At 29.0% G+C, this 144,179-nt stretch overlaps 4 protein-coding genes across 8 annotated transcripts; 2 read left to right on the forward strand and 2 right to left on the reverse strand.

Moving 5' to 3' along the window:
- The first annotated feature begins 244 nt into the window (after positions 1-244).
- Positions 245-22,596, forward strand: dco (discs overgrown). Of its 4 annotated transcripts, none has more exons than XM_065515991.1 (3): positions 245-529; positions 20,123-20,326; positions 20,406-22,596. In XM_065515991.1, exon 3 carries the CDS (start codon positions 20,469-20,471, stop codon positions 21,786-21,788), a length of 1,320 nt encoding a protein of 439 aa, XP_065372063.1. In that variant the 5' UTR covers positions 245-529; positions 20,123-20,326; positions 20,406-20,468; the 3' UTR covers positions 21,789-22,596. The 4 variants fall into 4 exon arrangements, with proteins under 4 accessions (XP_065372063.1, XP_065372062.1, XP_065372065.1 ...); XM_065515990.1 differs by having other exon boundaries at positions 245-437; XM_065515993.1 differs by lacking the exon at positions 245-529 and adding an exon at positions 646-773.
- A 12,555-nt stretch (positions 22,597-35,151) lies between these two features.
- On the forward strand, positions 35,152-36,645 carry Chchd3 (Coiled-coil-helix-coiled-coil-helix domain containing 3). The gene is made up of 3 exons (XM_065515994.1): positions 35,152-35,249; positions 35,338-35,477; positions 35,791-36,645. The coding sequence occupies exons 2-3, from the start codon at positions 35,357-35,359 to the stop codon at positions 36,306-36,308; spliced, it is 639 nt and encodes a 212-aa protein (XP_065372066.1). The 5' UTR covers positions 35,152-35,249; positions 35,338-35,356; the 3' UTR covers positions 36,309-36,645.
- A 2,936-nt stretch (positions 36,646-39,581) lies between these two features.
- Alp4 (Alkaline phosphatase 4) lies at positions 39,582-50,972 on the reverse strand. Its single transcript, XM_065515995.1, has 4 exons — positions 50,484-50,972; positions 41,211-41,452; positions 40,446-41,132; positions 39,582-40,362 (listed from the first exon to the last, which is right to left on the reverse strand). Exons 1-4 carry the CDS (start codon positions 50,680-50,682, stop codon positions 39,721-39,723), a joined length of 1,770 nt encoding a protein of 589 aa, XP_065372067.1. The 5' UTR covers positions 50,683-50,972; the 3' UTR covers positions 39,582-39,720.
- A 10,256-nt stretch (positions 50,973-61,228) lies between these two features.
- Positions 61,229-88,512, reverse strand: CanA1 (Calcineurin A1). Of its 2 annotated transcripts, XM_065509051.1 has the most exons (13): positions 88,128-88,512; positions 76,613-76,941; positions 76,427-76,538; positions 73,898-74,043; positions 73,641-73,780; positions 73,421-73,498; positions 73,249-73,342; positions 67,135-67,260; positions 66,809-66,890; positions 66,212-66,277; positions 62,192-62,279; positions 61,877-61,974; positions 61,229-61,662 (listed from the first exon to the last, which is right to left on the reverse strand). In XM_065509051.1, exons 1-13 carry the CDS (start codon positions 88,291-88,293, stop codon positions 61,424-61,426), a joined length of 1,764 nt encoding a protein of 587 aa, XP_065365123.1. In that variant the 5' UTR covers positions 88,294-88,512; the 3' UTR covers positions 61,229-61,423. The 2 variants fall into 2 exon arrangements, with proteins under 2 accessions (XP_065365123.1, XP_065365131.1); XM_065509059.1 differs by lacking the exon at positions 66,212-66,277.
- Positions 88,513-144,179: the final 55,667 nt, after the last annotated feature.

Below are 144,179 nucleotides of genomic sequence, written 5' to 3' on the forward strand. Positions count from 1 at the left end.
AACAATTTAAATTTTTTTTAAAAACAATAACTCAAAGATGAATTCAATTAAGTTAATGCAAATATATATTTAATTTAATATTTATTATTTCCTTTGTTTGCTTGTCATCTTCTTTTATTAATAATTTGTACCTACTACTATTTATTCTTGTTATTTGACCTGGCAATACCTTGTTATAATTTTAATACTTTTTCGTGCAACTCTGCTTACAAGTGGCCAAGTGCGAAAATATGTCAAACGAATATTCGTATTTCGAAATTCCACACAATTTTTTCACACGACAGAGCAAAATGGCGAACGTAAAATTCATAGCACACGGAAATTAAAAGAAAAAATCTAGTTTTTTTTTATTTTAACAAAATTCTTAAACCAATTTTTGCAATTAAAACCAATACATATTAAATACCAAAAAAATAAAAGAAAACTACACAAAAAAAGTAAGTGCCAACGAAAATGCAAAAGTGTAATATGAAAATTTAAAAAAAAAATGTAGCTCTTGAATAAGTAAAAAAAGCAATAAAAGGTGAAGGTGAGACAAATGAATAAAAACGAAAATAAAGTTGCAAAAGAAAAGCTGTAAAGTATATTGCATATAATGAAATAAAACCAAAAATTTGTTAATATATATTTAATTTTAAATGACTTCGTCAACAAAGTGATTTATAAATTTTTTCTTTGTACAAAAAGAAGAAATTTCTGCTAAAGTGTTAAATTGTCTGATTGACAATAACTTCTTACAGCTGTTATGTGAGTGAAAAAGAGACAACTATAGAGTGAGTGTTACAAAAAAAATCACATTTTCGATTTCCAAAAAATAAAAACGAAACTTCCGGACGGACAAACAATCGTCTTGAGTGTCGAACAAGACGAGGTGATTTCGAATTATTTTCTTAATATTTTTGTTGTTGCTTGAGTCTGTATGTGTGTGTGTATGTGTAAGTGAGTGAGTTTAGTTCTGTTTTATTGTTTTTTTGCTGTTGTTACTTTTATAACAAAATGCAAAAAATTTAAAAGTTTTTGTTAATAATCGAAAAGAAAATTGTGCATAAAATGTAGAAAGAAAAGAGAAATTATATTATTATACGCAAAAATGTTGCGTAAAAAGGAAAAACATGTGGAAAATATAGAAAACTGCGTGCTGCTAAACGAACAGTAAACGTCACAAACATCCATCCATACATACATACAGAACGAAAAAGACATATGGAATCAACAAAAATGTTTTGACATACAAAATAATAAGAACAAAAAAATATCGAGAAAACCGACGAAAATAACCAAATAAAAAAAGATTTTCTTTCAAAACACTTGACACTAACAAAGAAAGTCGATATAAATAAAATTATATAAAAAATAATGTTAAACGTTTTATGTTTTTAATTTATGTAAATGTTGTTGTTATAGCGTGTGTTGTTGTTGTGCGTCTTAGTACTTTGACCATAAAAATAAATATTACAAAAAGTTAAAAAACCAAATAAATCAAAAATAAAAATATGGTGAGCTGTCAATTTATTTAGAATTGATTTTTTTTTTCATTAAAATCAAACAAATATGTATTTCGTCTCGATCATTCCTCATGTTCTTGTGAAATTGCTTTAGTTTTATGTTTTTTAACAATGTTCATATTTTTTTATAATTAAAATCCATATCCATTTTTACAATGGCCACCACATTATTTATCCCTTGTCTTTGTTTCCTTAGGCTTAATGACTTGAAAACTTAAATAAATAAAAAATATCTATTGGTTGTTGTTTCTCCCACCATTTGTAATTTTTGTTTACTTAAATACCACAATTTTCAATATTAATTAATAACTTTACATTGCGTTTTTATAAAATTTAAAAATATAATTTTGTTTTTACAATTTCATTGCTGTGTCATTTCAGTGAAGGAAGTGAAGTGTGTCTTCTTTTATAATTTAAATTTCATTTCATCATAGTTTCATAAATTATTGTAATATTTTATTATAACGGTTTTTTTTATTGAAATACATCTTTCGAAGATTCTTTTATATTTTTGTTTATCATGACATTCTGTTAATTGCCTATTGTTATTTTTGTTAAAGTGTTGCCACTATTTTCAATTAATACAGGTATGGGATGTTTTTATATTATAAATTTGCTTAACAAATCAAAACATCGTCTTTTTCGTCAATTATTTGTCATGTGTGGCCCTACTTTAACGCTTTTATGCTTATATTTAATAGAGCATTCAACATAATAAAATCATGTTTTGATTAAAATCTTTGTCCGCTCACTCTTAAGGCACTGCTACACGTACAACTATATTTTACCCACGATTCAATCTCGCGATAATTATTGAATGTTTAGAATGCAGTATTGATAGATCGCAATTAGGGTTCCTGGCATAAATCAAGATCAGCGAAACAGCTTGCATTTTTATATTTTTTTTGGGGTTGATAGCTCTCATAATTAGACGCGCAAAAACGTTAATATTTTTGCCTGCTCTCTCTTAGTTTAAGAGTTACAGGAATTTAAATCAATACATATAATAGTACATTTCTCATACATATATTTGGAAAACAATCAGATCGTTATGGTTATCATTAAATAGTGCTTCACAATACCTTTAATATGATATATAATATGGTCCGGTTTATTAATATTTTGAACCAAAAATTCCTTTTTGAATTTTTTTGACAGTATGTACTTCAGAAAATTTTGATATACAGAAAAAGTGATTTTAGCGAAGCCGGTGGTCGATACACCCCTGAGGTTAAAGTCTCTTCAGCAGCCCAAAGTCCGGTAATACAGAAAATATGAATATTAACAAAATAAATTATGAAAATATAAACTGTTACGGGGATATTGATTTGTTCCGGGTTCCTAATTTCCCAGAGTTTTTCCCAACCCGGGAGAAAATTAAAAAAGCTTCATTCCCGAGTTTTTCAGTGCTATATAATTTTTCTTATTTAAATAAGATAAAAGCACTACTAAATATCAAAAATTGATGAGTTTTGCTTAAAACAGCTCAATGCGAATTTATAGCAGATGGCGACAGAACTACAACATATACAAAAACAACAGGTACTTTGTTTTTGTAAAAAGATAAGTGAACTGTCAAAGTTGCCTGTGGTTGTTTTTGCTTTTGGGTTTGTTGTATTTTTCGCCACAACAAACATAAGTGAATTGACAGTTCACTTGTCTAAACAACTGAATAAAAAAAATAATCAGCTGTCTTCTGTCGTCACCTTCTATAGATTCGCCTTGAAACAGCTGTTCAACCAAAACAAAAATTGATACATTTTGCCCAATAAGGAATAAAAGTTTATTAAACAATAAAATTATTGGTAGGAAAATGCACAAAAGAAGCTCCAATTGCCCCGCATCGGAATTGTACTTTTTGCAAGACGCTGTTTTTTTTTTTTTCACTACAATAGAGTGAAAAAGCCAAACAAAAGTCAGCTGTCAAAAACATATGGTAGTTTATGAAACTTAAATAGAATTTAAATGGCCAACGTTGGCCATTTAAGTATCATTTAAAAAAGCACTGAGAAACTCATTTTCGTATTTAAATAGAACTTAAAAATAATTCATATTTAAATTCGATCTCAAAAAATGGCCATAAAACAAAAACCACACATTTTTTTTGAATAAATGCGCCCAGACTTGAAACCCTAATATACCATCATTACAACTCTAGGCCACATGTTGCAATTACCTGTCAAAAAAAAACTATTTAGAACGAAGAGGTTGGGAGTTTTGCCCGACCTTGCCCTGACCGACTACAATTTGTTTCGATCGATGCAGAATGCTCTCTATGGGATACGATTCACTTCAGAACAGAGCATCCGAAATTGACTAGATTCTTTCTCGGCCTCGAAAGTTGAGCAGTTCTTATGGCTCGGAATCCGTATGAAGCCAGAAAGATGGGAAAAGCTCATAGCTAATAAATTTATATTGTAGAAATGTTTCAAAATAAAATCTAAAAATTTAAAAGTATCCTGCATTTTTAAGTCTTCATAGGTAGAATTTAACTAATCTAAAAATATTAACAAATCTATTCTCTAAGAAGAAAACTTATAACAAATTTTCAAAATTTTCCAGGAATTTCTAAAAAATATTCCCGAGAAATTTGTCCTGCATATGAACCCAACTTATAGATCAAAAACATTGATGAAGAGAACAAATATAGGGCGCAACCACCAAATTTTTACCACAGCTTATTATGCGGGAAATGGTGTTGTAGTTTTCGTCTATATTATTTGTAATGCATAATAATTTTAACAAATTCTGGGAACATTGATTTCTAATATAATATCCTAAGTATATACATATGTATGTACTAGTGAATGGTAAATCGATTACGATTATGGTCGAAAATCGATTTTGAGGGTCTAAAAATGGTTATTTCGTGATCGATTATATACTCCGATTTTTATTCTGAAATCGATTTTTGATAACGATTAATCGAAATAGAAATAAAATTACGGAATTTTTAGTATTTTCTAAGTTTTTTGCTTTCATTAAAATTTGCAATATATTAATCTTCAGCTGACATCGCAAATATTCACGGAGGACCTAATTTTTTATTGCGAAATTTTTTCAACCTTAAGAAATTTTTATAAAAAGTGTTACGAAATTTTTTCCATAAAATTGTTGTCAAATGTTTGCCGTTACGGTTTATCAAATGAGCACCTCAACATAATGGAGTTATAATACTCTTCCAAAATATGATTTTAATCCGTAATTATAGCGTATATGGGTCATTTGCTATAGTTCCCAAAAATGCAGGTCGATTATTAAAAAAATCGATTATTGGGTTCGATTAATCGACTGTAAAAATCGAAATGAAAATGGTTGATCGAAAAGTCGAAAATCGATTATTAGCTTTTCATACCATTCACTAGTATGTACCATAGTTTTTTGATTTTATTAAAATGATTGTCATGATTAAAAGTTATAAGAAATAGTTTATTAGATTTTCTAAGTATAGATAATATAATATGTTTTTTAATATATTTCTTAGCTATTCTTCTCAAGAAATTATAATTGCTATGGTTTTATGTATATGTTTCATTCTTAACCATCCCCTTTTGTAGCTAAGAAATTTGTAATTAATATTATATGTGTGTAAATAACAACATTTGTTATTTTATAAAGCTTTCAGCACCCACTTTTCAATAACCAAGATAAAAATACGTCCTACTTTGTTTTTGCTTTTATTTTGTAAACAAATCGAATCCATTTTGCAAAAATCGATTTTAGTAACAAGGCAATTAGTATGTTTCATTTGTTACACATTTAATTTGATGTATCGAAGGGTTTTTGGTCATATGAAAGCCAAAAGTTTTCAGGGTCGTTAGTTAAATGCTGATTTAACATTTTATATCTTAATTGCAATATTGATAAATACGTAATGTTGTTGGAAAACTTTCTTGAAATTTAGTACATGAAAATATAGTAGAAAAAAAGTATTAGTACCTACATAGAGGAATTTTGAAATTGTATTTAAAATTTAACAAAAAAAAAAATAGGAAATGTTTAAAAAAAATAATGGGGTATACTATTTTAAGCACTCCCGATAATGGAATTAACATGGCAGTTACATACGTGCTGAGAATTTACAAGCCATAGATTACAAATTAGAAAATAGGATCTCCCAATATTCAATTTTTTTTTCAGGCACTATTTCCAAAAATTTTTGCTTAAGAAATATATTGAAAACCCTCCAAAATCTATCTGTTTGTATGTACAATATTTCAACTTCTCGTTAATTAACTAACAAAAATCTAATTAAATTTTCCTGACAATTAGACTGAAACACACCTACTCTGCTTTGTTGTTTATTTAATTAAGAGAGAAAGAGATTTGAAGATTGTATATCAACATTTTATTATTTTTTAATGACTTAAATTTCCACAAACAAGAAAACAGTTAAACACAAATAACCTTAAAAAAGGGCTAGTTTTTTTTTGTTTTGTTTTAATAAATTGTCCGTTGTTTTGTTGCCAACAGACCTACTCAACGATCAGCTGTTGTTTAGTATTCAAAATACCGTTTTATTTGATTCTTTTGTGTGCTGTCCGTTTCGTTTTTTGATTTTTTTTGTTTCTTAAAATAAGTGTCTCTTTACTTAGTTCAATCACCCGTATAAATAATATATACGCACGCATTTACATACATCCATCATCAATCACGTCACAGTTCCACATTTTCATTATGCGTCCTCAATGAATTGTCACGTTGCACGCAGGTTACACTATTTATTCTAATTTCAAATGTGTAAAGCAAAACATACAAATGTACATAGGTATTTGTATCATGAAGAAAATAATGTACTTATTTGAAATAAGAAGTATAAATATTAGGGTATTCATTCGACTAATGATCGTTCGATTAATCGAATAATTTCTTACGAATAATTATTCGAACAATTTAAAAATGGACATTTTCGAATAAAGAATAATTCGAACAATTTTATGTAGAATAATCGAATAAACGAATAAATTTCATATATATTTAAATCGCTTAAAATTTTTCATAATTTAAAATTTAAATAAGTATAATGACTTACAAAAATTGTATTGTTTCTGAAATTCGACAAATAACTATAGACAAAGGGACTTTCGATCACTGTAGATGAGTGTTCCGATAGCTCCTTCTATAAATATATAAATATTACTGCAAGAAGTTACAATTCTAAAAAAAAATCTTTCAAAATTTTTAACTTTAAGGACTTTAAGGACTTGAACCAACGAAAATAAAAGGTACGGAATAAAATATTTGTTATTTAGCTGGCGAAGAATCGCAATTAATAGTCAAAATTTTAACTTAGATTAAAGTGGAGTTGAATGAGATGGAGAATGTAATTTTGAAACGGTCGTCGAAAGTGATATTGAGGATGACATTGATCTTAAAATATATATATATAAGTGATGTTATTAACCGCGTACGTAAGTGTTGCAAAATATTTAATAAATCGAATGATAAACACAAATATTGCAAATTAACGTTTTGTTGCAAGAAAAGTTCGTCTTATACATGATTTGGAAAATCGTTGAACATCTTTGTCTAACATGGTAATAAACTTTTTGCGTATTTGTAAATGCGTCAGTCATGCAATGCTTGATTTAAAATTAGCCACGTTCACTGACAATGATATCAATCTTTGGACAAATTCCCTTTTTTGTGTAATTCCCCAAGACCACTTTATTAAGCAAAGATTCGGCAACGTTGATAGAGCTTGATGTATAATACAATTTGTTATAAATAATTTAGAAATAGGAAATAATTAATTTACTAAAGAATTAGTTACTCAATTTAAAACCCGAATTAATGAACTACATAAAAAAGTTCTTAATACGTTTATATTGTATTTGAATTCAGGATCATGTCCAACTAGCTCAAATTTTTAAAGCATAGCTCCAAAACGGAAAGGGTTTGCTAGTGGAGTTTTGTAGATTGTTCGGGAGTTAATCTGATCAGAATATTTCTATTGAAAATTTAATAATGGACTTTGTTTTCGAATGTTTTTTAACATTATCAATACTTGAATTGTTAACTTTAACGTTATTCTTTAACAATAAAATATTCAAAAAACCGACATCAAAACTTCATTCTTTACTTTTGTAAAAAAATTTAAATTATTCGAATAATTCGATTAATTTTAAACGTGTGATCGAATTATTCGAACAAGTTAAAATCTCTTATTCGAATTATTCGTTTTATTCGAACAAGAGAAAAATCGAATAATTCGAATACCCTAATAAATATACAAACTATTAAAAGGTAGCTGAGAAATAAAGTTAGAGTCAGGGATTAAAAATAACCTGCTACTTAAATCTATGAATTCTATACAAAATAACATAATACAAACAATGAAATGTTGAAAGATTCAATCCATAGAAAATTTTATTCAATTATTTTATATATAGTAAGTTAAGGCAAAACTTCGCAACCACTTCATTCTAAATACTTTTTTAACTAGTATTGCAACATGTATCCAAGCGTTGTCATGATGGAATATTATTCTGAGCGTTTTTCGGCCAATTCTCGCATCAAGCGAATCAGTTGCATTCGGTACAGGTGCCCTATTATGATCTGGTCAAATTTCAGCAGCTCATAATAGATTGGACCCTTTTGCTCCCAACAAATAAATTAGCACCATGGATATTTGGATTTGGTGTGGATTTGGCTGGTTTGCCGGTCTTCAAATACGATCTCTTGCGCTTCGGGTTATCTTAAAGGATTAATTTTTCAGCGCAAGTAATGATTCTGTGCAAAAATGGGTCTTTCAAATGCAAAATATTTCAAGGACTCTCGGCTTATACCAAAAAGCTTATACCTATTAAAGCAGTGGGACCTAAAAAGGAAAAAACCATCAGCAATTGTGTTGTTCTCAAAAAGGTTGGATTGGTTTCTTTTGGATAACAACAGATTATTTAGAAATGAACAGTGGACCTTTTAGCACGACTCTGTGCCAGCATATAAAACAGAAATGGCAACGTACTAGCTTAAGAAACTAAACAACTTAAAAATAATCAACATTTGGTCAAATATAAAGTCCCCAATTTTATTTCTATTGCTGATTTCTTCTGGTGTCCAGATCTGAATCCTTTAGATTAAATTGGTATCTGTTTTACAGAGCTTTAAAACTGTATTATGCCTTATCCAGGCAGTGGATTTGGTGCGTATTGCGAAAGACGATTAGCTTGTTATATTTCGGCCAATTTGAATAATCTTAATTTTCTTATATTCTCAAATGTGAAAAAAATTAAAATACGAAAGATAATTTAGAATTGCTTTGAACTGTATGTAAATCGAGACTTGAACCTGGCCGTTATAGGATCAATACTATTTTCTCATTCATCTTAGACTTATGGTAGGGTCACACATGGCAAATATTTACTCAAAAAAGCGTAACCACTTTTTTTAGCACAAATTTGTTGGGCGTGTTTACTCTTACAAGTGTTTTGTAAGATCAAACAGCTTCAAATTAAATAAAACTAATGGCGTTTTCTTTTCTGACACAAAATGTTGCCAACATATTTTGTACCATTTATTAAAAGTTACCCATACCATCATAATGTTTTCAATTTGGACGATCACAATAGAACAAAAACCATTACCATTTATGCAATTTTCTTTTATGTACCTTCTAAATGTTGTAAAACTATACATTTTTGTGTTTAAAAAGTGCTGCATTTCTAACCCTTTGATAAAATTGAGGGTGAAACGTGTAGCATATCTTCGGGGTTTAAGGGCAACATTATTTGAAAAGAACACGTTATACCCTTACCAAACTACATTTGTTTTAGAAAAGAACACAGAAAAGGGTAAAAGGCAGAATAAAGGCAACATTTATTCCAGAAATGAAAACGCCATAAATTTTTTGTTTTGAATCATCCTAAATAAAAAAGTTTTTGAAATAAATAACATAATTCAAATATATTTTATTTAGTGGTTACGTATTTTTCGTGAAATATTTGTTATGTGTGACCCCAACTTTAACGACTTAAATTTTTGTTTTTTTTATTCTCCTGGCTGTCAGCAAAAATTACCAACATTTCACGTTCAATTGACTAAACTGATACGGTGAATTGTTGAATAATTGGAAAGATAAGGACAATTAGGAAATATCCAACCCAAGTTATATAATTATGATGCATGAAAAATTTGAATATTTGGTTGGAAATATTGTTAGGCTAGAAATTAAGTTCACATCAGCCCCGGGAGACAACCTTGAACAAAAAAGTAAAGAAAGGAAAGATAAGTTAGGTGAAAATATCAAATATAACCTTTTAAATACATACTACTTATTCATCACTTTTCTAATAAACTTTATATCGAAAATGACTTTGTTAAATAAATAAACTACATATATAAATACATAAATAATAAAACCGGCAACAGATTTCGGTTATATAAAAAGAAACCCTAGTAACAATGGAGTTAAATAAATGTATTAATCATCATACTTAATTTTTTCTTCAGTCACGGAAGTATTGAGAGTTTTTAAGCTGCATGTGCAGACAAACACACGTACGTTCAGATACAAATACATAGATACACAGTGATTACCATTTGTTATCATGTGTATGTGAGCTTTTTTTCAGTTTTTATTCTTTTTTTTTTTTTGACCAGCAGTATACAGAGGATTATAATAAATAAATTCTACTGCTGCTAGAAACTGTTGCGCCTGCGTTTATATTTATTAATCGGTTTTGTTGGTTTTCGAAAAAAATACTATATAAAAAAAACTTTAAGATTCTCTCTTTTCTCCTTTCTCTTACACTTTATCAGTATTTTCTTTATTAACCCACTACGTGATCTTTGTGCGCTGTTTCTATTTTTCATAATTTTACTACCACCAAAAAATCCAACTGGTTGATTTGATTTGTTTAGTTCTTTGGTAGTTTGTTTTGTTATTGCCTTCATCAGCCACAGAAACAACGTCGATGACGATGAAAAAGAAAGAAAAAACACATAATAAATATATGTGTTTGTTGGCTTTAATGGCTAAAACTACTCATAAAACCACAACACGTTATTAACCTGAAAAATAACTAAAAGAACGAATAGAACTGTAAAAGTGTTGATTTGTTTGTATTTTTGTTTTTTTTTTATTCATAAATTTTATATTTTGGTAAGTGAAATTTGTATATCATTTCATGTTTATTACATTTTGTTTTCTTTATTCAACCTATTTTTGGAATATTTTTTGGTGATTTTTCCTTTTTATCCCTTTTAAAACTATCCTTTGATTTGATGTTTAATGTTGAGTTCAATTATTGCCCTGCATGGGAAATTGAAGTTTCGAAATAGGGCTGAACATAATTTTGGATTTAAAATTCTATCAAACAACTAAATTGAATAAAGATGGGGACCTTGAATCAACCTGGATATCGTTCATTTAATAAATTTTTACAACATGCTCAAATTGTCTTAGTTTAATTGCAAACAATATTCCTCACAAGCCCTTGAATAACATATTAAAAAATGGATGGGACTCATTTTGAATTACGTTATGTTTTGTCACAGTATTCTAAAAAAAACATTTGAAAATCTTGCCTTTAGTTATTTCAAAATATCAACAAAAGAAATACTACCTTAAAAAATATTTGTAACATTTTCGAAGGACGAAAATAAATTTATTATTGATAAGATATCCAATATGGAGCTTAAACAGTTTTTCACAAAAAAAAAAATGAAACTTTTTAACATATTAAGAAAAATCAAAGAAATTCATTTTTTGAAATGAATGTTCTTAACTGATTGAGAATCCAACTCTCACGCCCTGACGATTTATATGTTTTCAACACCCTCTAAATACAACGCATTTCTATAGTACAAAGATGTTCCAATGTTTTTAAATTAAAAATAATTTAGGGTTTTTGAACAGTTTTAAGATTATTTTAACAGTTTGTAGATTATTTTAAAATAAAAAATCGAGTAAAATATGAATTGATTTTACACACTGACTATTAAAAAAAATACGATATTTCAATTTATCTCCAAGTTTTCATTCTCTGTACACTCATGGCGTTTTCTTTTCTGGTACAAATGATGCCTTTATTCTGCCTTTTATACTATTTTGTGTTCTTTTCTAAAAAAAAATGTTTAGTAAGCGTATAATGTGTTCTTTTTAAATAATGTTGCCCTAAAACCCCAAAAATATGCTACATATTTCAGCCTCAATTTTATCAAACTTTTTAAACAGCTCTTCTTGTTTTTATTTTTCAAGTTTTTTTGTGTTAATGAAGTAGTAAGTAATAAAATAATTATCTATCAATTCAAATCACTTGCCAAATCTAAAATAAAAATATGCAACAATTTGTTCACTCGCACTCCTTAAAATTCGTCCTCACCCTAGTGTTTTTCTTTCACTCTATTTCTTTGTCATTCTCTACACTTTTTCTTTTTAAATAATTTTTTTTATCTCTATAGTTTTTTATTATGTTTATATGAAATCTTCTTTCGTCGAAACCCATTAAAAGAGTTTATTTTTTTCTCCTCTCTCGTATTCTTGGTATTTGGTCATCACCTATCAGTTTATTATGAAACACAGTGTTGACTTTACTTTTTATATTAAAGTATATTAAACTTACTTTAGGATTAACCCAATTTCTTAAAAAAATTTTAATATTAAAAATTAACATTTTAAACCATTTTCAATTAAAAATTTTAATAGTTCTAGATTATTAAAATAAACCAATACCAAAAAAAAAACTACTCAATACTTTTACAGCCCAATTATGAATAAAAATTCCCCGGGAGTTTTTCCCTTTTTCTCATTTTTCCTATTCAAATTTAATGGGAAAAAACTCCCGGGGAACAAACTCCAGCGGAATTTATTATTCATAATTGGGCTGTTAGAGTTGTAGAGTTTTTTAGTACAACATGGAAAAAAACTGCTACGTTTTTTAGTGAAAATGTATAACTGTTTTTGTGAAATAATAATTTTTAAATTTTAAATTCAGCTTTGAAAATTATTGAGTAGTATCCAACAAAATATTGTATTGTGTATAAGATCGTGCAGTCCCACATTTTAGAACTCTGAGAATGATTTGCATCAAACCCTATTAGAGATATCAAACATTTGAAGACGACTTCATAAAGATTTGAGAATAATAATTTTGAAAAACCTTTGAGTGTTATGTTTGTTATTCACCAATAGAGTTCCCCAGTAGGGACAATTGCGTTAGATCCGATCAACTGTTCGATGGAGGTGCATTTTTCAATGACGGACTCTGGGGTTTATCTGGTCGACAAGGATATCAAATGTTCATATAGACTCTAACGAGTGCAGAGTCATTCATCCTGAGATCTTCGCTATCTGGAAAGCCACAGAGTTGATAAAGGCACACGACAATGATGGGTCTGTAGTGACTATATATGTGGACAGTCAGGCGGCGCTTAAGGCTCTGAAATGTCATTAAATACATTCCAGCTTAGTTGAAGGCTGTAGGAGAACTCTCGAGGAGTTATTGGTACACTACTCAGATTATGCACTGTAATATACAGGGAAATGAGATATTAGATGAACTCGTCAGACATGGTTCTGATCTAGATCATGGTATTAGGGAACCGGGGGTAAAACCTCCTATATGTCACTATTGCAGGCTAATATTTGAAAGATTCCGTGACTCCACCAACTAATCCTGGACGGATTGCAAAGTATCCAGGCCCTTTTTGGCCAAAACTGAATGAAAATGCAACCAAAACACTAATTGAGTTGGATAGGTGTAGCCTTAGGATTCTAGTAGGAGTGATAACCTGTCACTGCTCAATTGGGGCCTTCATAGGTAACAGTAGAGCATATTTTGTGCAAATGCCCTAGACTAGAGGGATATTGATTTAAATGGCTAGGAAACAAATTTCTGGATGATCCCGGTAGTGTTGCTGTCTGTAAACTTCGTGCAAATCCGTAACAAAACTTTTCTTTTCCTTTCTCTATTCAGATTTGGATTCTTCTTTTTCACATTCTTTCTTCACTATATATGACTGTTGTAGGGAATCGCAATGTACCTTATGGTATCCGAGTAGAAGTGCACACCTCTTCCAAACTAAACTATGTTTGTTTTTAAATAATAACATACTTTATGAAACATTGACTTTGTTATTTATTGGTGATGAAATAAAAAAAAAACAAAATTTTTCGCTGGTGTACTACAACAAGCCTGTAATATTACCACATCGCCTATTCAAGATGATCTAATAATAAAAATGTTTATTTTTACTTTAGAATATTTTACTGGGACCTACAATACGCTAAAAATGTATTGCTTTAATGCATATTACTTTCGGTTTTATTATTTTAAAAACATGCGTAGTTCATACTTATCGCTAAAATACATTCATTCATTTGTGTTTTGCACGACGACCATTTATCATCGTTGTTTTGTAAACATTTATGCATATCAATGCAGATTATACAAGATTTATGATACACTATTAAAATAAGATATAATTTGGCTATTAGTGTTTTACAAACACCAATAGGTAAACAGTAGGGTATTCAATCGATTAACCGTTAATCGGTTAACCGATTAATTTTGGTCGGTTAACTGTTCGAATAATTTAAAATTGACGATTTTCAAATAACAAATAAACCGATCAATTTGTCTCGATTAACCGATTAACCGAAATTTCTTTTTTTTGCACTTTATATAGAAATGTTGTTTTAAAAACACAAATTTTATTTCTTAACTCGTGAACATTTCCTCCTAGCAATAGTTTATTGAATTATTTTTACCTCTTGACTTACAAAACATAATCATATATACAAGTAATGTTTTTTTTTAAATTTTTCTTTACATTGTAATATAATACCTACAAAAACTATTGTAAACACACTTATATATAATTCTAAATAATGTTAAAATATAAATAATTTACTTACTTGAGTGCCCGAATTTTGGGACTGTGTATAATTAAATCTTTATTTAATCTATTGTTTATTGTAGTTTAATTTGTTATTCAAAAATATATTTAATAAACGAAATTTAAAAAAAAAAAAAAAAAAATAGTTTATTGAAGTATAGTAAGAAATCTGAAACTAAGGAATTTGGAAATTACATATTTTCTAGAATGCTCTATGATGAACTTTGTCCTAAGGAATCGGTTGACGACATGGTCATAGACGAAATTGAAGAAACTACTGAAACGAGTCTTTTATCAGAACTTAACGAAACTGTTACAGTATTCAAAATGTAAAAAAATTCAAAAAGGACTCCAATGGTATGATGGAGGATTTTATATGCTTGGATATTATTTATCATGCCTTACATCCGATTTCTTCAACATCTACAATCTGTGATAGAGTTTTTTCAAGTCAAGTTTTATTAAAACCAAAAAAAAAATCTTTAAAAAGAAAGCATTTAAATTATATTTTTTGTAAAAAATTATAGATATTTATTTACTGTTTTGTTGAATTGTTATTTTTTGTTTCTTTTTTATGTTTTTGTTCTTTTTATTAACAAAAGTACACAAAATTCGTTTTTTTCTTTTTGTTTTAAAATTATTCGGTTAATCGAATAATTTTAAATTAACCGATTATTAACCGATTAAATCTAAACCCCGATTAATTATTTGCTCGATTAACCGATTAAACCAGAAACCCGATTAATTGAATACCCTAGTAAACAGTAATAGAGTTAATTTTTTAGAACTTTCTCAGAATTATAAATCCTTTTTGGAAATATGTGTAGTACTCAAAATTAGGAATAAGTATTTTAAAATATGAAATATGTTTAATTATTTTATTATACCTACATATTCTTAAGTATTAGTTTATTGACATCAATTACACGGTGCTACTTTTAGTCCGACCTTAAATTTTTTAACGGCTTTGGGAAGAAAACTGATTACGCATTAAAATGATGTTAATTTGTCAGTTTTTTAACTTTTCATTAACACCTTTTTTAGTATTTTCTCCCCAAGCCCATATGAATAAAAAAACAAAAAAAAATTTGTAAAATAGGGTTTCATAGAAAAAATTTAAATACCTATTGTTGAATTTGAAAAATTAGGAAAAAATAAAAAAAGAAATCGAAACTATTTATAAAGACTTACACAATTTCTTGGAATATAGATGTTATGCATTTTATGAAAGCTTAATTTTTTACCTATCCATAAATGTATAAAATTTTTAAATCGGTCTAAAAATGTGTGAGTTAGAGGTACTAAAGTACTACGGCCTACCCTGAAACAGTTTTTTTAAATAACTCAACATTTTTAGGGTGTTTCAAAATCTTTGAAAACGGTTTTAGTATGTCCTCACCTAGGCCTACAACCCCCATTAGGTCGCTTTTCAAGTTTGACAAAAAGCGTTATTTTGTAGCAGAGTGTTATCAACAAATAATAACCACTCTATAGGGAGTTTAAGTTCCAAATAGGTCCGACTTTAATTTGTTTGCTAAATCTTCAAACAATTTTTGTTTTTAATAAGAGATAGTTTCTTTGATAATGATAATCTACATTGTTAAACCTAAGTTAGAATTGTCTAAACTTAAACAATTCAGCGGACCAGTTTTTTTATTTGCTTTATTAATATCATTAGAAAAAGTTATTGACGCAGTTTGTTTTTTTTTATAAAATTTAAATTAGTCATATTTATTTGAAAAGTTTTATGAAATGCATTTGTGATTTGAGTGAAAAGTATGACAATACATACTAGCAAAATTAACAGTTCGTAATTCGTAAGTGGTAAACACAATCATTGGTTAAAGTCCGGCTAAATTTGTGAGAGCTAGTTATTTACTTGTTAGTTAAACATTGCTTAACACGCTGTTTAGTTAATCTTGAAACAAATTTAGGCTGACTTTAACCAATGATTGGAAAACAAAATTTTTTAATTTAAGCTGCGTTTAAACTAAGAATGTAGATTATCTTTATCCCATAAACTAGCTCATAATCTATCAACTGAAGAAGAGGAGTAATGGTGAAAAGATTTTTATATTTTTTTTTATTTCTATTTGGCATGTTTTCCCCTACACCATAAGTTGTAAGGATATTGTTTGTAAAGCCGTGTGTCCACTACCAAGTTTTATTGCGGAAGTAGCTTCTAGAAGTGACTTCCAGAAGTTTTTGTCGTGTAAACACGTCTTGGAAGTCGATTTCCAGAAGTCACTGCTTGTAGAAGTTACTTGCTGAAATTATGTGGAAACACATGTTTGTTGCTTGTTGGAAGTAACTTGAACGACTTGCTGTGAACTGCAAGTGTTTTGAAGACTTCCAGAAGAAGTCTGGTATACGTAGGGTAAAGGATTTGTGATATTGTGTTCTGTTTTTTTTAGTTCTTTTACAAATTTGTAAAAATGGACAAAAATTAATTCGTTTTGAGTAATAAAAGACACATTTGGTAATTGAAAACCAAAAAAGTTTTCCTGAATTATGGGACATATACTCAAAAGGCTATAGGAATAAAATTAAAATAAAGAAACTTAAGTCTACGCGCCGTAGCACCCAATTTCTCAACTAAACACTTGAAAATGGGCAATATATGCCCACGATTTCAGCTAGCCCCCATACAAATGTCCCTCAGGAATACTGTTTGAACAGTCATAAATATGTTGAAATTAGTTCCAAGCATCTCTGAAATTATACTGTACAGTATGGCGAACATCGGCCAACATTAGTCTCCAAACAAGGTCCCCCTTAGAAAATTACTTGAACATTCATAATTGCCTTATAACACTTCTTTTTGTTTCTTATTTTTAATTTGTTGTTTCTTTCTAATGGCAGCTGTCATTATACTGTCATTCGTAAAAAAAGCAAAGTCTACTGCAAGCTGTACTCACATTGTGTGGAAACACGTCTGCAATTTCATGCAGCAAGTTCGTCGTAATAACTTCTACAAACTACTTCTGGAAGCAGATTTCCGCAAGTTTCGGTTTGAGTGGAAAAACTTCAGCAAATACTTGCAGAATTTCATCCGCAAGTGACTTGCTAGTGGACACACGGCTTAACTCATAGTGGTCGCAAGCTCAGCCTATGCTATACCGTTATAATCAAAATGATTAATAACTAAAATTGATAATTTTGTGTTGGAAATTAAAAAACCGTTTCATTCCCTGGAATTTTTTTCGAATAAATTGTGTTATAATCTGACCAACATTTTAAAAGAAGTATAAAATAACTATATTTGGTTGTACAATGCTGGTCCAGCCTTTTTAAGGGTTTCTAATAAAAGTGGCATTTGATCGGTATTGTCACACTCGTAATTTTCTTCGGTAAGAATTTCGACTACGTTAAATCTATAAATCATGTGTAGTTAGTTTTGAATTAGACATTTTTCAAATCAGATTGTATATAAACAAATTTAAACTACTGTTATTGGTTTTATTTTCTCTAAATATGAATATTCTTAAAAGATGTAATGTTAGACACCTTAATAATTCCTTTAAAAACATAAAATTTAAATTGTATTCATTCTTAATGAATCGATTTTTCCCATTTTATATAACGTATGTGGAAAATATTTCAACAAAACAGAAAAAGCTATATTTTTTTCCAACGTTAACCAATTTATATATAAAACCTTTAAAAAAATAGTACATTGTATTAATAAAATGTAAACAAAAAATGGATCACGTCCTTGCTCTTTTGTGTTAAAAAATATAAATTTTGGATTTCAATAATTGACTTTCTGATCAACAGATAATATTTGGTGGTGGGCATAGAAAGGATCACGATATGTATGCATTCAATGCTGATTTACTAATTACTGATTTGATTTGTTTGACTTTGATATAAAATGTTAGCTTACTATAATTATAACATATGGTTGTTTTTTCTTTCTGTATTACTCAGATTTTTGAAAATACCTTCATTGTAGTGGTATAGTTTTGTCTGAAATGCAGTATTTACTCAATTGTAGTGATACTACATTTTTGAAAGAGTCGTAATTTTGCCACAGGTACCTATATATTTGTTAATTCTATTTTGTTTAATAAATTAATACAATTCCCTATAAACTATTTTTTTTTGCTTAATTCTTGTTCATATAGTATACTGTTCATTTTCATCGTATGTGATGTGTTATAAAAACCTTAAATGATCTAAAGCTTTTTTGTCTGTTTTTAAAATATTTCAAAAATATTTTGTATGTGTATGGATGGCGTCTGCTAGAACTACGTCTCATGAACTACATTCACATATTCAATATAATTTTGAACACAGCTGTTTTTATTTTTCGTAGTTCCATTTACAATATTGTACGTAGACTATAAGTATATAATTTTTTTTTTATTTGTTGATAGTGTACTGTTGTTTTTGTTGCTTCAACTCAATTGACCTCAAAGCCTGCTATGGTTAATGTTAAACTTTAGTAATTGTTGTTTTTATTGTTTACACAATTAAAGGAGGTTAACTTTAGTTAAGTTTGCCTGATTTTTTTTTTTTATTTGTAACATTGGATGAAGCTAGAAAAAATATTAAACAAACAATTTTACACGCAAAAATTGTTATACAAAATTTTTTAATTTTTTTGTCGTTAATTTAATTGAAACGTTTGCTTTCACACACAAGGAAAAAGGGCTGTCTTAAAAGTGAAAGAACTTTGTTATTGATAAAGTTCAACACGTTTTAGTGGCATTGTTAAGAAATCAATAACACATATGAAACTCACAGAGAGCAATTTTGAATACAAGTAAAAAATCTTTTCAAAAAATATAACTACACAATGCTGACGCAGGCGTTTTTTCCCGAAAGTGTTCTTAGAATTGTATGCTAAGTAAACATACAATCAATCCTCCTACAATCACTTTAAAGAGCATAAACCATCAAGGCGAACATGTAATCATATGAGATCAAGCGTTAGGCCAATGGATAAGCTTCTGTATCTACAAGTCCTGTGCCTTGCTGTGTTGCCATTCGCTCAATGCATATGTTATAGGGTTCCTAATTACCCGGACTTTTTCAATGCCTCAGAAATATTAAAAAAATGTGTTCAATTCCGGGAATTTTATAATATTATGTATACAAATTCAAATAATCGGTCAAAATTCAATGTTTTTTTACATTTTTAAACTTGTAAAAAGTTCGAAAGTCAACATTTTCTAATCAGAATCATGATTGCCAACACTTCTTAATTAATAATATATATGTACTAATTGATTCAATGGACATTTCATTAGCATTAAATTTCCAGAAAATTTCTAAAAAAAAATATGTTTTCCTTATTAGGAACACCCCTAATCTGTTATGAAAACATCGGTTGGACAAACCAAGAGCAAAAACTAAACCGAAAACTTTGTTTTCAAAAACCGGACCTATTTTGAACACCAACTGAAAAAGTTAAAGCAAAATCGATCGGAATAGTATCGAAAACACTTCGAACGTAATATCTTTATAATATCCATTGGTCAATAACGATTACAGTTTTTAAGAAAAATATTTAATATTTGTATTAATGTACAATATTTAGAGATCTAAAATTGTGGGCTAATTTCCACTTAATTTTAATGGATAATGTTATTTGAAATACATAAAATTATTATTAAATTATGAAAATATACATAAACCAAACATTTGCGAAATCGACATTTTGATACACAACACCTCCTTTTATTTTGCCATTTTAATAAAGAGATAGCTTTTTTGTACGCACAAACCTTTCAACATAATATTAAGTTTCCATCTATTTTTATTATTTACAGATTACAAAATCAATAAAGGAAATCATATAATCAACCCCACAACATCTCCTCCGTCGTCGTCGTCATCATCGCTTTGGTCAAATACAACACATAACAGAAATAAATAGTAGAAGCAAAATCTCTAGAAATTTAACAAACAACATAAAGTTGTTATAAAAACAAAAACCGTAGAAAACTAAAACACACTTGGAGAATAGAAAAAAGGTAAGTATTTCGCTAATGAAATAATTGAACAAAATTATAAATTCATTGTTGAATGTTTGTTTATTTGTTTTGATTTCAGAATCACGCCTCGTCCTCCTCCTTCCCTTTGCAAAAACAAACCAAACACACACACACAGACACAATGGAGTTACGTGTCGGTAATAAATATCGCCTTGGTCGCAAAATAGGCTCTGGTTCATTTGGCGATATCTATCTGGGCACAACAATTAACACAGGCGAAGAGGTGGCCATTAAATTAGAATGTATACGCACCAAACACCCACAGTTGCACATTGAATCAAAATTCTATAAAATAATGCGTGGCGGCATAGGGATACCGCGCATAATTTGGTGTGGCAGCGAGGGTGATTACAATGTCATGGTTATGGAATTATTGGGTCCCTCATTGGAAGATTTATTCAATTTTTGCAATCGACGCTTCACACTGAAAACCGTGCTGCTATTGGCCGATCAAATGATATCACGCATCGATTTCATACATTCGCGTGATTTTATACATCGAGATATAAAACCGGACAACTTCCTAATGGGCTTGGGAAAGAAAGGCAATCTCGTATACATAATTGACTTTGGTCTGGCGAAAAAGTTCCGTGATTCAAGAACCATGAAACACATACCGTATCGAGAGAATAAGAATCTTACGGGCACCGCAAGATACGCATCGATCAATACACATTTGGGCATTGAACAGTCGAGACGTGATGACTTGGAGTCGCTGGGCTATGTGCTCATGTATTTCAATTTGGGAGCACTGCCCTGGCAGGGACTGAAAGCCGCCAATAAACGACAAAAGTATGAGCGTATTTCGGAGAAGAAACTATCCACTACGATCATTTCCCTGTGTAAGGGCTTCCCTAGTGAGTTCATAAACTATTTGAATTTCTGCCGCCAATTGCATTTCGAACAGCGTCCCGACTACTGTTATTTGCGCAAACTGTTCCGCAATCTGTTTCATCGTTTGGGTTTCACATACGACTATGTCTTCGATTGGAACCTACTGAAGTTCGGTGGACCCCGCAATCCTCAGGCCATACAACAGGCTCAGGATGGCAATAATGGTCAACAGCAACAGGATGGCAACGGCCAACAGCCACCGCAGCAACAGACGACCCAGCAACAGCATCAGCACAGTCAAAATCAAATCAGCAGTACCGTGGCGACCGTGGGCGCCAGTGGCACTCAACAGCTGATGAGCAGCGGTGGTGCAGGCGGTCAGACACTGGTTAGCAGTAGTGCTGGCATGATGGGCGCAGGCTCCCAAATGCTGGTAGGCGGAGGCACTGGTGGCAACGGCGGCCTCACAATGGATGACTCAATGGCAGCCACGAATTCATCTCGTCCTCCCTACGATACACCTGAACGTCGTCCCTCGATTCGCATGCGCCCTGGTGGTGGTGTACAGCCGGGCGGCGTTGTCACCGACATAAGAAATGCAAAATAATATCTTATCTTTTAGATTATTTCTTTCTTGCTATCACTCTATCGTATATGTTTTTCTTTTTTACTTGCGTCTCTATGTTTAGAAAAGAAAACACACTGATTTGGAAACAAATAGCACGCGCGTGTGTGTCTGTGTGTGTATGTCGTCGCCCTAGTTTGTAGGAACTTGTATATTTTTTTAGATGTTTTTTTTTTAATTTCATTATTATAACAAAATGCAATTATAAGTTTGCCTTTTTTTTCTTAGAATTTAAAGAAAAAAATTCGTTTCATAATTTCTCATCATCACCAGCAACCATCATCAGAATTTATAAGAATTATTTTTTGTTAAATAATGAGATGAAGATTTAATTTTGTAGAGAGAAGAATATGAAAAAACCATTATTTAGGAATAGAATCATTTTGTTTTCGATTATTAAAAATAATAATTTTTATTTAAAAAAGAAGAAGATTAAGAAAAACATTTATAGAAACCCGGAGAAAAAGTGTGGCTTGCTTTTAATATGACGTCTACTCTAAGAATTTGTAATTTCTAACAATACAACTTAAAGGGGAGTAAGAATCTAAGCGAGTTGATTTTTTCTTTTGCTTTCTCTTCTCTTAACAATATTAATAAAATATCTTCTGTTAAACATAAACAAAAAATAAACTAAAATTTTTTTCCTTAACAAAAAACGAATATAAATTAAATGTTATGCTTTATTTTGAAATGAACAGAAATATACTATAAATACCACATATAACTTACCTTATGATTATTGTAATTTTATACAAATAAATGAAGTTTAATTATAAACAAAAACAAAAAACGCTATCTTCTCTCTCGTTCTGACTTTCAATTTGACAAAAAATAATGCAAGCAACTAAATTTTATTTAACCCAACCGCTAATAAATTCTATAAAAGAAAAATTTTAACAAAAAATTAAATTGTACATTATAAAAACATTTTCATTGGTTTGGTCTTCGGAAAAAAGGAAAAAAAATGTTGATACACTCTGCAACTGTATTTAAAAGAGAACTAACTGCAAACTGCATTTTATTAAAATGTAAATAAAATTGTTCACTTCAAACATTGATTATGCCTTAACTATGTTTAAAAATTGATAAGCTGATTTTTTTTATTGTTTCAAAAACTGGCCATAAAAAATCTAAGATATTATCAAATTAGCAATTTTTCGTACACAAATTAATTACGATTAAATGTTTTTAATTATCTTCTTACTATAGTTATTTATAGAGATTTAAAGTACGTTTATTTAAAACTTGTTTTCATAATAAATAATTAACTTAAATTCAAATTAGTTTTGAAATTTAGAAAAAGGTTTGAATTTCTTTCAAAATATAGATCTCAAATTACATTTCTCTTTTAAATCCATCATTATAAAAGAGTTTTCTAAAGGCCTACAATATATAAAGTTGAAAATTAAGTTTTTAAATCTATATTTACTAGCAGTTTCTATAACACAAGCCATCACTTTGAGCATAAATTTAGCATGTGTTTTGCTTTTGTTACACTAAAAAATACACATTAAATTTTCACTCAACTTTCTGGCTTGTGTTGTGGATATCGCTAATTATTCTCACTGCCAAGTATAATTTTTTCTTGGATCAATTTTCTCATTATATATGTTTTAGATTCTGCATTCACAGCTTACGTGAAAAAATAAATAAAAAAACAGAAACAAACAAATTTAATTTCCTATCAAATATCATTATCAGGTGATTTTAGAACTACGCAGAAACTAAAACTCATTACACTTTTCGAATCAAAGAATTTAAAATTTCATTTAATATCTTCCAAATACAAATTCTTCTAGTGTATCAACATTTCATGACAAAAAATTCGTTTTAGGTTTTTTTCCATACAAGCAGATATATTTTTCATAAAATTTGTTTTTAATTAAATAAATCTATAGATGTAAATCGTACATACTAACAGGATAATACCCTATAAATAATTAATAATAATTAACAAATCTTCTTAGTACATAGAATATAAAAATCAAAATAACAAAACAAAAAAAAAAGCAAACAAATAAGTAAGAAACTTTAATATGATGTAACAAATTATGTTGTTCGTTTAAGTTTGTGTATAATATTAACAAAAACAAATTATAAATTTCCTAATACACAAATAGCAAAAACACGAAAGATAACTTTAAATAGTGACTTATTATATAAAGGAGAAACGGTTTTAAATGTATTTCAAGGTTTCCAATTGCATTACAAAAATTTCCAATTATATATACATACGAAAAAGAAACTTTCGAAATACATTTAGATTATTCTGAAATATAAATATATAGAGATTTAAAGATTCATAATCTGTGTCAACTTGCGTACCACGAATTCTAGCGGTTAAACCGAAATTTTATTGCATACAAATTGAAACATTTTCAAATTGAGTTACGTAGGAAATTAGCATTATATACTCTACTAATTGCAGGGATGGTCACCCAGTGGATTTTCAAAACCCCACAGTTCGAATGAAAACTTTAAAATTCGATCTATTATCGAATAAAAGATTTGTCTTTTCGTACATTTTATAAAATATCAATTGTATATTTCGATTCGAATTAACAATTTTTTTTGTGTAACCATTTCATAATTCGTGTTTCCAATATATTTTTAATACTCTAAGGTCTTGTAAATTATTCAGTTTTTAGTATGAATATTCGATTTGTATTAACACAAAGATTACACTCTGGAAAATTACACACTTTTAAAAACAAAAACAAGAAAAAAATCAAAAAAAATTTTATTTTTTTTCGGTGGAATTTTGTTTAAGTTTTTGTTGTGTAAAAAAATCAGATTGTAATTTTCCATTTTTTTTAAATGAATAACCTTAAAGTATTGTAGTGTAAAATTGCTTTTTAAGCATATAACTGTGTGAAAATACAAACAAAAAATGCACTTTTTGTAAATAAATAAAAAAAATGTATTTGCTGCTGTTGCAAACATACTAAGAATAGTGATTTCTGCTTTTAATAGTTTTGATTCGGCAATGAAAACTTAATTAGGCTTGAATATATTGTGAACAAAAATAAAGCATAATTCATAAAATTTCGAATATTTTGAATGGAATTACAAGTAGCTCGCAGTCTTTTCAAATTGTTTTCAAACTTCTGAAGTTTTTAGTTAGATATAGTTGAAATAACACTTTTCTGTAAATACTAATATTCGTAATTCTGCTAAGGTTGAAAAACGTTAAAAATTTTAAAAGAACCTGACTAAATATACATAAATAAACAAAATATATAATCACAGAGATAGACATAGAGCCGAAACTTTGGTGTTGAAAAACTTAATCTGTATTGTTGTTGTTGTGATTTCTACAACAGTCTTCAATTTCGAAAGGGTTAAAAAGGGCAAGTTTGTAAATTTACAAGGCTTGAACAAGTTGCCTTAAATAACTTTAATATTTTCTTACTTTAAACCCATTTAAAAGTCACTATAAAGTTTTCTTTTGAAAATATTTTTATATCTTTTGTGGACTATAAAAAAGAAAAACTAAATTTTACAACTGTTTAACAAAAGTGATTTTATTTAAAACAAAATACACTAAAAACAAACAAACAAAAAAACTATATATGTATGCAATATTTGCAAAGTAAAAACAAAAAATTTAGTAATGCAACAATTCACAAATTTACTATGAAAAAAAAAATACAAAAAGAAAATAAGAAATTTAAAAATGGAAATGAATTCATCAAATTCAAAAACATAAAAAATTAGCATAAGTTAAACAAAACTATATTATAGTTAGAGTAAAACAAACAAAAGAAATTTAAAATAAAAACAATATTTCTAATTTCTTTATATAAAGCTTATATATTTAATTATAACAAACAAACAAAAGAAAAAGAAAACAAAATAATAAATATATTTCATTATAGACTTAAACCTAAAATAATTATTTGAAATTTTTCTTCGGAAAAATCTCTAAACTTAATTCTTTAAAAAACGTTTATAAATTTTGCATATTTACAAATTTATTTTTATCATTATTATTATTTGTTTTCTTTGTATATTTTATATATATTTAGATATATATAGAAATGAACTCATTAATTTTTTAAGTTAATAAATGTTTTCTTTTAATTTTGAATATTTTATAAGGATACACCTACAAACAAACAAGTTTTATTCACTAAAATAAAAACTAAATATAAATTAATAAATATGTAGTTATAATATGCATATGAAATAATAAAAATTATTTAAGTTTTTTTAAAACTCTAGGCTTTTTTTCAATTTTCTAACCTCTCTTACCAACTCTTGCTCCCCCTTATCCCCCTACCCCAATTCCTGCTGGCTAGCATTTAAATTAAATTGAATTATTATTTTAATTTTTCTTTTTTTTTTAATATTATATAAAATATTTATTTTTCAAAATATTTTTAGATGTTTATCATATTATTATTCATTGGCAATTAGTAATTTAAAATAAAAATTATATTAATTTCACCCCCTTTTAAAATATTAGTTTTAAATGAATATTTAATATTTAAAAACAAACCTACAAGAAAATATGTATGAACAAACAAACATTAAATTAAAATACAAGAAAAGAAAATAAGTAAACTTATTTGAAAATACCCTTTATATAATAAAATAAAAAATAAACCCACACTTTAATTAATAATAAACTAAAAACAATGAAAACACTGTAAAATATTAATATTAAAGTAATAATAAATCATAAAAATAAACTTAATACCTAAATATACAATTCTATATATAAAAACAAATTCTTATGTTTTTTTTATTAAATTTTTGCCAGTGTTTTATTATACATAATTTAATTTGTTTTATTTTATCATTTGTTTTTTTTTATAATAAATATAACAAAAGTCACACCAACATATAGGCAAAACTATAAGTATAAAATTAAAACTTTGAATAAAAATTCCTTTATTAATTTGCAAGATATTTGTTGCTAAGTTCCATTCCACTCATCTCAAATTTTCGTTCATTATTAAAATACATGGCTAAAAATCAAGCATGTAAAACTGTGGCGGAAATCACATTTTGCGATATGAGTTTTTTTTGCAATAGTAAACTAAATGATTCGATGGTTGCATAAATTTACGGCATCATTGCCGTAAACGTCATACGCCTACGACAGTTTCGTAATAGATTAAAGAAACAGTGCATTTTATCTTTAATCTAGTACGAAACAGTTGTAGGCGTAAGACGTTTACGCCAACCACGATAAGGGTGAACAATTTGCAATAAATAAACCTTTGAATTAAATCAATGATGGCAAATATGCTTTTTCGAATGATACATTTTAATTATGCATTATCAATGTATGGAATGTTACTGCATTTATTTTGTAGTATCTTTGCTAAAATTGAAGGTTCGCTACGGGAAATATTTAAAAATCTTCAATACCTGACAATTAATACTAAAGTAATCTAAAAACTAGTAACATTTTTCAAATAATCGTTCAAAATTCAGTAATGTTTTCAGTAAAGTAAAGATTTCAAATGTATTAAATTTACGTTGTTCACATTGTTGGAATATTTGACGAAAAATGCGATGTTTTTTTACTTTGAACAAATATTCGTTTAATTAAACAAACTCAGTTTAGTAAATATAACAAAATTATTATATTTTTCGATGTCGTTTGCTCTTACAAATAAACATTTATCAATGTGAACGTACGTTAAATCTGGAAAGTGAACTTGTTCAAATCAGAATAGTCCTTAGGTTTTTAAATGCTACTAGAAATGGTATTTTTTTTGTTTAAACCTAATAAAATCAAATGATTCAATCTAAATGATCGAATTTTTCAGTTGGTGTGACAAAGATTAGGTTATTTGAATCGTAATTAGAGTTTTTCACGGGAATTCCTGGGACGAGAAATCAAGGGAATTCCGCAAAATTTTCAATCTCGAAATTGTGCGAGAATTCCCGGGAATTATTTTCTTTAGTTTTATGTGATGCTTTTTGAACTTGACTTTCTCTAAAGATGCTTAAAGCTCCAAAACAAATACAGAAGATTCATACAACAAAAAAGATTTAACCCAAATAGACCTATATGTAACAAGTTCATTATTCAAATTAATCCAAAAACCTGTGAATGTTCAGGGTTGTCACAGAGTTCTATTCCGATCGAAAGTGGAATTATTTTAGTCTTTAAGTTTTGATTTAATAAGCAAAACATTGCCAATTCAAAATTAGAGAAATTTAAATATTTATTTTTTGCGAATTAACTGAATTAATTGGAATATAACGAAGGTAGAACAAAATATAATGGAAATTGAATCCATTCCGATAGAAATGACAAATGGTGGCTGGTTTGTATATAACCAAAATTAGAAATAGAGTCATATATTCAGCCCAATTATGAAAAACAATTCCCCGGGAGTTTTTTCCCTTTTTTAATTTTTCCTATTCAAATTCTATGTTTCTATGATTAAATTGTTATTGGATTTTTTATATTTGTATCCAATTACATTTTAAAACCAAAGACTTTTAGATTTTTAACGAAGTCTACATTCTTCAAATTTAATAAATTTCAAAATTAATCCCGATTTCCCGGGATATGAAAAAGTGCGAGAAAAGAAAAACTCTAATCGTAATGCGTCTATGCCAACTTACTCACTGTTTGCTAGTATCGAAAATCTATGGATATCATCGAATCACGTGATTGGTAAAAATCGAATAACGAGTAAAGATTTCGTCTTTAAAACGAATACACATATTTTGGTGATCTTTAAATCGAATCTAAAGGGTGTTTTTTATAGATTCTATACATCTATAGGTATAGAACTTTAAAATGAAATAAAACAGAGAAAAACTTTTTCAATATCCATCCAATTGGCTTTATTCATTAGATAATAATGTTTAAATAAAAATATCTAATGAATAAAGCCAATTGGATGGATATTAAAAATGTTTTTCTGTTTCAGTGTACAAAATCGTGATATTTGCAGAACATCAACCACAAATTTCTGGTTGCCATACTGTAATACTATTTATGGAACTGACAAAGCAACTGAAGTTCGGTTGCCATCCATAATCGACCCATAAATCGCTTCTCTGGTTCAATTGACAAAACAATGGAGATAATTTGTGATCTAACTCTCCTTGTTTGCTGGTATACTTAGTTTCCCGAGAGATTTAAAATTCGCGCAAACAAGCAAATATTTAAGGCGATCAAACACGACAAATACTATTCGCCCAATTATGAATAAAAAATTCCCCGGGAGTTTTTTCCCATTGAATTTACATAGGAAAAATGGGAAAAGGGAGAAAACTCCCGGGGAATTTTTATTCAGAATTGGGCTGTATATGTACGACCGGAAATGGTTAGTGTCATATCGGAAACTCCTGTTAATAACCTAACTCAATTGTCAAAAACAAGACTCGTATGTGTGATTGTTTTGAGTAATTTTTTGTTTCAGTTTTTTTTTTAGTTTACGAAGTTGTGTTGGCAGTTTCCTAAATGGTATTACAGATGGCAACTGTTAGCTATCATTTTCTGTTGCCAAATTGCAATCAGAAATTTGTGGTTAAATCGGAAGTACTTAGTTGAAAGCTCTTTTGGAAAATAAGTTTATGTAACAAAATTATTATGTTCAAATAAAATTATTTTGAAACTCTTTCACTGCTCAGTTATTGCACAAGTAGTGAATGGTATGAAAAGCTAATAATCGATTTTCGACTTTTCGATCAACCATTTTCATTTCGATTTTTTACAGTCGATTAATCGAACCCAATAATCGACTTTTTAATAATCGACCTGTATTTTGGGAACTATAGCAAATGACCCATATAAGATATAATTACGGATTAAAATCATATTTTGGAAGAGTATTATAACTCCTTTATGTTGAGGTGCTCATTTTATAAACCGTAACGGCAAACATTTGACAACAATTTGATGGAAAAAATTTCGTAGCACTTTTTATAAAAATTTTTTAAGGTTGAACAAAATTTCGCATTAAAAAATGAGATCCTCCGTGAATATTTTCCGATGTCAGCTGAAGATTAATATATTGCAAATTTTGAAAGCAAAAAACCGAAAACAATACTAAAAATTCCGGAATTTTATTTCTATTTCGATTAATGGTTATCAAAAATCGATTTCAGCATAAAAATCGGAGTATATAATCGATCACGAAATAATCGTTTTTAGATCCTGAAAATCGATTTTCGACCATAATTGTAATCGATTTACCATTCACTATGCACAAGCCATTTCGAATTTGTTTTCAATCAGTTTTTAAAACAGAAATAATGTTCCTGGTAGGATTGGCATGTTAAGAGAATCGTAATTACGTTGCCAGAGGGCAAACACAAATACCATTTTGGCAACTGAAGTTCGGTTGCCATCCATAATCGACCCATAAGTTAGACATGTTTAACGCGGTAATAGCCGACATGTTAATTTTGCAACATTTTATACTAGTTTTACTTATGTTTATATAAGTAATGTATAATTTTATTAATTAAATTTTGATATATTTATGTATATTTTGCTTGGACCATTACAAGAAAGCCTTTTTTAATATTTCATATTTGTTGCATTATATTTTAAACTTTATTTAATGTTTATAAATTATGTACTAATAAAAACTAAATTTAATAATAATATTATATACATTCAAAATATAGAATAAAAAGTGTAGTGTAAATATTCGAATGAGAAAAATAATTAAATATTGTGTAAATTTATTAAAAAAAAAAACAAATTTTAAATGGCATATTTAATAATTTATAACCGTGATAAAAATATTAAATAAAACAAAAACTAAAATTTAAATTTAGCGTAAAATATTAAAAATAAACATCTCTATACAACAAACAAACATACATACAAACATTGACCGAACGAACGCAGTTACAAATTTAGTAGGGAGAAACAAATGATTAATTAAACTTAACAAAATATTTCATTTCGCCCACATAAATTTGTCAAGAGTCCATGAAATTTCATTTAAACAAAACCAATTTAGATATTAATAAAACAAGAAACAACTACATAATAAATAATTTATATTTATTTATTTAAGTCGGCATTAATAATACAAATAGATGGTATATAAATTAAATAAAATATTTTTTTTTTTTAATTTTTAAGGCTTCTCTTATGTGTAAAATAAAAAAAAAGAAAACAAAAATAATATTTAATAATAATTTATATGTATCACTAAAATAAAACTAATTATGAGAAATCCACAAACCAAAACAATTAGATTATTAAGTAAAATTACCAGGAACCATTAATCTCCAATAAAAAAATAAAACTAAAAAACATTTAAAAACAAAAGCCGGAAATTTTCAAAATTAATTAAGGTTTTAGCAGGTTGTTTTGCCCATAGATAAATACACATAGATTGGAAACTCGTCTGTCAAAGACCTAATTCAGTTGTCAAAAACCTAAGTGGTGAGAATGTATTAGTAAAAAAAATATTTGTGAACACAAAAACAGAACTCGTATCCCAGCAGTTAAGCAAGTTGACTATATTTCCTTTATAGAGAGTAATTGTCTCTAATGTCTGATTTATTTATTTTGGGTCATTTGACACGTATGTATGTGCTTTTTGTAGTGCAGAGATAATTCAATTGGTTATTTTTTACATCCCAGGAAATCTAGCTTGAATACAATTGGCACTTAATTGTCTCTAAGTAATCTAGAGTGTAGTCACTTTGAAAGATTTTTTGGACAGGTCTTTTTTGTGAATAATTCGTATAAACTGGTTTCATACAAATTGTGTTGATATAATTCTCATACAGTTTATTTTCTTTTTGCTTAAGTATACATACTAACATCCGATGTAACATAGCGTGAAGTCAATTGTCACTTTAGTGTCTCTAAGTAACCTAGAGTGTAGTCACTTTAAACGTTTATTTTGTACTGCAGAAAGTAGTTATTTTACTCACCAGAAGTAATATATTGGAGAGTTGTCGGAAGAAGGTTTGTTTGCAAGCGATCGATAATTGGACTGACTCAATTAGCACCAGTTCATATTAAAATAACTAGTTATTAAGCTGATCAAGTAACCAGTTATGTAGCTAGTTAGGTAACTGTCTCCTTGAAACCGGTTTGTTAATCTAATGCGTTGATTACTTTGGACCAGTATATATTGTAATTCAAAAGGGTCAATAACTAGTCACGTAGCTAGTTATGTAACTAGTTATCACCCTAAAGGATAGGTAAAATCACTAGGGACAGTCTCCTAGGAACTGCTAGAATGTGTGATGATTTTGAGTAATTTTTTTGTTTGAGTTTTTTTCTAGATACCGCTCTATGTGTACTTCTCTATGGTTTTGCCAATTGTAAAACATACATTTTTAAACTATGAAGGCGCCAAAAAAATTGTGGACTTTTCTACTAATCAACAACATTTCTAGTTGATATTGAGAAAGACCAATTGAAACAACAAATCCAATTTTATGTTGAGAAGTAACAAATGGAAATTTAGAAAACCAAATTAATATGGAGAAAAAAACATATTGAAAAATCAGAATATCAAATTAATATTGAGAAAGAACCAGATGAAATTAAAATTCTTAATTAATATTAAGAAAAATCCAACTGAAATTTCAGTTTAATTTTTCTCAATATTAATTTAGAATTTCCCAAATTAACGACCGTTTCATGACAATATAACGCCATTGCAGCTCTGAGGCGCCATCGCAAAGACTATTGATACTAAGATAACCGAACTTGTGCAAACGATCGATTGTTTGATAGTTTTGTTTATATTAGTTCATTAATAAAAAACACCTTTTTGTAGCATTTAAGCTTAGGACTTATTTAAGTCAGAAACAATGGGCCTCATTTTATAAAACGCAACGACAAAGTTAAAGAAATTATGTATGGAAAAAATTCAAGATGTTGCTTTGCTTTTCAAAATAAAATCATTTTCCATACAAACTATTTCCTTCGTACTCCTGAAAGTATGCTCCTGAAAATGGAAACTTATGTTATAAATATTTCATTTACATGTAAAACAAACTGTTAATGCCTTAATGTTAATCGCAGTGATAAGTTATATTTCAGTGTAATAAATAAATAATTCAAAACAAAGGAAACACATAATATTATACAAAATCAATACAAACACCAACAATTACCAAATCAAAGAAATCTACAATACATAACTAAATAAAATACAAGCAGACACGAAAAAAAAATATTACCAAGAAGAACAAATGAAATAAAACGATAAATGGTAATAAAATAAAAAACAATTCTCAAATAATTTTGAGTTTTCTTATTAAAAGTTGGAAGTATTAAATGGTATATAATAATGACCGATTTGGAGTGTCTAAAATTTTAGATTATAGAAAATTTTACCACTTTCTTTTGACTGAAATTTAACTTTTTTGGAAAATGTTTTTTTTTTTAAATTAAACAAATTTGTTAATATTTTTCGATAATATTGCTTTACAGTTACGTTATTGGTTTATAGATAAAAGTTTTATTAGTTTTATAGTTTTTAAACAATAAGATATGGTAAATAATGTAGAACGTGAGTACTTTATTAATAAAATTCGGTTAAATAATCGGATTGGTGTTGAGAAACTAATAATCAATAGCAATTTTTCAGACGTCAGAAAAATTCGGTCACTAAGAATGAATCAAATGAAAATTTTATGTTCTTGAAGGAATTATTAAGGTGCCTAACAATACAACTTCTAAGGATATTCCAATATTATATATTTGGAAGACTGCCGCACAGTGGCATAGAAAAAAATAGAGGGAAATAAATCTGTAACTTCTAAACGTTTGGTTCGATTGGAATGAAATTTGACATGCGCAAAGAGGAAGTTTTGTCCAGTTCTAGTTTTGAGTTTGGACCTCATGGCCACATAGCTATCAATTGTCTCTTATGGCGCTGTATCGCTGTTCTTCACTTGATATCAAAAAGCGTACAAAGATGATAGCACAGGCTGCAACAACGCTTTGTGTTACAAGTGTTTTGGACCATTCCACAAATTAAATCCCTAATTACATTTCTAAAATGCAAATAAATGTGTACTTTCATCGAAATTTAATAATTTTTTTTTTTTAATTTCGAATCACCAATCAAGACTGATTGGGATATTATGTCCCACGAAAAATGCTTATTAGGATTATTTGTTCCAGAACATAATATTTTTTCCACATCTTTTAGAATATGTATGCAAAAATGTCTACCATATATATTTTGTTTCTCAAAATTAAACTCCGTCTCAAAAGGGTTAAGACAAATTATTCCAAAAAAAAACATTAATGAAATGATGAACGGGAAAAAGTCCGGGATATTAGGACCCTATTTAAGAATTAATTATATCGTACTTGATCGAATCAAACAATCTTTAAAGAAATTGGTATAAATGTCGTTAGATAGCAATTTTTTTAAGTGTCATTCACAGTCCATTATGTTAATTAAAATAATTAAAAACCCAGTAATTTTATATTCTAACCACTCAAAGGTATAATTTTTAAAGTCATACCCCCATTTTCACAATCTCTGGTTATCGTTTTTCGTAACGAAAAACTTTCAATTAATATAATTTTTGTATGAGAACTGTCAGTGTATCGTCACTATAAAAAATAATGGGGGATAGTGTTTTAAAACCCGAAATAGTTAAGAAATTTATTTGAATTGAATTCGGCTTTGGGTGGCGGAAGAACTCTTGCGTTACTGCCATTAGTGCTTAACGGTAATCAGGCAGTCATTTTTCACTGCCTTCGAAAGTATTGCGGCTTACTCTCACATTGGTTAATATTTGGCGTCTGTACCACATTTCTGTTTCCAAAAGTTTGCATTTTCATAACTTAACATTTTAACACATGATGGAGTACCAAACAAAACTCAATTTGATAATTGACGAAGACCATATAACTGGGAGTGGAGTTCGAGGGTTCCGGCTTCCTATATGAAGGTATATATATGTATGTAGCTGGCAGTTTTTAGACGATGCTCTCTTTAGGCGTATGTCGTAATTAGTGACGGCGTTTTTTCTATGCCAAATAATTCTCCTGTTTAAAATTTAAACGAACAAGTGTAAAGTTCGTTTTATATGAATTTATAAATTTACTTAAAATCCTAGTTAAAACCAATACACAAAAATAACGCTTCAGTTAATAGTATTCAATGGACCAAATGTCCTACATTTTAGTAGATCGTCGATAATTGAACTAATAGCTAGAAACGTTCCTTACGTGTATACATGGGTTTGGCAATAGAATTTGACAGTTGAGTATAGTTCTTCGGTGCTGTGCCTATATAATACTAAAAATCACGTTAGTACATAATTTACAAAAAATAAATAACAACATTTACCTGGCAATGCTTCAAAACAAATAAAAGAAATAATACATGAAGCACCCTGTTATGCTTTGTTTTCGAAAACTGTCAAAATTAATAATAAAGTTACTTTGACACATACACGTTTGATGGTTTTTTTTGTTAAATTTAGCAGAACGGATGAAATTTTGCTAAACTTCCAAAGGTTGTTTTATTTAATAAAATTAAACATAAACAAGTAAATAAATCCAACTTTAGTGCTAAATGTTCTTATTTCCTCTCTTAAACTTTAGTAAACGATAAACAAACAAAATGGGAGCAGCACACTCATCAGAACCCAGGTCCGTATCTATGGATAATCCAACACCGGCTGGTGTTATTGATATATCCGATGATGTAGTGAACCGTTTAAAGCAAGGCATTACCAAACAGGGTACGTTTTCAATGAAGCATACAATCTAGAGTTTATGAAGCCGTAAACAAAATCGATAGAAATTTGTTAAACAATTTAAGGCATTTTGAAAAGTGTCAACATTTTGTTAGTTTTTTCATGATTATGCAACCATATACAAAGCAAAATGCAAAAATTATTTATCCAAATTATTAATGGATTTCTATTAGAGATATTAAACTGAAAATTTAACATAAATGACATCATACAAATATTTTGATATTTTAAGTTCAACATAAAAATTGCGTACATATTTGTTTGTTAAGAAAATTAAACAATTTAATTTTTATTTCAGCTAAAGAAAATGCTAAAGCTGAAGCCACCTCACCCAAAAAAGAAGTTCCATCAAAAGCAGCCCCTGCTCCTGCAGCTGCTCCAGTTAGACAACCTGCAGTTGTTTATAAAAATCCTCCACCTGTAGTTTATGCTGCTCCCGGTGGCCACACAATCAGCGCCATTGATGTTCACCGTCAGAAAGAAATTGAACTCCAACAAAACGACGCCATGTGGCGCCAACGTATGGCACAATTGGAACAGACTCTTAAAAAGACCAATGCCATTATGGAAACTGAATATTCCTCGGCGGTCGAAGATGTTCGCAAACGTTTTGCCACAGCTTCACCCATCCATCAACTGCCACCATGCCAGGATCTTAAAGCACAAGTTATTGCCTGCTATCGTGCTCATCCCGGTGAGACTCTTAAATGTGCAGAGGAAGTAACTGCTTTCCGTAACTGTGTTAATTTGAATCGCATTAAGAAACTAGATGCTGCCGAAGCACCGGCTGCCGCAAAACCCGCTAAAGCAGCATAACCATTTGAAACGATTCCCTAAACGTTTTACAAATGTGTAAAGACTCTGCTGCTTTTCATACTGGGTGTTTCAACGGACTATAGATGTCTTTTGGTCATCTTATAGTTTAATAAAAATTACCTCTTTAATTTTTACCTAATTTTGTGGCAGTCTTTAGTTGTTTTCTGTTTAATTTTATCATAATCCTAATTTTCTGCTGCAAGTGTATTTAAAATGAAAATGTCGATAAACATAAAAGTGAATGCTGAAATTTATGAAAGTGTAACTTGTAAAGTGAAGTTTCATTAAAAAGGAAACTAATTTAAATATACATTATAATATTATGTGTTTAATTTCGTGGACATCAATTTAGACTATTTTTAAAATAACTTAAATTTGGTAAGTTCAGCCCATTTGTTAGCTTAAACATTGATCACAGATCGAGCTTCTTTTTTTAAATCCTTACGTGCAGTGGCGGCCAGCTAGTTTGCTAAATTCCATGTGATTCTCAATTAAGTTTTCAAATATTTTCACAAATATATGTATATGCAAAAGGACTGTTTTAACATACAAGAGTGTTTTTTTCAACTGTGCAATTCATACATATTCACCACGAACACAAACGGCTTTTCTACAACATGACCAACAATTTATTTTTTTTAATAAACATATTTCCTAACTTTTATTTAATTATATTTTAATAAGGAGTGAGATCGAAAAATTCTTAACATACATATATGTTTATAAAAAAGAAACCACTAAACTTACAGCTTTAATTTTTTTTTTATTTGATTGAAATTATTATTACAATTTACAAAAAAAATTATTTTTATAGTTTTAATCACTAGTGATGAAATTTTGAACCTTTTTCGGAAACCCTTCCATTAACGTTTTTATAGTGCTTTCTGTCACTTTGCTCGAACATGTAGTCCATCTCCGTTTAAAATCTACCACACTTTTGGACACCTTTTTTGTACTCTTCAATTCTCTTTTAACAAGAGCCCAATATCTCTCCACTGGCCTTAGCTCCGGGCAGTTTGGAGGATTTGCCTCTCTTGGTACAAATACCACATTATTGTTCTTGTACCACTCAAGGGCTTGTTTGCCATAGTGACAGGATGCCAAGTCAGGCCAAAAATAAGTGGACACATTATGAAGTCTTATGAATGGAAGCAGCCTTTTTTGTAAACATTCCTTGATGTAAATTTCGGTATTTATAGAGCCCGTTGTAACAAATGAGTGGCTTCTTTTGCCGCAACTGCATATTGCTTGCCATACCAAGAACTTTCTGGGAAATTTTGTCTGCTTTTGGGTCCTAAACTTTTCTTCAACATTCCCTCGATCATCAGCAACATAAAATTTTTGACCTGGAAGTTGCGAAAAATCTGCCAGAACATACGTTTCGTCATCCATTATGCAGCAAGAATATTTTTTTATAAAACTTGACTTCAATTTCCGTGCTCTGTTTTTGGCCTCTAAATTTTTAGTAGCGTTCCTGTCAGGAACTTTTTGAGCCTTGTATGTTTTTAAACCTGCATTAGCTTTAACTTTTCGTACCAAATAGTCCGAGCACTGAGCTAACCGGGCTGCTTTCCTACCGGATGTGTTGGGAGCTCTTTTGAAAATGCGTTCTATTTTTTTGGCTTTAGAAACATCATGTGGACCATTCCTTCTACCTGAACCAGGTTTTCTATCAACTGACAAGTTCTCCCGGTACTGTTTAATAACATTGGAAACAGTTTGACGGCAGACCTTTGTATGCTTGGCCAACTTTTTGTAAGACCAAGTTGGGTTTTGTTGAAAATATTTAATAATTTCAGTACGCACTTTTTTCTGGTCACTCATTTTAATCAGATTAACAAAAAAATTAATATAATTGACATTACACATAATAACTGACATGTTTTTCAAAGGTAACTTGATCAAAAAAAAATTCAAATAATACTTGGGTTAAAAAATGTAATGAAAAACGTGTGTTAAGAATTTTTCGATCTCACTCCTTATTAAAAAATATTCAGACCAAATTTCATATTTTTAGTTCCATTTAGTTTCGGCCACATCATGTTATTAACAGCGGATGTTCGCAGAGGCGGGTCAACGCATTTCCACATATCTTTGTCCAAATATGTTGTAACGATTTTTCCAAACATTTTTGAGAAACTAGAAATATTAATACTAAATTTCATAACCCTAGGGTCCTTTTGTTTTAGCAGTTTTTCACTTTTAGTCAGCAATATGAATAATGACATATCGGGATCCTTTTCTTAATTAAACTCTTGTTTATAAAGATATTGAGGATTAAAGATTTTTATACAAAAATCGATTTTGGTCAGAAATATGAGTGATCACAGATCGAGATCCTTTTCTTGATTAAACGCTTATTTACAAAGATATTGAGGATTGCAGATTTTTATAGAGAAATCAATTTTTGTCAGAAATATAAGTGATCACAGATCGAAATACTTTTCTTGATTAAACGGTTATATACAAATATATTAAGGATTGAATAATTTTATACAAAATTCGATTTTTGGTCAGAAATACAAGCGATCACAGATCGAAATTCTTTTCTTGATTAAACGCTTATTTATAAAGATATTGAGGATTGAAGATTTTTATACAGAAATCTATCTATTGAAGATTTTTATATAAAAATAATTTTTGGACAGAAATATGAGTGATCACAGTTCGAGATCCTTTTCTTGATTAAACGCTTATTTACAAAGATATTGAGGATTGAACAATTTTATACAAAAATCGTTTTTTGGTTAGAAATATAAGCGATCACAGATCTAAATTCTGTTGTTGATTAAACTCTTATTTATAATGATATTGAGGATTGAAGATTTTTATATAAAAATAATTTTTTAACATAAATATGAGTGAACACAGATCGAGATCCTTTTCTTGATTAAACGTTTATTTCAAAGATATTGCGGATTGAACAATTTTATACAAAAATTGATTTTTGGTCAGAAATATGAGTGATTACTAACGTTTATTTACAAAGATATTGAGGATTTGCAGATTTTTATACAGAAATCAATTTTTGGTCAGAAATATGAGTGCTCACAGATCGAGATCCTTTTCTTGAATAAACGCTTATTTCAAAGATATTGAGGATTAAATTATTGATGAAAATGTATGAAGCGATTTTTTTACTGAATTATGAAGGATCACTGATCTTCTTTGGCTATGGAAAAGATCGAGTTGTTTTTCGCTGTTAAACGCTCATATGAAGAGTTATTGACGTCTTATGATTTCCTAATATTATACATATTTAAAAATCGACAATTTCGTTTTAAACAAAATAGTTTTCTTTTATTAAGTTATTATTAATACTACGTTTATATTTACTCTTAAATTATTGGTTTTAACTTAAACTTTATAAGCTTGACCTAACTTTATTTATACACAAACAAAACAATTAATACTAAAATTTATTAATAAAGTGCATTAAACACACAGACAAGAGTAAAAAGACAGGAATAGTGACTGTCATTGCTCCACTTTTACATGTATCATCGAATGATTTTGCCGGACCCATGCAACCGGCATAACTCATAACAAACGCTAAATAGTTTTGCTCAAATACGCCACGCACCAAACTGGAACCGGGGCCATGAGCAAAAACGATCACATCTTCGCCACCGTGACTTTCATCTTTTAAAGGTACAGTAGCCATGTGGCGATAAGTGGGAGAATTACGTTGATCTTCAGTTAACTGAGTCAAAGATCGCCAAATATCTGTTGATGAGTTTGTATTAACAGTACCATTGGACAAATGTTCGTAGAAGCCAGGACCGTTGGCATACATAATAGTTTCGTAGGCAATGGGATCAGATGATTTGTTGGCAAATCCTAAAATATCGGCACCGCGCTTGGGATAACCGTTGAGAGTAACTGAATGTGAATGATCTGCTGTTACAAGAATTAGAGTATCATCTGAATTGGTCTTTTCTACAGCAGCTGCAATGGCTTTGTCAAATTCATAAAGTTCGTGCAGAGCAGCATGAGCATAATTTTGATGATGGGCTTGATCGATACGACCACCTTCAACAAGCAAAACATAGCCCTAGAATGAGGTAAGAAAATAAATAATTGATTTAATATATATGTACATATTTTTGAAGATGATGTTTATTTTGTACTACTTACATTCGAATTTGTTCCACGTTCCAAAACTTCAATAGCAGCTTCTGTCATTTCCTGCAATGAAGGTTCACCCTCTTCTCTGGCTATGGAGTAAGTGATGTGATTATTACGGAATAAACCCATTAAGCTATTGACCTCTTTCAAATCGACTTCTTTCAGTTCTTTTATACTCTTCACAAACACTCTGCTATCATTGATGGATTTACCATAGTCCAACCATTTCTGGGGCAAATTCATGCCATCTGTACGTGCACAAATTTCTTCAGTGTCACCCTCAAATTTTACTTTACGAACTTCATTGGGATTCATAGCGCCAAGTGGTTTAAGACCACCACCCATGATAACATTAAACTTATTGCCGGGACTTCTTTCAACAAGCTGTCTTGCAATATCAATATAGTGAAGTTTCGATTCATCTGGTACTTTGTTGTCACACTCCCAATCACGGTGATAGATTTTGGCATAAGTAGCTGATGGTGTAGCGTGTGTAATACGAGTGGTCGTAACAATGCCAGTACGTTTATTTTCAGCTTGGGCCCAGTCCATAATTGAGGTTAAGCGCCCTTGTTGGCCATCAGTTTTCGATCTTGTGGTATCCATGCCAATGGCGCCATAGTCTGATTTACTACCACAAAACATGGCAGTAGCCGTGCCGGCCGAATCGGGTACTTGTTTGTCCACATTATAGGTCTGTAAAAATTAGCAGTAATTAGTAACAATTTTAACGAAATATGTAAATACCTATTAATATTCAATTTCTTTACTTACCTTTGCTAAAGCAGTATAGGGGAATTCATCGAAGGATAACATTTCTTCTTCACCATTGCCATGTTTTAAATATTGTCCTTTATATATACGTCCAGCTGTAATTGTTGTCAAACCCATGCCATCACCCACAAATATTATAATGTTTTTGGCTTTACGTTTGTAACCATTTTCCTGATTCTTTTTGGCATTCTTAATGATGTTACCCAGCTGCTTGAAAGCTACATTATACCAGAATTGGGCATCTGAAATTTTAAAATGAGTGTTGGAATTGTTAGTGATAATAGGTTTATTGGAGAGATATAACATTATTTTTGATTTAATATTATTTAGATTTTGTTTTTAAGAAACACTTGTTTAGAGCATATTTCCGGTTTCCCTGATGATGACTTTGTTTTGGATTAATATAAAAAAATAATGTGATGCAGAACATGTTCCGGTTCTTTTTTTAACTTTTCAGAATATTATAAACAACAACAATATTGTGAATATAGCAGAGATTGTGAATTTAGCTTTAAGAATTGAAAAAATATTGCTGTTCGTGGTAAAATTGTATCGAAAGTGTAAGGAATTTTAATAAAGTAACCAAATTTTATTAAAAAAAATAAGAAATTAAATTCTAAAAATGCTAAACATGTTTCGGTACTTTTTGCAAAAATGTTATTGTCGGCAAAAAAGTACCGGAACATATATATATAACAGTAACATATGTATAACAGTAACTTCCGATGAACATGTACATTAAGACAGAATTCCATTCCGATCGAAAGTTGAATTAATTCCGTATTTCGCTTCTTCAGAAAAGTAAAACGAAAATTTCTTTAAAATTAAAATCAGAAATATACAGAATTATTAAATACTTTTGGAATTAATAAATTACACAGAATCTGAAGAACCTAAAAGGAAATCGATAGGAATAAAAACAACGAAATTCACAACAAATTAATAATAACAAGTTTGTTCTTTTTGTTTATTTTTATTTTGAGGTTTTTGATTGAACTAAGTGCTTGAACGATTTCTCTGTGAATGTTTTTGCAGACCATTAACAAAATGAACAGGTGAGTACTGTTTTTGGAAATTTATTTTGCATATTGTTAGCAATGCTAACTTAGCATGATCTGTAATAATGATGAAAACAAAAAGGTAATTTAATAAATTTGAAACAAATAAATAAATGCATAAATTTTAACGTTGCAAGATATTAGGAATAATTATAAAACGCGAAACACGTGCCGGTAAATCTTTTTTAATTCCGTTCTTTTTAAAAATATACAAACAAAAATTAAAACTCATAATTTTTTTTTTTTTTGTTTAAACCCATAAATTTCAAATTTCAGTTTATAATTTGAACAAGTTTTAACATTTAGCAATTAATTTAGGCTTAAAAATATTCTACAACGTAATTAAATAAACCTTTAAATAACTGGAAAAAAGTTGAAATAAAAACATTTAAATATTTGAAGAAAATGTAAAAGTCACGTTTCGTCTATTTAAAACATATAAATATTTATAAAACAAACAAATATAATTTTATTAATAAAACACAAGTAAATTAATTGGTCATTATAGAAAAAATCTAAAGAAATAAACAGTAATTAAACTTCTACTTAGGGACTTTTTATTTAATCCACACAAGATAAAACAAGCTATTAACATTTCATCTGTTAGTAGATTTTCCAGCTGTTAATGTGTTGTTAAACAATATAAATTCATTTTCAGATCAATCATAACAAGACAATTACAATGAATTAATTAGTTAGGAACCCCCTTCATTTGCATTATTTAATCGGTAAAATTTAATAGATTTTTCGATTATATAAATACTTTTAGCGGAGCACAATATTAATATACAAATCACGTGAATGGTTTGTGGTTTAAGTTCATTGCTTGAAATACAAAAAAAAAAAACAATAAATCATAAATAGCTACTTAGTTGACAAAAAAAAGTACCGACCTTGTGAAAAAAATGTTTATATTACGTTGAAGCAAGCTGCATTTGGGTTTTTGTATTTACAAAAAATGTTTTGTCTGTTAAGACAGACAAAATTAAGCCCTATTCTATTTTAGTACATATAATAAATGGGTTTCTTTTTGCCACTGAAATATAAGAAATAAAAATAAAAACGGTTGTCACAAACATATTCTTGTTTACTGTAACCATATGAGGAGCCGCAAAACAAAAGGTACTTTTTTGAAAATTTAAAAATTTTGGGAAATTAATTTTTTCTAGAAGATTTTAACTCAAATATTATAAAAATACCAAATATTTGAAAAAGTACCTTTTTATGTTCTGCAGCTCCTCATATATATAATTGCCGCTTTGAACGAAATTAACACATTTAAAAACGGAAATTGGAGAGTTTTAACTCTCTTTTCTCTATGACCAATTATGGACCGATCACCATGAAATTAGGTCGTGTGATTTATGTCTATATGAAAGTTAACTATGTTGAATTTTGTGTGTATACCAACATTTTTAAGCGTTTTATGCACGTTAAAGTGATTTTCGGAAGCGGGTTTATATGGGAGCTAAGACTAATTACGGACCGATCGTAACAAAATTTGGTGACATGAATTTTCTATATATAAAACTTATTTGGAGCGCAATTTTTGGAGATACATTTATAAATTAAACATTTATGACCGATAAAGTCAAATTTCGGAAGGACATTTGTATGGGGGCTAGGTGAAATAATGGACTGATTTCAGTCAGTTTCAATAGGCATGGTCCTTGTACCAAATTTTATCGAAATATCTTCAAAATTGTGACCTGTAGTCTGCGCACAAGGTTTACATGGACAGCCAGCCGACCAGCCAGCCAGACGGACGTACGGACATCGTTTAATCGACTCAGAAAGTGATTCTAAGTCGATCGGTATACTTTAAGGTGGGTGTTAGACTAATATTTTTGGGCGTTACAAACATCTGCACAAACGCATTATACCCTCCCCACTATGGTGGTGTAGGGTATACAAATTTTGTTATTGACACTACAATTGTGTTTTTAATTTTTTCTCAGAATATCTTCAAAGTTACGAATAATACGGGGAAATTGGTATTGGAACCATAATGAAAATAATTATCGCCATTTTATTCCAAAATAAATTATCAGTATTATATTCTAAATAACATCAAGACTATATGAAATAATTAATCGATTCACGACGCCTACTCTTATTTCTATTATAAACTATTGAACTTTATACACTTTAGCCCCTAATAGGTTGCTAGTAGCAGAGACCAGTTCTAGTTATCATTGGATATGGCCAAGTGGGTCAACTTTAAGTCATTATTTGGATCATTTGGCGGTAAAGTAATACTCCTGGTGGGAAGATAGCTGTTCTAGTTGAAACATTTTTATGTAGGAGATTTGTCACTATAACATGACGTTGACATTGGGGATTAATAAATATTATTTATAAATATCAGAGTTAACCGGTGAAACATTTCTCGGGAATATACTGTACAAATGCATGTCTTTAAATCTTTGTTACAAACTTATGGCTGAAATGTTTATAAATACTTTTAAATATTGAAATAATATGCAAATAAAACAAATTCCACTAAATATACGTAAGAACGTAGTAAACAAATGTTATTTATTTTTTTGGTAGCACAATAATCAGCCAGACAAAAATGATGTGCTATTAAAAAGAAACCACCTTCCTTGAAGTTTAACATTTTATTAGTCAAGTTCAAAGATAATATTTAAACTTCAAGGTGGCCAGCTTGAGAAAGACCGAAATTATTATTTTTAAATCGTCTACGTTAGTTCTATATGCGGATCCAGGGTGTTTTAAAAGGGTAAATTTCTTTAAATCTAATGTTTTTATTTTATTTAGTTGTGAATTACATCTTGCTGTAATTTTTAATAAAAAACTAAAACTAATTAATTGATCCCATAATTAAATCTTTTAAAATTAAAAGAACAAGACAAAAAGAAATTTCGAAGAAATTTTTCCTTTTTTTGCAGATAAGATCACAAAAGAGGCAAAGGGCAACATTTTTGGCAAATAGAAGTTACCATTAGTATTTGTGAAAGTTGAAGTATTTTTGCATTACAGCTGAAGATGACACAATTTTTAGATAGTTTGAATTTGAAATAATGCCGAAAACACTTTGATCAATTGTTTCTAAGTTTCTTATAGTTTTGCTCATAAATTTAGTATTTATTTAGACCCTTTTCACATTATGCAATTAGTTGCGCAAGTCTTCTCCATAATATTTAAGTGTGTAGATGTCAGAGGTATAGTCGGGTTATGGAGAATATTTTTTTTTTTAAATTTGTGTACAGAAACAAATTTTAGGAAACAAATTTTAACCAAATTTATAAACACTCATTGGATAAATTTTATGAATTTATAGGCATGTCTGGCAATCTTGACCATATTTACCCTCCTAAATGTTAGAGGCATAGAGAAACATAGAACGGAAACTAGAAAAAAACTCAAATAAAAAAATTACTCAAAATAATCACACATACGAGTGTTGATTTTGTTTTCACATAGTTTTTTCTACTAATACATTATCATCACTTTGGTTTCTGAAAACTGAGTTAGGTCTTTGACAGAAAAGTTCCCGCTCTATGTCTATTCTCTATGGTTAGAGGTGGATCCCCCCATATATGTATTATATTTTCTTATATAAGAGTAATAAGATTTAATCATTTATTTTTGTATTTACATTTCTCTGCTAATGAAGAAATACAGTTTTTTAGGTAGATAATACTGCGTAAAATTAAACACAAATTAATTAAAAGGAATTAGACAATAAAAACAACCTTGACCGAGCAAAAAAAAAAAGATAAAAGGAAACGTGAATGTTGGCATAATGTTGAGCGTATGATGGAAAAATAGTATCTTTTGTCTACCTGTCTATCTATCTTAAAAGTTGAAGTCTGCATAGAATAGGTAAATAAATAAGAAGATAACAGATTTTATAAAATGACTAACAGTTTTTATGTTTTCAAGTAAAAGAAAACAAAACAAATATTTCTAAATACATAAGTATTTAGTACAATTTTTTAATTTTATATAATAAAAATATTTTCTATCATAGGGTAGCATAGAGACGAGACGTAATTGTTAAAAACCTAAGTCTGTTGTCAAAAACCTAACTCTCGCAACACCAAAATACATGTTAGTCAATGCATTTTGTAGTTGATTTGTGTTTTTTTGTAGACAAATCAAAGTGTCTCGTTTCTATGTATAATTCTCTGTGTTTTCTACAGTTCAGATTAAATACTTTTATTTGTATTATACATTTCCTTTAAGTCATAAATATTTATAATTGAATTAAATAAATATTTCAATAGCAAACACATAAAAAAAGTTAATTTTTTTTGTTAATGCCAGTTGTATAAATATTTATGTCAAAGTTTTATAAACGTTTTATTACTTGTAATTTGTGTCGAATTTTATTTGTTTATACAATTTTTTTTTGGAAAAATAAGTTTTACTCCAAATATTGTGACATTGAGACGAGACGTAATTGTCAAAAACATAACTCTTGCATCAACAAAATACATGGAACTTTTTTGAGGGTTCAAAAATAAGATCACCCAATGAACTCAAATGTACATATTTAGAAAGTACCTTGTCAAAAATTTACCTTCAAGGGGGTAAAAACGGTTACAATTAGGAATTTAGTGTTTATCCATATTTATGATGGTTTATTTGTTTGTTATAGGAGGCTAAACCACTGGACCGATCCTCTTGAAATTTTTACTGTATATTTTTGGAAAGACTTTTACTTTTTGCTTTGAAATTTTAAATGAGCGTGGCACCTTCCATACAAAGTAAATATGTAGTTATTATGTAATATCTGGTGAGTTATCATTGTGCAAGCAATGGAATTTACTTGAGCGCTGCTTACATTAAAATGGGTGTACTGTATAAATAGGCGTGGCACCACCCATACAAAGTTGAGAGTTTTTTTTCGAATATCTGCAGAACTGTAATTATGACAATCTTCAAACTTTATACGAATCAATTTCTTATTATTGCATGAAGTTTAAACGAAAATGGTACCGATCGGAATAGCGTTGGTACCACTCATCGAAAGTAAATAGTTATTTTCGAATTTCTGGAGAACTATAATTGTAGAAGTTTTCATACTTTGTTTGAATATCACCCACATAGTTTGGGTAAATATGAGCGGTATTGAATTAGTGGGCGTGATAACTTTATTTTTTTATTTTACTGCGATAGCGACACGGGGTAGCGAAGTGCTCCGGTTCAAGCTATTTTAATGTATTTTGTTAATGTTTCATGTTTGTTTGACAAAACGTAGGGCCTAGTCTCTATGTATGTATATTAGGGTGGATCTATTAGTAAGGCAAACATTTTTTGATATTGTGACATCGGTTTCTCGATAGCTTTTGGCATGAGGAAAAAAATGTGCATTACGACATATCAAAAAAATAATATTCGAGGCGCCCAAATTTCAGAAAAACTATAGAAAAATCGATTGCTAAATCGACTCACCCTTTAATACAAAATGTTAGAATAAGTAAAAATGCACTACACTGTTTTAAGTCCATTTTGTGGTGTGCAAAGGTGCTAAAATAGCGCGAAACTTGTTTTAATTATTAATTTATTCATTTAATTTTAACCAAAAAACGTAAATCATGAAATGTTTAAGCAAATATTGAATAATTTTGAAATTTAAAATCATCTCGACTATTCATATCATAAACGTTGTTCCACAGCAACAAAGTTAGAACCATAGAGAAACATAGAGCGGAAACTAGAAAAAACCTCAAACAAAAAAATTACCCAAAATAATCACACATACGAGTGTTGTTTTTGTTTTCACATAGTTTCTTCTACTAATACATTCTCACCACTTAGGTTTCTGACAACTGAGTTAGGTCTTTGACAGGAGAGTTTCCGCTCTATGTCTATTCTCTATGGTTAAAAAGATAATAATAAAAACAAGTGAGTGTGTTATATTCGGCTGTGTCGAATATTTGTGCAAGTTTTTTTCATATTTTCATAGAGTTTCTGATTCTCGTTTAGTGAAAAAATTATAAAAAAATTCAAATGTTTTCATATGAAAATAACGAGTGGAATAAAACAAATTGAAAAACGGGAATCGCAATTTGTGTAATTGTGATTGTAATTGTGTAATGAAAGTTTTTTTCATTTCACAGTTCGACCCCAGCTATGTCCGAAGTTCTGTTTGTCTTTTCAAAGTAAAAATATTTTTTGTTCATGACATTTATTTATAAATTTTTTTACTTATTTTTACAAAATATAATTTTGAAAGCTGGTAAAACATTTGTAACCAGAATTACAATAAAATTTATTTAAACTTTTAATTATTCCATAATTTTTTCTGCATATTCGTGGGCTTATTTTCCAAAGTTTTTGTGCTTTAAATGCACTAAATACTATTAAATTTATACTTTCCAAATTATGAATGCTATGGAGAGAGAAATCGCAAGGTTTTGCATCTCTATGAAATATTAATAATATTCAAAACTACAAAGTTATTCCCCTAATCTTTACTATAAATAAATTAATGTTAAAGTTCACATTACCTTAAAAAAACGTGACAGAAAAGAATTACTAATAACTGAAAACAAGATGTTGAATTGCAACAATATGTTTGTAATTAAATGATTATAATAAACCTTTATAAAGAAATTATAAATATTTATTACTTTAAGATCATGATATACAGGGTGCGGTAATTAAACTGTGAAGTAATTTAATTGTAATATTTGCCGAATTGCAAACGCATATGTGTATTAACATTTTTAAAAGCCATTACTAGATAACATTTAGGGAATACTGATTAAGCCTTTTGTTTAGGTTTTTTAATTTCCCGACCTTTTTTGTTTCCCGGGAATCTGGAAATTTTTTTCTACATTCCCGGGTACTCGGCTATTCCCGAAATATATAATGATACTTTAAATTAGGAATATTATAGCCAAATTTCATATAAAAACTTAGTGTTATAATTATTAAATATCAGAGCTTCGAATTAATTAATAAAATTTGAGCTTAATTCACTAAAATCTTAATCCGTAATTAAAAAATTTCAGCCTTTCATTCCATAACTCCATTCCTAATATTTAATTTTTTAGATTCATTCCAAAGCCTTTGTTTAAACTAAATTATTTTTAAAGCTATTAATTAATAACAGAATTTATTCAAACTTTGAATGATTAAATTTTTGTTAAATCAAATCATTTACAAAATTAATTGAAAAAATGGTCTTAAACCTTTTTGTACTAGATTTTAATTGAAGAAAAATTTAGTCATTTAATAAATTTTTGAAGCTATTTTGTTATGGATTTGAAGAAGAAACTTAAAGAAATTAGAATGATTCAATAAGAAATAAATTCTATAAATAATGAATTCTCTTTTTAAATTTTCATACGAAAAACCCCAAATAAATAATAATAATAAGCGGTCTATTATTGCCAAGATATAATCAAAAAACTGTAAAAAACTTTTCACTGTTTTTTTGGTGAAAAAAACAGAGTTCTAACTTGTTTTCTATGTATTTTCGTCAGTTTTTAATTCCCGGGATTCCCGACTAAAAATCCCGGGAATCGGGTAGTGAAAAATTGGAAAAATTCCCGGGAATTCCCGGGATAAAAAACCAAATTTTGTTACATGTTTTTGTTGTTGGGGAGCTTAAGAAATACAATTTTTGCTAGAAATTGGTCTTAGGAATTCCAAATTGACAGCAACATTTTCGGTCCCATCATGAAGAGAAATCCTAAAATTATATTTTTTTGATAAATAAAAACTTATCCACACATTTGATATGTTTTTATGAAAAATTTAATCACATTCTCATAGGTTTTTTTTTCCAAATTTCCCTATTTAGACAAAGTACCACAACTTTGTAATTTAAAAACGTTTTATGCGAATTATAATTTGTTTAATTCTCAATACTTTATTCTCACATATTTTTGAATAATTGTATTTTCAGACACAATATGTTGAGGATCACTTCCAAAATTTTGCACAAATTTTCAGAATTTACGAACCATTCTTTTTTTATCTAGTTGTGTGTGGACTTTTTTCATGGTTTCGTTAACATTTTGAAAATCTTTTCAAAATAATTACGTTAAAGAAGCATTTTGAAACACTGTTTAGAATATAGTAATAGTATTTCACATTGTAAATTCACTACATAACTATTATGAAAATATTATTTTTTATTTGTTTAAAAGTTAATTGAGACAATTCTATTGCATTACAAATTATATTCGGAATAAGAAAAAAAATCAGTAAACTAAATTAAAAATCAGCTTACCCTCAATATCCTTGTTATTATCGTAATCTGTATTTGCTCTCGCCGAAGGTTGCTCCACATTCACAAATTCCGGACCCACATCGGAGGCATTTAACGTGCGTATATCTGTGGGAGGTAAATTAGTAGTTACCCCACCGTAAACACACGATGATATCGTGATAACAGTATAAAAAATGCACACAAATTTAAAATTCAACATTTTGTCAAGTTTAAGTAATACGATAATAATAATATCACAGTTAATAATTCTACACTTAAACACACAAATTAATTCATTAAAACACGAAAAATTAATTTTTAAATGTCGTCGAAATTGTTTCCGTTTTACGCTCACAAAACTGTTTTAATTCAACTTCGCAGATAGTTCAGCCAAACTGACTGCTCAAGTAGAACTTGTTGCAAAATTTAAAAAAAAAACCGTGTGTTTTGTCTGGTTTATTCAAAAGATACAACACCCGAATGTTGTGTATCTAATGGATCTGCTGCTACGACTACGATCTTAATTTTACAGCGCCGTTATATTAATACTTTAGCTAAACTTCTAAATGACAATACTTCTACAGCCGACTTATAGTATATTTACAATTATAATAATAATAAAATAATAACAATAATATAATAAAAAAAGCACAACAACATTTAGTTAGTTGACTGCTTATGACGATTTATATTTAGTATCTACTACTTAAACACGTTAAATTCATTCGCCTTCATACTCGCAGATACAAATCCGTACATACTTACTTACTCGTATATTTGTACATACATTGTACTCGTACGTACATATTTCTCAGATACTTTTACTTAACTAGTGGTATGTACATATATGAAAGAATGCACGATAAACGAGATATTCATACATTTGTCACTCATTCAACTTGTAGTATGTTGAGTACGTATCTGTGTTGTTCAATTCTTTAGATATTAAGATATTACAGACATTTTGAGAGAGAGTATTTTTCAAAATTCTCGTGATAGACATACATTTTTAGCATTTTTTTATAAAGTGATGTGCATCTGTTAATTATGTGATATTTATGATCATCGCTAATCTTTTTTTTTTTTTTAGTTGTAAGGAAACTTACAGCTAAAGGTATTTATAGAACCAAGAAAGTTTAAATTAAGATTTGATTTAGCTTGTTATATGTATGCGTGTATTTTGCTTTTCAATAGCAAATTAATTTCAGCTGTTTTAATTGGGAAACGTTTTAGTTTTGAATGTGTGATTTGTGGTCTTGTCAAATTAAATCGAAATTTAATGCCACAATTAACACTAGCTTTTTTCAACAAATGTGTTTAACCAGGTAAGCTAATTACAATGACAATTGTTATTAATTTTTGTTATTAATTTGTTTATTCGCTTGTAAAATATCAATTGAATATCTTTTTATGGGTTAGTGTTGGATTATATAAATGAAGATTGTTACAATTTGTTTATCATTAGGAATAATTAAAAGATGCACATCACTTTATAAAAAATGCAAAAATGACAAACACATTATCGAATTAAGATTTTGATTTAGTGTTTAGGGTTCCTATTAGGGAAATTTCGAGAATTTCTTTATAAACTTACAGCATTATTTCTGTGCAGATAAATCAGATTCGTTGTGATTTGTTGCCAATCGAATGATTCGATTATTTTCATAGTTTTTTTTCGATACTAGCAACATAAAATCACTTAATAAAGTAGAATTAAAATGCTAAGGATATTCCTAAATATGTTTTTATACATTCTATTGACGTAAAAATGCGGTATTTTTCAAAATTTTTGCTTTTATTTTGAAATTTAATAAAACTGTTGGTACTTTCGAAACAAAATCGAAAAAATTTTGGAGGCTTTTTAAACCACTACACAATTTTGATGTATTGTGGTTCCGGTAGTACAAAAATGGTAAAATTTTTAAATTTGATGAATAGATTTTTTTATAAATTTTTTTTTTTAAATTGTGATTTTTTTAAAATGTTTCTACACATAATTTATGATAACTCAAAAATGATTAGTCCGATATTATTGATGTGAACTTAAAAATGTTCAAATTGACATAACCTTCCGGTTACATATTGCGTTTTAATCGGCTCAGTAGTTTCGGAGTTTTAATAACAAATTGAAGCAAAAAATATATTTTTTATGTGAAAATAGCATTTTTGTGTTTTAAAAAACTCATGAAAAATCGATTAAAGGTTATGTAAATTCGAACTTTTCTAAGTTTACTTCAATAATATCGGACTAACCCTATTTGAGTTATCATAAATTATATGGAGAAACATCTAAAAAAAATTAACAATTTTAGAAAAAAAATCTATCCATAAAATTGAAAAATGTTACCATTTTTGTACTTATGCATATATGATCCATCAAATCTATATAGTGGTTAGTGAAGCCTTTTTTTGCTGTTGACCTGTGTAATAGATAGGACCCTTTTGGTCCCACCAAATATAGAACAGTATCTTAGCGTCATGGATATTTGGCTTTGGTGTCGCTTCGGCTGGTTGGTCGGGCTTCACGGACGATCTATTATGCTTCGGGTTATCGTAATGGATTCGCAAGTATCGCAAGTACTGATTCGGTACAAAAATGATTTTTTTATAGCGTTCAAACATCATTTCGGACATTCAAAATCTCTCGTCTTCAATTCGTACGCTAACCAATGTCCCTGCTTTTGGATGAATCCTACTGCTCACAAACATTTTGAAAATGCTGATTTTGCAGGCTCCTGTTGAGTTTGACAAAAATGCCTCCAATTCTTCGTCTTAAATGTTTTTAGGCTGGCCTGGTCGATCTTTGTCTTCCGTATCAAAATCACCGCTTCTGAACCGAACAAACCATCTCTCGCACGTTGAAACCGATGGAACACATTCACCATAAACTTTGGTGAGCAATCGATGTGCTTCAGCGGCTCTTAAAATAAAAAAATATGCTCTTAAAAAAACAAACTTTTACACAATTTTTAACCAAAAAATATTCTTTTATTTAAAAAAATCAATACAATTGATTTCTAAATAGTTAAAGTAACATAAAATATACAAAAATAACATAAACTAAAACAAGTATAACAAAAAATAAATACAACATAAAAACCATAAGCTATGAAAAGGCCTCGAGAGGTATTTTTTGATGATATTTTATATAAATATAAAGTCACTTCTTCAATTAAGGTTATTATTGCAATAAATTACAAAATATTGACTTAAATTTTCAAATAATAATCGTTGTCTATTGGATCTGAAAACATTTGTATACATAGAAAATGTTCTTTCGACATCAACTGATGTTATAGGAGCAAATTTAAAAGACAATATTTCATTAACACTTAGAACTGTTAAGTTTGAATTAGAACTAAAATTTGATATTTAGATGGCGCTATTATTAAAAAGTGCGTATTTTATATTAAAAAAGCAATATATTTTTCAATTTAAAATTTAAACAAAGGAAGTAAAAACCTGTAACGCAACAGCGAAAAATAAGTAAGACAAAATTTGTTTTTGATAAAGTCAAAATATGCTATTAAACAGTAAAATATGCTCTAAAACGCAAAAATATGACATAAATATGCTCTTAAAACAAATATATGCAAAAAAATGCATTTAAGGGTAAAATATGCAAAAATATGCACTAACAAATCGATGCCGAAATTCTTAAATAGTTCTGAAACGTGTAAATATCTTATCCATGTGCTCATTAGACTCACCAGAAAAAACATGCATTTGCATATTTTGGTTTCCCTGCTTATTAAAAAACAGAGTTACTTATATTCATATGGGCAATTCCACGAGAATGACTACCACGACCGAAAACACAAAAATCCTTGAAACTTTTTTTCAAGATGATTTGAATAGGAGAAAACACTAAAATATTACTATGTGTAAGTATTTAGAGCTTATTACAACATTTTATTGGCATAATAATAGTTTAAACTGATTATATTTCATCTTTTAATTTAATTGACATATTTTAGGCTAAAATTGCGGTTAAAACTAAGTTCCGAATTAGTATATAGTATGATTGTTTATTTGCTATTATAAAATTGTTTATTGAAACCGAATGTATATTTTCCATTAATTGTTTTAGTTTTTGTATACATATGTATATTTACAGAATATACATATATTGTTTTATTATAAGAGAAAAATCTCTCACGTACGGTATGTCACGTACGATATTAAATTTTATTTATTATAAAATCATCCAAAGATTGTTTTTATTTAAATATAACGGATTGTAAAGGAAAAATATTTCGTTTAGTGGAAGAAATTAAAAGAAATCATAACGCCTCTCGCAATTCGAAAATTTTCGCATATTTCTACATGTACTTCAAAATAACTTCCGTTTTATGTCACGTACGATATACCCTTATTTCGCTCGATATTTTGGACAACAATGTTTGGAAAAAACTTTTTATTATTTTCAAATATAGTACCCTCTGAATAGAACATAAATACCAAATTATTTTTGCAAAATCTATTCCACTCTATAGGCGTACAAATGTCACGTACGATGATATGGAATAGCCCATATGTATGTATATTATTATTAATATTAAAAATCTTTGTGTAAACAACCTTCGATCGCATTCATTTAAAACCAAAAACAAGTACTAAATTCCAGATTCGTTAAAATAACTGAAATTTGAATGTATCTGAATTTGAAAAAAGTCAGTTAAATGGTATAAACAGACTGTGAGAAAGCAAATACATGTGTATTATGCAAATTATAAATACTCGTATTTAAAACGAAATAATTATAATATCTTTGTACAAATTTAAAAAATGTCAACCGATTAAAATTAAATCAAATCATTAGATTTTATTTGTATAGTTTAGAAGTTTCTTATCATTATTACAAACTGCAAGGTTATGTTTGAGAATATAAAATGTATTGTTGTAAATGTTAAATAAAAACAGTTTACAAGCATAATTAAGTTTTAAAAATATCTTTAAACAATTCAAATATAAAATAAAATTAAATCACTTTACAAATAAGTAATAGTTATTTAATGCACTTAATCGAACAGTTGTGATTTTAAAAATAGCAGATTTTGTAATATCATTGTTGTGGTATTGTTTTATAAACTTGAAAACGACTGAGTCAAATAAATTTAAATACTTAGAATGTTCCAAATTTAATTGTACTATTTTTCGAACATATCATGTTTCTTCAATATTTAACCCTTTGACGACCACGGGGACACCGGTGCCCCAACACAAAAATATTGAATAACTAAATAACGAAAAAAAATAATGGGTGCGTTGGAAATCTTGATTAAATCCATCGGACGATTGCGAGCTGTCATGCCTAACTCAGATATAATACCTTGTTCGACATCATCCATTCGTTGTAAATTTCCACGCTCTATTGCAAATTTGGATTTGATGTTCTAATACAGATCTGATGCAAAATATCATCACACATGGCATCTTTGTATTTGCTCCACAAATCAGCGTTGATACGCTTTTCTATATATGTAGTTTTATCACTACTATTTGCCGTGCGCATTCTATTCAAATTAAACACAAACACATTCTTTTGAATCCACTATATTCTTATTTATTTACATTTATGTACATATTCAAAACTTAAATTAATTCACAAAAGAATTAATAGATAAAGGCGATCCTTGACATCTACTCTCTTTAACACATAAATTAAATCTGTCTTCAGACCGAAAAAGTCAGTCTTTTATACCCACTGTTCCCATTCCGTCCTGTCCCTATTCATCCTGGCCCAACCCTCAAATGTATACTACCGTCCCTGTCTTGCAAACCCCGGTGATCGTCTCATCTCACTCTCTCCAGTTCCTACATATATGTCACACAATTCACCATTTATAGTTCGCGAAATTTCGAATGATGTTGGGCCACGAACGTTGACTAATAGCAAACGCAAGTAGAAACACTCATCGTTTCTTGGATGGACTGTGTAAATGCGACCTAATGCGTTGGCATTTCTTTGGCATTACGGAGTATAGCAGCGTTAGGACAAATTCATCATTCCGACACATTTCAAAAAATCTGGTCAATGTTGTAGATGGCGGTCGATCAACTCGTTGTAATACATTATCCTCAGTAAAGTACACTCTTTGACCATTTTTCAGATGTACGGCTAATTGAACAACAGTTGGATGTCATTCATGAATGGCAAATGAAAAAATGAGCCAAATTGTTTCGTTACTGCTAACATAGCGGTGAATTCATCGTTGGAATTCTTCGCACTAACTCCAATCACAGTCATGTCATTGCCTTTGGTCACATATTTGCAGATGTATTTGATTTGACGAATACGGAACAATCCAACGGATAAAATTAGCCGAAGATTTAATAAAAGTGGGCGTGGACAATTTTTCATTATGTAAGAAACTTTTGTGGACTATTGCGAACATTAAAAAAATTGCCGAATCGTCAAGGCGTTCTGCGATTTTAGATATATCGAAAGAAAGTGGGCGTGGTCAATTTAATTGGATTACTACATTTAAAACAAAAATAGCCAAATTTGTGCAGCCGTTTTCCGATTTTAGATAAATCGAAAAAAGTGGGCGTATTAAATTTTTATTTTTTTAAACACATTTAAAAAAAAATATTGTCACAATCAGTCCAGCCGTTCTCAACTGATGCAATTACTAACGAACGACATTTGATTTTTATTTATATACGTAGATACATAGATTAAAAAAACCTTAAAAATAAAAAAAGAGAAAAAGTCAAAAACTTTAAATTTGGGCACCTCGAAAATTATTTTTTTGATAAAAAAATTTACCAAAACATGTGATTTATTAATTTTAGTCCCAAATTTAAAAAAACGAAAATCAAAATTTTAAATTAACCGCTTCGCAAAATCCGAGATTTCAAAGAAAACCAGTTTTTTCAGTTAAGCGGTTTATAAACACTAATTGTATTTAGTAGACTAAAAATCCTGTTAATTGCTATTTTGTTGCTCACAATTGCATACAACAGATTTACTATCTTTATGACTTGAAAATTGACACTCATTTTACAATGAATAATTTAAGAAAAAAAAATCACAAACATGTTCTTTAACAACAACTTTATAATGAGGAAAGTAAACGAAAAAAAGGCAGGAAATACGAATTCGAAGCTCTTTACAAACAACAAACAACTATCAATAAAAACCTAATCTGAACTGCAAAATAAATTGTGTTGTTAAATTTAACTATAAGTTAGTGGTAGCAAAAATAAGGTGAAATTTAAAGAGAAAATGTGTAATATTAAGAGCAGGGGTTAGAGATAACTGCTGCTAAAGCACTTATTATTAAATCGTCTGGTATTGGCAGTCAGTATAGTGGTTTATAGAGTTTCTATATTCGAATTTAATAAAAAATGTTTTATATTTAAACATTTATATTAAAACTGTAAATTGACCGACGCGATGTATTACTAAAGTAGTATACCCTACAGCAAATGCTATAATTTAGCTTAGCAATTGTTTTTATCGAAATTAATTTGCGTGTATATGCCATAATTAGTATTTAAAAAAAAACAATTATTTTATTTTTATCATTTTATTTATCACGATAAAGTGTAGAGCGTGATAAACACGTGAGCTTCTCTTTTTTACTTGCGAAAAAAATTATAAACTTAATGAACAATAATATTTTAGATTAAGAATATGGTTTCTTTCGGTTTTTTATAGCAGGCACGGTTATTATGTTGTATAATAAATGTATGTACGTAATTCTAAAAACAAAAAACTTATTATTTGTATGTAGTTTTTATAGAGGATTATAAAAGTTAGCCTCATTTCATCATCTCGTGCTTAGAACAAATTCCTCGATTTATTTTTAGGAAAATTTTTCTAATTGTTTTGTTTAGAAAATATTTACACTCGCATAGTTTTTTTCATCAAATGATCTGTGTAAATAATACAGGTTCATGCAATTATATTTGACAGAAAAGAATTAACAAATGACAAGTGCTGGCTGGTAGAATGTCAGTTTTTATTTTTGTTTATAGTTGACATATTTACGTACGTGCATAGTTTATTATTTTATTTTCACTGTGACATTAATTTAATTCAAATGTCTTAGGGTAAAATCAAGTGGTTACGCTTTTTTGAGTAAATACTTATTTGTACTGTAGGACCCTACCTTTAGCCAAGAAAATTTTGGAGGCGATTTTTGTTTTTAATAACTTGTAGGTAATTTTTAAGGGTATAATTTTTCTCTTGTTAGAATAAAACGAATAATTCGAATAAGAGATTTTAACTTGTTCGAATAATTCGATCACACGTTTAAAATTAATCGAATTATTCGAATAATTTTAAGTTTTGATGTAGGTTTTTTAATATTTTATTGTTAAAATTCTGGTCATATTCCCTCCCGTACAATCTACAAAACAATTTACTAGCAAACTCATTAGTCTGCGTTTTGGAGCTATGCTTTACAAAATTTGAGCTAGTTGGACATGATCCTGAATTCAAGTACAATATAAATGTATTAAGAACTTTTTTATGTCGTTCATTAATTCGGGTTTTAAGATGAGTAACTAATTCTTTAGTAAAATAATTATTTTCACTTTTTCTAAATTATTTATAACAAATTGTATTATATCCTCAAGCTCTATCAACATTGCCGTATCTTTGCTTAATCAAGTGGTCTTAGGGAATTACACAAATCTGACCAAAGTTTGATATCATTGTCGGTTAACGTGGCTAATTTGAAGTCAGACAATGCATGATTGACGCATTTATAAATACGCAAAAATTTTATTACCATGATATATAAAGATATCCAACGATGTTTAACATCATGTATAAGACGAACTGGCGGCATGGTGTAGTGGTTAAAGTGCTTGCCTACAAAACCAAGCACACCAGGTTCGATCCCTGGCAGAGGACGAAAAATTTAAATCATGGTTTTCGAGTTTTTAAAATTAACCTCCCTTTAAACAATCCATCCAAGAATCCCCCTGACCACTCCTCCACCTGGAAAAAAGGATAACATCATGGAAAAGGTCAGGCCACCTCCTGGGATCAGCAAGGTTCCCTACTACTATACCAAATACACAGAGGGCGTTGTTTCTAGGCGTTGTAACCATTAATTAGGACAGTGTAATCTACATGGGAAATACGCGAAAAACAACAAAAAAATAAGACGAACTCCATGTTTTTCTTGCACCAAAATTATTAAATATTTTGCAACACTTACATACGCAGTTAATAACATCACTTATATATATTTAAATATCATGGCCTTCGTGTATTTCAACGTAATCATTATAACTGTCATCCTCAATATCACTTTCGACGACCGTTTCAAAATCGAATTCGCCATCACTTTCAACACCACTTTAATCTAAGTTAATATTTTTATTATTAATTAAGATTATGCTAATATTTCGCCAGCATATATGTTCATGTTTAGACTCTAAAATTTCTGTTTCGAAATCAATTCTAAAATATGTAATTCAGCCTATTAAATAACAAATATTTTATTCCGTACCTTTTATTTTCATTGGTTCAAGTCCTAAATTAAACATTTTGAAAGACTTGTTTTTAGAATTGTAACTTCTTGCAGTAGTATTTATATATTTATAGATGGAGCTATCGAACCTTTATCTTTAGTTATTTGTCAAATTTCAGAAACTATACAATTTTTGTAGGTCATTATTACTTATTTAAATTTGGAATTATGAAAAATTTTAAGCAATTTAATAAATTTAAACACATATGAGCATTTATTCGTTTTATTCGATTATTCTACACAAATTTGTTCTAATAATTATTCGTAAAAAAATATTCGATTAATCGAACGATCATTACTCGAATGAATACCCTAGTAGATATCTATCATTTATTCTCACTTCGTTTTTAAACATTATACTTAGTGAAAAAAGTGCTGCTGAAGCACACCAATTGCACACCAAAGCTTATGGTGAATGGATTTCATCGGTTTGAAAATGCGGTTCAGAAGTAGTGATTTTGACACGAATGACAAATATCGCCCAGGTCAGTCAAAAAAGTATGAAGACCAAGAATTAGAAGCATAACTCCATGAAGATTGTTGTTAAACTCAACAAGAGCTTGGAAAATGTCAAAACTTTTGCGAGCAGCAGGATTCTTCCAAAAGCAGTGAAATTGGTTACCATATGAATTGAAGCAGAGACCGCTTGGAAAATTATTTTACATGTCCGAAATGATGTTTGAACGCTATAAAAGAAAATCATTAAATTGTTCGAATTATTCGTTATTCGAAAAAGGTAATTTTTAAGTTGTTCAAACAATTATTCGTAAGAAATTATTCGATTAATCAAACGATCAATATTCGAATGAATACCCTAGTAGATACTTATATAAATTAAATATATATAATCGTTAAAGTCCTATTTCGGGAAGACATTTGTATGGGGTCTAGGTGAAATAATGGACCGATTTCAGCCAATTTCAATAGGCTTCATCCTTGGGCCGAAAAAATGCCTGTACCAAATGTGATCGAAATATCTTCAAAATTACGACCTGTACTTTATGCACAAATACTACATGGATAGCCAGTCTGCCAGCCAACGGACAGACGGACATCGTTTAATCCACTCAGAAAGTGGTTCTGAGTCGATCGATATACGTTAAGGTGAGTGTTAGACAAAAATCAGCAACAACACATATGGTTGTGTAGGGTATAAAAATAAAATCAGTCAAACTAAAAAATATTTATTTTAAGTCTCTGATATAAGCTACAGCATATCTTCATAAACTAATTTCAATTCTTTATTAATATTTCAGGAAAAAAATATTAATGTTTTTTTTTTTAAATTTTTATTTGTGGTTTTAATTTATTTGCTTTATTTAACAATTGGTTCATGAGCGCTAATTAAATAAAAAAAATATTAAATTTTCTAAAAAAGTCATTGGTTGTTTAACTAAAAAATTAAGAAACGAAAAAATCAAATTATAGAATAATAAATTTAATTAGAATAAAAAATGAAAACTAAAACTATGAATATTTGCTCGTGCTAGAACGTCTGGGAGAAGCAATAGGAGTGCTACCGTTCTTCTTGGATGAGGTCAAACTACTGCTATCATTGGTTGTATTATTATTAGGGGTCGTCGAGTTGTTATTGTTGTTGCCCAATAGCAGAGGACGTCTGGGAGGCATACGTTCATTGACGGCATCAAGTCCCTTGGCTTCAGCAAATGAAGTAATTTGTGGGGTGGCGCCAAGACCCTGTAAAGCTAAAATAATGATTTCATGTTAAAAATAACTAATCACGAGATTACATGAAAAAAGCACGTGTTAAACTGAACCTACATACATATAAATAATATTTTTATAAACAATTGCATGTTGATTTTAATTAACAGTTTATTAGCTAAATTATTACTGTCTATGTTAATGTGTTAATAGTTTTATAATAGTGCAAAATTTATATTATTTACAAATACATACCACTGATTAGCGAATCTTTGCCTCCGGACAAAGCACCCACTGGTAATGAACCAGTTGGAGTAAGACCCTTTAATTGTAAAACAGATTCCGATTCTTCTCTGTAAGATAAAATTGAATTAAGTAAGTATGAAATTAAACTTTATTTGCCTATTTTTATTTAACTGTTTGAAAAAACAATTTCAAATTAATGGGAAACAATTGTTATTACATCTTCTTGTTAATATGTCTATTTTAGACTTAAGATGTTTTAACCTATTGCCACAAATTTGTTGTTAGTATTCTTTTTTTTTTGCTGTTGTTGTGTGTTAAATTTACCTTAATACTGAGAATACCCGAGACATTTTACCAATAGCTCTTATTTTGTTTCTGATTACTTCTTTACGTAAAGCCGATACAGTAGAAGCTAAAATAGAGAATTAAAAGAGAAAAATTCAAAAATGAATGAATAATACAATAATTGTTAACATTTCAATTTAAAAAAAAAAAGTTTTCTAAAAAGCTGTGTGCATGAGTAATATTTAATACGTAAGTGTACACTTTATGCTGTTAATATTTACATTTAGTTAAAAGCTTATTTAAAAAAGCTTCTTCACATACATTTCTACATTTTGTTAATTTGGCTTTGGTTGTGTTTTTTGCTAAAAGCTTTTTAATATACCTAAATAAGTGTTAATGTATTCACTGTATATTTAAATAAATTATAATATTTCTAACATTTGTTTAATTACTTGCTCATAGTGTTTTCTATATGTACTTTGCTACGCATTCCAAATGAAAATACTTCAGGTCGCATTCAAAACTTGTTTCTATATTTGTGAGTACAAAAACTAAATTATTTATCGGCGACGCCAACTTTTGATTGGAGTAAGCTTTAAATTTAGAAATATTTCGGCTATATTACGGACATAGAGGATTTATATGAAATATCGTGTCGTCTATTCGAGATATTGGCGACCAAAGTTCATAAATTTGTTTGCATATATCGTCGCAGCACATACAAAACCAGCGAAAATAGTGTAGATCGTTTTATGATTCCATATGTTTATGGGTCTACGACCAATATATCGATGTGTTATTACCAGGGCAACCAAAAATATGTTATATATCTTATTTTTTTCTGTGCGTCGCATAAACATATGAGTTAGTTATTTATCCGTTTCAGACAATTATAAGAATTTTGGCATCGATTTGTTAGTGCATATTTTTGCATATTTTGCTCTTTACTGCATATTTTTGCATATTTAACTCATAACTGCTTATTTTTGTTGCATATTTTCTTTATTGCCATTATTTTGTTTTCTAAATATAATTTTATTGCTTGTATAGTAAATTTTCATTTCTATATTTTACAATTTTGTTAAGGTCCAATGATAATTTGCCTAAGCTACTTAAAGAAAAAAATAGAGAACCCATAATCGACTTATCTTCATTAAATTTTCATTGACTTAAGGGATCTTAGTTTCCATATATTTGAATTAAATTAAAAATATTCAACTCTTTTTACTGAATACAATTCAATACAAATATTTATTTTTATTTTATTTGATGTTGTTTGATCTTACAAAACACTTGTAAGAGTAAACACGTCAAACAAATTTGTGCTATAAAAAGTGGTTACGCTTTTTTAGTAAATATTTGCCATGTGTGACCGTGCCTTTATTGACCCACCCTGAGTGAACATTTTTTTTCCGAAAAAAATAATGCTTAATGAGCACACGAAATTCCCTTTTTCCTAAACGACACAGCTGGTTCAAATTTTGATAGGAGTCAACTGATAGATGCTTTTTCAGTTAAGATTCGGTAAATTCAAAAAGTCGCGGACTTATTGAGATAACAGTCATAATATGAGATTTTACTGATATTTGGGATTATACTAATTTTAAAGCGACTTTTATTTAAGACAAATTTGACTATTATGCGAAAAGAAAATAAACGATATAATTATTTTTCCATCAAAATCTTATATTACACATAGGTATTTTTGCTAACTCCTAACAAAACAGAGATACATATTCTAAAACGATTTATAAATCGTTTTAGAATATTATCCGTGAAATTTTACTATAAGTCCCTGAATACACCAAAACGGAAAATTCAACCAGAAAGTCAGAAATAAGACACAACAAAAGAGAGCTTATGGTTAATTTCGCATTTATTAAGAGTTTTAAATTAAAGTACCCCAAAAATTTAGCATGAAACCCATGCCATGAGGATTTAGAAGGTTAACATATTCTACAAAAATGTTGTTAATACCTAAAATGTAAGGATGACATGGTTTCTTAGGCCGATTAACAATAAGAATGTGCCTGAGTTGGGAAACTTTAACCCCCCCTCAAATGAAATTCAGATGTAATGTTGTTCTCAAATTATAATATCCATAAGCCGAGAACAACTTAATATGGTAAATTCTTTGGCATAAAAATAATTTTCATATAAGCTTTAATAAAATTAACTTTGCACTTTGATAGACTTCAAGTTTTGTATTTATGCAAAGAACGTGTATTCCAAATGTACCAGTGATGTTCGAAAATCCATTTTTCAGCTGGATTTTTTTTTTTCATTTATAATAATAATCATACGTTCACTGTACAAAATCTTAGTAAAATAGCAATGTGGCGTATGATTAATGAAATTCTTGAAATCAAGTGAATTAATTAGTGAAATTTTGAAAATATCCCATAAATCTGTCATACACTCTGCTACAAAATAACAATTTTTGTCAGAACTTGAAAAGCGACCTAATGGAGGTTGTATGCCTAGGTGAGGACATACTAAGACCGCTTTCAAAGATTTTGAAACACCCTCAAAATTTTGAGTTATTTTGAAAAAACTGTTAGAGGTACTAAAGTACTACGACGTACCCTAACGTAGTACTTTAGTACCTCTAACTCACACATTTTTAGACCGATTTCAAAATTTTAAACCATTATGGATAGGTAAAGAATTAAGATTTCATAAAATGTGTGCATAAAATCTATATTTTTAAGTTTTTATAAATAGTTTCGCTTTCTTTTTTTTAGTTAATTTAATTTTTTTCTATGAAAACCTATTTTTTTTGCACAGTAGTTTAAAGAAAAATTTATGTAGACAAAAACGAGATATTAGTTGTTAAAATTGGTTTATATTTGCAGAAATTATTAAACTTTTTCGGAAAAAGTTAAATAAAATATTCCTTGTAAATTAAAAATTGTAAAAATATTTTGTTTTGTATAGCTTTTTGTTTTTATTTTATTCATATGGGCTGGGGGAGAAAATACTACAAAAGGTGTTAACGAAAAGTTGAATAACTTTTACAATTTTCATCCGATTTAAATAATTAAAACCATTTGTTAAGAACTAAATTTCCTTTATATATTGGTATTAATTTTTATAAGCTTCCATATCAAAATAAACAATGAAAAGCAACTAAATTAAAAAAGTTGATAAATTTTGTTTTTCTTTCAGATAGTCTTAACAAAAACAATACTTATGACTTACAAATGTATCAAAAATGCACGTCATTTAAAAGCGTAATCAGTTTTCTTTCCAAGCCCGTTAAAAAATTTAAAGTCAAGCAAAACTGACCGATTTACAGATCGATAATTTGACGAACATCACTGAAAACGGGTTTTTCAGAATAATTTCTGAATTTGAGGGTGTTTCTGAAATTTTTTGACATAATTTGTAATGTACTCCACAAGCCCTCTTTTACAAGTTTTTTTTCCATCGTAGCAACGTGATATTATTAATTAATTTAACATTTTAAAAAAAGATAAGAAAAGCTAATCCTTTTGGCTTCCAAATAATGTATACATTTGTATATAAAAGCTAAAAAAATGTAACGATTTACATCCATTAACACGAAGTCTATATAACCTATGTATTTTACAATTCGTGCTAATTATTTTTGATGCATCGATATTGCTCACTTTGAATACAAAATATTTCTGATCAACAAAAAATATTTGGGATTCATGACATCCCTGATTTCACCCTAGATATTTCCCTCTTGATAGCTGGATTGTATCAATATGTTTGTGGGTCTACGTCCAATATTTCGATGTATTGCAAACGGTATAACAAAATCGATATAGTCCTCATCTTTTTGGTGGGGCTGATTCAGTCCGGTCCTATCACCTAAACTTTGTTCCACTTCTAGTAGATATAGTGCAGCGTTATTGTACCAAAACATTTTGGAAAGTAAACAACTTTTTTTAATTTTAATAACACCTTAAATTTAAGATTTACACATAGAAGCAATTATTTACAAGCGCAGCAGCAACTACAATATTTATCTCATTGCTTAGCTGAATTTACAAGGCCTTTGATTTAATTAGATTTGTAGATTATTCTTACCTTTTGTCGATTGGGCATTATTAGCATTCGAATTCATGGGTACAAGAACAATTTTCTTACGGAGTTCTGAGTTGAGAGAAGATACATATAAATAAATACACAAATACATCACATGCAACAATACAGAGAAAGATTAACATAAATCAATCGATAAATTACAAGAAAAATACATTTATACTCATCGACACATTAATAAATAAAATAAATCATTGGAAAGATAAATAAATTTAGTCTTAATCTTTTTGGTTTGTATAGTTGGGTAAATTGGCTTGTTTTACAACATTAAAATACAATAATAAAAACAACAACAAAATCTACATAAATATTTTCACTATATTGAAATGTTTATAGTTTGAATTTAAATTTTTTTTTTGGAAATTTTAGAAATTGACATTAATAAAGACACGAATTATAAATACAATTTTGTTTAGTTTTGTTTCGTTTTAATTGCAAAATTATGTACATACATAATTAAATAAAATGTTTGTTTATTTTCTTATTTGTCTTTGATCTAAATAATTTTGTTGTATTTCCTAAATGTTTATATAAATAATAATAAAATTGTGTATTATTAATTTGTTTAATTATGCTACTAACCTTCTTCCAGCTCATCGTCGGGACCACCCTCTAATTCTTCATCCGAACAGATATTAAGAATATTAACAAGCACATCTGTAACCTAAAGAGAAATTAATTACAAATAGTAATTGATAAAGCTAAATTTTGTGTATTTTTAAAAATAAAAAACAAAATTTTCTAACTGTAATAAAAATGTAAAATGTTTTTTTTTTTAATTTATAAAAAATAAATTATTACCCGTTCACAGAAAAATCATTAATCATTAAATGGCAAACTGGCAAAATTTTTTATTAGACTGAAATTTAATAATTTCTATTCTAATTGTTGGAAATCTTTGAACTTACCTTCTCACCCACAAATGGTAATGACCACGTAAATACATCCATAAAATTTGGCAACCAATATGGATGGGGTGAACAATTAAATTGTCGTATATTCATAACATTATTCTCATATTTAAGTACAGCTGCCTTTTGTCAAATGACAATAATTTATTTATTTAATTTTGTTCGTGTTGTCCGGAGGTGAAATATGCAGATAAAAAAAGAAACAAATATAAATATAAAAATAATTAATGATTTTTTATAATAAATATTTAAGAATAAGGTATGCGTTAGAAATAGAATGCAGCAAAGAACCAGTATATTTACAAATAAAAATGTAAAATTTATATTCTATGTCAAGGCTGGTTGCTTTTAGCCCCGTCTATACTTGACAAATATTTATCATAACAATTAATGACGTTTGTTGTCAAGACAAAGTTGTCTGAGCAATAGCACTAATAATTTTGTCATAATGAAGCAATAATACTAATAAATGGAGCCTATACCTGATAATTTTTAATCTAAACAACCATTTTGACGTTTATCATGATAAAAATTTATCAGGTATAGACAGGGGGTTACATTTTTTTTTAATATTTAAATATTTGATTGGAAAATTTACCATTTATAATGATAAAATTCATATACAAAATCTTCTCGACTTTCTCATACTTTTTTGTTAATATATCTGATGTTTTAAATCACTGTTCATAAACTGAGCTATAAAAAGTAAGACAGTGTAATAGTCGGTCAAGCATTATACGCTACACCGACTGTCATAAAATAGAATGATTTCTGGGCGGAAGTGGAACTTATATGGAATCTACTTCTGTATATATGAAACATATTCGTGTTGAATTTTATTTGGATATCAATAATTTTAAAAGAGCCAGCCAGATGTACAGACAGACATCGTTAAGTCAACTCGATTCATAAAGTGATTTTGAGTCGTTAGTAGGGCGTTAGTAGGGAAGTTTACAATAAAGACAGAAGGACAAAGTCAACCTGTCGTCAAGGACACTGATCTATCAGAGCACTACCTTAGCTCCATGGATATTTGGCTTTGGTGTCGAATCGGCTGATCTATGAGTGATTTTTTCATATTAAAATCAATATTTGGTGGGAAATATGATTATTGCCCTTTTTTGTCTACGACCTCTTATTAAGGAACATATAAAACTCGATATTTGGTGGTAAATAGGAGTGATCACAGATTATTGCCCTTTTTCGTCTAGGACCTCTTATTAAGGATCTATTAGTGATTTCAGATTCTTCATATAAAAATCGATATTTGGTGGTAAATAATAGTGATCACAGGCTATTGCCCTTTTTCGTCTAGGACCTCTTATTAAGGATCTATGAGTGATTTTAGATTTTTCATATAAAAATCTATATTTGGTGGTAAATAAGAGTGATCACAGATTATTGCCCTTTTTCGTCTAGGACCTCTTATTAAGGATCTATGAGTGATTTTAGATTTTTCATTTCGTCCAGGACCTCTTATTAAGGATCAATGAGTGATTTTAGATTTTTGATATAAATGTCGATATTTGGTGAGAAATAAGAGTGATCAGAGATTATTGCCCTTTTTCGTCTAGGACCTCTTATTGAGGATCTATGAGTGATTTTAGATTTTTCATATATAAATTGATATTTGGTATATAAAAATCTATATTTGGTGGTAAATAAGAGTGATCACAGATTATTGCCTTTTTTCGTCTAGGACCTCTTATTAAGGATCTATGAGTGATTTTAGATTTTTGATACAAAAGTCGATATTTGGTGAGAAATAAGAGTGATCACAGATTATTGCCCTTTTTCGTCTAGGACCTCTTATTAAGGATCTATGAGTGATTTTAGATTTTTCATATAAATATCGATATTTTGTGAGAAATATGAGTGATCACAGTGAATTGGTATATAAAAATCGACATTTTGTGATTATTGCCCTTTTTCGTCTAGGACCTCTTATTAAGGATCTATGAGTGATTTTAGATTTTTCATATAAAAATCGATATTTGGTGGTAAATAAGAGTGATTACAGATTATTGCCCTTTTTCGTCTAGGACATCTTATTAAGGATTTAGATTAGATTTAGATTTTTCATATAAAATTCGATATTTGGTATATAAAAATCGACATTTTGTGAGTGATCACAGATTATTGCCCTTTTTCGTCTAGGACCTCTTATTAAGGATCTATGAGTGATTTTAGATTTTTCATATAAAATCGATATTTTGTGAAAAATATGAGTGATCACAGATTATTGCCCTTTTTCGTCTAGGACCTCTTATTAAGGATCTATGAGTGATTTTAGATTTTTCATATAAAATCGATATTTGGTGGTAAATAAGCGTGATCACAGATTATTGCCCTTTTTCGTCTAGGACCTCTTATTAAGGATCTATGAGTGATTTCAGATTCTTCATATAAAAATCGATATTTGGTGGTAAATAATAGTGATCACAGGCTATTGCCCTTTTTCGTCTAGGACCTCTTATTAAGGATTTATGAGTGATTTTAGATTTTTCATATAAAAATCGATATTTGGTATATAAAAAATCGACATTTTGTGAAAAATATGAGTGATCACAGATTATTGCCCTTTTTCGTCTAGGACCTCTTATTAAGGATCTATGAGTGATTTTAGATTTTTCATATAAAAATCGATATTTGGTGGTAAATAAGAGTGATCACAGATTATTGCCCTTTTTCGTCTAGGACCTCTTATTAAGGATCTATGAGTCATTTTAGATTTTTCATATAAAAATCGATATTTGGTGGTAAATAAGAGTGATCACAGATTATTGCCCTTTTTCGTCTAGGACCTCTTATTAAGGATTTATGAATGATTTTAGATTTTTCATATAAAAATCGATATTTGGTATATAAAAATCGATATTTTGTGAAAAATATGAGTGATCACAGATTATTGCCCTTTTTCGTCTAGGACCTCTTATTAAGGATCTATGAGTGATTTTAGATTTTTCATATAAAAATCAATTTTTTGTGAAAAATATGAGTGATCACAGGTTATTGCCCTTTTTCGTCTAGGACCTCTTATTAAGGATCTATGAGTGATTTTAGATTTTTCATATAAAAATCAATATTTTGTGAAAAATATGAGTGATCACAGATTATTGCTCTTTTTCGTCTAGGACCTCTTATTAAGGATCTATGAGTGATTTTAGAATGTTCATATAAAAATCGATATTTGGTGGTAAATAAGAGTGATCACAGGTTATTGCCCTTTTTCGTCAAGGACCTCTTATTAGGGATCTATGAGTGATTTTAGATATAAAAGTCGATATTTGGTGGTAAATAAGAGTGATCACAGATTATTGCCCTTTTTCGTCTAGGACCTTATGAGTGATTTTAGATTTTTCATATAAAAATCGATATTTGGTGGTAAATTAGAGTGATCAAAGATTATTGCCCTTTTTCATTTTGGATCTATTATTAAGGATCTATGAGTGATTTTAGATTTTTCACATAAAAATCGATATTTGGTGAGAAATATGAGTGATCACAGATTACTGCCCTTTTTCGTCTAGGACCTTTTATTAAGGATCTATGAGTGATTTTAGATTTTTGATATAAAAGGCGATATTTGGTGAGAAATAAGAGTGATCACAGATTATTGCCCTTTTTCGTCTAGGACCTCTTATTAAGGATCTATGAGTGATTTTAGATTTTTCATATAAAAATCGATATTTGGTGGTAAATAAGAGTGATCACAGATTATTGCCCTTTTTCGTCTAGGACCTCTTATTAAGGATCTATGAGTGATTTTAGATTTTTCATATAAAAATCGATATTTGGTGGCAAATAAGAGTGATCAGAGATTATTGCCCTTTTTCGTCTAGGACCTCTTATTAAGGATCTATGAGTGATTTTAGATTTTTCATATAAAAATCGATATTTGGTGGTAAATAAGAGTGATCACAGATTTTTGCCCTTTTTCGTCTAGGACCTCTAATTAAGAATCTATGAGTGATTTTAGATTTTTCATATAAAAATCGATATTTGTAGTAAATGAGTGATCACAGATTTTTGCCCATTTCGGACCTCTTATTAAGGATCTATGAGTGTTTTTATATTTTTGATATAAAAATTGATATTTGGTGGGAAATAAGAGTGATCACAGATTATTGGTCTTTTTCGTCTAGGACCTCTTATTAAGGATCTATGAGTGATTATAGATTTTTCATATAAAAATCGATATTTGGTGGTAAATAAGAGTGATCACAGATTATTGCCCTGTTTCGTCTAGGACCTCTTATTAAGGATCTATGAGTGATTTTAGATTTTTGATATATAAGTCGATATTTGGTGAGAAATAAGAGTGATCACAGATTATTGCCCTTTTTCGTCTAGGATCTCTTATTAAGGATCTATGAGGGATATATGAGTGATTTTAGATTTTTCATATAAAAATCGATATTTGGTGGTAAATAAGAGTGATCACAGATTATTGCCCTTTTTCGTCTAGGACCTCTTATTAAGGATCTATGAGTGATTTTATTTTTTTGATATAAAAATTGATATATTGTGAGAAATATGAGTGATCACAGATTATTGCCCTTATTCGTCTAGGACCTCTTATTAAGGATCTATGAGTGATTTTAGATTTTTGATATAAAAGTCGATATTTGGCGAGAAATAAGAGTGATCACAGATTATTGCCCTTTTTCGTCTAGGACCTCTTATTTTCATATAAAAATCTTTATTTGGTGGTAAATAAGAGTGGTCACAGATTATTGCCCTTTTTCGTCTAGGACCTCTTATTAAGGATCTATGAATGATTTTAGATTTTTCATATAAAAATCGATATTTGGTGGTAAATAAGAGTGATCACAGATTATTGCCCTTTTTCGTCTAGGACCTCTTATTAAGGATCTATGAGTGATTTTAGATTTTTCATATAAAAGTCGATATTTGGTGGTAAATTAGAGTGATCACAGATTATTGCCATTTTTCGTCTAGGACCTCTAATTAAGGATCTATGAGTGATTTTAGATTTTTCATATAAAAATCGATATTTGGTGGTAAATAAGAGTGATCACAGATTATTGCCCTTTTTCGTCTAGGACCTCTTATTAAGGATCTATGAGTGATTTTAGATTTTTCATATAAAAATCGATATTTGGTGGTAAATTAGAGTGATCACAGATTATTGCCATTTTTCGTCTAGGACCTCTAATTAAGGATCTATGAGTGATTTTAGATTTTTCATATAAAAATCGATATTTGGTGGTAAATAAGAGTGATCACAGATTTTTGCCCTTTTTCGTCTAGGACCTCGTATTCGTCTAGGACCTCTTATTAAGGATCTATGAGTGATTTTAGATTTTTCATATAAAAATCGATATTTGGTGGTAAATAAGAGTGATCACAGATTATTGCCCTTTTTCGTCTAGGACCTCTTATTAAGGTTCTATGAGTGATTTTAGATTTTTCATATAAAAGTCGATATTTGGTGGTAAATTAGAGTGATCACAGATTATTGCCATTTTTCGTCTAGGACCTCTAATTAAGGATCTATGAGTGATTTTAGATTTTTCATATAAAAATCGATATTTGGTGGTAAATAAGAGTGATCACAGATTATTGCCCTTTTTCGTCTAGGACCTCATATTCGTCTAGGACCTCTTATTAAGGATCTATGAGTGGTAAATAAGGATCTATGAGTGATTTAAGATTTTTCATATAAAAATCTATATTTGGTGGTAAATCTCTTACGCTTTGGTTTACCGTAATCGATGCATTATTCATCACAAGTAATGATTTGGTGCAATAATTATTTTCTTTTATAACGTTCATCTTGTATTCTAACACACATTCCATTTTCTTAAATCCTATGTCCTCTTTTACTATTCGTTTATATATGCGTTTGCAATCGGAACAGTAGTTTAGAAGATTCAGATATATTATCTCTTTTGATTGACCCCACTGAGTGAGACCTTGATGGGTTGACATCAGGCTGATATTATCGCTCTGATGTTAATAGTTTTGAGGAAGAGTTATAAGGTAAAGAAATCACTTGTAATTAGTTTATAATATAATTGTCTTATCCTATCATTTTGTTATTGAAAAATATTAGACTTTGTCAAAGCAGTTTTCTTGATTAAGTACCTTATTATTATAAACATCCAAATAGTTGGGAGCCGAAAATATCGTAATTAAAGAAGGAAAACCAGTAACCTGATTTTTACGATACATGCGATACCTGCAATAATAAAATGTTAAAATTAAATTCAATATTCTAAAAATAAACCATGAATGTATTATTAAAAAGGCCACCTACCCCGCATCTTGAGCTTCATGAGCTCTAACAATAGACAAAAGATTGTTCTTTTGTAGAAATTCACAGCAGGCGGAATAACTGAAATTCACAAAAAAAAACAACAATTTCGCTTAAATAAATATAAATAAAAGCACATACAATATATTTTCTAAATTTAAATTAGTCAAATGCTAATTTGACTGAAACTGAAATACTACATATACATACATGTACTACATACCTGAAAAAATACGAACAACCACGCACTGAATTGTGTGAGAAATAATCATTATTTTTTTCACTGCCAAAATCTTCCAAAGGATCAGACCACAGCAAATCGCACATTGGACCAAAGGCAGGCGGTTCACGGAATCTATTAAGCTGTTGATTAATTGTTTTAGTTTAGTTTGAATGTTTGTTTGTATGTAAGTGACTTGATAATGTTTACTAAATAAATAATAAAGGTAATAATTTATATAAATAAATAGATATAAACACCTTTTTGATATCGTCGAGTGTGAAAATTTCCGGTGATAAACCACCGTGTATACAGAGAAATTGTTGATTTAATAGCGCAGCCAATGGCAGACAATCGAATGCCTCCATAGTGGCATCATAGACTCGATCGGAATATTTTATTTGACCTAAAACGAAATGTTAAAATAATAAACAAATAATTAATTCATTTTAAAGTAAATATACAAATGAATTTTACACTTTATATGCATATTTCTATTTAAATATTTATGTATGTATAAATAATTTTTGAAAAATTTAGCATTTTTTGTTTAAATTGGTGAATTTGTTTTAAAATTGTAAATAAAATTTGTAATTAAATACAATAGTTTAGTGATTTTATACTCTGAGAATGACCTAGTAATAGACTATATGCATTTTCAAGGTCAATTTTCTTTGTTTGGCTAATGGTTCGTGATTTAAAGACGGAAGTGCATTTAAAAATTGCAGTTAAAAAATGGTTATACATTTTTCATAATAACTTCTTATGCCAATTTGGGATATATTATTAGAATTTTTAAAATCGATTGCATTCTCAGTTCGCAATGATTGAGAGGAAACTTAGAGCATGTAATTTAAAGACAAAAATGCGAAGATGATTTTGTTAGATTATCACCCACTCCTCTCTTTATATTTAGCTATACCTTTTATATCGATGCATTCTTTCGACTAAAGTTGTTTATCTTTGCTGTATTTTAATAAAAGTTTTAAAGAATTCTATGTCTCAGATCGAGATAAATATGTTCTGAATATTTCAATTTGTATATTTAAAATCAAATAATATTAACTCCTTCAATTAGATCAAGATATGTCTGAATTAAAAATTCGGAATTTACAATAGATGGCATATTCTATGAACACTTATATGTCATTTTGAAGCGTACATATCTGTCATTTATTCTCACAACGTTTTTTATTGCTGCGAAAATGTCGAATTTTGTGCCAACAAAGCGTCATACGCGAGAAGTTTTGCTTTACTTCTTTAATTTGAAAAAAGTGCCGCTGAAGCACACCGATTGATCACCTAAGCTTAATGAGAATGTGTTGCATTGGTTTTAACGTGCGAAAGATGGTTTGTTCGGTTCAGAAGTGGTGATTTTGGCACGAAAGACAACGGTCAGCCAAAAAGGTTTAAAGACCAAGATTCTTGTCATAGCTTGCAAAATCATTGGGAGCTACTCCAGCAACGATTTCATAACGTTTGCAAGCACCAGAATTCACCCAAAAGCAGGGAAATTGGGTACCATACGAATTGAAGCCGAGAGAACTTCATGCTTTTTTTTTTGCACCGAATCATTACTTGAGATGAAAAATGTATCCATAACGATAACCCGTAGCGTCAGAGAACGTATGGGAAGCACGTCCATTCAGTCGTATCGACACCAAATCATAATATTCATGGCGCTATGATAATGCTCTGTAGTTGGTGGGAGTAAAAAGGTTCTATCTACTATAAGCTGCTGAATTCGATTTGTTTGAAGCGAGCATTGACCGAATATGCGCCAAACTGAAACCGTAATATTCCATCATGACAACTTTCGGCCGCATGTTGCAATACCTGTTCAAAAGTATTTAGAATGAAGTGTTTGGGAAGTTTTTCCTCACCCGCCTAATAGCGTAGACCTTGCCCCGCCCGACTACAATTTGGCTCTCTCTTGCATACGCTTCAATTTAGGGCAGAGTAACCGAAATTGGATGAATTCGTTCTTGGCCTCAAAAGATGGCTCGGAATATATAAATTTATCCATTATTAGGTCGTAGCTAATAATGGATAAATTTATATTGTACAAATGTTTCAAAATAAAAACTACAAATTTGAAAAAACCCTGTATTTTTAAGTCATTCACTCAATATTTCAAAGTCGAATGAATGCTTTTTAGGTTTACATAGATTTTTTAACATGAATTATAAGGACGAATTGAAAAATGTCGATCAAAAAAAAAAAAAAAATTTTTCAACGTTTACTCTTTTGTATGCGTTACTACTACTTGGTATTTATGTTTCCATGGCTATACAAAATTTAGAAATTTAGGGGAAAGGGAACTAACACAAAACTCATCTCGTGACAGTTCCAAAGTGGTAGGGAACGTTTCTAGTTCTACCATTTTACATGAAGGTGGCCTGTCACTTTAATATTGCGATGTCATAGGAGTGGGTTAATTGACTTCTTTTTGATACTTTGTAACAGGTCATTGAACTAACCTAAATTCACTTATTCCATTTCAGTTTATGCAATATTTTGTGTATAACATTATTTTCTACAGGCAGTTTTGAGTATAACACTGTTTTTTATAGGCAGTTTTGAGTATAAGCTCAAACAAATAAATTACACTTACGAGTGCTGTTTTTGTTTTCACATAATTTTTTTTTACTAATACATTCTCACCGCTTAGGTTTTTGACAACTGAGTTAGGTCTTTGACATGAGAGTTTCCGATCTATGTGTTTTTATCTCAGAATATAATCGTAAATAAATGTTGAGAAAATTAATAAATATAAAATTCAAACTTACACTCCTGTTTAAATGTGAAATATTCCGTTAAGTGGCGACATTCATGATTGCCACGCAGTAAATGTAGTGTGTCAGGAAAGCAGATTTTTAAAGACCACAGATATAAAACACACTAAAACGAACAAAATATATAAGCATTTAATCATGATCAAATATAAAAATCTCTTATATCAAAATAAAACTTACCTCAATACTAAAGTAACCACGATCCACATAGTCACCCAAAAACAGATAATTTGTTGTCTCTGGTGGACCACCAACTTCAAATAATTTAACTAAATCGAAAAATTGGCCATGTATATCACCGCATACCGTTATGGGAGCCTCAACATCGATCATATTCTTTTCACTGCGTAAAATAGCAGCACCCTCATTGATTATTCGTAGAGCGGGCTCTTCTTCGATGCGACCTTCTTTGAGGAAATGTTGTCGTAAAACTTCATAGTTGGGTTTTTTAGTTTTTGGATCGTATACTTCGTCCATGGTCAGTTTGTGGGATGGTGGTAGGGGAACCTCTAGAATAAATAAATTATTAAGTTACTTTTATTTACATATCTGAATATATATACAAAGATATTTATAGCAAAATAATAGAGAATATAAGGTATGTGTTTATGGATTTGTAAAGTAATTAATATTTTTTTTGCACTAAATTAAACAAAATGTTGTAATTAAAATGTTTCAGTTATATATGGTTAGAGTAATAAATTTAGATAAATAAACGTATTTGTATTTATATTTAGAAATTGTTTTCTTTTACAGTCACATGACCACAAATACGTAGAAATATTTCATTCATAATAATATACATTCATAATTCATTCATAGTACTACATCACCATAGATGGGAGAGAGGGTATATTTCGTTTGTGCTGATGTTTGTAATGCCCAAAGATATTACACCTACACCCACCGATCGACGAAGATTAAAGGATGTCCGTCCGTCTGGCTGGCTGTCCATGTAAATTTTGGGCGTAAAGTACAGTTCACAATTTTAAATATATTAATATCAAATTTGGCACATAAATTTGTCTATTATTTCACCTAAGCCCCATACAAATATCCTCCCGAAATAGGATTTTTTTTGTCCTAAAATCATAAACTACACAAATTCCTCTACTAATAAGTTTCCATAATTGACCATAGCTCCCATATAAGTCCCACTTTCTAAAATCAATGTTGGTATCCACATACAATTCAACATAAATATGTTTCATAAGGAAATAAAGCACACGACCTATTCTCATGGCGATTGGTCATTAATTGGCCATACCTCCCATATAAGGCCCACTTTCGAAAATCACTTTAAAAAGAATAATATTGTTAAAAATTTTGGTATCCACATAAAATTCAACTTAAATAACTTTCATATAGACACAAATCCCACTACATAATTTGTAGATGATCGGTCCATAATTGGTAATTGGTTCCCATACTTTCGGAAATCATTTTAACGGGCATAAATCACATAAAAATGTTGGAATCCAAATAAAATTTAGCAAAAATAAGTTTCATATAAAAGGAATTCATAACTCCCATATAGGGCACACTGCTGAAAATTTGTCGCGTATATATTGTATATTCTGGGTCCTCATAATATTCTAAGATAATTTTACTATTTCTGTTCGTCCGTCTGCCTGTCTGTTGAAAACACGATAGGGCCCAAACGAAAGGAGATAGCTGGCGAATACTATCTGTTGATAAGGTTCATTTGTTTCATATGTTTCAAATTTGCAATTACCAGTTTTATATGAAAAGGACTATGAGTTCATTAGAAATATACGCATTTATTTAAATCTTTAATTTTGAAACCGTGTTTGCCAATATATGAGCCAGATCTTAACAAAATCTGAAGACCCTTGGTCAACAATTAATATTGCAATATTAATGGTATCATTTCAAAATAATCATGTACGAAGTGAAAGTGATTTTTATTAGAAAACCTATAATATTTCAATGTATTAATGTTTGATATATATACACAGAGTCATACAAGTAGATTTTTATGTATCTTTAAGTATTTCCTTGATTGTGTATAATACACAAGTTTCTTTTACCCCACTTTCTTTATGTTGTTTCAATTAATCAGCAGTACCATTTAACAAAAACAAAAAAATAAACAAATAAGAAAGTATTGTCGGTCAAGCCCGACCATATAATACCCTACACTGAGTAAATGAGCAGAAACATTTTTCTCTTAAAATCTCAATAATTTATTTTCCTGAGTGATTTTCGGAAGTGGGCCTTATATGGGAGCTATGAGCAATTATGAACCGATCGCCATGAGATTAGGCCGTGTGATTTATTTCTATATGAAATTTATTTTGTTAAATGTGTGTAGATAGGTAATTTCAAACTGAAATTACTTTTTGATGGTCCATGGGAAGTATACCCATGTATTCCAAGGAATCTAGAATCGTTTAAAAAAAATCAAAGCGATCCCACCAATAGTTTAGTTTCTATTGAGATTTAAATGTGTTTAAATCTGAAAAGGTGAAAAGGTCCCTGGGGACCTTTTTCATTTTTAAACTGAAATTACTCCTTGATGGTCCATGGGAAGTATACCTGCCTCCCACATGTATTCCAAGGAAATTTTATCTAGAATAGTTTAAAAAAATCAAAACGATCCGACCAATAGTTTAGTTTCTATTGAGATGACGAGAACGTGTGAAAAGTTCCGCTTGTACTGAAATTTCAACAATAGTTTTTTAGGCTTTATTCATATAAAACTAATAAAACATTAATAATGTTATAGGGTGAATGCACCAGTAGTCGGCAGTTTAACTTTTTTTCAGTTTTTAAAGTGATACCATTATGAGTGCGAACATGGTATTGGGATGTAAATGGGTTATTGTTGTTTAGTAATTTGTATAGTTTTAGACTCAATTAATTCTTTTCAAGCTGTTTTTATTAAATTTGAGCAATTTACGTTTTTTTGAAAAAACACGATTTGTACCCGAAGTCGGCACCCTTGATCCTAATGTCGGCAATTTGTGACCCAATTGTCGGCATAGCATTTTTTATTAAGAAAAGAATAAAATCTTAAAAGAATTCAAGTTATTTTTTATTTAAAATATCAGCCATTTAAATAAATACTAATAAAAAACATAAATTAGTGCATTTGAGGTGAAACCACTGTGGGCAAATATCATATCCTACGTTTTTAGACCATCATCCTCAGGATCTGTGTCCAAATCCTCTTCACATGTGCCCCTAACTCGTTTTATCTTCCTTTTTTAATTTGTTTTGGTTTATTTTATTTTTCTATTATGGTCACTGTAATTATGTATATGTTTGCGGTAACCATTTATGTTTATTTTATGTTTAAGTTACCATTCACATCATTGTAGCAATCATATATACATATGATTGTAGTAAATATTTATGTGTTTGTGGCAACCATGTTTATGACAACATATTGTGTTGTTCTAGGATTATGGTTATCATATCCTGAGATCAACATATTATGATAAATCATTATCATGAAAATGATTGCCATAAATATATATTTATTTACAATCATGTTAATAGTAACGTAAACATATTATGGTTACCGCAATCATATACAATATCCCAGTGACCATAATATTATTAAAAAACTTTGAAAAAATTTGAAATGTACAACTACAACTTGTTGGGATTGGACTTGAACAGTTAAAAGGCTGAAACCAAGTATTTGAATAATTATTTGATAAAGTTGGAGATGAGTAGTGAACAGGTTTCAACGTTTCATTGTGATTTTCTGCAGCTAAAGTTGGCGATACTACCATATTTTCAACTTTTCCTTGTTAATTATGAACGTGCCTGCCTCTATGGTAAGATTACTCACAATTTCAATAGTTTGATAATTTATTTTTAAGTTATTGTTCTCTTCGATAATGTCATCGGAATCAATTCTACGCTCATATTAGGAGCTAGTCGGTTGACTATTTCAAAAGCTAGATCCAAATCCGTTTCTTTTCTCATTTTCAGGCCGATCACCTACTAATAACTCCAACTGATTTAGTAAAGAGCCTGTTTATTAAGGTACCTTACATGATTATTTTAGAGAGAACAGTTTAAAAACCCCTTTATACCATTTCTTTCCGGGTAGATCATATACAAATGGTGTGGTTTGCTGCTCTTCCTTCACGATTGATTGAACCGTGTTAAGTTAATCCTCACTTTCTTTGGAATTAGATAACACTGTTTGCGGCCCCATTCTCATAGGACCTTCGGAACCGTATAATTTGTCCTATATTTTTGAACGCGGAACTCCATATTGTTTACTGGCACCTAATACAGAAATCGGGCCTTCTCTCGCATAGAAAATATTTTAAGGCTTTTTCAGGATATTGGTGCATGGGTTTTTTTTCTGGAGTGTCCATATTTGGAATTCTAAGATGTTAGAATTAATAATACCTACTGAATCTCTAAATATTACTCTGTTTAACGATCTCCAGTCAAATAAAAAGCTGCTGCCGAGTTCAGGATGCTTGGTCTCCTATACTCGGCAGTTCTTAAAATGCTCAATTAAAACTGTGCCGACTATTGGGTAAACTCATTTCAAACTCATTTTCTCCAAATCTATTGTCAAGAGAGATGAGTAATAAACAAATTTGTAGAATTTGAGCTTAATACAAAAAATTAGCAATTTTCCTGAAGTCGGCATCACTATGCCGACTATTGAAAATCATAGAAATTTTTGTTCCTAATGACGGCATCAATTAAAATAACCAAAAAAAATATATTTTGTGAAAACTTTCATATTGTAGGTAATATTTAAACAAAGTTTTATCTGTTAACACCACTCTGGTAAAAATATTACTTAAATTGATATGGTTACTAACATGTTTTAGTTGGTCTTGCCACTAAAAAATTTCTTAAAAAACAGGCACTTCCGCACCAGTTGAAAGATGGTCACTTAATGAGGACAAAAATAGATGAAAATACTCATCTCACCCAAATTTAAACATTACATAAAAATAAATGAGTGTATGTTTAATTAAAGTTAAATCTTACTTTTGTATAAAATTATCGTTATTCTTATTTATTAAGCTTTTAAGTCAAAAATGCCGACTACTGGGTCATGCCGACTATAGGAGCGTTTACCCTATATAAAAGAAAATTTTTTTCTAACATTCATTATACATGTATAAGTCAAAACAAAAAAAAAATTTAAAAATGCCCTAAAGTAGTTGTACTTCGTATAAGGGCAACGGATGACTCAACCGTCGGAGGGTTAAACATTTATGAACGATGAAGTCCTATTTCGAGAGGACACTATATGGGGGCTAGGTGAAATACTGGACCGAGTTCAACTAGTTGGCATTATCATTGAGCCGAAAAAATGCATGTGCCAAATTTGATCGAAATATCTTCAAAATTGCGAATTGTACTTTGCGCACAAGGTTTACATGGGCAGCCAGCCAGACGGACGGACGGACAACGTTTAATCGACTTAGAAAGTGATTCTGAATCGATCGGTATACAAACGTCAGTAAAAGTCCACTATGGTGGTGTAGGGTATAATAATACTTAAGTTTATAATTAATTTATTTTTAAATAGTATGTATTTGTATTTACTTAAGTTTAAAATTAGAATCGTATTTGTCTGCCAGCTAAACGAGAGCATTAAAATAAAGTGGATTATAAAATGTAGGTTGAAAATGTGTCTGGAAAATACTTATTAATTTACGAAAATATTTCATTGGTGCCAGATGATCTGTCAAACATGTGATGACTTATATTTTGAAATATGTATGTATGCTTGTATGTCAAGTGCCATATTTGGCAATAGTGAGAAAATAAACATAAACAAATAATCACGTGTTTGGCTATTTATATATTTAGGTGTGAAAAGAAAATTCTATATTTTGGTTTTCCATTGAGATTTTATAATTTGAATTTATTATAATTATATACATATATCAATGGTCACGTGCTGACACCACATAACAATTTTTTTCCAATTTGTGATAATGATGCCAAACAATTAAGATGACATCATTATTTCGCATTGGGAAAAATGTTTTAGTTATGAAGTTTTCGATAACTTAGTATGTTTTTTATATGCCATGTCAGCCTTTTACCAGCTTCGAACCGAACATTTTGCCCATATTGGGAATTTTTTTATATTTCTTGGAGATTCTGGGATTTTTTTTTCCATATAATATTTAAATTTTTATTAATTTTTTATTAATGTGTTGTTTTTCTATAGCGAACGAGTAATTTGAGTGGAAATTTAACATGTGTTTTGTTATTGTAACAAAACCAAAATACATGTAAAACGTCCACTCAAAACGCTTTAGAAAAACAGCACATAAGAATAACATTTTCTACGTGTGAAGACAATTTCATAGCGATATGTTAAATAAGAAACATCATATTACAGTGAAAACTCCTGTAGGCAGAAACCGACGGTTGGAGCATTCCGTCCGGTCAGGGCAGATAACCACCTAAATTTTACAATAGAAAATATTTAAATGTACAGTAATGTTCTATCGTAACTACTGATAGAGAAAATATTATATTTTTCATCTCTTACTACAATCATATATATGATTTTGAGTGGTACTTTAAACATTAGAGTGTCCCAAAAATTTTGTTTTTTTTTGGAATTTCGGAACGCATACCCTCTAATTTGTTTATATATATAAAACTATAGTTAAATATGAAATTTTGTCTTTCTATCATGATTGCAACTCGTGCCGACTTGCGATTTAGTTTTGTGGTGCATTTACAAGGGGAAAAAATAAAATTTTTTCAGTTTTTGTAAAAATTTTGCCATTAAATTATTACTTTTGCAATTTAATTTAAAAGAATCGATATGTGTACGTAATTGTCGTTCTAATAAGACATAAAATTGGATAAAAAATTTTAAAGTTATTAAAAAATCGCCAGGCCATTAACGTGTCTCAGGCCACTAGAACAAGAAACGTATGAACAAAATTAACATATTTTGAGAAATATTAAAATAAGAGCTTATTTTTACTTAAAATATATACATATTTACTTGTATATGAGTTTTTGTCTTCGTAGGATACCGTTAATCTATTCCCAGGTATGACCAAAAAAAATATTTTTTTTAACGGCAGTTTCAAAACTCCAATTTAAAATTTTTAAAAATTTTGTTAAACAAATTTCAGAATTTTTTGATCATCACTTGGGGATTTATTGTCAACATAATAGGGAATAAATTATGTCAATACCTCCTATAGTTTTTCCGTACCTGCGATTTAAATTTAGCAATTTTCGAGAAAAACTATTTTTTTGGCCATATTTTGGTGAATGAGCCGAATTTTTTTACTGTTATAATTTTTAAGTAAAAGCTATTCAGAATATTATAGTCCATGTAATTTTAAATATAGTCTGAAAGTTTTACTAAAATCGGAAAACGTCAACCCTTAAATCGAGAAGGTCAAAAGTCAAATTTTTCAATATTTGGAATTTCTCATGGAAAAATAGCGAAATGTTATATATTTTTGGTCCGATTTTGATGAAACTCATAATAACAGCACAAAAATTAAAATTAACCCTTAATAGCACTTGGGGTTACCGCAATCATTTATATAATTACAGTGACCATAATATTGTTAAAAAACTTTTAAAAATATTGAAAGGGTTATGGTAAACATGTTTTTTATTTGTGTGTACATTTCAAAAAATTTTAAGAATGACACGCATTTCACCCAGTCACATGGACAATTTCAAGGCTGGAGCGATTTGGCTGATTTTTTTTTTTTATTCGATTCGAAATTTTCAGGAAATTACGGCTAAAACCGGTTTTTTTAAGTCCAGTCAACTGTAATAGCCCCTTAAGTATGCAGTACAAATTTAGATATTTTATTTGCAAATAAATAAGAACAGGCAGGGTTGGCTACCGGGTGAAACCGGGGCGGTCAACTAGTGAGATATAAAAGATTAAAAAATTGTTTATAAGTTTTTGTTTTCACAGGTATAATATATACATATTTTGTTAAACAAATTTCCTTACCCAATTTCCTTACTGTTATACATTTTAAGTAAAACCTATTCATAATATTATAGTACAGATAATTTTAAATACACTCTGAAAGTTTTACACAATCGAAAAACGTTAACCCTTAAAGGTCAAAGGTAACATTTTTTCATATTTGGAATTTCTAAAGAAAAGATAGCAAAATGTTGAATATTTTTGAGCCGATTTTAATGAAACTTAAGAAAAATATGACATTACATGGACTTTATTAATCCATGACAACCTGAAAGAAAAAGTCGAGTTTTTAAGGGCATACATATGGGAGATTTCATGTAAAGTGAACCAACTTTTGAATTTAATTTTGGAAACAAATTAAATTTTTTTTTTCGAAAGATTGAAGAAATAGCTATCTAAACTATTTGGAACACATTTCGCTAAGGTAGTAAGTTACATGGATGAGAAAAAACACATGTTTGGCCAAAATGTCAAATTGTGACCCCCTCTAACTCAAAGAGTTCTTGATCGATTTTGTTGATCCCAATCGGGAGACATCGATTTCAAAAGTTGGTTCACTTGACATGAAATCCCTCATATGTAAAATTCAATTTCATGTTAAATTAAATGTCGTATTTAAAAAAAAAATCTATAAAAAAGCTTAATACCAAAAAATAGTGTTGATCATAATTTGGTCATAATCACGTAATTTAACAACATTTATATTTTAGTATTAAAGTATTTTTGACTTTTGGTTAATATTTAATTAGGGAAAACTTAGCATTGGGCAGAGAATTTAAAAAATGCATGGAATACTTTTTTTAAAAATATGACAAAAAAATGCTTTTTAATAAGTTTTTGCAAAGATACAAATTTTTAAAATTGAAATCACATTTTTATTTATGAATACTTTTTAATGGAAAATAGAAAAATAGAAACAAATTTTAAAAATTGTTATCAGGAATTCCGCAATTCCCAAACAAAAAACAATTATCATATGATACCCTACACCAATATAATTATGGACCAATCGCAATAAAATAAGGTGGCATGACTTCTGCATATATAACCTATTTGTGTTGAATTTTATTTGAATACCAACATTTTTAAGAAATCTACACTCATTAAAATGATTTTCTGAAGTGCTGAGTTTTGTGCTGAGTTTTATTAGGATACCAATACTTTTAAGAGATTTATGCTAGTTAAAGTGATTTTCGGAAGTGGACCCAAATATGGTAGCTATGACTAATTGTGGACCGATCATCACAAATGGTGAGGCGAGTTTGACTTATATAAAACTCATTTTTGCAGAATTTGGTTTGGATATCTATATAACTAAGGTATTTATGAGGGTACCGTGAAATATCTCCCAAGTTGGGAGTTATATCACTTTCATTTGCAAAAGCAGAACCCATAAATATCAAAAACTGGCTTCACTCAGAAAAGTTTTTTGCATTGCCGGACTTTGGTCGGGCGCAAAGATTTTCTCCTCTGGGATGTATAAAAAACTGGCTTCGCTCAGAAAAGTTTTTGGCATTGCCGGCCTTCGGCCGTGCGCAAAGGTTTTCTCCTCAGAAAAGTTTTTGGCATTGCCGGCCATTGGCCGTGCGCAAAGGTTTTCTCCTCTGGGGTGTATCAAAAACCGGCTTCGCTCAGAAAAGATTCTTTTTACATCGTCGGCCTTTGTCAGGTTGCGACGATTTCTTAATATGGTGCGAAATGAAAATCGGCTTTCGGAAATATTATAAAACCTTTCTGCAATGAAATAAATCTTTTCTGAGCGAAGCCATATTTTGATACACCCCGAAGGAGAAAACCTTAGCAATGCAAAACTAATTTTTTGAGTGAAGCCAGTTTTTGACACATCCCAGAGGAGTAAAACTTTGCGCTTCGATATAGGCCCGCAATGCAAAAAATGTTTGGTAAGCGAAGAATAATTTCACTTTTGTAGTTCCTTTTTTTAGATTACATAAATAAATTGCTTCGGGTTGGGAATTATTTAATTTCTATTGGGAGTTATTTCGCTTTTTTGGGACTAATATTTTTAAAATTATGAAATCGCCGATTATTGGGAGTAATTTCATTTTACCCTTTGGTAGTTATTTCATTTTTCAAGTTTGGGAATTATTTCATTGGAAGTTATTTCATTGGGTGTTATTTCATTTGGGAGCTATTTCACGGTACCATTTATGAGAGCTTAACTATTTTCAGATAGGGCAATCGTATGCGGGCTAGGAGAAATAATGGAATAGGCTTCGTCCTTGAGGCATTAAAGAAGCTTGTACCAAATTTTATCGAATTATCTTTGAAATTGCGACCTGTAGTTTGATTACAAGGTTTACATGGACGGACAGACGGACGGATGTACGAACGGACGTTTGTACCAAAAGGTGTATATATCCTGGATTCTCATATATGTGCTAACTATAATTTCAAATTAATATATTACTTGAGAAATACTTATCTTCTCAATCAAATGGCCGATATGGCGTCATTTCATACGAAAAAAAAATTAAATGAATTTTCTAATTGATTAAAATTTTTTGTTTTGATATTATTAGGATATATAATTAAAAATTTATTGAAAATTAACAAATTTACAATGGTAAAATGCAATATGGCGATGTTAGAGTGCATTCAACAAATACATGCATACGTATTTGTGTAGCTCTACCTTAGTTCACGTTTTCGACAGTTTACTGTATATTTCTATATATAAATGTGGTGTTGTATTTTATGTTATTTCATGAACATTAAAGCGTACCACCATACAAAAAAAATTCGCTAGTAAGTATTTTTGCAAGGTAGTTACCAAAAAACATACTTTTTACATACTTTGACTTATTACTTCCAATAGCTTAGAGAGCAGGAAAAGGCAAGAAAAAAAATTTCACTCAATCACATCAATTTTGTGTAACAAATTAAAAATAAAAAAACAACCCTTACATATCACTTTCCAACAATTTACTATTTAGAAATTTACTTTCAGATTTTGATTTTACGTATTATAGTTACCTTCAGCTGTAGAATCCATTTCGTTTGCTTGATTACAAGAACTTTGACACCTGTTTAACGGAAACTCTTTCTAGTCGATCTTTCCTACGGTAGTGTGCCATTCGTGTGAAGGCCTCATTCAAACTAAAATTATGAATGGCATTTGAGACAAGGGACCTTACTATCATAATTTTTTATCTCCTAGAGCATTTCTTTAACCAACCCAATGACAAAAAACCCCCAACTAAAAACTTGTTTATTCGACTTTTGGCCGGACAAAGGTGCCTTTGGCAGCACTGTGAGATGTTACCGAAATTCAGCATAACCGAACATACATAGTTTTCATATTGAAAATGTGATATTGTTTTTAAAAATTTGTAAAAAGTAATTAAAAGAAACCACTTGTTATTTTGATTAATGTCTATTAAGTGCATAGTAAATATGTTTACGGCAAAAATACTTATACAGATTATTAAGTATTTATGTGCTAATCGACCACAAGCATTGAAACCAAAATGATTTTTGAAAAGAAAAACAAACAGATTTTGACAATGATTTAGAACAAAACATAAATTATAATAAACTCGGTCATTTGTTTGCATTTGAAATGAAAAATTGTTGGATGCATTGTATGAAACGATACTAAGTATGTAGATAGATAGACAGATAGATTTGTTAAAACAGACAAGTGTGAGTAGTATGAATAGGTATGTATGTATTTATCTGTATGAATAAGTAGTATAAATAGTTAGAATATAATAGAATTTTGTTTACCGGCAACAATACGATCCTTGGTATTTGTGTATTTACACTTTTGTTTATTTCCGGACATGGTCGGCGACGAGGAAGACGATGAATTTGTTTCGGTGGAACCAGATGAGGGCGATGTCGGTGTTGATGTAGAGGGAGATCTTTTAATTGAATTTCGCGACGAAGACATTTTTAAAAATATCTTTTAAATATTTTTAAATATTAAAAATATTGTTTTGTTTTTGTTTTCTTTTTTTGTATGTTGTGATATTTTTCTCTTTATATTTTTTAATTTGGTTTTTATATTTTTGTTGTTTGCTGTTTGTTTTAAAAGATACACAAAGATTTATTTTGTGAAATATTTTTTTCGATTTTATAGAAGAATTTCTTTTTCTTGTTTTAATATATACTTTTCCAATTGTTTTTTTTTACAATATTTTGATGTTTTTTGCTAAAAGTATGACAATGAAAAAGATATATCTTTTTATGAAATATGTAGACTTATTTTTCATATTTTATTATTTTTAATAACATAATTTATGGGCTTTTGTTGAAGTGTGTATGTTTTATTTAATTTGTTTTTATTTATTTTATATTTTCATTAAATTTTTGTTCTATTCTAGAAACAAACTTGTTATCATTTTTATAAATATTTGTTACTTATATACATATATTTAAAAATATTATTTTTGTTTTTTATATACAATATTAAATTTTTATATATTTGTTCAATTATCTACTAAAGTTTTAGTGTAAACTATTTAAATATCTTTAAATCAGATTGTAAATAATCATTGTTGTTGTTGATTTTCTGTACTCAATTATACAAATATTATTTTTAACAATAAAATTTTACCACATTTTCTTGGAATTAATAATTGTATTTATGTCGATTAATTTAATTGATTTGTTTAAACAAATATTTTTCACACCAGAATTAGAAAAGTAACAAAATTCTTACTAAAACCGTTTAGTTTATTTTCCCGACATCACAAATAAATTATGTAACAATATTTAGAAATGTTTTTTGAATGAATATTTTTTAGTAACATTAAATGAATTTTATAATCCTTTGTAATTCTAAACAAAAGTTAGCAATCAAGAGTAAATGTAACTGTAATATATTTGGAGTTTAAAGATCCTTATTGAGGTTTTCGTTTCATTCAAATCGTTTTGTAGCACCGTGCTTTCCTTGATTTTAGTGCCGGTAATAACTTCTACCTATTCATACGACTTGAAGATATGTCGACAAATGACATGCGAAAAACGAAAACATGATTGATTACCCTAAAGCAGTGGTCGGCAAAAGAGAATTTCAAACTTTGAATAATATCATGTGTATTTTCTCTGTTGTAATCTGACCAGTTATTGATAGAGGTTTTTGTTTATTTTTGTACAATAAAATATTGAAAAAAGTCGTCAAATTTTGATATTTATTAAACATTATTAACATTAAAATTGGAGTAAGAATTTTTTTTTAAATTTTCCTAAAGATTTTTAACAAAATTTGTAATGTTGGTAAGAACCTATCAAAATACATATATGTTTCATTCAATGAACAAAACCAAATATTTTTTTTGTTTTTATGAAATTCGTGCACATTCGTGTTATTTACAGGTAAAAACCGATAATTTTCGGCCCTTGGTGGCTATGAGTGCCCATCACTGCTCTAAAGATTTAAGTTTTTATTCAATTATAGGCTTATGAGGCCGAGGCAGCAATGTTATGTTTTATTGCCAATCTGTGAATGAGTTTTAACTCTTTCGAATTACAATGCTGTATCGCAAATTTTGTATTTAATATGGAAAAATTTGAAAAAAACATTAAAATAATGTCCGCCTCTGTTAATAAATTCCTAAATGAGCACGTATTTACGTAGTATATTAATTTTAGTACTCGTGGCCAGCAATGGAAAATCAAAATATAAACAAAAAATTGTCCACAATTTTCAAAAAAATCTGTGAATGATGTTATAATTTACAGAGGAACCTTAAGCACGGATCGTTAGGAAAAAGAAACCAAAACAGTTAGCAGACGATACCAAGACCTTACAACGAAAATAGTGCGATGTATTAAACAAAATCCTGGTTTATCTGATAATGATCGCGCCAAAAAATATAAAACCAGTCGTAGTACAGGATGAAGAATACGCCTGGATGCTGGCTTACGGTCATATCGTAGCAGTAAATATCCAAATCGTACTGAAAAGCAAAATATTACTACTGTAAAATGGTCTCGTTTACTTTACAAACAAGTTTTGACAAAATTTAATAACTGCCTTATCATGGATGATGAAACGTTTGTGAAAATTGACCTTCAACAGCTACCAAGACGTAAAGTTTATGTTGCAGAGAGCCGCGGGAATGTCAATCAAAAATATAAATATAAATTTTATATAAATATAAAATGAATAAATTTGGTAAGAAGGTAATGTTGTGGCAAGCTGCGGTCTTAAGAGTGCTCCGTTTGTAACCTCTACAACTATGACTTTGGATATTTACATCAATGAATGTCTTCAAAAACGTTTGCTACCATTTATTAGACAACACCATTCTTCAGTAAAATTTGGCCTGCTTTGGCCTCCTGTCACTATTCGAAAGCTGCCATGGATTGGTATCGAAGCAACAAAGTCGATATAATAACAAAACATATGAACCCAATTAATTGTCCCCAGCTTCGGTCAATTGATAAATATTGGGCTATTGTTAAAGCTAAATTGAAGAAAAATGGAAGCGCTATTATCGACCGAAAAGTTGTGCAAAAGTTAATGGGTACAATCAAGTCAAAAACATATTTTTTTGCATATTCATAATTGCTAATAAATAAGATTAAATTTATGGTTGAACGTTATTAAACCGCATTTTTTTTATGTAGATATTAAAGCTTAAGTGCGACTGGATTTTAAGTGAACAATGCTTTAATAGCTGAAAAAATGTAAAAAAACTGAAAATGTGCAATAGATCACGTTGATTCATCTGTATTAATGGGTAATATAAATATAGAGACATCAGATTCTCTTAATTTCAGATGCATGAAAATTCAATGTGATGTCCTACGAACTAGAAGGATTGTCTGATCTTCCAATAGATCAACCGATCTTTGTAATGTGTGATATATTGGGGAACAATACGGTTCCTGTGGTCGTATGGTATGTTCTGACAAGTAATGGAGCTGCCAGTTTGGTCAACGTTGAGCTCTCTAAAACCATATTTCAGCAGGATATCACAAAATGTTACACAGCGCATCAAATATACGATATTTTCAGTAGTTATCAGCTTGACTACAATAATCAAAATGTTATAACGGAAACCGGATAACTGTGTTTTTCTGTTTGAAAAACTGACCGATTTCTTTTTATTTCATCGAATAATTTGATTGCCATTTTTTTGTATCGGTTAACCGGTTTTTATAATAAAGAAATAATGTTCAAACTTTTTGTAAAGGTTAGTAAGTAAATTGGCTGTCAAATGAAGAAATGTCAAGAACTTAGCTGTCATCCTTTGACATTTATTTAGTACAAATTTGGAAAAAAAAATTTTCAGTGGTTGCATTTTTCCGGTCGCGTTATTTCTCGATATTAGCTGTAAGTGGATTATATGCCCGAATATATTATACTACCAATTCAAATCTCGACAAATAGTTGAGCCAACTTTCCAAATATCACCAATCAAGCGAATGAGAGTTCAATGACCACACAACAAGAGATCAACAATAATTCAAGGCAGAATGCTTTTGAGACAAAACAAAGAGAAGAGACCCTCCATAGAAAAACAGAATGAGTCTAGTGCAATTCACTAGAAAACCTTTTATGGAACTGATACCCACAAAATTTGATACTTTTATTTTTATCAATATAAAACGTAAGTATTTGTATTAAATTTTATACCCATGCCATACATTTTAATAGTTTTGTTTTGATTTTTGGAAGAGAGTTAATATGCAATGGTGTATACTTTCAGATTCTAGAAACAAAGACAAATGCTTTCTAGATTGGCACGATTATAAATTGTAGGCCCTTTTAACCAGATAAATCAAATTTAGATAGATCTTAATTTAATATTTGCTAGGATTTGTAAAATTTATAGAGTTTTCTTGTGAATGTATTATGTATTTCCCATACAAAATTTTAATTTTTCATAAAATTATTTGCATAATATTTATTATTTAAATTTTAACACAATTTTTAACAAAACACTTAATTTCACTTTTAACATTTTCATTACAATATTTGTTTGATATTTAAAATTTTAATTGTTCATTTTAATTTCTATTAAATACTTTTACATAACATATTTGTTAATGTATGTATTTGTTCGTGTTTAATTTTAAAAGTTTTTGTACACAAAATGATTTAGATTTTACAGCAAACAATTAATTAAACATTTTTCACAATAATTCTTATTAAATATAATGTTTTTCTTTTGTTTTTGTCAAATTTATCATCCTCATTTTCAAATGAATACTTATGAGGTGTTGTCACAATGATTTTCTGGTCTTTTGATAATTTATCTAATCAATCTATCTATGGTTGTGGCAAACAATAGTTGTTGAAGCCTCTTTTACACATAATTGACAGTTTATGTCAGTCAAAACGAAAACAAAAAAAAAAAAAAAATAAAAAAAAAGATCGAATACTTTTTTCAGTTTATTTTTAAACGCAGACAAAATTTATTTTATTTTGAAAACTTTTGAATTTATTTATTTAAATGTTTATGTTTGTTATTTTAAATTGCACCCACTAAAATTTTGAAGATTTTATTTTCAAAACAATTCTTTTGTTATAATTTTTATGATATTGAACTTGAACTTTTTCTTTATGTTTTCGCTGCTTGTTTAATTTACTTTACAAATATGTATTTGTTGCTATTTCCACCTGATTTATTCTTTTTTATTTTGCTTGTATTTTGATTTCACTTTATAAAATTTTATTTTTATTCAGAAAATATATTTATTCTTTTCTTTCTATTTTAATTTCACTCATTAGTTTTAATTTTTTTTTAGAAAATTTTGAATTTTTCGCTTGTTTTCAACACGCACGCAACTCGTCAACGACTCGCGGTTTGTATTTGAAAAAATACCGTGGTGCGTTAATTTTTCGCAAAGAAATTAGAAAAAAATCTGAAATAATATTGAGACAACACTGCTCACTCGCAATATGCCAACAACCGAAAAGAAAATGTTCAACATTTCGTTGCCCTTGAATTGTATACGAATAAAAAGATTTTCGGCTCTTTCGGGGTTGTTGTTGTTGTTTTTGCTGTTTTGATTTTCAAATGTAATTAATGTTGATGAAAATCTCTCCGAAAATGAGAGAAGCTTGAATGAAAATTTTCATTCGTTTCGATATGTATGCGTTTTGTTGTTGGTGTGGTGAAAATTGAATTAATTATTTTTAAAATGTTTTGAATGAATGTTTTGTTTAAGATTTTTAATTAAAATAAATTTATTTAATAACATTGTTAAAATATTAATTATAATTATTTGCTATAATATCTTCTCTTTAACATTGACCATGATCAGTGTTGTAATGAAATAAATTCTCAATTTTATTGTATTTTGAAGATTGAATATATACATATGTACGTACACTATTTCCTGAATAGAAAGCTTGAAGTATAAAATATCGACAAAAAACATTAGTTTTTTTTCTTAGATTGTTTACAAAAAATTGCAATATCATGATCTGCGAGAAATTTTGTTGATCCAAAAATTGTGTATAAAATGCAGTTTTTAGTGAAACTTTAAATATGTATTATTCATAATAGGAAGTTTGTTATTTACATACATAGGTTATAAGTCGTTTGTGACACACATTTATCATTGCGTAGAATATAGCATAGTTGCCGCAACCATTTCGTAACCATGTCTTTTCTCTGTGTACGCCTCCTCTGACTACTATTTGTTTCGATCGATGCAGAACATTCTATCTGAGATACACTTCACTTCAGAACTCGGAATAATTTTAAAGTCATACACAAAAGAAACAAAACACCACAAATTATACAGATATGAATCAGCTGGTTTCAGAAATATGAAAATAGAAAAATAACAAAAGAAAATGTGAAAATGGTTGTGTTTGGAAAAGAGGGACAATTATATTTCACTTTCGTTTACTATTGAAAATTGTATTTTTCTCTCGCTCTGTAGACCACAACCATTGAAAACTTTTTTGACAACTGTCATTTGTTGCATATCTGTAATAATCTGTGCAAAATACGTTGAATTTAAATTAACAAACAAAAAAAGTTGTCTTTTTAACGTCACATGTAATGAATTCGTCTTGGAACCGAACTAATTGATTGGCGACAATTTTGATTGCAACTTCGAATCTGCTGTATCTGTGTAAAAACTTCTCGTATTAGTATTTCCATGGCTGAGTGTGACCTTTGTATCACTGCGTAATTGTCAATTGTTCATGTTTTAGCTAGTTTTAACTACTTTTTACTAGAATTGGAAATTTTTCAATACAAATAGTACACAAAATATAAGATTGATAAATAGTTTTATGTATTACAAACTGAAACAGTGTAGCAGTTGAAATTTATTGTCGTTTATACATATGTATGCATGTAAAGAGTACAAGAATTTGTATCTGTCTATATATAATTATGTGGGTGTTAAAATTTGCCTAAATTTCTTTTTCTATATTCCACAGTAGACTGAAAAAACAAAAAAAAAATAACAAAGAAATTGAGCTGTTTGCATGTGATTATTGTTCTATCTACCTTGTATGCGGACAAGAGCAAGTCAGCTCCCTCCCTCAACGACTATTTAGCGTTGGTGTGGGAAATGGTTCAATACGCTTGATGAAATTATAATTTGTGACAATGTCACTGTTCTTTTCGTTTTATTTTGTTTTTTTTTATGATTTTTAATTATATTTATAATTTGTATTATTTTCTAGTGTTCGTTGGTTTGTTTATTTGTATATCAATCGTTGTGCTGACATATTTGTGTTATTTTAAAGTATAAAATGAACTGATTTTATTTTGGCAAATTAAAAAGAAATCATATTTATGTACATTAAAGAATATTAACAAAAATAAATAATAAAAAAATAAAAAGAAAACAACATATAAAATCAAACACACAAGTTATATACATATACATACATATTCAGATTTTGAGGTCGATTGATGTGATATTAAATCTAAAAGTCTTATTTTTTAAATACCGTAAAAAAGGATGCAACTTTAGTTGTTTTTAAAAATATGTATATTAGTTTTTCACCTAATTATTATTTTAAATTTTAAAATATCTAAATTAATGAAATATTTCTAAAATATCCAGCATAATTAAAAAGAAATATTTTAAATAAATTTTTTCATAAATTAAGTCACCTTTACTGTATGATAAAAATAAAAATAATAAACATAAAAAAATCCACTGTCTGATCTACTATAAAAATCAATTTGGCAAATGTTCGAAAATGCTCACATGTCTAAAAGTATCTACGACTGTTGGGATGTGTGTCCAACCTAATCCATGTAGATGTGTGTGTAATTATTTGCGTGTGTATGTTTGCTTGTATTGTCAAAATTTGCACACCGCGCAACAATCTTTTTTTTTTTTTGGTTTTGTCTCACTTACATGAAGAAGCGATAAAAGATATAACAAGTCACACGACTCATTAACGGTTTTAATATTTTGTTATTGGACATGGTCAAAACAACAGGTCATATAAATATGTAGTTTTCTCGAATAAAATATACACAAATTAATTAAAATAAAACTATTTGGGTATTTAAAAAAGTAGGGTGGAAATTTATGATCAAAGCCAATTATCAAGAGAATCTGTTAAATAAAAGTTTTTTATTGAGGGAAATTTAAAATACAAAACAAATTGTTTTTAACTTAGGAATTTAACATTACATTTAATGAATTTACCAGCACTACGGTGGTGTAGGGTTAGTGCTAATGTTTGTAACGTGCCCCCTATTGGATTTGGTTATAATCAGTCCATCATTTATCATAGCCCCCATTCGATTGCCCTATCTGAAAATAGCTAATCTCTCATAAATATCTTAGTTATATAGATATTTCAGCACAAATTAGTTTTATATCAGCCGAACTTACCCTACTAAATTGTGTGACGATCCATAATTAGTCATAAATCTCATATAAGGCCCACTTCTGAAAATCACTTTAACTAGCATAAATCTCTTAAAAATGTTGGTATTCCAATAAAATTTTTATATATGTATATGTTATATACATATATAGGGCATTTCATGTCAAGTGAAACAACTTTTGAAATCGATGTCTTCCGATTTGGGAAGATAGTGGATAGTAATTCAAACACAATTTTTCAACAAGATCGGTGGAGAACTCTCTGAGTCAGAAGCGGTCAAAATTTGACATTTTGGCCAAGCAGTTGTTTTTTCTTAACCATGTAACTTATTACCTATTGTTCTTAGCAAAATGTGTTCAAATAGTTTAGATAACTATTTCTTCAACCTTTGGAAAAAAAATATTTAAAAAAAAATTTTATATTTTTTTTCGAAATCAAAAACTTTTTTTACTTTTTTTTTAAAATAGGGTTTTTTTTTCTTAAAATAAAGCTTAGATATTTTCCTTGAAGACCTATTTGGTCGCTTAGTGGGATGCGAGTGGGATATCTATCAAAATAAATATTTTGTAACTCAAGACATAAAATTTTTGACTTTTTTTTTAATTACTATCCAATAGAACAAACCTTGGAGCAAATTTCATCCCTATCAGTAGAAATCGATTTCATGAAATGACCCATCAAATTTTATAACGATCGGTCCATAATTAGTCGTAGCTCCCATATGAGGCACACTTCCGAAAATCATTTTAACGAGTACTGATTTCTTAAAAATGTTGGTATTCAAATAAAATTCAATACAAATAAGTTTCTTATATACAGAAGACATGCCACCTAATTTTATGCAGATTGCTCCATAATTAGTCATAGCTCCCATATCAATTTTTCTTCTCGGTGTAGGGTATCATATGGTCGGGTTGCACCGACTATACTTTTTCAAAATCAATTAAATTTTACATAACATATATGCAGAATTTCGGTTTTAAGCTTATTCAATAAGCTAACCCGTTTTTGAGTTACGCGAATTTATTTAGTGTAACCTCTGCTATTTTCGAAATAATTGTATATCTCGAAAACAAGATGTAACCTAAAAAATCGGTTAGCACCACTGGATTCATTCAGCGTACTCGAATTAGGTTAACCCGCCGGGTTCACCGCTTGACAGAAAAAAAGTGTTAATTTTGTGCACAGTGTAATTAACTTGATTTTACTAAAAGTTAAATTGAATTTGGTATACATATCTTTGATGACATACCTTCTTTCAATAAATTTTACTTCATTAGTGAGTTTTACTCTCAAAATTTTATTTTATTAATCATTTCGTTGTAAACTAAGCTATTACAATCATGCTAAGTTCCTTTTCAGATATTATAGAGGAGAGACAAAAAACATTCTAAAATCCTTGATTTTAAATATTTTTGAAATCTGTTAATGCAGCTTTATTACTTATTTGGTATGATTTATAATGACAAATAATCACAGTTAAGAATAAGTGCATTTTCATCTTATAGGTCCTTTTTTGTGACTTGGAACATTTTCTGTTTCATATCAGAAAGTCGAGGTGATAATAAATTTCAAAATTATCAAATATTTAATTAAAAAATTAATGATTTAAAATTTTTGGTTCATATTTAATGAATAAACCAATAATTAAAACTAATATTATATATTTAAGGTAATTATAGACGGCAATACTGTGTATTAACACATTTCAAATTTAAAATATTGAAATCATTCGGTATTTCAAGAAATCGTTTCGAAAAAAACATTTTTTGTTTACACGTTAGTATTACAAATTGCTTATTTCTTTGTTGATTGATATTTTTCTGCAATTTTATTTTTATTTGATATTTTTTGACATTTTTGTTTGCCTTATTTGTATTTATTTATAAATACATACCCGATACATATGAAAATAAAAAGTTTTTGAATTGTTTTAAACAAATTTTGAATACCGACCGTAAATCAAAAAAAATCATTCGTATTTTTTGAAAATCTAATACAAATTTTGTTTAGACGATGAAATTGTATTATGATACTTGTGTTTTTGTCAAATATTAATACTCTGTATTGCCGTCTATAAATACCTTAAGTCATAGAGAAAACACATATAGCGGAAAGTCTTCTGTCAAAGACCTAATTCAATTGTCAAAAACCTAAGTGGTGAGAATGTATTAATAAAAAAAAACTATGTGAAAACAAAAACAACACTCGTATGTGTAACTTTTTTGAGTAATTTTTTTGTTTGAGTTTTTTTTTTGAGTTTCCGCTCTATGTTCTCTATGCCTGTAGTAACATAGTTATACTCAATTCCATTTTACTGAGATAATAAGTCCAATTATTATATTCAGCGCGAGTTTGTTCCCCGGGAGTTTTTTCCCATTGAATTTGAATAGGAAAAATGAGAAAAGGGAAAAACTCCCGGGGAATTTTTATTCATAATTGGGTTGAATATTGTTAGGAATTTGCAATAGCGACTGCCTGCAACATTGATCATGTTTATAAACATGTCCATCAGTAGAAGGTTCTACTTATTAACAATGTTGATATAATGCGGTTGATTAGCATTGTTTTTAAGTATGGCAACACTAAATGTTTAACCTTCGCTTTACCAAAGGTTTTTTATGTACGTGGTTTACCAATACCCACCCGGGTGATACTGCACTTCTATACATATATCCGATGGACAAAATTTTAAAAAATCGAAAAAACCTTATAAAAAGTTTAAAATGTTTTTATTAATTATTATAGAACTCTAAAATTTGTTCATTGAGTCTAAATATTATTTAAATCGAAACAAAATGAAAAAAATTATTAAGCTAACAAAAACCGAGTGGTCACCCGGGTGGGTATTGGTAAAGCGAAGGTTAAGCTGCTAACATTAACATCGAAAGCTCTAGAATTCGAATATACGAGTTTTGACCGTTAAGAACTAATCAGATGCAGATGGCTGTGTGTATAAAGAGTGAGTGCGGTTGCAGTAGTGGATGAGTTTATTATAAGCTCTGTTAGAGTCTAATTTGAAACATCGTTAAGTAAAGAAATCAACTGCATTGCCAGTGTATACTTGTACATTATAAAGTGTGTGTATTTCTGCGAATTTATAAATGTGTACAAAAACACTTAGTGACTTGTTAAATTGTAGTTGTACATTTTAAATAAATAAAGAGTTGTTACAAATTTTAAACTACTAAACTGCTTTTATTTGCAATCAAAAGTATCCGGTTTATTTAAAGGAAATAAACCACGTTTTTAAAAGGTAAAAAAGTAACAATATTTTCGAAATTTTTACAAATTAAAATGGACTTAGAACTGACTAATAAAAACTAAAAATGTTAAAGCTATGTATGCTTTATTTGATATTTTGTATTATCTACATATGAAAAAGTATTGTTTAAACTTTTAAAATAATTCCTTTCAATGTCGGTTAAAAGGTTAAAGCGGATTTATCGAAGTCGGTTTCTAAAAAATGACAATTTTCGGTTAATCGACAAACTGAGTTATAGGATAAAAAACATAAATACATGCATATGAAGTCATAACATTTTCTTGTCCGTCATGAAGATATTAAGACAGTTTAATGCTTCGAAAATTTCATTGATATTAATATTAACAACTATACAAATTGCTAATTCTAAGCATTACTTCTTCGGACATGTTTGAGGACCTGTTTGGGAACCGTTGCTTTATAGGAACATAAACTAATATTTTAATTAGGCCAGGGTGTAGCTAAAAAGAAAGTTTACCATTGCAAACCAGACATTTAGTTTATATTAGAAACAAGTTTTTTTTTTGGCAAATTAAATCTGAGAATAAGTGTGTGTGATATTATCAAAAATAAAACTACAAGTTGTATTGTATTTTGTTATTTTATTAAGTATTGATATGAGTAGCTGTCAGTTAGTCAGTTTGGCACTTTGTTTTTTTTTTGTATTATTTCAAATATTAAGTAAAGACGAATCTCTCTTGGGAAAACAAAACTAAACATTTTAAAATATAAAACAAATATATACATATGTATGTATATATTGTGAGTATGTATGTAGATATAAACACAGATATTGATCACATTTGCTTGAATGTATTTAAATATATGTGTTGTATATGTGTTTTTATATTAAACAGCCGAGTAAAATAAAACAACCTAACATTGACCGTTCGACCGACAAACTTCTGCCAAAAATATAAAACAAAAAAAAAAGAAAAACAAAAATATAAACTAAATTTATATGTATTTTTAAATTGTAAACTAATTGGGCTATATAGTGTGTGTTTATCTGTTAATCACTTGTAGCTACTTGTTTTCTTAACACATGTCTTAGTTCGAGTGTTTTTGCATGTGTGCTCATTGATAATATCTATGTGTGTAGAAGTGTTTGTATACATACATATTAATAAAATAGTAGTAGTATCTAATTTTCACACACAATTTTACATGTTAAATTAGCTAAATCATTTGTTCAAGACAAGAAAAGAAAACACAAGACATGTTCAAGTGATTGTGTAAAAAAGCAAATAACAAGAAAATCATAAGAATATAATTAAATAAACAACGAGTACAATATTTTTATTTCACATCTGTTAACCATATAATTTTTAAAATAACATTAATTTCGTACAAGTATTTTATGAATAAAACTGTAATGAAATGTCTTCATTTAAAAATATATAAAACGAATTTAATAGCATTTAAAAAAGCTGCCAAAATATATTTCAAATTTAGTTAAATATACATAAGTACATACATACATATATTTATTTTACAAATTCACATTTCGTTTTTGTGCTTTTTTTTTGTTTTTTGGTCACAATTAGCAAGTCTCACTAAATTTTCCTTTTGTTGTTTTTATTTTTTTAATTGAATCATCAGGAAGAATTTCTTGTTAGAATTCTAAAATAACTTAAGTTGCTTAAAAATGTACTTAGATAGATATGAGCAATTTAACGAGTATGACAACCATGCCCGTTGGGTTCAAATGGTATAAAAGTACCGATTAATTGAAATTTAGAAATAAAGTTTTTATAATAAATTTTGGTATAGGGTAAAAGTAGATAAAATTCTACATCACTCGCTGTAAAAATAAATCAACTAAGTTTCTTTTCAGTGAGCGGTCAAAGTTAGCAAATTATTGCTGTTTTTAAAAAAAGTGAAAAAAACTGAAAAATAGTGTTAAATCTATCTTTTATAATCAACATCAGGTATTAAAGTATATAGTGAATTTTTTTTATTAGGGAGTCTCACAAGTTTATTTCATATAAATAATACAATTTTGCATATGTATATCAGACCTTTGATCTCGATGCGCGTTCCGAAATAGTTGTCCGATTTGGCTCAAACTTTTAGCACTTAACTTTTAGACCTAAAGTCACAATATTCCCTCCGGCACCCTTCAAAATTCAAACAAAAATTTTGTCACTCTAATACAAAGTGGCGCAAAAGTAAACTTCCGATGTTTTTTGGCTGTAATTAAAAAACAAAAATTAAAAACTTTGATTATTTTTATTTGGTCTTTTATTTTTTTTACATCAAGTCGATAATATGATGTCATGTAAATGGCCGCCGCCACAGTTGATTGTCCTTTGAGCCCTTTTTATAACATTTTCCATCACTTTGGCCAAAACTGCCGACGATGGGTCCTCACATTCTTGACGGATATTGTCTTTAAGAGCTGCAAGAGTCTGAGGCTTGTTGACATAAACCCGCGACTTCAAAAAGCCCCACAAAAAAAAAGTCTGGAGCGGTCAAATCAGGCTATCTTGCTGGCCAGTGCAAATCGCCAAAACGGGAGATTAGGCGCATCCTTCAGCATATCGGTTGTGGTACGTGCAGTGTGTGCCGTTGCACCGTCCTGTTGGAACCACATGTTTTCCAATTCCAATTCATCAAGTTGCGGCAAAAAGAACTCGTTGATCATTGCTCTGTAGCGATCACCATTCACAGTAACCGTTTGGCCCGAGACGTCTTCGAAGAAAAAAAGTCCGATGACTCCTCCAGCGAAAACAGCACACCATACAGTGACCTTGAGCGGGTGTAATGTCTCTTCGTGGGTTACACGCGGATTTTAAGTGCCCCTGAAGCGTAAATTTTGCTTATTTACGTAGGCGTTGGACGGCCAGGAAATCTGCGACGAAATTCACGTTGTGCCAAAGTCACCGACCGATTATTGCTCAAATAAATAGTCAGCAATATTCCGCGTTCTGGAGCAGTGTAGCGTAACATTGTTTATTAACGTGTATTTCGCATGTGTTTACTACACAAATCTCAAAACAGAACTTACATTAGGGGCCAATCGCAAAATTTATAGCATTTACTTTTGCGCCACCTTGTATATGGTGCATTTCATGTCAAGTCCACCAACTTTTGCAATCGATGTCTTTCGATCGGGATGAAATTTGCACCAAGGTTAGTTCTATTGGATAGTAACTCAGACACAATTTTTCAACAAGATCGGTCGAGAACTCTCTGTATTAGAGGGGGTCAAAATTGTCCCAAATAGCTTAGATAGCTCTTTCTTCAATCTTTCGAAAAAAAATATTTTTAAAAAAATAAAAAAATTTTAATATTTTTTTCCGAAATCAAAAATTTTTTTGACTTTTTTTTAAATGGGCCCCTTCTTTCTTAAAATAAAGCTTGAAGACATATTTGGTCGCTTAGTGGGATGTGAGTGGGATATATATCAAAATAAATATTTTAAACATAAATTTTTTTAAATTTTTTTGCAAAACCAAAATTTTTTTTCCAATATGGGCCCTTTTTAAAAAAAAATGTTTTTGCTCAAAATAAAGCTTAGGTCTTTTCCTTTAAGACCTATTTGGTCGCATAGTGGGATGCGAGTGGGATATCTATGATTTCGTAAAAAAAATATTAAAATTTTTTTATTTTTTTTTTAAATATTTTTTTCGAAAGATTGAAGACAGATCTATTTGGGACACATTTTGCTAAGAACCTGCTTTGCCTGCTTGGTAAAATTTTGACCCCCTCTAACTCAGAGAGTTCTCGAGCGATCTTGTTGAAAGTTACTATCCAATAGAACTAACCTTTGTGCAAATTTCATCCTGATCGGAAGACATAGACTTCAAAAGTTGGTTCACTTGACATGAAATGCCCCATATACAGTGAGCCTCAAAAGTGAGTAAACACCCGCGAATTTTTTGATTTTTTTAGGATCATGAAAATCATTATAGTCCGACTTAAATCTGTTTTTTTCACAACCAAATCTATTATTCAACTCAATCTCTAACAAAGCGAAACATTAAAATTTTAATCGATGAATAAATTTTAGGATTTCATTATCTTAAAAAAAAATCAAATATTTTTTGGTGTATACTCACTTTTGAGGCTCACTGTATGTATATAAATCCCCAAATTCGAAAATGAAATAAATCCCCAAGGAAATTAAATAACGTCTCAAACGGAAATAAAATAAGTCCCCAAAAAACATTGTTGCTGCATTCTTTGGATATATTTCTTTGGAGACTTATTTCGTGGGAACTTATTTCATGACGCCTTATGTTTGTCGTGTACCAGTCCAAGACAATATCTTAGAGAATAGAAGTGATATCTAAACAAATCATTTTTATGGGAAAAATGATGATTGCAAGATGCAGCGAAAATTTCAACTGTTTGCATTCCTAGCAAAAATACCATGAAATTGGGTTTCTTCAAACTTTAGGTTATGATATCACAAAGAAGAAACAAGATATCACAGAGGTAAATGGTTTAACTTAAACCTTTATTTTGAAGCCAATATGTAGGATATAAGAAGATATAACAAAGATTTGAGAAAGGGGAATTCAAGCTGTTATGATGTCTCAAAAATGGTGAATTTCATCAAACATTATATTAAGATATTTCGAAAACATGATGGAGAAATTCATAATATTTTTTAAATATTGTCGGCCTGTCTAAAGTAAACCTATTATTTTAAAAAAAATATTTGCAGAATGTGAAGAGTGACTGTAAAAAAGCATATATATTACAATGTTCATGATTTTTTTTTATAAAAAAACTAATAATAAAATGTTCTTGTTGTTTAACTAAATTGCCAAATGCAAATAGCTTAAAAATTGACTTTAACAAAATGCATACAATGTATATAAATTAGCTTCTTGTTTTCAAAAAAATACGAAAATAAAAACAAAAAACTAACACGGTGCTACGACGGAAAAAAAACTTAGAAAATTATCTAGAATGTGTTATAGGTCTTGCAGAGTACATTACAAATTGTGTATACAAATTTCAGAAATACCCTCAATTTCGGAAGTTATAAAAACGTACACAATTTTTTGGAATATACATTTTATGAAAACTTTATTCATTGCCTATCCATAATTGTTTAAAATTGAAATCGGTCTAAAAATGTGTGTGTTAGAGTTACTAAAGAACAACGACCTACCTTAAAACAGTTTTTTCAAAATAACTCAAAATTTTGAGGAATGTATTTCAAAATCTCTGATAACGGTTTTAGTATGTCATCACCTAGGCCTGCAACCCCCATTAGGTCGCTTTTCTAGTTCTGGCAAAAAGTGTTATTTTGTAGCAGAGTGTAATTAAATTTTTAACAGAGCACAGCAAGTGTTGTTTTATTCACTTAAATAGTGAAAAATGTCTTTTTAATTAAACAACATGCAAAAGTGACACTTTGACAGTGAATTTCAATCAAAATAATGTTTATAAAATATTTTTCATGAATTCAGCAGCTTTTCAATACAAATAAACGAATATTTTAGTGATGGCAAAAAATGCTATTATTGTGAAAACCAATTGTATTTTTCGTTTAAATTTTTTTTGGTTTGACTACTTGCAGTATTTTTATTTTGATTTAGTACATTTTTCTGCTGTACTAACAAGACAAATAAGAAAAAATAAACAAAATTTTTATTTATTTATTTCGTTTAAGGTAAAATGTTAAATTAATTTGAAAAACTGTTTTAGGCATTTATTGAAACGCCACTTATTTGCGGCGTTTAAATAAAAACAAAATATTTTAAAATTTAATTACTTGGTTTTTATTATACCTATTTTTGGAAAACAAAATTAATGTTTAAATGTAGATTTATTGTACTTTTTTGTATATGTATGTATAATTCACACACAATTGTTTGCCAAAAACGTGGTGGACTACGTTTTTGGCAAACAATTTTCAATTTTCAATATTCTATATATATTTATTGTTTATTTTAAACAAAAAGGGATTTAATATAGATTAAATAATATTGTCACCGCATATTTTCCATTTTGTTTAATTAGTCACGATTTTAAAAGCAAATTTTAAATTTGTTTTCTCTTTGTTTCATATTTGTTTGTTTATTTGAATGCAAATACATGCACATGTATTAAGTCTACTTATTGTTTTCATTTTGTGGGATTTGTTTTTAATACATGTGTAAACAAAACTAAATATTTTGTTAATATTTAAATTATACTGTTAAGTAGTGTGTAGATGTTATAGGCATTAAGTGTTTTTCGTCTTAATTGCATTAATGTGGTTTTGTTTGCGCAATCATTGTAAATTTGTTTAAATGAGGAGCCGCAGAAAAAATTTACTTTTTCGCATCATATCAAAAATTGGTTTTTTGGTATTTTTATAATATTTGGGTTGAAATCTTCTAGAAACAATCAAGTCAGCAAAATTTCTAAAACTATTTGTGCTTAACAAAACAACACTACATAAAACACTAGTATAAAACAAAAAAAAAATATTTTAATTCAATGTGTAATTTGTTTATATATTAAATCAGGATTAAAAACATTAATTTAAAATATTATCGTTTAAAAAAACGCATAAAAAACATACTTTTTAATTTAGTTTTTTAAAAAACGTACCTTTTTTTTATTTTTTAGCAAAAGGTTCTTTTTCCGATATTAAAATGGTTTTGTATCAAACTTCCTTAACATTTAATATGTTAACTTATGGCAGTTAGATGTATCTATTGATAAGTAAGAAACTTGTTACCATTTCCAGGTACAAGCAGTTTTTTAAGGGGCATAATAAATAAAACTCATTTTCCCAAAAATTTTAAATGTGCGAAAAAGTACGTTTTGTTCTGCGGCTCCTCAAATGTGTTTTATAATTAAGTACTAAATTGGAAATATTATGTACAATATCACTCAATATATAATTTTGAATAAAATTAAATAATATTAACTTATTTTTTTTAAATACAGTTCTTTTCCAAAGGTTCTGATCATAAAGAAATACACATAGAGAGGAAAATAAAAAAATCATACAAAAAAAAACAAGTAAGAAAGTATGGGGTCAAGCCCGACCCTACACTAAGTAAATGACCAATATCATTTTTCTTTTAAAATGTCAGTAATTTATATTCGTGAGTGATTTTCGGAAGTGGGTCTTATGGAAGCTATGACCAATTATGGGCCGATCACCTTGAAATTAGGTCATGTGAATTATGTCTATATGAAAGTTATTTATGTTGAATTTTATGTGTATACCAACATTTTTAGGAGATTTATGCACGTTAAAGTGATTTTCGGAAGCGGGTCTTATATGGGAGATATGACAAATTATGGACCGATTATAATAAAATTTGGTGACATGAATTTCGTATATACAGAACTTATTTGGAGCGAAATTTGTGTAGATACCTGTATAAAATAAACATTAATGACCGATAAAGTCCAATTTCGGGAAGACATTTGTATGGGGGCTAGGTGAAATAATGGACTGATTTCAGACAGTTTCAATAGTCTTCGTCCTTATGCCGAAAAAAAATACATGTGGCAAATTTTATCGAAATATCTTTTAAATTGCGACCTGTACAAGGTTTACATGGACAGCCAGATGGACGGACGGACATCGTTTAATCGACTCAGAAAGTTAGATTAATTTTTTGGGCGTTACAAATATCTGCACAAATCCAATATACTATGGTGCTGTAGGGTATAAATAGAACTGAAAATAGTTATACAACGATTGCTGTATTTTTTCGCATGGATTGTTTCTACTAAGTAATACATTCTCACCACTTAGGGTTTTAACAACTGAGTTAGGTCTTTGACCTGAGATTTTCCGATCTAAGTATATGCAAATAATTGCATAAAGTGATTACACAGGTTAACAGAAAAACAAGGCTTGATTTGAGATTTACATAATAATTAATCCGTTTATATATGGCGTTTTAATCGGCTTAGTAGTTTCAGAGTTATAATAACAAATTTAAGCAAAAGCTATATGTATGTTATACATAAAAATAGCTAATTTTTTTGTTTTAAAAACAAAATGTTCCAGTATTTCCTACTGAATTTTGGGTTTTGCATTTGATAATTGATTTAATAAAAAAAAGTTATTGGAAATGCTTGTTTTCGTAATTGAAAACACAAAACAAAACTAAAATGTGATTTCAATTACGAAAACTGTATTTTCAATAATATTTGTTATTAAAGTTCAGCCCATAGTGTTATTTTTTGTTTGACAAATCAGAGCGTCTGTCTCGTCTCTATGTACATTTCTCTATGGTTCAATCAATAAAGAAAATTTTATATTAAATTATTAAATTCAGTAGAAAATTAGAAAACGTTGTTTTTGAGCACATGAATATACTTGATACAATTATTTCATAATTGAAACCAGTTTATAAAATAGTTTTTCTGTATAAAATTATGTGTAAAAATCTATTTATTTTTCAATTACACAAGTAATTAAAAAAAAATGTATATTGCAGGCCTATTTAATTTTCAATAAAAATTTAATATAAAACCGGTTTGACGGTAAGAATGCTACAACTTAGTTTAGAACAGAGGTTCGCAAAAATAAATCCTCTCACCAATACACTTACTCTCACCAACACATTCAATTCTTTATTTTATTCAGTGCACCTACAAACACACAAATACAAAAACTGAAAAAATAAAGAAAAAGTCATACACCAGTGCTCATGCGTATTCCTAGTTGTCTCGTTGAGTGGACAACGACTACTAAAATGTAAGAGCATAAGAATACGTGTGATTTTATTTTCCACAATTGTGGTATGGGCTGCGCATGTCTGGTTTAGAACAAAGCTATTCAATTTAATGGACGTATGAGTATTATTGTTATTTGAATAATTATATAATTATCATACGTCACAGTAGCCAATATTGTCACGTATTTATTAGGGTATTCAATTAATCGGGTTTCTGGTTTAATCGGTTAATCGAGCAAATAATTAATCGGGGTTTAGATTTATTCGGTTAATAATCGGTTAATTTAAAATTATTCGATTAACCGAATAATTTAATAATTTAATTTTTAATTGAAAATACAACAACGAATTTTGTGTACAAAAACATAAAAAATGGCAAATAAGGTATTTGAGATAATTTTTGTGAACATATCGCCTATTTGCTGCAACAACGTCATAACTCAAAATCCGTGTTTTTTTTGTACTGAGTAATACAAAATTATCAGTTTTCAAAAAAGTCAATAATTTTTTGTATGAGAGTATTTTTTTGTTGTAAACATCAAAATTAAAATTCATGTTTTCTCGTATATTTGATAAGTAAAAATTGGTTTAAAATGTATTTAAGAAATAGTAAAATGTCATAAAACATTCAAAGGCGTTTTTATCGAAACAATTTTTTTTTTAATTATGACGTTGTTGCAACAAATGAGCGATGTGTGAGTTTTTAGGGTTTTAGTGAGATCTTCTGAAATAATCTTTTATAAAAAGAATATAGTTTAAACGATTTTTTTCTTTAGATTTAATAAAACTTTTCTTGGAAAAAAACTCTCTCGCTGATTGTATATGTTGGAGAAATCAAAAGTATGATAAAGAATGTTCCTTTTTGGATTTTTTTAGATTTTGATTAATTTAATAGTTTCGTTTAATTATGATAAAAGATTCATTTCAAAAAAAAGTTTCGTCTATACATGTAAATACAAACAAAGTTTCAAAGACATTATGTCAGTTGTTATACATACTCACTAATCATGTTTATTGGATGTTCCAAAAATATCTAATTTTAATTTGAAATTTGTATTTGAATTGAATGGGAAAAATAAATACAAAAAAATTGTTTAAAGTGCAAAAAAAGGAATTTCAGTTAATCGGTTAATCGACACAAATTAATCGGTTGATTTGTTATTTTAAAATCGGCAATTTTAAATTATTCGAACAGTTAATCGTCCAAAATTAATCGGTTAACCGATTAACGGTTAATCGACTGAATACCCTAGTATTTATACATTTAAAGTAAGAAGTAGGTTAAGAAAAATATATTTGAAGCCAGAAAAATTTTAATAATTCTAACTCTATTGCAGGTACTTTAACCTTAACTAGAAATTTAGTAGTCACAAGATTTTCATTTTTAATCTCAGTTTCATAATGTTTTGATCCCAATTCGATTTTATAATGTATGTAGAAAGTCGATTCTAATAAAATTGTCATTTTACTCAACTTTCTATAGCAATATAAATTATTTACCTTGTTTCTTTGAGATATTTTTCTCAAAATTTTTATTCGGATTCTCCCAAAGAATCTTGAAATTCGGATATGAACAGAATTTTTGGTAATTTTTTAAAATTTTTCAGGTTCGATGTGAGCAACTTTGGGGTGCAGCCTACTCAAAAATCCCTCAGCAATGACTATGTGAAATTTCATTGGATTGAATCACGAGCTACGGATTTATTTCCAAATTACAAATTTTCAAAACCACTGTGCAGGGGTCTATAAATTTCATAGAATTATAGGAGGATGAGGCCAAAAATGCTAATTAGTTAACAACTAAAATACTACATAAAACACAGCCTTTTCATAACATTGAGCTTTTATAATATTGAACTTTTATACGAATAAAATAAAAAATTAATATTCTTTTTTTTTCTATACATTCTTTCTTTTAAACATTATTTGCATCAAATCTATTTTAAATTAGTGTTTAAAAATAGTTTCCCAAGGGTGTAAATTTATAAATTGATTATGAATAACGCCTTAAGCTGCTACATCTGAAACTAGTTATAAAAAATTTAACTCCAATCAGTTGAAAAATGAGACTGTCGTGTGTTTTTGAAACAAACAAAAGAAGAAAAGAAAAATTTACTATACGAGTAAATAACACGGCAGTATTTATAGCAAGTTTGAAATTGTATTTCAGAATATAATAAAAGCTTTTCAAATGTGGTTTATTATATTCATACACCTATTGGAGAGCTTTTTAAGCTTTTAGATACAAATCTAAAGCTCTATAGCATTTACGTTACAAAAAAGAAAATTCAAAAAAATTTACCTGCAATGAGTCTTCCATTCGATTAACAGAATCTATTCGTGCCAGGTATCCCCGTTTATTCCCTATAGTTTATTTTGTATATTTTGTTCTAATATTTTCCCTCTAGACCCTATCAGGCCTTAAATATACAGTGGACCCCAAGGATGGTAATAAATCTAAATCTTCTAAATATTTAAAGGGGGGTCAGACGTCATGTATTGCTTGTGTTTTGTGCCATGTATTGGGACATTTTTCCACATGTAAACATATACATACATACCATGTGATCCATATGAAACTTTGTGTATGTAAAATACATGTGTATTACTCGTGATATTTTTGGCAATTAGAGCATGTTCTATTTTCGTGTGTATAACAGTGTTGTATTTTGAAATACAACACTGTGTGAGTGCAAAATAAAAAAAAACAAAAAAAATAAAGAAAAATCATAACAAAATTAGTTTTAATTGCATTAAATATATTTATTGTGATTTAAAAATGTTTTAAATAAATATATTGTTAAAAACAATAAACTAATAGAGGTTATGTCACATGCAATTACATATGTACGTCTGAACGTGGCAATTATGAATCGTATATATAACGTGAATTTTGACATACACATGGAATTCCATATGCATCGAATACATGTTCAATACATATGAAATACATGCCCTCTGACCCTCCTATTAGTCCGATCGCAAAATGCTTTATGAACGAAATGTAGAGAATGGCTTTAAGGAAATGGTGTCAAATCATTTAACCCTGCTTAGGAAAACTTTGTACAATTTATATAGATTTATTATATTTTTTGCAGGATTTGAAAGTGGTTATTTAACCTTCGTTTTACCAAAGGTTTTTTTAGGTACATGGTTTACCAATACCCACCGGGATTTTAAAAAATCGAAAAAACCTTATAAACGGTTTAAAATGTTTCTATTAAATTCTATAGAACTCTAAAATTTGTTCAGTGAGTATAAATTTCATTTAAATTGAAACAAAATTTAAAAAAATATTAATCCAATAAAAACGAAGTGGTCACCCGGGTGGGTATTGGTAATGCGAAGGTTAAGGAATTTTAAAATTTTTAGCAAACCTGCTACTCATCTGACCAGGCTTTGAAGCAGGCGGATAACAGTTAAAATATATGTATGTATGTCTATGTTTTGTTTATTTACTGATAAATTTATATTTTTTTTAAATACACTATACAACAAAATCAAATTTTTTCCAAAATTACAAGGTCCGACCAATAAATTTTGATAGAGGAGCCAAAAAAAAGGACACGTGTATCGGCGTTTTGAAAGTTTACATCTGAATTTCATTTGAGGGTGGGTTAAAGTTTCCCAACTCTGGCACATTCTTATTGTTTATCGTCATAAGAAACCATGCGATCCTTACATTTTAGGTATAAAATGTGTTCAGCAAAGTTAGGTAAAATGTTACGGAGAATATTTTTGTAGAACATGTTAACCCTCTAAATCCTCAAGGCATGGGTATTTTTTGTCCTTCTTTTAAAAAAGAGCAACAAACTCCATTAAAACAGGGATTTAAGAGGTTAAAATGTTCCGCAAAAATATTATCCGTGAAATTATTAATTCAACCAGAAAGTCAGAATGTTTAATTTACGACTTGAACCAATGAAAATAGAAGGTGCGGAATAAAATATTTGTTATTTAGTAAAAGAAGGCTGAATGATTTTAGAATTAATTTGCGAAATATTAGCAGAATTAATAATAAAAATATTAACTTAGATTAAAGTGGTGTTGAAAGTGATGGCGAATGTGATTTTGAAACGGTCATGGAAAGTGATATTGAGGATGGCATTTATAATGAACGAAGGCCATGATCCCAAAATACATATAAGTGATGTTATTAACCGCGTTCGTAAGTGTTGCAATATATTTAACCCTCCGTTAGTCGCAATCATTTTCAATCGAGACTAGTCGCAATGTATCAAATTGAAATCAATAAAAGAAAGGCGCGTTTGAAAATAATCTCTTAACTTTTTATTTCGAAAACATAAAAACAATATTAAATGCAATGTATTTAAAAGAGTAATACAAAAAAAATTGCAGTAAAAATATTATTTTATCAAAAATGGCTTAAAATTTAGGGTGATTAAAAAAAGATCAGTTGCGGAAGGTTAATAAATCTAATGATAAACACAAAATATAGCAAACTTACGTTTTGTTGCAAGAAAAACATGGATTTCGTCTTATACATGATATTAAGCAACGTTGAACATCTTTGTCTAACATGGTAATAAACTTTTTGCGTATTTATAAATGCGTCAATCATGCACTCTCTGACTTCAAATTAGTCACGTTCACTGACAATGATAATAAACTTTGGACAGATTTGTGTAATTCCCTAAGACCACTGGATTAAGCAAAGATTCTGTAACGTTGATAGAGCTTGAGGGTATAGTACAATTTGTTATAAATAATTTATAAAAAGTGAATAATTCATTTACTAAAGAATTAGTTGATCATTTTAAAACCCGAATTAATAAACGACATACAAAAGTTCTTAATACATTGAATTCAAGTAGAATATTTTGAATTTATTAAAGCATAGCTCCAAAACGGAAACTATAAAGTTAGCTAGTCAATTGTTTTGTAGATTGTTCGGGAGGTAATCTTATCAGAATATTTCTCATGAAACTTTAATCATGGATTTTGTTTTCGAATGTTTTTTAATATTATCATTACTTGAATTGTTAAATTGAACGTTATTTTTTTGTTTTTCTTTAACAATAAAATATTAAAAAACCTACATCAAAACTTCATTCTTTACTTTTTTAAAAAAAATTTTATTGTTTGAATAATTCGTTTAACTTTAAACGTGTGATCGAATTATTTGAATAAGAGAAAAATCGAATAATTTGAATGCCCTACACAGGAAAAATTATATTTCAATTCAAACGTTTATCCCATATTGAACTGGTTTCAATTATTTCATAATTAAATTAAGTATTCATTTGCTCAAAAACAAAATTTCTTGATATTTTCTATTGAATTTGATAATTTTCGTAATTGAAACACAAAAAATAACAAAAATGTATTTTCAATTACGAAAATTATCCATTCAATAATTTTTGTATTTGAAATTCAACCAATAACGAAAATTGTATATTCAATTGTCAAAATAATCAAATTCAAAACTCAAAATTCAATAGAAAATATCAAGAAATTTTGTTTTTGAGCAAACGAATACTTGATTTAATTATGAAGTAATTGAAACCAGTTCAATATCTGACAAATATTTGAATTGAAACGGTTTAAGAAATATTTTTTTCTGTGTACTAGATGGTATAATTAGGATTTATTTATTTCGATGTGTTACAAACGGAATAACAACATCAATATAACCCCCATTATTTTTGATGCGGGAATAGTAAAGGTCAAATAAAGTTAACTAAACATCGAATTATATTTACTAGCGGTCTCTAAATCACATGTTAGTATTTGGATTGAAAATTGTATGTGTGTTTTGTTTTTAACATATTTTAAAAATCAATGCTAAATCAGTGTTCGCTAAATTCATAAAATCTCCCATACTTCAGCAAAAACAGCAGACAATGTCTATTTATTTGTGTGGATAAAACTTTTTGACAACTTTCAATTATTTAAAAACTCTCCTCACACACCAGGACTCTCTTTGGCCAGAAATTATTCAAAGTGAAAAGTTTAACAAATGATATTTATTGTTGCAACAATTTTAAATCCCCAAACGATGACTGTCAAGCAATGGTTTGCGAGCAATTGTATAATAATATAAACACATACATTCAAATAAAATATTTATGTAGTATACATTTAAACAATTATACATTATTTAAATGATCATCCCTTAACATAAAATTACAACAATGACTATTGTAGAAAAAGTAAAAAAAAATTTAAAACATTTTCCAGAAACAAAAATAAAAGTTTTTCCTATGGAAATTAACGGAAAAATATAATACAGTGTAATGCCTAAATAAAAAATACAAGAATTAATTTTTACTGTTACTTTTTATTAGGCATTTATCTACAAATACGAATATTTAAAAGTTTTAAGTTAAAGAGAAAATTTATTTAAAATTCAAAACACGTAACAAAGGTAAACAATTGCCTAAGAGAACATTTAAATTCATCATCAGTAAAAACAATTGTTGAAATTATCATTTATGAGGCCACAAAAAAAAAAAAATAGCAAAAAGAGGCATGAATGAATATATGTTTTGTGGCTGCCCGTTTTTAAATTTCAATTCATCAATTAAAACAATTGATTTCAATGTTGGGTTTTCATTATGCTTTATTATTTTACTAATTACATATTGTATGGTAGTCAGCGAATATAAAGTATTGTATTTTATCAACAATAATGGAATTATAGTGATGCGATTATATGTATAAAAAAACTTCTGCATTTTTAAATAAATGAATAAAAACACTCATAGTTTAATAAATTTTATTATAATAAAACATTCCGTGGAATAATAAAAGTCGTTAAAGGTGTCTATACCAATTTATTTTAAATATTTTCTCAGATTAAAAGCTAAAGTATTTATCGTATTAGTGCCTCAGGTTTCATTTAGAAAGCTTTTGTTGTTGTTTATTTTTATAAATATTAGGGGTTAAATTTAAACTGTAGTTTTGTAAATCTTTGCAAATGTGTAATATGTAAACTATGATAGAATATATGTATATAGTATTTTTAGTTCGCAGTTTTTGAGTAAATCATATACAAGTTGTTTAGTGTTCTGATTAGTGTTTATAAACCGGTTAACCGAAAAACCGGGTTTTCTTCGAAATCTCGGGTTTTTGCGAACCGATTAATATAAAATGTTGATTTTCGGTTAACCGGTTTATCCGGTTTTTATCACTCGTTTAACCGGTGTTTACAATTTAGGTCTAAAATTAAGAAATCTCATGGTTTTGTGCATTTTTTATATTCATTGTACACACATTATTGGTCTGATTTGAAACCCAAACTACTTATTTGCAATATAATCCTCTTTAGATAAAACTTTTTAGGAATTACATTAATTCTAAATAGTAGAGGATGATGAGTTTACTTAAAAACTTTTTCAGAATAAATTGCACATTATGACAAGGGCTACAACTTTGCCTCAGAGAGTAAATCAAATTTCCGAACTGTTTGCATGATATGAGTCTGAGAAAATGATCACTTTTTTGCAAAAATGGCACCGAGGCCAATAAAAAAAGTGCATGATTTTGGGCAAACTCGAAGACACGGTTCTTTTTATTTGGTCTTTTATCAATGACTTCAAAATTTACAGACAGTGTTAGTTATGTAACTGATCAAGTAACCAGTTAGCCTATCATAATAATCACAACATCATACATATATTTTCAAATTCATATCATAATTTATCTCTCTATAGCTTGACAGTCAATAATTGCTTATAACTTTTGAGTTGTATTTTCACAGTATGTATTTAAGTTAAAAACTCTAGAATTTAAAAATGTAGAAAAATAATAAAAAAAGGTTAAGTAGACTTACATATACACAGAGAAAACAGATTCATGATAGCAACCGAATTTCTAGCCAATCGAATGATTCTGCCTTAGTGATCGAATTTTGCAGTTGTGGCTACAAAATTTTAGATGGGGTAACAAAAATTTGGTTGATTCAACCGAAATTTTTCTTTATCAACTGACTTTCTCTTGATATAACCGAAAAATTCCATGTGTGCAACCGAATCATTCAATTGGCAACTAATTCGGTTGCTACTACGAATCAGTTTTCTCTGTGTACTAGGGTATTCAATCGGTTAACCGATTAATTCCGGTCGGTTAACTGTTCGAATAAATCAAAATTGACGATTTTGAAATAATAAATAAACCGATTCATTTGTGTCGATTAACCGATAAACCGAAATTTGTTTTTTTTTAACTTTATATAGAAATATAGTTTTAAACACACACAATTTATTTCTCAACTCGTAAACATTACCTTCTACACGCAGAGAAAAAATATAGTTGGGCATGGTTACTGTAACCATTTCAATATTGTTACAAGTTTTTTAACTATATTATGGTCACAGTAACCATTTACATGATTGTGGTAACCATAATATGGTTAATTTACGATTCACATGATTGTATCAACCATATATATGGTTACAGTAAACAAATATATGTTTGTGACAACCATTCATATGATGAAGGACTTATCATATTATTTTGCTTTCGGCTTATCATAATCTGAGAACAACATATTATGATAAAATTATTCATCATAAATATGGTTGCCACAAACATATATTTGTTTACTGTAACCATATATATGTTGATACAATCATGTGAATCATAAATTAACCATATTATTGTTACCACAATCATGTAAATGGTTACTGTGACTATAATATAGTTAAAAAATCTTGTAACACTATTTAAATGGTTACAGTAACCATGCCCAATTATATTTTTTCCCTACGTGTAGCAATAGTTTTTTGAAGCATAGTACGAAAACTGACACAGAATTTGCAAATGACTATTTTTTTCTAGAATGTTCTATGATGAACTTTGTCCTAATGAGTCGGAGAACGATATGGTAATGGCGAAACTGAAGACATTACTGAAACGGGTCTTTTATCAGAGCTTAAAGAAACTATTAAAGGATTCAAAATCTAAAAAAATTCAAAAAGGACTCACATGGTATGATGGATGATTTTATATGCTTACAAAAAACTAAAAAATTGGATATTCTTTATCATGTCTTACTATCGATTTCTCATTCATCTACAATCAGTGAGAGAGTTTTTTCAATTCAAGTTTTATTAAAACTAAAAAAAATCGTTAAAAAGAGATAATTTAAATTATATACTTTTTTTAAAAGATTATTTCAGACGATCTCCCTAAAATCCTAAAAAAACACATTTTTATTTATTGTTTTGTTGAAATGTTATTTTTGGTTTGTTTTTTGATGTTTTTGTCCTTTTTATTAATAAAATGCTTTTATATGTAAGTACACAGAATTCTTATTTTTCTTTTAAATTTAAAATGGAAATTATTAGGTTAATCGAATAATTTAAAATTAACCGATTATTAACCCATTAAATCTAAACCTCGATTAATTATTTGCTCGATTAACCGATTAAATCAGAAGCCCTATTAATTGAATACCCTACCGTGTACATAATTGTTTAGTATGGTGGCGTCGTAGTTAGTGACTGTCGACTTTGATTTGAGTTTTTTTAAATTTGTTCTATCAAGACAAATATATTTGTTTAAAGATTAAAAAAGAATATTATATTTTGAATGAAATAAGTTTTATTTTGATAAAATCGTTTAAAGATTATAAAAGTTATTAACGTTTTTATGAAGTCTTATCATACTTTTACCATTTCAACATATTCTTGATTTTCTGTTTTATTTCATAACATACTTTTAGGCGCTGATATGGAAAGTAAAAATATTTAAGTAGTTGTAAGAAGGTTGTGTATATTTTAAGATTTTTACCCGATTTTAAAGTGTAAATATTTTGGCAACATCAGAAATAATACGAAATATATAAATATGAGATTACAAAAGTATATTTTAGTCCATAAAATTGTTTTTACAAATAGGCAGATGATGTATTCAAAATTACATATAATTGTTTTATATCAATATTCTAAGGTGTTAAAGACGTCAATTATACGAAAGATTGTGATGATCTCATATTGTTTCATGAGGATCCTGATCAAATTAATTATGTTATTCTCTGTATTTAGTAATAAATTCATGTGGTATTAATTACAATATAATTACTCTTTCACAAATCATTTGGCTGACACAGCAACAAAATACATTGACTTTTTCTTTCACGTGTCAGTTTTTTATAGCAGAATTAGGATTTTTACTTTCAGTAATACTACCTACCAAGTCATATTTAAACCATGTGGCAGCATAGTGCCAGCTGACCATTTTTTACTCAACACATGTTTTACCTTTAGACCTGATTAGAAAAAATTTTAAATTTGTTATAAGAGATTTTTTGACAATTTAAATGGTATTCCACAAACAAAAATTACCATTGTTCTTGTATTGTCTTAATTGTTGTAGTTACGCAGTTACCATCTGGTTAATAAGCACTTTTTTTTGCTTTTATTTAAGTTGCAATTTATCTTAATACAGATAAAAAGCAACTTTGATAAAAAATTTAATAAAACGTTGATAAATGCACTCTTTTAAGTACAACTATAAGTGTTATAAATTTACATATTTCTAACATTTATAATAAGGACTGCGATCGAAAAATTCTTAACATAAGTAAATGCTAATAGAAATTAAACCACTACCACACTTTTGGACACCTTTTTTGTGCTATTCAATTCTCTTTTAGGAAGAGCCCAATATCTTTCCCCTGGCCTTAGCTGAAGGCAGTTTTCAGGATTGGCCTCTCCTGGTAAAAATACCACATTATTGTTCTTTTACCACTCAATACCTTGCTTACCATAGTGACGGATGTCAGCCAAATCAGGCAAAAAATAAGTGGACACAGTCTTATGAATGGAAGCATCCTCTTTTATAAATATTTCTTGATGTAAATTTTGGTACTTGTAACAAATGTTTGACTTCTTCTGCAGCAACTTCATATTGCTTGCCATACCAAGAAAATTTTGGGAACAATTTCTGCTTTTGGGTCCTAAACTTTTGTACACAATTCCCTCGAGAATCAGCAACATAAAAATATTGACCCGGAAAATTTCCAGAACATACGTTTCGTCATCTATTATACAGCTGGTATATTTTTTTATAAAATTTTACTTCAATTTCGGTGCTCTGTCCTTGGCCTCTAAATTTTTAGCAGAATTCCTGTCAGGAACTTTTTGAGCCTTATTTGTTTTTAATCCTGCATTTGCTTTAACTTATCGTACCAAATAGTCCCAGTACTGAGCTAACCAGACTGCTTTCCTACCGGATGTGTTGGGAGCTCTTTTTAAAATGCTTTCTATTTATGGGCTCTAGAAACATCATGTGGACAATTCCTTCTACCTTAACCAGGTTTTCTATCAACGGACAAGATTTCCCGATATTGTATAATGACATTTGAATCAGTTTGTTTGGCCAACTTTTTGTAGGACCAAGTTGGGTTTTGTTGAAAATATTAAATATTTTTAGTACGCACTTTTTTCTCGTCACTCATTTTAATCAAATTAAGAACAAATGATCATAATTGACATTAAACATAATAACTGAAATACTTTACAAAGGTAATTGATAAAAAAATCAAATAGTACTTGGGTTAATAGTTTTAATGAAAAACGTGTTTTAAGAATTTTTCGATCTTAGTTCTTACATCTTGCTACCTACAACCTATTTTAAGTAATTTTTTTAACTAGGTGCATATATTTCCATTTTATGTGTTTCAATTTAAAATCGTTTTGAAAATAATGCTTAAATAATTGTATAAAATCAGACTTTTACGAAGTTTTTCAATCACAATTGTATTGATTTGTATAAGATTCCGTTAAGAAATTGTTTCCTCTAGTTTAATGCAAATCATGTACAAATACCGTTTTATATTAAGCAGTTAAAAAATATAAATACAAAATCTTTACTTGTTTGATTATATCAGCATTTTAGCTGTCAGCAACTTCAAAAGTCATCATCATTTTCAAGCGCTAGTCATGCTTACTCATGCATATTCACATGCCTCCCATATGTACACTCGTACGGTTAAGTAATATTTAATCAATCAATAAAAACATTCATACGCAATGTTGTACCTGGTTTGGTATTGAGTAAATATGAAGAAGCCATATTTTTGTTTACACTCTCAGCCTTTAAAATAAGTATTCTACATATTATAATATTTATCATGTAAATTTATTGACCAAGGTTATTTGGAGAAATAATTTTGGAAAATTGTTAGCATTAAAAAAATATTTATATTTTTATAACGCAGGTAAACCACCAAAATTTATGGGTACTTTAATTAAAAATTAATTTGTAGGAAATTATTTTATTTTTACCACCATCAGTGTAGTTTTCATCAATATTATAAAACATTAACCCTGACACATTAACATATGTGTCAGCAATTTATTAAGACAGTGTTCTAAGTCATATTTTTTTCTTTTTCAGATTAAGATTTAAGGTTTGCATAACAATCAATTGTAACATATTTTTCTACCAAACTAGATATTATTTAAAAACTTAGAATCTATCTTTATCATTAAGCGTCCTCACGTAAACGCTTAAATGCCTCACAAACTGTGAAATCAGTGCATTTTTACACTCTCGCATGTGAACTGTCGAACATTTTATGGAAATTCGATTCCATAACTTTGATAATATTGCGCTACAGTTTAGTTCTTTTGTTAACTTTTATTTAAAAGAAATAAAAATAAATTAATATGAAAATGTTGCATTCATGTGAAAAATTCGTAAATCCCATGGTGAATCGAAATGTTATCAAACAGCACGATTCGCCATGGGAATCGCCATGTTATTGAACAGTATTTTTAGTATTTAAATTTATAAAATTTTGTAAAACGTTTGTTGAATTTATTTTTATTTGATATTTTTATAAATTTTAATCAGTCACAGAATGGTAGTGGGTGGAAACATAAGCGTTTTAATGAGTACCGATATTGTTAGTTTAGCTTTCAAAATTCAAAAAATTGAGTGCAATGAACAAGAGTTTTTCTTACTATAAAACACGTAGAGATGAAAGTAACGATATTTTTATTTTTTGAATTCTTGACTTATATTACTTTCATAATAACTACCTAATATGTATGTAGGAACTATACATACATATATGTACATTAGGGTCGCTTATATTTGGCTATTTGTTGATACTTCAAAGGTTTTAAAAACTATATACTGAAAATTAGTTTTAAATCAATAAAAAAAATCCTATTTAAAATATCTATTTCTTACCCAGAAATATATACTTCTTACCCATATATATGGGGGATTTCATGTCAAGTGAACCAACTTTTGAAATCGATGTCTTCCGCTCGGGATGAAATAGTAATTCAGACACAATTTTTCAACAAGATCAGGAATTCTTTCTTAGTGGGATGCGAGTGGGATATACATATATCAAAATAAATGTTTTAACTCAAAAATTGTATGTCTTGTAAAAGTCAACAAAGTTTTTGATTATGCAAATAATTTTTTTTTTTTCAAATGACATCAATTTTAAAAGTTATTTCACTTGACATGAAATTCTCCATATACGTATCTATGTAATCGAGTTTAGTCAATGAAGACTTTTTGATTATTAATGAATAAATAAAAAAATATATGCAAAATTATTCTGACGTCGATAAGCTACAATAAAATTTTTTTCACCTCTCAAATCCAAAATTATGCATTTCCAAAAAAAATATAAACGAAATTTCAAAAAATAAAAAAAAATTTTCTCGATTTTAGTAAGTGCTAAACGAGGATTAAAAATGCAAATATGGGTTAGCGCAAGATTCGATTTGAAATTTTGATTTTTATCAGCTTTTTTCTTGAAATTCAAATTGAAAGCAAGTGTAATTCAAGCCTAGAATCCATGTCAAGCAATGGAATTTTAGTTGTATTACACTTTATATCAATAGTGTTTTCCATTATAAAGAAAACATGAATTCAAGCCATAATATTTAATATTTTAAAATATTTTTCAAATTTAAAACATAATTATATTTGCCTTCAAGTCAAATTCTAACAAAATGTTCAAGTCCTTGAATTTTTTGGGCTTTTTCTAATGTTTAATTTCAGATTGTTTTATTTGATTGCTTGCGTATTTTTAATTTTAAATTTCTAGACAAAGTTGGATAAATTCAGAGAAAAAAAAATATAGTTGTACATGTTATCAACGAAAAAAATTTTGTGACGATCGGTTCAAAATTAGTCATAGCTCCCATATAAGGTCCACTTCCGAAAATCACTTTAGCTAGCATAAAACTCTTAAAAATATTGGTATTCCAATAAAATTTAATACAAATAACTTATATATATATATAAGTTGCATATATGCAAAAGTCATTTCACCAAATTTTTTAACGATCGATCCATAATTAGTCCCAGCTCACATATTCCGAAAATCAGCAGCAACGGCTCCCAGACTTTATGGACTTTTTAAAATTCATAAACCGGACTATCTACTTCATCCATTATCATCGTCAGTAGGAGTATCCTGTTATGAATTATCGAAACATATCGAAAAATATTATACAAGAAGGATATACTTATATAAGGAACTCGATAGAATTAAAAATAAAACTGAGCATGCTTACATTGGACGAAGATGAAATTCTTATATCTTTGGACGTTGTATCGTTATTTACCTATCCAAACTGTTGGTTATACTTACTAGCAATACAAATAAATTTATTTATATTGATTTTAGATTTAATCGAATCAGCATTCCATTTAAAAAATCTCAACTTAGTTGTCTTAGCTTTCTTCCACTTTACCTTTGTTTCATAGCAAAAGTTAACATGGAAAAGTCTACAATTTTGTCGCTTCCAGTACTAATATTTCCACATATAAAATCGAAAACACGTCATGTCTTTCGATTTGCTTTGTTGAAAGCCAAATTTCGAAAATTTCACTACGAACAATTGTTTGGTCAATTTGCTTTTATGGGTCAAAATTTTCCGGGGTCAATTGGGGTGGATTTTCTTTTTTGTTTCTAGAAATAGGAAGGATGGTAAACAAATTTCAATGCACTCAACTGAAAACTGTAACTTTTTTCTATTGAAAACTTAAAATTAAAACAAGGAAGAAAGTATGGTCGGTCAAGCCCGACCATATAATTAAAAGAGCAAAAACATTTTTCTTTTAAAATTTCAATAATTTATATTTTTGAGTGATTATCGGAAGTGGGCCTTATATGGAAGCTATGACCAATTACACAGTGCAACAGTGAAAAAAAACACACGATCATGACTATATAGGTTCGACTCTACTACCAAAGTGTAGTAAAACCCTGTACTCACTTTGTCCATTTTGGTGACCGATTTTTTTTATGGGCCCCCAAAGTTTCTGAAAATCAGTGGGGCCTCTACAAAGGTGTCATCAGTTTTTGGTTAACAGCTAATTCAGACTTTGTAATACGGCTTAACTTTATATGGCAGTAATATAGCTAAGAGTCTGCCAAATAAATTTTGTTAAAATTTTTTTCCAAAAAATAGCTTTTTCGTGCACTTATGTTGAAAAAATATTGGAAGAAATTTTTTTTTTTTACTTTTTTTAGAATAACTTCCAGGGTCTCCTAATTTTTCACTAACAATATTTAGCAAAGTTGTAGCTGACTCTTAGCTATATTATTGCCATATAAAGTTAAGCCGTATCACAAAGTCTGAATTAGCTGTTAACAAAAAACTGATGACACCTTTTTTAGAGGCCCCACTGATTTTCAGAAACTTTGGGGGCCCATAAAAAAAATCGGTAACCAAAATGAACAAACTGAGTATAGGGTTTTAATACCCTTTGATAGTAGATTATTTTATATATTATACTGTCATGATCTTGTGTTTTTCCAAAAGTCTTCATTTGTTGCATAGTGTTATGGACGATCACCATGAAATTAGGTCTCGTGATTTATGTCTATATGAAAGTTAACTGTGTTGAATTTTGTGTGTATATCAAAATTTTTAAGCGATTTATGCCGTTAAAGTGATTTTCGGAAGCGGGTCTATATGGGAGCTATGACTAATTATGAACCGATCGTAACAAAATTTGGTGACATTAATTTTTTATATATAAAACTTATTTGGAGCGGAATTTGTGGAGATATATTTATAAATTAAACATTTATGACCGATAAAGTCCAATTTGGGAAGGACATTTGTATGGGGGCTAGGTGAAATAATGGGCCGATTTCAGCCAGTTTCAATAGGCTTGGTTCTTGGGCCGAAAAAATAATATGTACCAAAGTTGATCGAAATATCTTCAAAATTGCGACCTGTACTATGCGCACAAGGTTTACATGGACAACCAGCAAGCCAGCCAGCCGACCAGCCAGACGGACGGACGGACGGGCATCGTTTAATCGACTCACCCCCATTTTCTCAATCTCTGGTTAATTTTTATCGTGACGATAAACTAACAGTTCTCATACAAAAAAAAAATGTTAATTGGAGGTTTATCGTTATCCAGATATTGAGAAAATGGGGGTCAGAAAATGATTCTAAGTCGATCGGTATACTTCAAGATGAGTGTTAGACTACTATTTTTGGGCGTTACAAACATCTGCACAAACGCATTATACCCTCCCCACTATGATGGTGTAGGGTATAAAAAGTCTTACCTAAAATGGATATCTTGAATATCACTGCCAAACAAATTAAGCAGGCTTTATTTTAAAATGCAATGATACTCTTATTTAGTAAAAATATTGTAGTTTTAGACCTTGGGAGCATAGAAAATCTAAAAAGAGCGAAATATGGGCGACCCTAATGTACGTACATATGTATGTACTCATGTGTGTGAGTATGTATTTGTATGCTCATGCACAATAGCATGTCTGGCACAAACTACTTACGATACGTTTTTAATAATCATCTTAAAAACTTATGCTTTTAACGAGTTTACTAAAGAATCTCTTTCTCTTTTATTATATTCTCACCACTAATTGCCAGCCATGTACGTGTTATGTTGTTAAGTAATATCCAACAATAATAACAACATCAACAACAGCCGTAGTAGAAGAAAAAGCAACAATAATAACAATACCCAACAGCAATAAAGAGGAACAACAATACCAGGCAACACAAACAATAACAAACAACATCAACTTAATAACTAATATAATTATGTTCGTGAAATATTGGAATGAATGGAAAACGACACCAAAGTTATTCCATATTACACTGGTGTTGTTGTTGTTAATATTTACAACGTTATTGTAATGAGTAAAAGAGAATAATATATATATATGAGTGTGTGTATGTTTAAACACCTACCCAAACATACAAACATAAATAAAACAAAAAAAAATAAACAGGCATTTACTTATTGTATGGTTAGTACGTGTACTGTTTTACACTGAACGAAATAAGTTGTTTGTTTAATTACATTGTGTAATTATTTTAACATATCAGACAATTTTTCCAATTTTTCATTTTTAAATTACATTTTTTCTCAAAGTGTATTTACAAAAATAATTGCATATGATATTTGACATTTGAAAAGCATTATGCCAGGCACGTCTTCATAACCGCCACTACCACTATTCTACACCGTTTGTATATTTATAATATGCCCTCCCAGGCGCGTCCTCAACCACACCACACACCCTGGCACATGTTGTTTGCAGGAACATGTTTATTAATTGTTTATATTTCTAAGTATTGATATGAGGATTTATGTAATAATAATAATAGTTGAACACGATGCTGCTATTGACATTTGTTGTGGCAATATTTACTAGAGGTTAAATTAAAATTAATATTTACATACATTAAATTGTGCATAATGCAAGGTTGGTTGCAAATTCCTTGATATGGTTATTTTAAGTTAACTTTCTATTATCTTTAAAATATTTAGATATTTTCATTTGTGTTGATCCAATGAGTAGATCAAGAGTGTGCCAAAAAAACTTATACTTGTATTAAAAGTATGTAAATTTGTTCAAATATTGTACAAATTTATTAAAAATTTAAATATTGGCATATTACTCGGTATTTATAAATTTATCCACTTTATCCGGAAATCTTCCCATTAAAGATTTTATAGTTGCAAATATGAGGTGGTCCAATTTTATGTGTAATTGGACCACCTCATATTTGCAACTATAAAATCTTTAATGGGAAGATTTCGGACATGTCCTGGGATACTTTTCATGTTTCTTTAACTCTTATTTTACAAGAGCCCAATACCTTCAACAAAATACAAAATTCATATTATTGTTTGAATACCACTCAAGGGATTTTTTGCATAGTGGCATAATGCCAAATCGGTCCAGAAATATGAAAGCACTCTGTGCTGATTTAAGAAAGGTAAAAGCTGTTTTTGTAGACACTCCGTAATATGTATTTCTGTGTTTGTTGTGCTTGATGTCACAAATTATTGGCTTCTTTTGCAACTGCAAATGGCTTGCACATAATAATCTTGACCCGGAGGTTGTAAAAAGTTCATAATCCATCACACAACAGATGTAATTTTTTTGCTTCAAAGTACGATCTGGAACTGTCTGAACTTTATACGACTTCAAGCCAGCATTAGCTTTGGCTCAAGAGAATCAGAGCATATAACTTTACGAGCTGATTTTCTGATAGAAGTTTTCGGTACTCTTCGATAGAGTTGTTCGAATTGTTCTTTTGCCTATCGATTAGATCTTTTTTTCTTACTGATTCAGGTTTTATTTCAATGCTCAAGTTTTTCATATACTGTTTAATGGCTTTTGAAATTGTGTGACGATAAATCGTCAGATCTTTTGCTATTTTTTTTGAAAGTCCAATTGAATTTTTTTGAAAAGTTGGCTTTGTTTCACTAAGTTATATCTTTTTTTTTAATTTTTAAATTTTCGATGACTTTATTTTGTTATGTTTGAGTGCCGATGTAGTTTATGGCGTATTCGCATAGACCTTCTACTTAAGAAAACTCCACAAGAAAAAATCTAATGGGGTCAAATCGCACGATCGTTATTATCACCTCCACGTGAGATGTCCATGCCCTCAAATCGCTCGTGCAGAATGTGTAATGTGGTATGAGCTGTGTGACACGTAGTGCTGTCCTGTTGAAACCTCATGTCGTTGTTGATCATATCGTTCAATTCAGGCCAAAAGAAGCGCCAGCTATAGGTCGATGTTTACAAAAATATGGACTGAATAAACCGCCAGCCCAAAATCTATACGAAACAATGTTTTTTTCGGGATGCATTGAACGCTCTAGGATCTCATGTGAATTGGTATCGTCCCTAATTTGATAATTTTGTTTGCTGACGTACCCATTCATCTAGAAATGGCCCTCACCGTAAAATGGGCGCTTCACATGGAACTTTGCCCGAACAGAACACCCATTTTGATAAAACAATTCGCACGTGTTGTTGAACGCTATATCCGTCCATGATGATTTGGCAAAACAAACAGAACAGCCAATTTGACAGAAGTAGCTTCAAAACATATATGTAATTCACAATATGGTTGATCGATAGGAGATTGAAAGTATGAGAGATTGTGGAACCCATAGGCATCTCACATGGCTCAGTGGTTTCCATTTTGAATGATCACTTGCTCACAAACGCAGTCGTGTGAAAACATCGCATGAGTGTTTTGCGTTGGCTCCAAAGAAGATCAGGGTGTGTTTGTCATCCAATAAAGTCATGGCGATAATTTTGTTTGGGATACACGCATTTTAGTTCACATTGTCTACTTTCAAAAGAGTAAAACAATCAATGGTGAATATTATGGCGACTTATAGGGTTGATTTAATGAAGATTTAAAAACACGATCGCATTTGGTCAATACGAAAGAGCTTTTTAACTGGAACAATGCAAGGATGCTCACTAGGGTGGGCCGATTTTTATTTCATCTACGTACAATTGTAACAAAATAACTCATGTCAAGTTCAGAGCTTTTATCTGTTATAAGGAGTGAGATCGAAAAAACAAGTTTTTCCTTAAAACTTTTAACCCAAGTATTATTTGATTTTTTTGTATCAAGTTATCTTTAAAAAGTATGTCAGTTATTATGATTAAAATGTTAATTTGATTAAATCTAATTAAAATGAGCGACGAGAAAAAGTGCGTACTAAAATTATTAAATATTTTCAACAAAACCCAACTTTGTCCTACAAAAAGTTAGCCAAACAATCAAAGGTCTGCCGTCAAACTGATTCCAATGTTATTAAACAGTATTGGAAGAACTTTTCCGTTGATAGAAAACATAGTTAAGGAAGTTGGAATGGTCCACATGATGTTTCTAAAGCCAATATGTAGAAAGCATTTTCAAAAGAGCTACCAACACATCCGGTAGGAAAGCAGTCCGGTTAGCTCAGTACTTGGACTATTTGGTACGAAAAGTTAAAGCCAGAAACATACAAGGCTCAACTTTTATTTTTAAGGTTTTTTTTAGTTGGTAATAAAAAAATCGGCTGATTTTTTTGGGTTTTTAGACGAGTTTTTGAAAAATGAAGTTATGATGTTTTGCCTCATCCCAATTATAGGAAAAACCAGGGCACACTTAGAAAGGTGACTGCATCACTACAACAAATACAACAATACAAAAACAACAGGTACTTTGTTTTTGTTAAAATGTAGGTAAACTGTCAAAGTTGCCTGTTGTTGTTTTTGCTTTTGGGTTAGTTTCATTTTTCGCCACAGCAACCACAAGTGAAGTGATAGTTCAAACTGAATAAAAAAAAATAATCAGCTGTCCTGGGAAAAACCTTTACTTAACTTTAAAATTTTCTAAATTTATTAAACATCTATCTGTCCTTTGAAGATAATTCTATATTTATGCAAATACTGGTTTTAACTATTTTTCTAGACTTAATCGTTGATGAGTCAGTATCTCCAATATCTTAAATTCCTCACCAATACAATGACTAATTATATTTGTTTTGTTTTTTTTAAATATTTCACCAACTTTTGTTTCCATTTTTTATTCAGTTCTATTTACAAGATTACATTCAATTTCTTGTGAAAAATTGCTAGCATAGCTAAAATACAATGGCTTCCTTTATAAGTACTTTTTATTATATTAACCAATTCACAATATTGGTTCAAACCAAGTATGCTATATGCGGCAAAGAAATTTTGTAAGAATTTTGTAAAAGTTATGAAATTGTAGATTTTTCTAATTTCCCAGACATTTAAGTAGCCTTTTCTGTAAATAAAACAAATTGTATGTTTCCGGAAATAAAGGAATAATATTTTTTTAAAATATATCAATAATTGAATAAATTAAAAAAAAATTAAAATATTATTCCCTTTACAAAGTTTTGTTATAAACCTTATGTTAGCCCAATTTTCTGTAGGGTTATAAAAACAGCTTCACAATATCGAATAAAATCATAATGAAATACAGAAATTGAAATAAATGCAAATAGAAAATCAACAAAGTAAGAACCAATTTCTACACACAGACAATCGCATTAAAAGCTCTCGATACAGTTTATTGAAACATTTTCTCTGACCGTCTCAATCCAGTGCTAAAGTTTTTTTTATTTCTATCTTCTTATTTTCTTTTGGGAAATGCTTATCATGTTTTTTTGTGTTAATAATGTAGTTTATTTATTTAGTACATGGATACAGAGAAAACAATTTAAATCAATTCATGATTCTTACTTTATTTGTACTTTGAGAAGTAAAGTAGGAATTGTTAGATAAACTGAAAAGGGTTTTGGATAACAATAATTAAGGGAAATATTGAGTTTGATTGGTAACCATTTATGAATTTAAATAACTTGATTATTGAGAGGATTTCTGCTTATTTTATTTATTCTGTTAATGGGTCTCAATTTCAAGCTTAGAATTTAAGGGAAAGTCAAAAAGATAAAAAATCGAATACATGAAATGAATTACAGTAAATGGGGGTTACAGAAGCAAAAGGTGAAATGTCTACTTTTTTAGGTTCCTTAACCCTTTGACGCATATGTACGCATATTTAACATTATTTTCAAATTAAACTTCCTTTTGTAATCAATTGCAATACAAACCGACTATTTATGAACAAAACTTTATTTTCTTTGTAGTTTGGTACCACTGTGCTAAAGTCCAATTTTTCAAATGCAAATATTGCACTTTTTTAATGCCATTTTGTAACCAATACTCCAAATTAACTAAGTCAGCTTTTTATTTTTGGTAAATATTAAATTCCATTTGACAATGCGCAGTCAAAGACATTGCATCGTAATTACTTAATAAATTTTGTTGAAAAACCTGTATTGCTTTCAAATTTTTTCTTATAACAGTTATGTCTCTGATAAAAAGTGATTTGTAATACATTAGTGCAGTTTTCAAAGCAGATTGTGATTAAATTGATTTTGGCTATAAAAGAAGATTTTGAACTATCCGTAATACGAGATTTCTTGTAAGGTACAATGTTCTTCTATCAGACCTGTAACAGAAGCGGGTATGCAAGGCCTTGGCTTGCTGTGTAAAATTCAAACGATTTTGCAATGCGGCTGGGTGTTTGCAAAATAAGGCCTTTGGAACGCCTCTTTACTACCTCTTTTTCGCGCTGGGTCTATACTATGGTGATCGATTCTTCAACATTTTTTAGAAACCGGTTGTCGGTTTGCAATTATTAATTAAAATATTAAAACACCTAGAAATAAGAAGAAAAAATGTTTTGTTTATTAAAATAATAGTGATTAAAACAATTTAGATTACTTCTTTTATCCTTCACAAGGTCTTCGGTTCAAAGAAATATACAAAATTAGAAATACATACATACATAAAATGTTACAATTATTCTAATATAAAAGCATAATTTTCATCACTACTATCGTCTATATCGCTTTCATCTGAAGTTGATGTATCGCAGTATGGCACGAAAAATTCCGATGTTTCCTGTGGAAGCTCGTTTATATTTTAAATATATCGTTTATGTTTTCTTTTCTCCCACATCTTCTTGCGTTAGTTTAAAAGTTAAACTAATGCTAAAAATTGTTTAAAAATAGTAGTCAATATATCTGCCCCATCGTGAATTGTGCAAAAGATTTGCTTCAACAAGTACACACAAATTTTCAAATAACTTAATCACTTATTAATAAAATGAAACATCCTTCATCATTAATTTTTGTTACCGTATAAAGAATAGAGAATATACTATCCAGAATTATTTTATTAAATTGACAACTTTTCTCATTTTATATCATGTCCTTTTCTACTCAGTAGCTGTTTTTGTTGCCTCATAATTATACTCGTAAAACTATTTTGTATTATTATTTTTTCAGGCTTCCATTTTGTCAAATATCACTTACAACATTAGTTTTCTATGAATCCTTTTTTATTCGATTTTATTTTCTTTCCATTCCCAGCTGCATGTAATAATTATATTTTGACATCCTTTTTTGCATTGTCCACACCCACACAATGTGAAAATACAACGTACATTACTGAACATAAAGACAGAAAAAGCAATAAAAATGCTACAACAAAAACAAGTATGAACGAATTAAACTTTTTGGTGACAAAGTGAAAATGTAACAGTGACACAGAGACACACATTCTCAGTTACATACTTAGTACATCTACATAAATGTGTTACAAGTAGTACACTGTTTGTCAACTAGACATTACAATACAGTTGGTACGAGGACAGTATTGTAGCAAGATATTAGAGCACTCAAATTTGGGCAATATCGGTTAACGATGGCACACACTGAGTAAATGAGCTAAAACATGTTTCCTTTAAAATTTCAATAATTTATTTTCGTGAGTGATTTTCGGTGGTATGGAGCTATGAGCAATTATGGACCGATCTCCATTAAATTAGGTCGTGCGATTTATGTCTATAGGAAACCTATATCTGTTGAATTATATATGGATAAAACATTTTTAAAATATCTAATCTTGTTAAGAGTGACGTGACATGATTTCCGCATGTAGAGGGGCGGATATTTGTATGGAGGCTAGGTGAAATAATGGACCGACTTCACTCAGTTTCAATAGGCATTGTCCTGAATATTGCCGAATAAAATGCATGTACCAAATTTGTATCGAAATAACTGTAATTTGCGCATTAGCATTACATGTCAGCCAGTCATCCAGCCAAACGGACACATAGTTGTTTAGAAAGGTTTTTTTTTTTTAAAAATTTGGTATCGAAATTTTACAATGTTGCTGCTGAGGTGTTTTCGAGTTGGTCTCACATTTCTTTAAAAAATCCATTTATGAACTGAAATAAGCTGAAAATCTAAATAGTCCTGGAGACCATTCTATCATATCCAAATTTTGTTATAATATCTTTAACCGTTTAGATTTTACATTACAATTTTACAATTCAAAATTTATATTTTTCTTCATGGAAAATTACCATACATCCGAAAAATGTACCAATCCTCAAGTCCCAAGGTTTTCACCAACACGCAGTGGTTTAGAAAAGTTTTTTTTTTAAATAATTCGGTATATCGGGAACTATTGAAGATATTGTTATGAAATTTCATATGGTTGGAGCTGAGGTATTTTCAAGTTGATTTCCAGTTGTTCAGCTTTCTAGCGCTAATGGGGGCGATTGCGTTGCCACTTAAAGTTGGTCACCTCGTTTTTAAATTTTTTTTTTAAAAATCGAAAAAATCCATTTAGGATCCGAATAAGCTGAAATTTGAAATGTGAATAGTGCTTAAGAACTGCAAAAAATATGCTTACATATCTCTATTAGTTGAAGAGATATTTAGGTTTATTTATTTATATTTTTTAATTTTGCTCGATCTTTTTATGGTTTTTGATGTGGCAGTCCTACGGAGGGTCGAAATTTTTTATTAAAATATCACCTATATTGTAGATAAAATTCTAAATAAAATAAAAGAAACTTCTTAAAAGTTATCTTGTCCCTATAAAAAGTTAAACCCATCGAAATCTGGAACATGTAAAAAGAGCTTAATTTTTTTAATTTTTCCCAAAAAGGCCCATAAATTTTTTCTTTGTAGAAAAAAATATACAATTTTTATATGATCCGGAAAGAGAATTTATTGCAAAAGCGTGCAAAGTGAATAGTGGCTCACGTAAGCGGACACAACACCCCCCAAACATATCCAAACTTGGCCAATTTTTTAAAAAAAATTTAGATTTGAATAAAAAATTCTAAAAAGGCAAAGCACCGATCCTCAAAAAAGCTTCATATTTGTATAACTCTATATGCTTCTTAACCATCTAAAAAGTTTTTTTTGGCTCACTTAAGAGGACTCAACACCCCCCAAACCTATCAAAACTTGGCCAATTTTTAAAAAAATTTTAGGTTTGAGAAAACAATTCACATTTGTATAACCATATATGCTTCATAACCATCTACAAAGTTTTTTTACTATCACATGCTAAATAAAGTAATAGTAGGCAATTTCCTATAAAAACTGGTGGCATGTCACAGTGTCCATTGACATAATGTCCATGGACATTATTGCAAAAGCGTTTCGGTAGTGTCATAATGTCCATGGACACTATGTCACTTTTGTTCAGAACAACTAATTTTTATAAAATTTTTGATCCTAGTAACAGTTTATATTTTCATATATTAGAAAACTTCATGTAGCGAAGCCGCCTGCCGCGTTCCATGGAGGAGAAAGCCCCTAAAAGCGGCCGCAGGCCGCCAATAAGAAATACCTTTTTCTGCGATACCGAATAGTTGCTCGCCATGCTACTGAGTGCAAAAAACTTGTCTTTGTAAATAAAGTTTTTCTGCGTTGCGGCCTATGGCCGCTCTTAGGGACTTTCTTCTCCATAGAATGCGGTAGGCGGCTTCGCTAAATAAAGCCTTTGTTGTAAATAAATTATTAAAAAGTATTTTTTTGAAATACCTTTTTCTGCGATACCGAATAGTTGCTCGCCATGCTACTGAGTGCAAAAAACTTGTCTTTGTAAATAAAGTTTTTCTGCGTTGCGGCCTATGGCCGCTCTTAGGGACTTTCTTCTCCATAGAATGCGGTAGGCGGCTTCGCTAAATAAAGCCTTTGTTGTAAATAAATTATTAAAAAGTATTTTTTTGAAGTGAAAGTTCTTAAATTTTTTATTGAACTCTCTTTTTTTGTCAAATTTATTCCTAAATTCATATTTATATTTTACATTACCCATTTTAACACTTTAACACTTTTACTTTTTTAAACTTTAAATTTGTGACGTCTGAACTCATATCAAATTTGTATATAAAAAGCTTTTATTTACTCCTCAGAAGTTCCAAAAACCTTGCCCCCTTTCAAAAATGTTAACGTTTTTTCATATATTTTTTCGGAACACAGTTATAATCCACTTAGTTTTTGTACAATATGAATTGTCCAAATTTCAATAAATTTATTGTGCTGATAGTTCTTATAACTAAGTCACCTTGCTGTATATTTTTGTATATACTGTAGGGTATTCAATTAATCGGGTTTCTGGTTTAATCGGTTAATCGAGCAAATAATTAATCGAGGTTTAGATTTATTCGGTTAATAATCGGTTAATTTAAAATTATTCGATTAACCGAATAATTTCTATTTTCATTTCAAATTGAAAATACAACAACGAATTTTGTATTCAAAAACATAAAAAATGGCAAATAAGGTATTTGAGATCATTTTTGTAAACATATCGCCTATTTGCTGCAACAACGTCATTACTCAAAACCCGTGTTTATTGAACTGAGTAATACAAAATATGCGCTTTCATATAGTTTTATCAGTTTTAAAAAAAATAAATTATTTTTTGTGTGAGGGTGTTTTTTTGTTGTAAACATTGTATAAATTCATGTTTTCTCGTATATTTGATAAGTCAACATTTGGGTTAAATACAGGTTAGAAAGATATTAAAATCTCCTATTTAAATTTCTGAAATCGCATGAATTGTTGAAAATTTATTTAAGAAATAGTAAAATGTCATAAAATATTCAAAGATGTTTTTCTCGAAACGACTTTTTTTTTAATTATGACGTTGTTGCAGCAAATGAGCGATGTGTGAGTTTTTTATAGTTTTAGTGAGATCTTCTGAAATAATCTTTTATAAAAAGAATATAATTTAAACGATTTTTTTCTTCAGATTTTATAAAACTTTTTTGGAAAAAACTCTCTCGTTGATTGTATATTTTGGAGAAATCAAGAATATTCCTTTTTGGATTGTTTTAGATATTGATTAATTTAATAGTTTCGTTCAGTTATGATAAAAGACTCATTTCAAAAAAAAGTTTCGTCTATACATGTAAATACAAACAAAGTTTCAAATACATGTAAATTAAATATGTCAGTTGTTATACATACTCACTAAACATGTTTATTGGATGTTCAAAAAATATCTAATTTTAATTCGAAATTTGTATTTGAATTGAAATGGAAAAAAAATACAAAAAAAAAATTTAAAGTGCAAAAAAAAAGGAATTTCGGTTAATCGGTTAATCGACACAAATTAATCGGTTTATTTGTTATTTGAAAATCGGCAATTTCAAATTATTCGAACAGTTAACCGTCCAAAATTAATCGGTTAACCGATTAACGGTTAATCGATTGAATACCCTAATATACTGGGTGTTTTTTTAGGTACCTAATTTTGGTTCCATTTATGACTGGGAGAATCCATATCAAAACTGACAAAAAACTGCTATATTTGGATTTGACATTTTCCATTTCAATGAAATTTACCACACATATTACGGTTCCAAAGGGTTCCTCAAATCAATGACTCTTTCATCGGAAACCCTTTCCATTTTAAAAATATCGCGATTAAAATTATATACACATAATTGCCCATAAATTTGAAACTACCCAAAATCCAACATAATTTTTGATTCCATTTTAATGGCAAGGATATTGTCCTTAAAATGGTGTGAATAGAATTGTTTACTTCCAAAAGGTTAAAGGTCAATTTTCGGAGTAAATTTCAATGTAAAAAATATCAATGATCGCGGTGTTAAAAATTAAAAAAGAACGCTGTATGAGGACACCTAAACTCTCTACTATATTCTTGCAAAAAAATTTCGATGGATAATCGATTAGTTCAGGAGTTATAACGAAAAATGTTATTAAAAGTACGTTACTTGCCTTTAGAAGAGTGTCATGTACAGACACTTAATTATAGAATAGTGTCTCACCCAGTCACTTTTCTCTAGAATAGTATCTCATCATTACACTTTTCTCTAGAATACACTTTTCACTTTTCTCAAGAATAGTGTTTCATTCTGACACTTTTCATTTGAATAGAGTCTCATCCAAATACTTTTATATAGAATGGTGTCTCATTCAGTTACTTTTTTTATAGATTATTGGCTCATCCAGACACTTTCCTCTATAAAAGTGTCTCATACGAACACTTTTTTCTAGAACAGTATCTCATCGAGACACCTTTAAGAAATTACTTGCTATTTTACGGTTTTTTTAATCTAACGAGGACCAACGGATTTATCGCAGCGTCGTCGGATAGGAAACTACTGCAGTTGTTGCTAGATCCAGAGTCCGATGCTTAGTGAACTAGCGTCACTTAATAGGACACCCGTTATAAGTAGATGGAGGTCGTCCTATAGATATGCTTGATTGCGCTTTTAATTAACATTTCTTGTTCCTGATATTATCGCTCGTATTGTTCACAACTTGTTTTTTTTGGCCAATTTCTCTGTTTTTGTTGTTTTGTATTTCTTTTTTTCGTTTCTTTCAAACTGATGCTTGCACATGTGCATCTGTCGAAACAATAAACGTTTGTACCGTTTTTTGCTACATAAGAATGGCTAACAAAGTTGTATAGGAGGAAGAGACGCAAGCTGGTGAGTCAAATAATAAAAAATGTTTTATGACACTGTAGTTGTTGCCTTGTGAAAATGGTAATAAAATAAAGCTATTTTCTGTATTTTAGACTGATTGCAACTACTCGTAAATTGCATAAAATATTAAACAGGAAGCAAGTCTTATTATTATGAGTATATGCTTTTTTTTTTGCTACAAATTGTCTTTTATTAAATTCATTTTTTGATGTCAGCATTTTTTTTTTATTAATTTTATCGTTGAAAATAGTTTTAGATTTACTATGTTTTGTAGTTAAGCATTTTTATATTTTTATTATGTTTTAGAATAGTAGCAATTTTTCTCTTGCAAATGTTTAAAACATAGAGCAGAAACTCTCCTGTCAAAGACCTAACTCAGTTGTCAGAAACCTAAGTGGTGAGAATGTATTAGTAGAAATAACTATGTGAAAACAAAAACAACACTCGTATTTGTAATTATATTGAGTAATTTTTTGGTTTGAGTTTTTTTTCTTGTTTCTGCTCTATGTTTCTCTATGGTTAAAGACTTTAAAATATTTTCATTTTATTAAATTTTCTATGACGTCATTATTAAATTTATGTACACATAGATATGTCTCTGAGACATATGTATGTATATAAATTATTGTATAAAAATTTGTAGCAAATTGCTAGTTATTGCCAATTTGGAATTTTCTTATATTTATTTAGGATTTTAGAGAATTTTTTATGACATCTAATAGTATTAAGTTGATCATTTCGTTTACTATTGGGATTGTTTTTTTATATTGGTTTGTTATTGTTGGATTGAAATTTGTATTTGATTCGGTCAGTTGTTTGCGTCTGTGTTTCGTTATGACTTTTCTTATTTATGATTGACTTGTTGTTGGGAAACTGCTGAGAATCTTATTGATAGGATGCCTGCCTGCCTGTTGTGTTCTTAATAGGATAATATTTAAATTTTCATTTTGTGTATTTAGAAGGGAAAATAAATTGACGCTTAAATATTTATTTCATTTTACATAGATATATATATGGACATATAAATATTCTCACATTTATGGCATTAGCCGCCATTACAGCACTCAACTAATTTATATTTTTCTAGACATTGTTAACACTTTTATGTCTGGAGTCCAAATTGTTTCAAACAGCAAAATTAAATCTGTTCACTAAAAACTATTAAAGCTGCTTAGGATTGCTTGGTTATCGGTTTATCTGGTTATAAAATTAATTTATAAAAATTAACCTCCCTGGATCTATATATCGCCAAAGTTGTCTGAAAGCGAAATATGTATCGAGATGCTGTACTGGCCATAAATAAAAGAAACTTATTTTTTTCATAATATAAATTTTATCTGACAGGACTATTTTTACAGGTATTTTACGATGTTCTGATATCACTACTTTTATCAAAAAAAATAAAATAAGTAAGAAGTTTAAAAACTTTGTCACTATTTTTAACGCCTATTCGACTAGTAAGTGTAATTTATAAAGAAATTGTGTTTACGCGATATGCTACCCCAACTCAATACATTTTTGAAAAATGTAGGGCAATTCTTTAAACGTTTGAGAAGGTGGTGTGATATTCCTGAATCAGCCATCAACAATATATAAATCAAACTGTAAATTTCAATATTATTTAAATGCTACAGTGATCTATTAATAAAACTGCAAAATTTCAAAATATCTATAAATTTTGGTTTCATTTGCATACCATATAGAGTTTTTTTCCCGTACTATTTTATTTCCTGGGAAATCAGGATTAATTTTGAAAAATCCCGGGATTCCGGGAATTCCCGTCTAGAACAAATTATTGAATTTTAAGAATGTAAACTTTGTTAAAAATCTAAAAATTGTCTTTGGTTTTAAAATGTAATTGGATACAAATAACAAAATCCAATAAAAATTAAATATAGAGAAATAATCTGACTATATTTCTAATTTTGGTTATATACAAACCTATCACAATTTGTCATTTGTATCGGAATGGCTTCAATTTCCATTAGTTTATGTTCTACCTTCGTTATTTTCCAATTGATTCTAATTAATCCGCAAAAAATAAATATTTTATTTTTTTTTTAATTTTGAATTGGCAATGTTTTGCTTCTTAAATCAAAACCGAAGTAAAGATGTTAATTAAAACTTGAAGAAAACCCAATAATATTAAACAAAATTTAATTCCTCGGAAAGTGGTTTTATTCCAAAAAAGCAAAATACTCAAATAATTACACTTTCGATCGGAATACTTAGAATTCTGTGATAGCCCTGAAAATTCACGAGTTTTTGGAATAATTTGAATAATGAACTTGTTATTGGCCTATTTGGGTTAAATCTTTTTTCGTGTATTAATCGTCTGCATTTATTGATTGAAAATTTTGCGGAATTCCCGTCCCTAATACTCTAATACCATCATACATATAATTTTCCGCCTGGAAGTACTACAATAATTATTTATTGGCTACAAAAATATCAAAAATATAGTGACTCAAATTATACCCACCATCATTCACCACCATCATTTGCCATTCCGTTTGTATCGAAATATATACCGTAGATCTACAAAAGTATATATGTTCATTAGAGTGAACAAATTTTTTGAAATTTGAATTAAATTTTTTGAAATGTTGAGACGGTACCCGCTGAAAACTTTCGTAATGACATAAAATACCACCAACAAAATTTTAGCTTGTTCTAAGAAGGGCAACCCTTTAGTTTTGAGGTGCATTTACAAGGGGAAAAATGCATTTTTTTTAATTTTGCTATTAAGTAATTACTTTTGCAATTTAATTTAAAAGAATCGAAATGTGTACGTAATTGTCGTTCTAATAAGATATAAAAGACAAAAATTGGTTAAAAAATGTTAAAGTTATTAAAAAATCGCCAGGCAATTAACGTGTCTCAGGCCACTAGAACAAGAAATGTAGGAACAAAATTAACATATTTTGAGAAATATTAAAACAAAAGTTTATTCTTGCTTAAAATATATCCATATTTACTTGTATACGAGTTTTTATCTTCATAGGATAGAGTTACCTATTCGCAGGTACAACCAATAAAAAATATTTTTTTTAACGGCAGTTTCAAAACTCCAATTTCAATTTCACAACATAATAGGGAATAAAAATGGGAAAAAGTATGTCAATACCTCCCATAGCTATTCCGTACCTGCGGTTTAAATTTGACAATTTTCGAGAAAATCTAATTATTTAGCCATATTTTGGCGAATGAGCCCAATTTCCTTACTGTAATTTTATGTAAAATGTGTTCAGAATATTAGAGTCCAGGTAATTTGAAATATAGTCTGAAAGTATTCCTAAAATCGGAAAACGTTAACCCTTAAATCGTGAAGGTCAAAGGTCAAATTTTTCAATATTTGGAATTTCAGCGGGTACCGTCTCAACATTTCAAAAAATTTAATTCTAAGGGACACTTTAATGTACAGTCTGGGTCCTTATGAAATTCTAAGACGATATATCTAAGTCCGTCCGTCTGTCTGTCTATTGAAAACACGATAGTGCCCATACAAATGGAGCTTGCTAGCTGAAAATTTCCACAAATATTATATATTGATAAGGGTTGTTGTGGTATTGAAAATGGGCAATATCGGTTCATGATTTCATACAAATGTCCCCCGTAATACTGTTTGAGCAGTCATAAATATGTTGATTATGCGAAAATTTTGCACAAATTTGTTTTAAATAGTATAAAATTATACTGTAAAGTATGATGAAAATCGAACAACATTTATCCTTAGTCCCTATATAAGGTCCAGGTCAGAAAATGAATTGAACATTCATAATTGTCTTATGATAATTAATATCATGTTGAAATTGTACATAAATAAGTTTTATAAGAACCTAAATCTTTCTGGGGACTAGGTGGGGAGGGTATATAGGATTTGTTTGTAACATGCTAAAATATTGTCCCAACACCCCCCACGAAGTATACCGATCGACTCAGAATCACTTTCTGAGTCGATTAAACGATGTCCGTTCGTCCGTCTGGCTGGCTGGCTATACAGGTCGTAATTTTTAAGATATTGCCATAGAATTTCGCACATATAATTTTTTCGGCCCAGGGACAAAGCCTATTTGAACCCCATACAAATGTCCTCCCGAAATTGGACTTTATCGGTTAGAAATGTTATATTTAAATAGGTATCTACACAAATTTCACTCCAAATATGTTGTATATATACGGAATTCATGTCACCTAATTTGATAATAATCGGTCCATAATTAGTCATAGCTCCCATATAAGACCTGCTTCCGATAATTACTTGAACGAGCATAAATCTCTTCAAAATGTTGGTATACACCTAAAATTCAACAAAAATAATTTTTATATAGACATAAATTACACGACCTAATTTAATGGCGATCGGTCAATAATAAGTCATAGCTCCCATATAAGGCCCTCTTCCGAAAATCATTCACGAAAATAAATTATTGAAATTTTTAAAGAAAAATATTTTTGCTCATTTACTTAGTGTAGACTATTACATGGTCGGGCTTGACCTTCTTACTTGTTTATGTTGGATTTAATCTGTTAGTTAAAAACTGGTCATACAGATATCAAATTAATGAAAAAATCTCGTAAGTGGTAAAAGATTAGTAACCAATGATTTTGGATTCAGAGGATTTTTTTACTTTTATGTGTGACTGAGTTTTTCATTTCGAATACCAGAAGAAATACAAGCCATCTGAAATCAACTATTTTCCTCACATTCAGAGTCTTTATAAAATTCTAAGACGTTGCATGTTTGATGTTGGCCAGATAGAAGACCCTAGAGAAATGCAATTTTGCACAAATATTCTCTATTGATCAGTTGTGCGATAGGTAGTCATTTTGACGTGATCCAGGGGCTTATATGCGATGATTTGTGTTGGCCATTAACCTGTTTTGGCTGAATGTAAAAACCAAAATGCGAAAGGCGGTAAAGACGTAAGCGGTAGGATGTCTCTGGACTTCTCCTCAACCTCTTCCAAAGCTGCTAAGGTCCAAATCATCAGGACGGTTAAACCCCCGCCTTTACCTCTGATATTTTCTAGTAATATAAATTATAAAACTAAACAAAATCGGGAGAACCCTATAAATGTTATTTATTTTATCATTTGCGATATTGTTTTCTAGAATTATTTTCAAGCATATGAAAAACTACTAAGTCTTTATTATTAGACTTCAAATATCACTAAAGATTATTTTTATTATTGTACAACAGACTGTAAGTAATTTTATTATTATATGTATGTATATGTTTTATATTTATGAGATTGTAATTGAATTGCTAAATAATTGAGATTCTATTATTGATGAAAATGAATTACAATAATCTTATCAATATTTATTTATTTATTACCGTCTACAATAGAAATTTAATTTCATAAAATAGATTGAATTTATAACAAATACCAAGAAGGAAAATATTTGATTTTAAATTTGGAAATACTTAGTAAATAAAATAGTTATTTCCATTAAATGCTACTCTGTACAATGAACACATAAGTATATAAATACAATTTAAATTTTCGAAATAATTTTTATTATTATATAAATACCAACATATTGTTATAACTGTGAACTCTGAATCACTTTTAAAAATTTATTCTTACATACATTCCCTCCTGTATATCCTTTCATTGTTTCTAATCTTTAATTATTTAAATTTAAATTTTTGAAATGCTACAAACGAAATGTTAAAAATAATATACTTATGGTGTTGGTTTTTAAATAGAGTAAAAAATAATATAAATAATTCTAAACTAATCTTATCGTATTCGTTTCAAATATTCATTTTAAAACTTTATACAATATATTGTACAATTGTTGTGAGCAAGAATAAAATCCAATTGACTTACTGAACCATACTATTTGGTCATTTAAATTGGGGTTTTGTTTTGTAATATTATTTTTATTCTTTTGTTTTTCTATATAGCAACACACAAAAATACATACCTATTGTAGAAATATCCAAACAAATTTAATTCAGTGAATATGTTTCAAAGGTAAAAACATTGACATTTTTAACATGACATATAAGATTTCTCCAGAGAATTACTGTTTGCAAATACTTACATCTCAACATTATCAACGAGTATAAGTTAGTACATACATACTTTTTGTACAGATATGTTGGGTATTATAAAAATAATGACATTTGTTTTTTGTTCTCCAATTGTACAAAATACATGTACGGTTTTTGTTTTTTCATTAAAATCTAAAGGACATTCCTTTTGCTATGTACCATTAAAACAACAAGTTAAACAGTGTTCTTGGTTTTTCATTAGGCTGGCCTTAATATTGGACTTTCCCGATTTTTGATGCTTCAAATGTTGTGAGTGTTCTGCGGCAACTAAAATTCAAATGCTGAACATTTTAGCAAAATTGTATAAAGTAAATTTGAAATTTCGAGGTTTAGATCAAAGTTTTCAAATCATTCAAACTTGGAAATATATTTCCAATAAAAAATATTTTTGCACTCGTATTTTTTTTAACCATAAATGTGAAAATATACACATTTTCATGCATCGATAACATATTATAACTTGATTCAAATTTAGATTTAAAAAAATAGTTTTAAACGAAATTTAAAAAAAAACTCGATTCTAATCTATTCAGATGGAGGGTTTCGTGTCAATTGAACCAACTTTTGAAATCGATGTCCTCCGAGTAATTCAGAAACAATTTTTCAACAAAATCGTTCAAGAACTCTCTGAATTAGAGGCGGTTAAAATTTGACATTTTGGCCAAGCAGATGTTTATTCTCAACCATGTAACTTATTACATATTTGGGGGACTCAAACGGTCTATTATTATGTCGTATTGTCATAATGTCCTAAAATATTATTTTAGTTTAAACAAATCTTTGTTGTGCTGGAAACAAAAAAAATTTTATTTTATGACAAAACAATAAACATAGTTCAAAAAGTCTTATTAGTTTAAAACTTTTTTGTTTGAAACACAACAAAAATTTGTTTAAACTAAAATAATATTTTAGGACATTATGACAATACGACCTAATAGCAGACCGTTTGAATACCCCAATTGTTCTTAGCAATATGTGTCCTAAATAGTTTAGATAACTATTTCTTCAAACTTTCGAAAAAAAATAAAAAAAATATAAAACAATTTTATTTTTTTTTCCGAAATAAAAAACTTTTTTGAATTTTTTTTTTCAAAACGGGCCCTTTTTTCTCAAAAGAAAGCTTATATATTTCCCTATATTTCTATCAAAATAAATGTTTTGTAACTCAAAACATTAAATTTTTGACTTTTTTGCAAAATCAAAAACTTTGTGGACTTTTTTTTTTTTTTCAAAATGGACCCTTTTTTTAATTTTTATTTTTTGCTCAAAATAATGTTTAGATATTTTCCTTGAAGACCCTATTGGTCGCTTAGTGGGAAACGAGTGGGATATCCATCAAAATAAATATTTTGTAACTCACTGCCACGCCCCTCAGCCCACAGACCGGAAATCATAAATCTAACTTTACAGTG

The sequence above is a fragment of the Calliphora vicina genome, chromosome 1 (genome assembly GCF_958450345.1).
Source record: "Calliphora vicina chromosome 1, idCalVici1.1, whole genome shotgun sequence".
Taxonomy (NCBI): Eukaryota; Metazoa; Arthropoda; class Insecta; order Diptera; family Calliphoridae; genus Calliphora; species Calliphora vicina.

Excerpts from the sequence above, each read along its gene's own strand:
- dco (XM_065515991.1), top strand. The coding sequence starts at position 20,469 with ATGGAGTTACGTGTCGGTAATAAATATCGCCTTGGTCGCAAAATAGGC.
- CanA1 (XM_065509051.1), bottom strand. The coding sequence starts at position 88,293 with ATGTCTTCGTCGCGAAATTCAATTAAAAGATCTCCCTCTACATCAACA. Across the intron at positions 73,781-73,897 it reads CACTCGACGATATCAAAAAG|CTTAATAGATTCCGTGAACC; the intron begins GTGTTTATATCT and ends ATTAATCAACAG. Across the intron at positions 61,663-61,876 it reads CAAAGATTCGCTAATCAGTG|CTTTACAGGGTCTTGGCGCC; the intron begins GTATGTATTTGT and ends TCATTATTTTAG.
- Chchd3 (XM_065515994.1), top strand. The coding sequence starts at position 35,357 with ATGGGAGCAGCACACTCATCAGAACCCAGGTCCGTATCTATGGATAAT. Across the intron at positions 35,478-35,790 it reads GCAAGGCATTACCAAACAGG|CTAAAGAAAATGCTAAAGCT; the intron begins GTACGTTTTCAA and ends TTTTTATTTCAG.
- Alp4 (XM_065515995.1), bottom strand. The coding sequence starts at position 50,682 with ATGTTGAATTTTAAATTTGTGTGCATTTTTTATACTGTTATCACGATA. Across the intron at positions 41,453-50,483 it reads TAATAACAAGGATATTGAGG|ATGCCCAATTCTGGTATAAT; the intron begins GTAAGCTGATTT and ends TTAAAATTTCAG. Across the intron at positions 40,363-40,445 it reads AACGTGGAACAAATTCGAAT|GGCTATGTTTTGCTTGTTGA; the intron begins GTAAGTAGTACA and ends ACCTCATTCTAG.